The 144179-nt window shown below is 33.1% G+C and overlaps 3 protein-coding genes across 3 annotated transcripts; 1 reads left to right on the forward strand and 2 right to left on the reverse strand.

Moving 5' to 3' along the window:
• Positions 1–12660: 12660 nt before the first annotated feature.
• LOC129222696 (RNA demethylase ALKBH5-like) lies at positions 12661–64750 on the reverse strand. The gene is made up of 4 exons (XM_054857230.1): positions 64298–64750; positions 59590–59846; positions 27190–27270; positions 12661–14941 (listed from the first exon to the last, which is right to left on the reverse strand). The coding sequence occupies exons 1-4, from the start codon at positions 64709–64711 to the stop codon at positions 14641–14643; spliced, it is 1053 nt and encodes a 350-aa protein (XP_054713205.1). The 5' UTR covers positions 64712–64750; the 3' UTR covers positions 12661–14640.
• Positions 64751–82451: 17701 nt separating this feature from the next.
• LOC129233345 (arginine and glutamate-rich protein 1-like) lies at positions 82452–113768 on the reverse strand. Its single transcript, XM_054867388.1, has 6 exons — positions 113400–113768; positions 110022–110081; positions 100456–100584; positions 97546–97771; positions 88168–88251; positions 82452–84611 (listed from the first exon to the last, which is right to left on the reverse strand). The coding sequence occupies exons 1-6, from the start codon at positions 113540–113542 to the stop codon at positions 84447–84449; spliced, it is 807 nt and encodes a 268-aa protein (XP_054723363.1). The 5' UTR covers positions 113543–113768; the 3' UTR covers positions 82452–84446.
• A 509-nt stretch (positions 113769–114277) lies between these two features.
• Positions 114278–117211, forward strand: LOC129216788 (protein CIP2A homolog). The gene is made up of 2 exons (XM_054851007.1): positions 114278–115075; positions 115766–117211. The coding sequence occupies exons 1-2, from the start codon at positions 114278–114280 to the stop codon at positions 117209–117211; spliced, it is 2244 nt and encodes a 747-aa protein (XP_054706982.1).
• Positions 117212–144179: the final 26968 nt, after the last annotated feature.

Genomic DNA, 144179 nt, shown 5'->3' on the forward strand with positions numbered 1-144179 from the left:
TGAGTTGTAAAGGTTGAAACCTTTTTTTTTTAAAAAAATAGTTCATAAAATTCTTTCGTAAAGTTATTTGGTGCCTTATTGCTATCTGATTTGGTGCTTTTTATTGACACCTAAGCAGTTCACTCTAAAAATTTGTCATCCTCCACTGCCGCCCCCCAAAAAAGGTAGTTAAAAGTCGCCCTTGGGTACGTGTTTTCTGAAATCCTGTGATTTGCCACAAATGAACCAGTTATTTAAAGTAAATTCTGGTTTACTTAAGCTTTTAGAAAAAACAAAAAATGTACGCAACCACAGATAACTTGTAATCATCCTAACGAAAATTAATCTATCTTAATAAGGCTTTAAAACAACAAGCTACAGCTATTATTATTATCATAGTAATTATTTTCATGGGAACATTTTTTTTTCAGTCAAGCATAAGCAAAAAATAACCGGAATTGCCTAAATATAAAAAATAACTCCTTTTTCTGTTTTAATTGCATTTTATAAGAAATGTTATACATAATTTTGATGTTTAGCTGTGTTTCCCTTTGTCAATTAAAACATTTTGAAATTGATAGATTCAACAATAATTTAAAATATTTTCACACCAATGGCAAGTGTTGTACTAATAAATCCTGGAATACATCACACTGTAGTTCAACAGTTTAATTAAAAATTTACTTTGAAATATAAATAAAAAAATAAATAAATATATATATATATATATATATATATATATATATATATATATATATATATATATATATATATATATATATATATATATATATATATATATATATATATATATATATATATATATATATTAGGACTCGACCGATGCATCGGCATCGGCATCGGCGGCCGATGCTAACTTGCAGGAAACATCGACCCATCGGCCTTAAAATACATCGAAAAGCCGATGGAATTGGCCGATGTTTTTGAAAAAAAAAGGACCTTTGCAGTCTTACTTTTTAATACATTGTAAAGGGAGTTATTGTTTTCTTAATAAAATTTTTTACTTGAATTTCAGTATGAATTTATTTTAGTCACCCCTGAAGGAATTTTTAATTTTTCATTCAGGTACAAACAAGTTAATTATTGCGTTGTTTCTTGCAGCTGGATGTACGTATATATCTCTCATAAGTCATAACTCAAAAATGTTAAGCTGTAGAAGGTTAAATTTTCGCATGTGGGGTGTGCGTACGTTCCAGTTGTGCACTTTCCTTTTTGTTTTCGATCGGGTGTTCTGAAAAGCCAGTTTACTCATTTTTTGCAGCTATTAGTTACATATTTCAATGCAAAACTAATATAGCGTCTTAGACTGACGATTATTTGGTGATATATTGCCGAATTGGGGACCATGGAAACAAATATGAGATGGCGAAACCGGTTTTGTTTCCTTTTGTTAGATTCCCATTGAACCGACGGTAATTTTTCATTTTTCGATGTTTGTAATATGACCCACAGTAATGCAGTATTTTCTGTATCGCTTCGGCGGAGCTACAAGTTTGGGGCCCGTCGAAATACATTTTGTGGCCCTATTTCTCTATCACAGAAGTTATAAAACATTTATCATAAGCATTTTTGTAACTCCTACGGTGCCCCTATGGTTATGGAGCCTATCGCGCAATTGCAACATTTGCTATATTTTAAATCCGCCACTGCACGTCAAAACAAACTCGGGTGCAAGTTTTAAAAGGTTTTTCTGCTCCATGTTTATAATTATTTTGAACTCTTATTTTTTACGAGTATTTTTTGAATTTCCGAGAACACTTGTGTGGCCCTCCTCCCACTCCCTCAATTTCTGAAATTAAACTCTAGTTGTACTTCTGAGTTGTTTAAAACTAACACCATTCATAAAATTAAAGATTTATTTTTCGAACTTAATTTATTGTTTAGAAAGAATTTAGAGCATTAATGTAAGAAATTGGTTAAAGACGTTTTGAATGGTGACATAATTCGGAAATCAAAGGGACTTTTGAATTTTTTCTTCAGATGTGCTGAAGTAGATTCAGAAACTCTTCCGAGGCGTTGGTGGTAGCGGTTCTGTACTAAAAACATGAGGTCGAAGTTGGGGCCGAAGTGTGAGTTACTCCACAATCAGAGGGTGACCCCCCCTCCCAAACCATCCCTCGTCGTTTCAAGCATTTCTTAAATATTTAGCGATTATTTATTTTGGTCAAGAAATGTCATTTTGCGTATTTCTCATACTTGTTTCACCTATATTTCGTAATGCGCCATCTTTTTTGCATCATTAATAGCGATCGATTTTTTTTCTGTTGTAAATAACTATTTTTATGTATTTTTATAAAATCAATGAATGAGTTATTTTCGTTTTTTATAGAAAAGTTTCAAGGACTTTCTATTATGCAATTTTTTAAATTTCAGAAAATTATTGTTAAATTGAAAAATTTAATTTGAACTTCTTTGTAAAGCTTCATAAAAGATTAAACAACCAAATTGTTCAATATTATGTGTGTAAACAACAGATCAAGTAGTATATTTATTCAGTTATTAACTTGGTGTAAATATTGAGTTTGTTTATTGTAGCTGCGTTTTAAGAACCTCGCTCTTTTCATGGCTATTTCTTTTTTCAGCAAAATTTATGAGAAATGCAAACTTTTCTATTCATAAATTTTAAATAAGTACGAAAATATTCCTATTATGATTTAATATTGTAATTTATCTGTTATCTTTTTTGTTTAATTTGATGACTAAAAAATGTCTATGTGCAATCTTTCCACTTAAATTGCGTTATTTGTTGACGGTTTCATAGTTTTATTCTTTTTTTTTTGAATGATTAAACAACATAATTTAATGTTTTTAAACTAATTTTAGTGTACCTAAATCCATACATTTTTTCAATATTACTGAAATCTTAGTTATATGTTCAATTTAAAAAAATCAATAGGTTATTAAACAGTCTCTTTGTTTATCTTCCTTTCTTTCTTTCCTTCTTTCTTTTTTTTTTTTTTTTTTTTTTTTGGCTGTTGTTCTTTCTATTTCATCATACAGCAGTCAAAAAAGGGGAAGCATAACTACACCCTATACAAATTGTAAGTAGAACGATCCAAAAGTTCTGGGACAAGTTGTATAAAACCTTACCCAGAATAGTTCACATAACCGAAGCACATCCACCTTCAAAAGGTCACCTTGAGGGACTATGTACTTCTGCCAGTGTTCATATAACTTTTGGAATCACTCCTAGAAGCCACTTTTCGCTACCTTCTATGATGCATTTTTATCTTCTCCTGACGGAAGAAAGCGGCGTCCATGCAAATGTTTTTTTTTTTTTTTTTTTTTTGCTGGGAACAGGTAAAAGTCACACGGAGCTAAGTTCGACGAAACGTTAGGTTATTTGTTTGGCATATCAGAGTATTGACCAATCGAACATTGCATCTGCAACATGAAAGTCGCCTTCTTCCCCACGATGAAGTTAAAGCAGCAGCGCAAGAGGCTTTACAGGAGGTTGCGAAAAATGTATTCCAGGAGTGCTTCTAAAAGCTATATGAACGTTGGCAGAAGTGCATAGTCGTCCAAGGTTATTTTGTAGATAAATGTGCTTCGGTAATGTGAACTATTCAGGGTAAGGTTTTATACAACTTGTCCTCGAACTTTTAGATCATACTACGTACGTATGCGTTTTCAGCTTACTACTTCATAACGTTTTTAAGTGACGCGAGTTTACGCGCATGAAGGCATCACAAGAGAATTTGCGATAATTAACTGAGGAGGCGTTCAAAATGGATATTTTGGTCATCTATATGTTCTTAGGTGCATAGGCACGTAGAGATGTGCCGAAAAAAATTGTGAAGTTTAAATTTGGTGATCGTAAAATAGAAATTTAGGTCGAGAAATCTGATTTTTTTTTTTTTTTTTTTTTGTGATTACGCTTCCTTATTCCTAGAAAGGAAGTAAAGTGAAATAAATCAATGATCCTTTAAATCCCTGATAATCTTATCAATTTATTTCTGTTTGATTTTTTTTTTTTTTGGCATCGGCCAACGGCATCGGCCATCGGCAATCGGCCATTCGGAGGAAAACAATCGGCCATCGGCCGTCTTTGAACAATCGGCATCGGCCCATCGGCCAAAAAATGCCATCGGTCGGGCCCTAATATATATATATATATATATATATATATATATATATATATATATAAGCCATGAATAATTGTTTTTTAATCATTTATTAACACTTCAAATCTATAGAAAACATAACTGCACAATTTTATTTAAAAGTTCATAACATGTTTAAAAAAAATCAAGGTATTCAAAGTTAAATTAAGTATTTTAAAGAAAGGACGAAGGGAAAAAAAACTTATCAGCAAACGAACTTTTGACCTGATAGGCATCAATTTCTCGTGTTCCACTTAGTATTTGTTTTGTTTCCAAATTCTCGGACTCAAGTATCTATGTCCACCATGGTCTTGACGTTGCTTCTTATTAAAATCTTTTCATCATTTTCTACAATAATATTGTGAAACTTAGCAGGTAGATGTTCGCTTTTTATTTTCATGGAGAACGAGAGCAAATCCATATCGGCCATCTCAGACAACATGGCGCGTGTTTCAGCGGCGACGGAGGGAAAGGCAATTGATTGACAGACGATTCGACCAATGAAGAGCGCGTGTTATTCACATGTCCAAACTCGAGTACCGTATGCTTAAATGCAACCCGGCCCTGACAGTAGCTGCCGAACAGCTCTTAGAGAGTGAGGATATTGAACGTATGGATTGGCCGGCACGATCTCCGGATCTCAATCCCATCGAGCATGTATGGGATTTTCTAGGCAGACGCTTGGAAGCTCGTACCTTACCACCAGTAACGATTCGGGAGCTTCGATTGGCGCGGCAAGACGAATGAGCAGCAATGCCTCAACAACTCATTGACACCCTCATTCTCAGCATGGGCAGACGCTGTGAAACCTGCCTAGCAGTCGGGGGAGATCATATCCCCTACTAAAGACCGGATGTTTCTTGCTGGACACCCATCACAGGGATGTTTCGGCCTTCAGTCGCATTGCGCTCCATGCTACTTTTTCAATAAAGCTTCTTTTTATCCCTCTGATTTCTCTTTTAGTAAGTGTTGCTTACATTACACATGTCCTTACGTATTGGGGATCTTACGGTATTAAATGTGTTGATTTGGAAAGCTTTAGTACAAAGTTATATTGAAAAAAACCGTCTCGTCCTTAATTTTTGCACACCAGTGTAAATTTCATTCTTTTTTCTTCCCTTTTTTTTTGCGTAATTTCTGAGTAAGTGCGGGCTCAACCAAACTTCGAGTCTTACTGTTTTCTAGCTCTATCTTTGTTTCAAAGCCGCATTTTCGTAATCTAGCCACCAGATATCTCTAAATATGCATTAAGATCAAGTCTGGTAATAGAAGGGGTACTTTCTAAACTTTTTTTAGGAGAATTTTTGAGGCACTAGACGCAAACATTGTAAACCGTGTGCTTCTTATCGTTATCTTGATAAAAAACAAAGTTGTTTCCAATAACCAAATTTTTGGCCAAGAGTTTAAAATTGGTTTTTAAAATATTTAAATAAACAGCATGATCCATTATTTCATCAAAAAAATCCAAACTACCAAGTCCTGATGCTGATATGCACAGTCACACAGGAACACCTTCACCGTCCTGATTAACTGGTCCAACTAAGTTCTTAAGATTAAGTTCCGATTTTTTTTCTTCTATTTACAATTATACAACAATTTAACCAAAAATGTTAAATTAATTATTATCTGTAAGTAAGATGTAATTATAAAACGTTTTGACCCTATTGATTATTGATTTTGTGAAGAAACGCGCAAGTTTTTTATTTTTCGCAAGGTTAAGAAACTTTCTGCGGGAAGAAGTCCCATGTAATCCAGCTAATCAGACCAGTTTTAACTTACGTTTAATTTGAGGTGAAAATTAAACGTAAAAATTTTAATTCAACTCTGCAGAAACTTTTACAGCACTCAAATGTGTATTTTTCATAAAATTTTTAACTGTAATTCTCCGATCACGCTTTGTCAACTTTGCCGGTTGACCTTTTCTTACCTTGTTTTCGATCCGATTCTTTTCTTTAAAGCATTTTATCATGCACTTTGCTATAGAAGGGAATAAATTAACTACTTTAGAGACATTTCAAATCAATTTACCGCTACTGTGAGGAAAAAATTCAAATTTCGAATGGTGTTTGTTTTTTTACGAATACCAGCCATTTTCAAGTAATAAGCACAATATTAAAGAATAAATAAACAATAAAAACTTATTAATTTTCATCCTTTTATTTACTTTTTGAAAGCGGTTAAAGATGTTTTATAAAAAAAAAGGAAAAAAAAGTATTAGCTGTTTTGTTTAAAAGGTGTAGCTACTTTATTTGTTCGTTTATTTTTTACACATCTAGTGCTTTAGATGAGCAAGGTGTATTTTATTTCTAGAAATTAGCTTAAAATATTTTAAAATTATGTTTGAAATAATTTGGGATTTTAGCTAATTTTGAGAATATTGATCAGATATTAGAAAGTTGATATTGGTACATGGAAAAGTAAGCTCTTTTAGTTCGGAATGGAGCTTCTTGTTACTATTTCTCTCTCACTTTCTCTCTGTTCAAAAACTAACAAATTCCATAAAAACTTCAAAAACAATTTCCATAGAAACCTAAGTGCCGAAATATATCGGGTTTATCAAGAATCGTTTTATAAAACGTATTTAACTGCTTACCAGGAAACATCACGAGTTCAGTAATCATGAAAAAAGTTAAAAATGGTCGCATTCGAAAGAGTATCTTTAGAAAAAAATTTGACCCAAATATTGTGTGCCCTCGTCCTTTTGTTTTTGAGATATGGGGGGTCAAAGTCTGTCGAAATCTTACGAAAATTCGCCAAATTTAAAGACTTGGCAAGAAATGGAAAATACCACGTGAAATCGTCATCATCCAGGGTTGCCAGACGTAGTATTTTTGATACTACGGTAGTATTTTTTCGCCCCAAATTAGGGGCGTAGTATTTTTTGTAGTATTTCGCTAAAATATGGTTTATATGTGATTTTTTTTTATTTCGAAAAAAAAAGAGAGACAAAACAAATTACAAAGTTTAAATATTTAAAAACAAAGCAGAAATGTTGCCAATTTGAAGAAAAAAAGCGGTAAAACAAGTAAAAATGTAGTGGAACAGGAAAAATGAAACAAATAAATATATCAATCTATCAGTGTTAAGATTCATATACATATATGTATTTGGTAATACTGTAGTTTTATAAAATGTAATGTAGATGGCGCCAAATGTAGTATTTTGTAGTATTTTTTCAGAGGAGGTGTAGTATTTTTCTGCTTCAAAAATCTGGCAACCCTGTCATCATCGCCTGCGTCTAGCAAGACTCTCATTTCCATTTCTGGTCATCTGCAAAGCGCGTAAACGATGTTTCGAATTAACCCTTTACTTGTGTGGGTAAAATCAAAAAGTAACTATGAAGCCTGTGAAATGGAAACTAGAGAGCTTTATCCAGAGGAGCTACAACTTTATAACGAAATTGAACGTAGGATTTAACTTTGTAATCGTGATAATAATGCATTTCAGAATTTAAGTGCATTTCAAGTGTGTTTTACTTTGTACTCTTGTAATGAAATGTGTTGTAAGTAATTAATAATTATGTACGATAATTAATATGAATAAGTAAAAAAAAAAACATGCTTATTAAAGCTTATATATTGAAAATAAAATGGATAGTTTTTGATGTTGAAAGAACATGATCATGGATTGTAGTATCCCAGCTCTTATTTATTTTTTCAAAAGTTATTATCATTCATGAAGTTTTATTGTCTGACCACTGCTAGCGAAAATGTTTAATTTAAAATCGAAAAAATAATAATTTAAAAAAAAGAAAACAACGGATAGTAAATGTCAAAAATTTGCACAGCAAAACTAACGATGTCGGAAATTACTTCATAACAGATTCTTATCAAAAATTTTATAGTCGACGTTCATTACAACAATTCGAAAAAGTCTGTCACTGCAACTGAAAGTCGCTATAACGTAAATGCACATCATATTGCATGTTATTTAGTCATTTTTAAAAATACTGAAGTCACTTTTACCAATTATGTTTCACGTTAAAAGGGAATTCAAATACGAGCAAAATAAAAATTAATACAGTTTTTTTTTATTTGACTTGTTAGAGGGTTTACACATAACTTGAAAACGATACACATAACGAAAAACACACTGGAAATAACTGACAGAAATCGTTTTTTTTTTTAATTTGAGAACATGGTTTGAAATCTTTAAAAATGTCGTTTTCTTCGTATTTAGATACTGTTGAAGACTTCAGATTTACGACTTTTCAAAAAAAAAAAAAGACTTTAAAGTGTAAAGTAAGACAAAGCAACGTTAGAAGAAGCATCTTACTTTACTGTTCAGCACAAAGGTATTTATTTATCTTATTTTAAAGTTTGTTTACCGTTTCTCTACGGTTATCATATTTTTTTCAAAACAGTTTCATCATCGAATAAACTCTTTCAGTGGAAATATTTCACCTGCAGAAGCATAAAAGTTTTAAACATCAGTTTTTTAACAGACAGTTTTAAGAATAACAAAAAATTCCATTGGTTTTACAATAAAATAAAACAAATATTCCGGGCTGTGGCGTTTTCTCCTATACAGTTGCACGTTAATATCCCGGAACACAAGCCCCTAAAAATTTCAATGCCGCAATCTGTGCCACGACACCCCGCGCCATGGTAGTCACCCCGAGTAAAGAGTTAATGCGATATTTCTCACGAGCTTTGGTGGTGACCAAATATGGAAGTGAAATGTCTTGTCAGATGCAGATGTTGAATTCGCGCCGTACCTTCCATTTCTGAACAAAACTCGCTAAATTTGGCGACTTTACTAAAAATTTCGGCAATTTTTAAGACATCATATTTCGATAACGTGGTCACGAGGGCACGTAGTTTCAGTGCCATAAACATGTTTTCCAATGCTCTTTCGAATGCCACCAATTTGGAATTTTTTTGAATTTCCTTGATCGTGATGTTTCCTGGTTAGAATAAAATAATAAATATTGGGAGGCATACCAGGCAGCAAAGGGATGTACTGCCAGGCCACTTATGCCATGGAATTATCAAGCAGCCAGTGAAGACGAGCTTATCTGAATGGGGGGGGGGAGGTAATTCACAGTGCGTGTCGTTTAATTTCAATGTGACTCTGCTTGATTTAGATTTTACTACACGTATTACAACATATGGATAACTAGGGGGTGGGGGGAACCTTCGATCAGATCGAATGCGGGGAGGGGAGACCTGAAAGGTTGAGAATTTGGGAACACTCCAATTCTTCGAAAATGAAGTCATAAAATCGTGATTGCAGGCCATCTTTGATGAAGTGGAAAAGGATGGGAATCGGAGTTTTCCCTCGGTTTCTGAATTTGAGGACCTCGAAACACAATTCTAGACCACCTTTGATACCGTTAGAAAAAGGGTTTGAGTTCAGTGACTCTGCAGAAATTTTTTTTAAAAATTGAAATTTTAAAAAAGGTCTCCTGATGCAGCAAAAAAAGGATTGGGAAATTTCATCAGGAAATTTTTGAAATTAAAGAAAGAAAAGCGCGATAGTTATCTTTGATGCCGAGGGAAATGTTTGCAGACTCTTCCCCTTGATTTTTGTGAGATTCTGAAGAAAGATTATGAGAAACTTTAGACGATCTTTAAACAAAATTTTGGATAATCTTTAAAGACATTGAGGGGATCAAAGGCTCTGGTCTGGGAGAGGGGCTGCAGTCGCACCTTCCCCTGGGTTATCGACATTGATACATAGATATATACAACATCTCTTTCACATAAATGAATAAATATATTATAAATATTATTAAAAAGATAGGCAGGCGCAATAGTATGGGCACTTCTCTGATCACATTACAGAGCAGGGGTCACCAACATACTACCGGGAAAAAGCTTACAAACTGAAAAAAAAATCGAGGGGGGACGACGACTAAAGTTTGCTTCCAGCTCGTTAGTGCTCACCAACCCTGAAAATTGCTTCGAAATCTTATTTGGTTATTAAATTGTCTGCTAGGAAGTTTTGTAAGAGTCTGGCTTAGCAAAAATTAAGTTTGGTAGCAATGAAAAAGTTTTGAGGAAGAAAGACACATTTTCGTAGCAGTGACATTCAAATTTTGTAGCACAAAAAAAAAAAAAAAGTAGAAAAATCGATAAAAAGGTTTAAAAAAATTTTTTTTTTTTTTTTTCAACTCAATGGTAGCTTGTTTCAGTTTTGCAGGGGAAAAAAGATAAATAAAAACACTTGAAAAGAAAAAAAAAAAACTTGAACCACTTAGAGAGGTAGTAAAAGGAGATACTTTCTAAACTGTAATTGAGGCAAAACTAACCTGGTAGCTTCATAATGCTGTGATTAGGGTCAGCATAGCCTTCACAATGCTGCCAGGTAAGGTTTCCCCCAACTATAGATTCTGAAATGGTTAACTCGACTAAAAAGAACAATAACAAGAAACACAAGGACTATTTTCTAGCAATAGTAACGTTTGCAGCCTTCATAACTCCAAAAAAAAAAAAAGGAAACTGGTGCAAACTTTTTTTGCACTATTGTAAACTCTTACTAAAAATATCGTAGCAGTGCAACTCGGTAGATATAAAGTTGAAGTTAACTTTGAGAAACAATTTCATTTCTGCCAACCTAAACTATGAAATCTATTAGTAAGAATTTGGCATAGAAATTCAACTTGAATCAAATTACCAAAAATATCATACTTACATCTCCATTTGAAAACAAAATTATAATCAGTCTTGAGTTATTACAGGTTAGAATATTTTCCACAGCAGCTTTCATCAATGGTATATAGTAATTTCAAATTTCATACTTTTCCAAAAGTGCAATGATAAAAATAAGTGCGTAAATTCCATATATTTCCAGTATATATGGAATGTACGCAATTGTTGTATTTAACAATTTAGTCTTCAAATATTCTTATGATTTGCAGAGTCTGAAGACTAATGAGATAGATGAGTGGGGTTAAATAACACAACTAATATTAGTCTAAGATAGTTTACCAAACAAATTTTTGGTTGCAAATTATTACTAATGAAAGTGTATTTTTAAACCAATTATTTGGTTTTATTCCTAGAAGAAACTAAAAATAATAAAAACATAATAATGCTTCTTCCTAAAGTTGAACAACAGTCTGTAAAGATACCTGTCAAACTTACAGCTTGTTATCCAAATTCTCATTTAAAATTCAAAGGGTGAAAATATGTTTGACTAAATTCCAAAGGTTTTTTTTTTTTTTTTTTCAGTTTTCAATGTGAAAAATTATCAGGGAAAGATCTTTTGTTTCACTAGGGAGAAAAAGAACTTAAAAAGGAAGGGGGAGGGGGACCAAAAAGGGACTTCGTCTTTGGCTTTAAATTAGGGAAGCACTGATTCATTAGCAGTAGTTGAACACATAATAGATTTATAACAAGTTAATTTTTACTAATTGACTGATTTTTTAAGAAAATAAGATTACTTTTCCCTAGAACAAGAAACTAGGCTGACTGAATTTACTATACCTGCTCACAGTTTTGAGCTCTTCTAGCTGTAGTGCCCATATTTGATTTCAAGTATAATGTGCCTATTAATTCATGGTGCACTATTGTCTGATCGTAGAAAAGCAACAACACAAGATAGAAATGTGAAATCTTCACTAAATAAAAGGAAAACAGTTCAAGTCTCCATAGTATGATGTGTAAGCGTGCACATCATACTTTTTGCAGAGCAGACTGTGGTGGAAAACTAACCAGACAGGTTGGAATTGTATGCCGGGCCACAATTTTTTGAAGATGCAATCTTTCAACATGAGGGCGCTCTCTACACTACGCCAACATTAATCCTAAGTTTCTGGATACAACATTCCCCTAATGGGGGATTGGCAGGAGTTCCATCAAGCCATGGCCCTCGTAATCCCTGGATCTGACGCTCTTGGATTTCTATCTCTGGTGGCCAAATCAAGTGCACAGAACATGTATGGCACTTGAAGAGTTTTTCTATCATTTAGTAAAGATTTCACAATTCTATCTTGTTTTGTTGTTGTCCTGTGACCGGTCAAAAGTGCATCATGACTTGACGAAAACACTACACAAATTATTGAAGTAGGAGTATGAACAACATTTATCGTTTTAAAGGAAAAATGAAAGTCGAAAAAAGAGGTTTGGCTGAAGAAAAATTCAAAATAAAACTGAAATTTTGAAGGAAAAAATGGATTAGATTTTGAGAAACCCTACTTTTCAGGAATTTTAGGGGGGTGAGGGACAAAAGTTGGGTAAGCTGGCTGAACATACTCATAGAGGCATTAAAAATTATATGAATCTCTGAGGATAAAATACCAATTTACATCAGAATTACTAATTTTCTACCAATAACTTTAGTTCTAAAGAGCAAAAAGTAAATATATACTAATAAAAAAATAAAATACATTTGGTTTGTTCAGTGAAAAGTTAGGGATTTTTTATTTTTAAAAACATTAACTTACTTTTATTATTCATTTAAATTTTTGGTGTAAGATTCCAAAAAAAAAATGATGCACCATAGTTAGATAAACCCTGGTTTAATACTGGGAAGGTCCCATTTTAAGAATCACTGTAGATCCCCACCTCTTACAATCAACAGTTGATTCAAATCTAAACAAGTCCAAAAATAAGCAAATTGAAAATTTTTATTGAACTTTTCAATTTAAATGTGTGAACATAAATCATTTTAAAATCAATAGCTTGCAATTCCACAAAGAAACTGTATTTTTTAAGAACTATTTGCAGACAAGCAGTTGTTTGTAAGGCTAAAAGTAATATTATTTTGTAATTATAACTTAATTCAATAATGGATTTAAAAATAACTACAAAAGTTCTGCAGCATAAAACACTTCAAATAAAAATAAGTGCTTGAGCAACATTCCATGGTTAAAATATCTTCTTCTGTCCTACGCTTTAGGCATAAAACATCGCAAAACAACCCGAGAATAAACAAATCTTGAATATTCTGAAGCATTATGTACATCATTTCATCTCTTATATGTAAGCACCATTTAGAGAGGAAATGTTGGCTATTCTGGACAAGCAACTAAGTTCAATTATTGAGAAATAACTTCTTTAAAATAAATTCAAACACAGACACATTTATGATGAAAATGACAATGTTTCAAATAAATTATGAGTTTCCGAAATACTTTGAAATGAAAGCAATCATGCCAACAATTGCTTGTTGCATATAACACCTATTTGGCTCGGTGAAATAAAAATTACAGGCTTCTACAGAGCAAACAATGACCAATCACACTCAAAATAATCAGCTATCATTATTACAATACTTTACATTTGCATCAAAAACTTAAAAGAATTATGCAAAACATTTAAAATATTGACATTAAACATAAAAACTCTTATGCCTTAGCTTATAGTTTTAAAAAGTGTGCCCATAATTTAATCTTTTTTTTAAAGATCAACCAACCTTTCTTGCTCTTCAGCCAAAAGGTTGACCAACATTCACCCCCATCCCTTGTTTTGTTCTATAGAAGCCTTTCAATAGGGTATCCCATGAACAGTGGGATGATAAGTTTTAAACAATGGTTTATGCATTACAATATTCTTGTTTGTATATTTTAGGCACTGGGAATACAAAAATGACTCAAAAGAAACATAAAATAGGAACATTAATTACAAAGAATAATAATAATAACGTTTTGCTTCAGATTCAGCTTTTAAATACAGATCAAAACATGTAGTTTTCGTTAAAACATGCAATAAAATGAAACATATAGTTTAAAGAAAAATCACCTAACAGTTGATGGGAAACCCGGTATTAGCTTAACATTAAAATTAATCAAACAAAACAACTAGTGAAGTTACTTTACAAGCAAGCAATTATATTGTAAGTACAGTGAAATATTCCTCAAGACTAGAACTTTACACTCTATATCAATTTTGATATTTGATTTATTACTATATTTCTGATGAGGATTTCAAATACAATCCAACATTACTTAAAAGTAAATATTGAAGGATTAATGTGAAAATTTTTAAAATGTTTCAGTCTATTAAAAAAACATGTTCCAAAATATGAAAAACAACCTGGTCAGCAAAAAGACAAATTACTCTAAAACTATGTCTAACAAAGCTGATTCAACAAGGAAAAAATTTAAAATCAAAACATTTATGATTTGTAACAAGGAAAAAGAATATACCTAAAATTGATCTTACTCAACTTCAATTTCATGCCTTAAAAACAGACAATTTCAAAATCCTTTCAGGCCGAAAGATTAATATAAATACTATTATCACTTAAAGTCTTCATGAATAAAGGTATCACCATGAACACTGTGTTCCAAAGAACACAACTGCTGATATTTACACATATACAAACTCTCACTCAAGTTAAATTTCATAATGAAATATAAATTGCATAGTATTGATTTGATGTAGTATCAATAAGGCAAAATAATCTATATACAGATTTACAAATTTCCTGCATTTTGTTCGAAATCCCAAAACACAGTACTTTGTTGTTTCTACATATTCACAAATTTATTTACAGGGACTGGATAAAAATATAGCTTCAATTTGTTTGCACGTTACAGAGCAACAGTTCAAATCTTTCAACAAGACAGCAAAATTTCAACAATTAAATGTCAATCATCATCACTCCTTTTTTCTGTTATTTCTTTTTTCAAGCTCTTATTTCTAGGTTCAATATCATCATCTTGATTGTCTTTTAAGGAAGTATTAGCCCAAGACACTGAACTTTGCAATTTACGCTTCTGTGCACTAAAGTTACTCTTAAGAGAGCCATAGTCAAAGCTGTTTCTCCACTTTTTCCTTCGATCAAACATTTCATCAATGAAGTCAAACTGAGATCCCACATTCACCACCTTTGGCTGTGAAATCAAAGCTAACTCAGCTTTACTCAAGCGAGGTGCATCAGGAAAAACCCTAAGATAAAAATTTCAAAATTAGTATTTAAAATATTTTTAACAGAGATTTATTCATGTCATGACATCCTCATATATATTAAACAATGAAACTTGCACCAGGGCATGATAATTTGATAATATTTTTTGCACTTTATTTTGACGAGGCTGAGCTGGATTTGGTATCTTAACTGTTTTACTGGTAATACTCATTTCAGGGGAATGAAGAAACAAAAAGTGGTCAACAATGAATGCTATCTACTGGAGGTTAGGGTTAATCCATTGGAGTTAGGATTGAATGAAATGATGGAGTTAGGGTTAAAATTTCAACTATCAAAATATCCCCAAACAGGCCATTGCTTCTTTCAAATGTAGAAGCAATTTTCATCCGCCATATCTTGATGGGCGATTTTCTAATACTATATTAATATCTGTACCTCAGAGCCAGACAGACATAAGTCACATTATACATTTACAACAGGATTCCCCCTCCATCTTGCTAATAAAATTCAAGTACTTTTCAAGGACTTAAACTCTAATGAAGGGTATGCAAAAAAAAAAATCAAGATTTGCTTCACAAATGAAGTTATTATCAATGAACCATTTAGATTTGATGAGCAATACATTTTGTAAGTTTAAAAATTGAAATTTTTTGAAAAAAAGATAAAAGTTTTGCATTAGTATGAGAAGGAAAATTCTGGAAGAATGTACATTCGAGTGAAATGTTCAATATTTTGGCTTATCCAAACTGGAATTCAAAGTAGTACTGTATAAGAAATTGGATGGTTGACTAGGTTTTCAGTATCATTGTAACAGAATATTGTATCATTGTAAAAGAACCAAATCAAAATAGCTAAAAAAGAAAATTTGCTGTCCATGAAAAGGACACTTATCAATTTAAAAGTTTTGTCAATGAATTAATTAAATGATTTGTAGCCATTATTGATATACGATCAGGGGTGTATACAATGGGAGGGTCATGAACCCCCTAAATCATTCACAACAGTATACGTCCATAATGTAAACAATTCAGTAGCATTTTCAATTCATTAATCATTTTTGAAAGTACCCCCCCCCCCTCTTTTTTTTCATAAATTATAATTAGTACAGAATCATTTTTTAATAGTAGATTATGAAAGACAAGATTTTATGAAATAATAGTAGGACTTTTAACACTAATTTTTACTACATTCATGAAAAAAAAAAGAAATATAAATTTACGGATTGCACTTTAAAAGCCATAAAAATACATTTTGGGAACACTTAAGTGAAGATAGGTTTTTATTTATTTTTGCAAAATAAATAGATAAGCAAATAGATGAGAAGTCGGCAGCAAACTGCATTTTAGATGAAATAGTTTTAGTTTATTGCAAAACCTCTGAAGTAGTGAGGATCAAATACAATTTTGCTGATAAAATTCCACTTTTACAAAAAATAACCAATTAAAAAAAATAATACATGATTTCCGGCTCTTTTTATAAAATTCTCAGTAGTTTTCACTGAGATAGGCATCCAATTGTTTTTGGAAACTTAGGCAATTTATAGTGTTGTCTGCTTCTATCTTGCGAATGACCAAACATTTCAACTACACGAAAAATTTAAGATAGTTTTTTTTGTTGCATAAAAGTAATTTAAATAATTAAAAATCCTCAAAAAAACTCTAATTTAGATGAAAGTGTCAGTTTTTAGCACATTAGTGTCCAAAGCCAATAAGGATAAAATAATATTCCGAAGATAAAATTTGATAATTTGAAGGAAAAACTTTTGCATTTTTCAAGAAAAAAATTATTCATGAGGAAAAAACACGGCACATTTTGCGGAATGTTCCATAGTTTGCATTGTATTGCAATAGACATCCATTTCTGTTTTTGGAAACCTAGGCACCCCCGAAGAATCTTGTCTACTTCCATCTTGGAAGTGACCTAATATGGCAACTGTGATTAAAAATTAAAATTTCGGTTTTTGAATTTGTAGCACAAAAATAATTATAAAACAAAAAACCTAATTTTACACCAATTTAATTGAACTGTGTTTTTAGCACATTAGCGTCCAATGCAATAAAAATAAGAAATACAAAAATTTTCATTTCTCAAGAAAACTATTTTAAGTAATCTATCTATCTATATATATATATATATATATATGTGTGTAATTTATATACAAACATAAAATGCTTTACAGCACATTTTACGCTATTTTCATTAGTTTGTGTTTAAATAAACAGTACCTGGACGACCGAGCCTTGCTCGGCTTTAAAAGAATTATTTTTTGTCAACTTATGTTTTCTTAAGGTACAAAACTTTTCCAAATATATTTGAAAAGCTTCACGTTAACGAAATATTAAGCACTCGACCTTCTTACAACACTAAAGTACCAAACAAAGAAGATTCTGAATGTAATTAAAACAACATTTTGCTTGAAACTGTCTGTTACATTTGTTTCCACTATACAATTTTTCTTGTCAGTAATTAAAATATTTTGATCTTGGAGCCAGTTTTGCTATGGTGAAATCGGTTTTGCATTTCACGATTTTATCCCAATCGAGATTTTCTTTTTGAACAAGTACTTTTAGTGTAGTTGGTCCCTTTACACCAGAAAATGCTACATACAGCATGATATCCATCGAAACTGTTGATCCACAAACCTATTCCATCAAATGATAACAACTGCCTTAACAAAACAAACAGTCTCAAGACATAAGTTTCTTCAAAATAAAATTTAGATGCGAAATTTAAAAAACAAACTATTTGAAGTGTAAAAAGAAAATAAATAAATAAAATAAAATAGGATGGTCAAGCAATAGTTTCACTTAAAAAAGAAAAAAGGCCTTACATTAACTTACATAATGCTTTTGAATTTGTTTTCAGCTAAATGTGTTTTAAATTAGCCAAAATGGCCAATATCAGCCAAACCTAGCAACCCTAAACAAGTTTAAAATTTTAATGCCAGAAGAGACATTTTCATTGTTATGGTTGCAAATCGTCTGCCTGATGCGTCAATTCAGTTTACTTCAAGGCTTAACTTAATTAGACTTTATATTAAAAAACTGTTTTTTGTAAAAAATCGCATTTTTACAGAAAAAACACTGATGTAGATGAACTTAGAATGTAAAACTACAATTAAATCCAAAATTTCATCCAAATCGTTAGAGCCGTTTGTGAGATACCAAATATATACATACCCACAAGAATTGCTCGTTTAAAGATATAAGATCAAATTCTGTTCTGTTTCTGGAAACTTAAGCATTTAAGTATCTTGCCTACTTCCATCTTGTGAGTGACCAAATATGGCGTCTATGTTTACGTGTAACTGATAAGTAAGTATTGCCGTTCTGATCAAAAACGATCTTTCTTGATGTCAGGGCTCCCAACACATTTTAACCAAAAAGGATAAAAGAGGAAACCAACTTCAATAAAAGGATAAACCACTTTCAATAAAAAAGGGGACTAAAGAGGACCAGTTAGGATTTAAAAAGAGCACCTTGGGACGACTATTCATAGTTAAACCCAGGGAAGCACCAAAAGGCAAATTAGCTGTCTAGCATTAAATCCGTGAAGATAATTCATGAATTAACCATAATAATGATTTGAATGATACAATTCCTTATCACCTTCTGTACAACTGAACTTTTTATCTATTCAATTATATTATTTATATGAGCATTTGGTATTGTATTAGTTGTTTGGCTACCAAGATATTATAACTGTCTTCAAGTATATATAAAAATTAGTGAGAAGGAAAATTTTTTATTGAAGTCATCACACCCAAAAATATGCAAATGCTGCTTAAGCGATAAATACACTGAATGTAAATTCGAGCTTGCTTTTACTGGATAACTTAATGCGATCAATAAATGTGCAGGTTCAGATTCATAGAGCTATGTCAAAATAGTTTCTAGGTAGCACACGTAAAAATAACTCCCCATTTCCAAAAATATTACAAGATGCAAAAGGATTAAAATTTCATGCAGAAGCAATTTTTCGCAAAGTTCCGAGTTTGTGCAATGTTGCTATGACTCCAAAAATAAGAAAGTATTAAAATTAGACAAAAAAACAAGCTAATCTATGGTAGTGGATGTCAAAATAACTTCCGATTGCCAAAAATATCAAAATATTATCAAGATGCAAAAAGATCGAACTCGCAAACAACAGGAAGTAATTTTTCGCGATGCTGCATATCGAACACAAGTTCAGAAAATTCTATTGATGAAATATTCTTGAAAAATATTTAAGCACAATTTAATGATTTTCTACCAAATTCAAACACTAAAAAAAACTTTTTTCAAGGACTTGAAAATGTCATTTTTTTCAAGCACTTTTCAAGGGTGTACGAACCCTGGAGAAATATTGGTAGCACCCTGCTTGGATTTGACGTCATAACACTTCCCCTAAACCTCTCCATTTGCTAGATTTCCATGTTGCAGCGGTTGAAGGAGGAGTAATAACTCAATCGGAAGCAAAATACCAAAAAGTCAGGTTCAATAGAAAAAAGGCGCCGCGGCAGCATGTTTGGGCATAACAAACATCAGCACAGAGTATCTTTTAATGTAATGAAAACTAGTAAAATCTGATTTTTAAGTAAAAACAATATAAAAGAAGACTAATCGGACTAAAATGCTAAAAAGCGGTCTAAAGCGGGCTTTACCCTAGAAAAAGGACTAGCATTATAATTTCTTTAACCCTCTTGAGTTAGTGCATAATTCCTGTTCATCCCAAGATATTTTTTCTTAGGGATAAGGGGGGGGGGGAATGGTGACGGATTTTTTTTAGGTCACCCCTTTACAAACTAAGTCTGACCCTCACTGGCTTACTCTGCTGGAATGTGAAAAATGTGCTTCACCACACAAGAGGGGAATTCTTTCGTAGAAATCATAATTTTCAAGGACTTTTCAAAATTTTCAAAGACTTCATATGATTTTATAGTACTTTTGGGGGGCCTTGAAAATCAAAATGAGATTCAAGGACTTCAAGGATTTTTCAAGGCCACAGGAACCCTGCACAAGAAAGAGGAAAAACTTTTTTCTAGCGCATGCAAAGGATGGGACGTACGCTCTTTAAACCCTGGTAAAAAATTGAGAAGGATTTTGTCTTAAGAATTACGTTTGCATGGCTCGATGTGGAAAAGTATCAGGTATGTATCAGTTTCCTCTCGTAAACCAAAGTTATATGATAATAGCGTTAGGGTCTGAGGGTTATTGCAGGAACTGAGTATTTAAATGAAATATGGAAAAAAGCTTTGGTTTACTGAAATATAATGAATTAAAATAAGTAACAAAAAGATTCATAAACTAAAATTATTTACTCCATCTTACTACATTTAGAGGAGAGGGAAACTGGTACACACCTGATATTATGTTGCAGTGGCCCAAGCCCAGAGCTCCAAATTTAAGAAATAAAAATATTATTGAAATAATGAAAAAAATAAACAGATATAAAGTAGCATATGGTAAAAAAAAACCTTTCAACATTTAAAAAGATTGAAATGTTTGCAGGATGCAAAAAGATTGCAATCTCGAACAAGGCAAGCAATTTTCGGCGAAGTACGCGTTTAACGTGGTTGGCATGTCTCCAAAACGGTTACGTGCCCTATGCGGACAGTGCCTGAAGCGGACCAAGAAGAATCGTAGCTCAGGCAGACAAGGAAATGTCCATGAGACGGCCCATCAGTAGGAGTTCCCTTGTCATGACAGTGATTGACACGGCACCTGTCTTCTTGCTCAGCATTACCTCTTTTGTTGGCTGCTCACAATTGAAAACTGATAGATAAAATTTTAACTGGAGAGAATACATTCTTATGTCCTCTCTGCTGCACGTATGATGGGTTTTCTTATTAAGAATTCCTCTCTATCTCAAACGAAATTCTTCCATGCTGGCAGAGCACTTGTATCATAGAAAATTACCAAGCTATTTTTCATTATTTTGCGTATGATTTTATTTCCGACACGTTTTTCATTATTTTAAAATTATCACAATTCATTAATTTGTGAAAGATTATTTTCTCATTTGAATGCAATTCATTTCAGTGTTTTACAAATGTGCATCAAAGGCTGCATAAATGGGACAAAATTGGATTTATACCTACTGGATGCAAAAATAGATTTGTTTCATTTAAGGGAATTCAAGAATCAAAATAATGTAAAGTGTTTGATGTTTTTCTTGGTTTACTAACTCGGTTCACGCATGAAATGTTTTCAGAAGATTGGTTAAGGGATAGGCAAAAATTTGCTTGTCTTTTAAGAACAGCTTCTGATCTATTTCTTAGGGTAGGAATTTAGTATCGAAATTAAGGGACTAAAATATGCGCTATATATAATACAGTTATGTAACTCATAGAAATAGTATGCATCTGAAATTTTAATATTAATATTGAAAGAGCAGAATATGGATTAAGTCATAAATTGAGGGTAAATCATTCTAAGTACCATTTTAAACCTATTGCCCCCCCCCCCCCACTCCTCCAATGCACAAATATTCAAATGAAAATACAAATTGAAGTTGAAAAGACGGAAATTACTAAGCAATTTTAGTCTTTTCAGCTTCGTTAGTATGGTTATGTTCAGCAAGAGCTTCACGACTGTAACTTACTGCTTAGTACTCGCTTAATTGCTATGAAAAGTGTTGAAACAATATACACTTGAGCAGAAACTATATCATGTAGTTGTATATTGCTAAAATGTTTCTAATTGCCTTTTGATGCAGTTTAAGGAGGGAAAAAATGGAAGTAGAAGATCTTATTAATTTCTCCCCTGAAAATTCAGGCCTACATTTTAATTAATGATGTTTCAGAGGTATATTAATAAAGTACTTTAATTCAAAAACTCTATTTTATATCGTAGAGAGAGATCTAGTAACTTAAAATAAAAAAAAATAATAAAAAAGTTACAAAGGAAGAAAAATCTTATTTGCATCAGTAAAACAAAATAATACTGATCTGTATTTGGATTTAGTATGTCACACACTCTATTTTCTTGTTATAATTTAGAAAATGTTTAAAGTTATCAATTAGTATCTTCTAATGCGGTTTCAATGAAAATATTTAGAAGAATGAAGCATTATGCATTTCAATAATAATAAAAAAAAATCTGTTTTGAAAAGTACCTAATTTAAATCAGAATAAAAAGTGCCTGCAATTTTTTGAATCATTATAAGTAAGGGAAAATATTGTTGCATTATAATTCATGGCCTCCATTTCAGAAAGGAACAGCTTCAGACTTTACAATATTTCGGGAATCACAACAAAGTTCTAAAAATTACGTTTTGCATATTTTGCCTTTTTACCAAATAACCTCTATGAGACCAACTGCAATGTCATTTTAATAAAGTATAATTTTATCTATGAATAATAATTATTTTTTATGTACCACAGCTGTCCCACTCAAAATACATGTACTTTTTCAAATGTAATTTAGATTTTTAATAAGAATCTAAATATTTGTTTTTTATAGGAAAAAAATGAAAAAAAACGCAATTCAGTTTTGTAATAACAGTTGAGTTTCAAAATAGTAATATACATTGAGTTTTTATAGGAGCTGTATCGCGTTTCTTATAAAAAGTGGCCTGTTACTGCTTCTCTCCTTTAATATCTTACGTTACGTTTTTTTTTTTCTCGAGAAGGTTAAGAAATAAATTGGTTAACAGATGAAGAAAAAATGCAGATAAAAGATATCATGAAAAACTCACGAACAAGCTAAAATATATTAAATTCCAAATTCACTGATATTTTCATTTTCTTTGAATTACGACTCTGTTGCATTAGGCGTGCGATTTAATATTTACGCTATGTAATAAATCTTATTTAGTTTCTTAACTTGTTGGTAGCGATCCTATAGAACAGTGAGCTTCTTAATTCCTTTGATCAGTGGAACCCTTTTAAATGCTCACTTTTTTCGTGAAACCCTTAGTTTTTGGTCAATAGTTTGCAGTGGCGTAGCCAAGGTTCTGTTTAAGTGGGAGCCCAGGTTGTGATCTCAAAGAGACCATCACATTAACTATTCGCCGTTAAATTGATTCTTGAATTCTAGTTGGGGCGGAACAGAAATAGTTCCTGCAAGGGACTAGAAGAGTAAAAAGTGCCCCCTTCCACCTACGCAATTTGTTTCTTTGAAAGAAAAAGAAAATCGCTCTCATGAAGTTCTGTTAAAATATTTTTTAAACTGTTTTATTTATTTATTGATATATTTTTGGAAGAACCCATAAAACTAGTTGATCTTGAAGTACTGAAATATTACATGCTAATTTACTTCAAAAGTGGAAGTAAATTATCTGTTTCAACTTTTTAATTCAATTGATTACTTCGACGTACATAACTTCATCAAAATGTTATAATAATGTGCGGTATTACTTAGAAACATTTGTCTTTTTAAGTTTTGCGCCTCCGTGTATTTGATTCAAATGCAACTTTTTAGAATTCTTCGAAAGATATTTCTTGTTGACAAATGACCATGAAACATTGTATTTAGGTGAAATATGTGACAAAGAATCACCTGGTAACCATAACTCAATTTTGATAAAAAGTGCAGATACGACTTTTGTGCTCAGCAAGGCAGCATAATGATTAAAACAAGAATTTATTGTGACAGACCACAGATATATAGCTTCATGTTGAGGCCCCATGAGAGAGTGTAATACCCCAGCCCTCCCCCCCCCCCCATTCCCCCACACCAGCATTCTGCATTCAAAAGACGTTGGGTTTTATTTAAATGTAGAAAATTAATTTTAAAAAATATGACTTCTTTGTTTATGTTTTTTTTTTTCTTTGAAATATTTAGAAACTACTTTTTCGCGAATTTCGTAGCTGTTACTGTTTTTCCTCGTGAGACCATAATGCAGATAAGATTACATTTTAGTACTAGGTGCCGCTTCCATTAGTATTATGGTTTTGCCATGTGGAATGCTTAATTTTATTTCTTGTAAACTAAAAATAATAATAATAATAATAACAAAAATTAATTTGAATTTTGACATCTGGAAATTCAAATTATGTTTTTCGAAATCACGAGTGTGTGTGTGTTTATGTAGGTGTGTGTGTTTGTGTCTGTGTACAGGCATGAGTGTATGTAGATGTGTGTAGGTATGTGTGCGTGTGTACGCAGGTAGTGAACTCAACCTGGAGACAATTTTCGCAAGAGGACCAGCATCGGGAGGGGCCGGTCGACGGTGGTGCTGCAGCGGGAGGCAGGGGGGAAAATAAAATCATAGGAATTTAAAATAGTCACATGAGAACAATAAGCAATGTGATTGCTCAAAAAAAAATTTAAAAAAAATCCATAATTTCAACTTGATATATTGAAATAATTCTTCTAGGTACTTATGGTAGTTTCAGAGCAACAGTCAGATATCTAATCCCAGAAATAACACTAAGAAATCTTACTGTTGCTCTGAGGTGACGATATTCACTTATTTAATAAAGAAGGAATTATGAATCACGATGTAATCTACGCTTGATTTCAAAATCATTGAATAAAGTGAAATTTATGCATTCTTTCACACTGATCTCCGACTCCAGTATTACTCCTATATCAAACCAAATTGATTTTATTGAAATATGCCTTGTGCTTGTACGTGTGCACTGACTTTATTATTATTTTCTTTTTTTTCTGGAAATTCTCGTAGTTACTTATGTTACGGAAAAAACAATTTAAAATATTAAACGGGATTGTTAATTAATTTTATTCTTTTGGGATGTGCCCCCTCTGGAATGGTACGTCAGTGGAGCAAAATCATTCAAAGTTAGTTTTAATTCTAGACATTTAAAAAAAAAAAGAAATAGCTGGAAAAATTATCTTTGCGTGACAAAATAGAGCCCACCTGGGAGGATTTATCTTGCACGGTGTGGAAATGGTTTGTAGTACCTGATCATTGATGTATGAGTAATAAGCAAACATAGGGGGATTCCACTGCTAGGATTAATAAAAGAAGGATTAAGGAGCAAGAAGACAGGTGCTGTGTCAATCACTGTCATGACAATGGAACTCCTACTGATGGGCAGCCTCATGGACATTTCCTTGTCCGCCTGAGCTACGATTCTTCTTGATCCGCCCCCGGCACTGTCCGCATCGGGCACGACACCTCCAAAACATAGTTTTCGGCAGATATCGCAGAGGATAAAGATTTGAAGGGGTAAACAAGAAGTTCTATCTAGAACTAGACGAGCCTACTTTCCCGTATACCCATACTACTTTCTAGTACCTGATCAATATTCTCAAAAATAGCTAAAATCGCAAATTTTTTCAAGCATATTTTTAAAATACTTTAAGCTGATTTCTAAGAATAAAATATTCCTCGCTCATCTAAAAAAATTAGATGTGTAAAAAAAAACAAAGCAGCTAATACACTTTTTGTCATTAAAAAATTTTTTTAACAGCTTTCAAAATGAAAAAATAATAATTAAAATTAATAGGCTCATTAAAATAAATTCATCATATCAAAAAAAAAAATCGTCTTTTTCCCCTGTTGCCAAAAACAATTTTTTAAATGAATTAATGCACTTACCAAAATAAATTAAAACAATAAAATGTCAACTTAAAGAAATAATTTTCATTGTCGAAAAAAAAAATCTGCGCATATCTTTACGTAGAAACATAAATGACTTCGAGTTTATTCGCCGAAAACTGAATACCTAAATTAAAACTTTAGCGTAAAAAGAAAAACCAGTCAGATCAACAATAATTATTTCACAGTGAAAACCATAGCTGCGGAGTCGGAGTCGGAGGCAATCTCATTTTGGGGTAAAGGAGTCTGAGTCGAATATCTAAGAATCGGAGTGTCATTTGTCCTCCGTGTATAAATTTTTGCCAAAGCTACGAAGTCAGAGTCGAAGTCGGGGAGTCAGAGCCCGATTAATTGTCGGGCACAGGAGTCGGAGTCAAGTGCCCCTAAATTCTCGGAGTCGAAGTCTGGAGTTTGGCGTCAAGAGCTATTTCCAACAAAATTTGTTTGAAGTAAATCCGCCTTCAAGTACGGAATCTACATTGACTTTCAGTTTCCCTATAGGTGCTAATGTTAAGGGATTTGAACTGTTCAAAATTGAACGGAAAATTGTTCAAATCAAAAAGATATTTTATATAAAAGTTTTTCATCAAACGCTTTTTTTTACAAAGTTTGTTTGAAGCAAATTCTCCTCACAGTTCGGAATTGCCTTGAATTTCCCCGTAGGCGCTAATGTTAAGTTTTTTTGAACAGTTCAAAATTGAACAAAAAATAGTTCAAATCAAAAAGTGAAGTATGGGAATGAGATGTCCTCGCTGAGATCTTTCAAACGAAAAATGTTTGTTCGAATCGGACTATTCATTCAAAAGTTATTAGGGGGGGACAGACAGACCGACAGACATTTTCCCCCATCTCAATACCCTACTTTCCAATTTTTAATTTTTCGATATTTATTCAATTATTTTATTTATTTTTAACTTTTTTTGTTTTTTGCGATATTTTTAAGACGCATTAAGCCTTCTTTCATGCTTTTTTCATCTTTTTCTGACTTTTACTGGGAAAGTAGGCTAAAAAGAAAAAATAAGGAAAAGGGGACCAAACTTACAGTTTTTTTTTTTTTTTAAAGGAAATTTTCAGAAAATTAAGGACTTTTTGGGAGTTTTTTAAGGACCTTAATTTTGCTTCATGAAATTAAGGGTTTCTTAAGGGTTTTTTAAGGATGCATTTACTTTATTTTATATTTTGTTTCCTTGTTGTTGCTCAGACGAACTTTATTGCTATAGTAAAGCTCAGATTTTTTTTCCCTTATAGAATGTGTTGTGTTCTTAGTAAAGAGAGTTGATAATTTTTTTTCTTGTTGTGCATAAGTTTTAATTTGAGGTATGTAAAATAATTAAGTTTTTTAGTTTATAACAACTCTTATTTTTAAATCAGTGGGTCTTTGTATGTTCTGGTAGCCAGTTTTCGTTTGTATCTTCTATTGAGCCAAAATTTCAGCAATTATAAAATTTGCATCTTATGATTTGGTTTCGATATAACACAGTACACATTACTTGATTTACATTATTTCAAGGTCTCGCATAACACGGAACATGGTTCCGATACGACACGGTACACATTGACATGATTTATGATATGTACATATATTAATTAGGTTAAAAATACAAGTAAAAGAAGTATTGATAAAAAAGTCCCATTTAACACACTTTTAATATTACACGGAACAAATTAACCATTATGAGGGATATCCCTGTATAATGTTACAGCAATGAAATACCAAATACACATTAGTTAGTTGCTTTGGTGAATAAAAAAATAACTGAATTGAATTGAACAACATTACCTCCGAAGAATGATTACAGCGCGCCGTTTCTTAACATCTTGGGGTCTGATGCAATGTGTAATATTATCAGCTGCATATCCACTAAGAAATAATGAAGAAATTCAATTTAAAATATAACAACACACATTAATACAATCATACATTTTTTTTTTCATTTGGTGCATGAGTTAACATTGCTTTTAACGTGTAGGATTTTAAATATATATTTAAACACACATTAAAACAAATGCAGAATTATGATTTTTTTTTCTTCAATTTTTTCCATGCGATAACATTACTTTTAGCGTATAGGATATGATAAAAGGTCAAAATATATGATAAGGATACACATAGATTTGCATCAGTGATGTCACTTTTGTTAGGAAAAAAGGTTTATATCATGATCAAAGGCATATGCTTATCTACTTTCCAATGCTATAAATTCTCGTTTGGCTTTTATGAACAAAGAAACATTTTACTTCAAATTTTCTGCAAAATGGTAAAGGTCAAGATTCAGAAAATTTCTAAGTGGCCAGTAGCCACTAGACCCAAAAAACTTGGTGGCCACCACTGTCGCAGAGTTTTGGAATTCAAAATGGGAGAGGAGTTTTTACTACTTTCATGAAAAAAAAAAACAAATAGAACTTTACAGAATTATATTTTAAAAGCTATGAGAATGCATTTTGGAGGGTTTTTTTTCCCAAAATAAATAGGTAAATAAATCCAGCCTGGACCTGCATACCCACAGATCCTGCAATGTGAGAGGGCCCACGTCTTTAAGGGATCCAACGGCTCAAGAAATAGAAGAAAAATGGGAACAAACTAGCACTAAGACTAACGGACAGTATTCATCTGAAGTCACTGCGGGTCAAATCAGGCACTGCAGTGCATTGTGGGAACTGTAAAAGAATTATGAACGATTCATTTAATGTGAAATTCTCTCTTTATTGTATTTTCACGGGTTTAAGTCTCTTTGGTTCCTTATCAGAAACATGGTGAAAACTCGAATTCTCGTTTTACTTCTCCCTTTTCTCAGCATTTATCATGCAGTCACAAGTCTGTATGAACCCTAAGCATGTTCATGATGCGTATGAAGTCCAGTAATGCTTAAATAAAACGAGTCTTTTTAGCACTACTAACACTGTGTAGTTGGTCAAAATGCCCGCAGACCGACAGCTGATGGGACTGTTGCCAAACCGTGAATAAGTTCCATTAACGTTACAAACATACACTGCTGGCCTCTGGGGAGGGGTCCTACAGATTTTGTTGCAAGGGGGCCCAAAGTTTATAGATGCGGGCCTGAATAAATCAACGAAAAGTTGGCAAAAACTGCATTTCGAATGAAATTTACAAAAAAATACAATTTAGTGATAAAATTTCACTTTTCCAGAAAATAACTAATTTTTAAAAAAAATCAATTTCTTGCCCTTTTTATGTTATTTTCAGTAGTTTGCACTGAGATAGACATCCAATTCTGTTTTTGGAAACTTAGGCAATTAAATAGTCTTGTCTGCTTCCATCTTGCAAATGACTAAACATGGTGACGACGCAAAAAATTTAAGATATGAAAGTAATTTTAATAATTAAAAACCCTCAAAAAACAATAATTTAGATCAAAGAATCAGTTTTTAGCACATTAGCGTCAAAGCAATACGGATAAAATAATATCCTGAAGATAAAATTTGACGAAATTTTCTTTGCATTTTTCAGGAAAATAATTATCCAGTGAAGGGGGGGAGGTACATTTTGCTTCCACAAAGTTCAATAGTTGTTTCAAATTCAGTAGTCAATTTGTTCAATAGTTGGCATTGTATTGCAATAGATGTCTAATTCCATTTTTGGAACCTTTGGCATTTAAAGAATCTTGGAAGTGACCAAATATGGTGAGTGCGCTAAAAATTAAGACTTAGGTTTTTGAATTTGTAGCATAAAAATAATTATAAAATGTATAATATTCATTAAATATCAATTTAATTGAACTGTTATAGCTTTTAGCACATTAGCGTCTAATGCAATAATAAGGATAAGCTGAAATTTTAATAATAAATAAAATGCTTTAAAGCACATTTTGTATTCTTTTTATTAGTTTGCATTTGAATAAACGTCAAATTCTGCTTTGTTTTTGCAAACTTAAGCACTTAAGTTCTTTGCCTACTTCCATCTTGTCAGTGACCAAATATGGCATCTATGTTTCACTCGTAACTGTACTGCCGTTCTGGTAAAAAAGCGATCTTTCTTGATGTGTTTATCTTCAGGCATATGCTTCCAAAGTGATTTATTTTCTTCCACCCTCTTGAGTTTTATGAGCATTAAACATGGAGTTTAATTTTTCATGCCTAATAAACATATTGTTACAAATTCTGTAAATAGTAATTATTGTAGGAACGTAACCTGTAAATAGTTTCCCGTAATGAATATACAACCCCTTTTTCATATGGCTAAAATATACGACCCCTATTCCCGTTTTGTTTATTGATAAAATTTGATAACGGTCAACGCATTTCGAGAAGCGTGTGGAATATTTGAGAAAATTCTTTTCGGTGTATTTAAGCCGTTAGCGATGGATAAACAGTTAGTTTCGATTGAGATTTTCGAACTGAGTGCATTTTTGCTCTGTTTATAGCGAGGCATTTCGCTGTGTTGTTTTCGTATTTGGAAGTAAATACGTGTGTAAACGGTGAGTTTACGGTGTTGTGTGATAATTGCTTAATTGCTGATGAATAATTTAGCAGTTGTTGAAGATCTTTCCTGTATATAGTGTAAATAAATCTCCTGTGTTTTTATCAAGAACTGTGTCTTCATTTCAAGAAAGTGGAAGTCGCACCGAATCCGTTACAATTTGGCGCCCAACGTGGGGCTACTTCAGGACTTTCTTGCAGTAAGTGTGACTTTGGACATTTTTTCATAAAGACTTTTTAAATTTGGACTTTATTTGTATGGTGATTACTCGCGCAATGGATGAACAATTAAAACAACTGCTTGATGCAATCAACTCTGTGAAGAGTGATATGGCGGCTAATCAAGAACAATTAAAAAGTGACTTGACTGCAAGTTTTACTGCAAATCAAGAACAATTAAAAAATGATATGGCGGCTAATCAAGAACAATTAAAAAGTGATCTGACTGCAAGTATGTTGGCAAATCAAGACCAGTTAAAAAGCGATTTAACGGTGCTGAAAAAGGACTTAACGGTGCTGACAAAGGACTTAACGTCTAACCAAGAAGAAATTAAAAATGACCTTATTTCGGTAAAGACTGTGATGGAAAATAAATTTAATGACATAGAGCATCGAGTTGATGCAATTGAAGAAAAATTTGATACCGTTGAAAGCCGATTCAATGCTGTAGAAAATAAATTTGAAGATGAAGATAGAAGATTTCATCTACTTAAAGAAGAGATCTTTAAGGACGTGGAAAGGAGATTGGCGACCGCGGAAAGCAGCTCTGTACAGTTTGGCGCTCCCACATCGGTTGCTCGACCGTCCATTAAACTTGCCACATTTGATGGGAAAACTTCGTGGCAGGTTTACAAAACTCAATTCATGATAGTGGCGGAAGCGAACGGATGGGACTCTGCTACCAAGGCCTGTCATCTTGCAGCATCCCTGAGAGGTGACGCAGCGGACATTCTTCAGACCCTTCCGGACAGCCAGCGCCTGGATTTCGCCGCCCTCACATCTGCGTTGGAGCTTCGCTTCGGTGAGAAATGCCAGAAAGAGTTCAGCCGACTCCAGTTGAAGTCCCGTTTCCAGAAAACCGGGGAAACCCTGCAAGAGCTAGCGGCGGACGTCGAGAGACTGTCTCATCTTGCTTTTTGCGACTGTCCTGCGGATGTTCGGGACAACCTGGCACTCAACTACTTCATCGACGGAGTTCGGAATCCTGAGATCCAGAAGGCCCTCCGGATGGCGAATGTAAACGACTTGAAATCCGCTTTGATGTATGCGATGAGATACGAGGCCGCCCAAGAAGCAACCCGTGTGGATCGCCATCTAATCCGGACTCAGGAAGCTGATGAGTCTGATTCCAGGTCGTCCCACCTCGCTGAACTTGAGAGACAACTCGGTGACTTGACAAGACATCTGAGCAGCATAACAGCCCAAAAGAAACAAGAGCAGAAGTGCTGGAAATGCGGTAGTGAAGGACACCTGCGAAGGAGTTGTCCGGCTCGCCAAGCTACGCGAGGGAAGGAAATCACCACCACTAGAGCTCTGCAGATTTCCTCTTCTAGTAGTGGCAGTGATGGACTTTTCATTTACGCACATGTAAATGGGAACCCCTGCAGACTGATTGTCGACACTGGAGCCAATGTGACAATCATTAGGACAGATGTGGCTCGTGAATTTGGATTGAAACTGCTGTGGACCTCGCCACGCGTAAGTCTCCAGACTGTGACAGGTGACAAAATTGAGATTGACGGTAAAGTGGACTTGGAAATAGTGTTTGGGAATGCCACCTACCATCATACGGCATTCGTCGCTAATATCACGGACCCCTTCATTCTCGGATTGGACTTTTTAAAGAAATATGACTTCACTCTCGACTTCAAGACTAATGAGCTGCACTCGATGAGAGAAGACATAGCTGTTTTCCCCGCAGAAAGTGATGTAAAATCCGCTCATCAAATAATAGCCCGAACAGATTTATCGATTCCCTCAAGGTCAGAATCATTAATACCTGGCTCCCTTGAAGAAAGCAATAGTTTTCGATTTGGACTCATTGAATACCCTAACCTAAGCAATAGCCTAAAAGGAGTACTGGTAGCATCTACGCTTGTGGACCTTTCCAAGGATGTAATTCCTGTGAGAGTCGCCAACATGAGTGAAAGGCCAAGGAATATCCGGAAAGGCGAAGTGTTAGCAACTTGTACTCCCGTAAACTGCATCATTAGAAGAATCAATTCCCCCGAGACTGTGTCTTCTGAGTCCTTGACATCGAAGTTAATTGGGAGTGCACCCTTATCGAAGGATCAAAGAACTGCTGCGGAACAATTGGTGGACGACTTCAAGCATCTGTTTTCATCTACATCGGAGGATGTGGGCCGGACGAATTTAACGCAGCATAGGATCTACACTGGAGAACACCCCCCTATTAAACAGCATCCAAGACGACTACCGTTCGCCAAGAAGGAAGAGGTTGAGACCCTCCTGAAAGAGATGAAGGAGAATGATGTAATCGAACCGTCATCCAGTCCTTGGGCCTCTCCCATCGTCTTGGTCCGAAAGAAAGATGGCTCCACCAGATTTTGTGTCGATTACCGACGACTGAATGAAATCACCAAGAAAGACAGTTACCCTCTTCCACGGATAGACGACACCTTAGACACTCTTTCCGGACACAAGTGGTTTTCGACCCTGGACTTGAAGAGCGGCTACTGGCAGGTTGAGATACACCCTGATGACCGAGAGAAGACAGCGTTTACAACTGGACAAGGCTTATGGCAGTTTAAAGTGATGCCCTTCGGCCTCTGCAATGCACCAGCTACGTTCGAGCGTCTTATGGAGACAGTGTTAAGAGGACTTTCCTACGAATCCTGTCTGGTCTACTTAGACGATATCATCATCGTGGGACGCAGCTTCGAAGAACATCTGGCAAATCTTAGGAAGGTGCTGCAAAAGCTTAAGGAAGCCAATCTGAAGTTAAGCCCGTCCAAATGTAATTTGTTCCGCCGGGAAGTGAACTACCTTGGTCACATCATCTCTTCTGAGGGTGTACAAACCGATCCAGAGAAGGTATCTGCGGTCAGGAGTTGGAGTCGTCCCGAAAACATCCATCAGCTGCGAAGTTTCCTGGGGCTCTGCACCTACTACAGGAAGTTTGTAAAGGGTTTTTCCAACATTGCACGACCTTTGCATAAGCTGACGGAGAGCAAGCAAAAGTTCGAATGGTCCAAAGAATGCGAAGATGCATTTCTACGACTGAAGGAGGCTTTAACATCAACGCCTATCCTCGCCTATCCTCAGCCTGAAAAATCCTTCATCCTGGACACTGATGCGAGCAACGAGGGCATCGGAGCTGTTTTATCCCAAGAAATTGACGGAAATGAACATGTCATCGCTTACTGGAGCAAATGCTTATCAAAGTCGGAGCGAAATTACTGCGTCACCAGAAAGGAGTTACTGGCCATAGTGAAAGCTGTAGAACACTTCCATCATTACCTCTACGGCCGAAAATTTCTGCTTCGGACAGATCATGCCTCATTAACTTGGCTTTTGAACTTCAAAAATCCGGAAGGCCAGATAGCCAGATGGATACAGCGGCTCCAGGAATATGACATGGAGATCAAGCATCGAAAAGGGTTATCTCACGGTAATGCTGACGCTTTATCAAGGAGACCCTGTCCTGAGAACTGCAATTATTGTTCCCGAATCGAGAAACAGTATGGAACGACTAGCCCTACCGCCTATCAGGTGACAGTGACTCCAATATCATCAGAACCTGATCCATGGAGTGACGACCAAGTTCGAAATGATCAGCTTAAAGACCCCGACATAAAACCAATTTTGGAGTTCATGGAAAGTGACAGTCGGCGCCCTAGCTGGCAGGACGTTTCCATCTTCAGTCCTGCAACAAAAAGATACTGGGCTTTATGGAACTCGCTCCATTTACGGAACGGCGTACTGTACCGGAAATGGGAATCTGACGACGGCAAAACATCTAGGTGGCAGTTACTACTTCCCCGATCAAGGATTTCAGATGTTCTGAAAGAAATACATAGTAGTGCGACTGGAGGACATTTTGGTGTCTTGAAAACCCTCAATAAAGTTCGGGAGCGCTTCTTCTGGAGCAAGGCGAAGGATGACGTGGAGAAGTGGTGCCATTCTTGTGACGCCTGTGCTGCTCGTAAAGGACCGAAGAAGAGAAGCAGAGGGAAGCTACATCTGTACAACGTTGGAGCTCCTTTCGAACGAATTGGGATTGACATCCTGGGTCCTCTACCAAGAACTGCTGATGGGAACAAATACATTCTTGTTTCCATCGACTACTTCACCAAATGGCCGGAAGCATATCCCATTCCAGATCAAGAGGCTACCACCGTAGCAGAGACTCTGGTCCAACACTGGATCTCGAGATATGGAACACCTTTGCAGATTCATTCCGATCAAGGGAGGAATTTCATCTCTGCTGTGTTTAAGGACCTATGTCAAATTTTCGGAATTGAGAAAACTAGGACAACACCACTACACCCACAATCGGACGGCATGGTGGAGAGATTTAACCGCACAATCCTGAACAATCTCTCGCTTATGGTATCCAGAAATCAACAGGATTGGGACAAGAAGCTACCTTTGTTCCTGCTGGCCTACCGAAGTGCTGTCCACGAGACTACCGGATTTGCCCCATCTCAGATGCTCTTCGGACGAGAGCTTCGGCTACCTTGTGATCTCGTCTTCGGTCGTCCTCCGGATGCGCCTTCATCGCCTGAGGAGTACATCCAGGATCTCCAGGCCCGGTTGGAAGACGTTCATAACTTCGCACGAGAGCGAATCAACATCGCGGCGGAGAAGATGAAGACCCGATACGACACAAGGTCTACTGGACATGAATTCAACGAAGGCGACAAGGTTTGGTTATGGAATCCCATCCGACGGAAAGGTCTTTCACCCAAATTGCAGTCGCATTGGGATGGACCCTACAAAGTCGTTAACCGACTGAATGACGTCGTAGTGAGGATCCAAAAATCACCTAATGCAAAACCTAGGGTTGTACATTATGATCGGTTAGCCCCATACTATGGCCATAGTTCATGAGTATTACGTAAACAACCATGGTTGATAACATAAAAGTTGTAGATAATTTTTGCTTTTAATGTTTAGTAATATTTCTTGTTATTATTGTGTTTTCTGTATCTGTTAGTTATTAATTAATGTGTATATTTGTAAACTTGTGATAGAAGTTTGGCACCCTTTCTGGGGATTGTACTGCCCGGGACGTGCAGTCCTTAGAAAGGGGGCAATGTTACAAATTCTGTAAATAGTAATTATTGTAGGAACGTAACCTGTAAATAGTTTCCCGTAATGAATATACAACCCCTTTTTCATATGGCTAAAATATACGACCCCTATTCCCGTTTTGTTTATTGATAAAATTTGATAACGGTCAACGCATTTCGAGAAGCGTGTGGAATATTTGAGAAAATTCTTTTCGGTGTATTTAAGCCGTTAGCGATGGATAAACAGTTAGTTTCGATTGAGATTTTCGAACTGAGTGCATTTTTGCTCTGTTTATAGCGAGGCATTTCGCTGTGTTGTTTTCGTATTTGGAAGTAAATACGTGTGTAAACGGTGAGTTTACGGTGTTGTGTGATAATTGCTTAATTGCTGATGAATAATTTAGCAGTTGTTGAAGATCTTTCCTGTATATAGTGTAAATAAATCTCCTGTGTTTTTATCAAGAACTGTGTCTTCATTTCAAGAAAGTGGAAGTCGCACCGAATCCGTTACAATATTGATAAATCAGTTTTAAAAGTCTCCTTTCTTAATTAAATCAAAGAGAAGTGCTATGTTTTTCTCTGTAGGCATTTGTTTAGGAATGAACTTCTGTAAAAGAGTGAAAACAAGCGGCGCTATTTTGCCACCCTTAATATGTTTCTTAAATTATCCACATTCCTGAAATATTTGCAGCAGGGTTTGCCGATACATATCATGATATATATCACAATATATATCCGATATTTATTTTGAAAATATCATGATATTTTGATATTTTCGATATTTATTTTTTCAACTACGGTATTTTCAATATAAAAATTATATTAATCATAGTTCTTGCTCATTCATTGCTAAAAATAACCAAAAGGTATGTACTATTTTTTTTATGATGTATTAATACATCACTCACATAACAAGGTATTATAATATTCTTTTTTTACTTATATTATATATTAATAAAATTATGTGTAATGTAACAATTTTATTTCACATTAAAAGTACCTCATTAAGTCTTAAACATTCAGAAAAAAAGAAAATGGCTTATGACTGTGCACTGAATGCATATGTTTTTTTTTTTTTTTTTTTTTTTTTTTGAGTTATATTTACTACATTTACTATTTTGAAGGCTAGTTTGTGCTGATTGAAAATATTGGATACATATCAAAATTTCCAATATATATCAAAATATCGGACATTTTCGAAAATTTATTTTTGAACCCTGATTTGCAGGATGCAAAGGGATACAAACTTCAAAAACGGTGGGTAATTTTAGGTGAAGCACGTTGCCTACTGTGTTGGGATGTATTGAAAAACAAACTGTGAAAATTCAATCAAAGCACAGACATATTTAAAAATTCATGAAAATTAATTCAACGTTTAAAATAAACTAAAATTTTATGGAATCAAAAATATTTAACAACTACAAGAGAAGTAATTTCGAGTGAAGTATGTACTAAATTTAAGAATTTTTAGTAAGTTATAGTTTGTATCAGCATATATTTCTTAAGGTTCTTCTAAAGCTCTCCATAAAATCCGAAACTGCGAAATCACGAAATCTGTGACAACACAGAGGGTGAATCTGGGAGGGTCTAACTCGATTTTTTTTGCTCTGCTAATTGGTCAGATTTCATGATGGACAGCGTCAATCACTGAGTATGTGAATGGACAGCCATAAATCTAAGCTATGCCCGTCGGTACTGTCTTTGCGATCGGACGAGGGCAGAGAGAGCTGCAGAGGGTTCGAAAAGGATCCTGTTCCAAAACATGTTTCCCACCCGACCTGTTTCCCCTCCGTAAGTTAGTAAACATGTGTTTTCGTTTCAAAGTGTTTCTAGAGCTGACTGCTTACGATTTCCGAGAAATCGGTATTCAGCGAAAGGAATAGCAGGGAAAGCTGTCTGAGTTGTCCACTCAAGTTCTCCCGCCAAAGGGTGACAGAAGAGAAGAAGAGAGAAGACCATGTGTCAGGAAATTAACTTATTCTGCACATTAGAAAATTTGCAGAATGCGTAGAAAATAGAATTGAGAAATGAAGGCAGGAAAAAAAAGAGAGAAAAGAAAAGTTATAACATAAATTCAAGTGCTTTATTAATCATCTAAATTTCAATATTAAACATGGTGAGCACAAATGATGAACAAAATTTTTAAAAATAAAATTTTCGAAACTACTGCACATATCACAACAAGTGATACTTGAGAATAAATAGGAACATTCCAAGGTTTTTTTTTTTCCTTTACAGTTACAAACAGAGGCGGAGGGCAGGAATAGAAATTAATGTTGCGAGGGGGGAGGGGGATGTATAATAGTCATTGAGATAAAAGACGCAATTTTAAGAACTATCACTAACAAAAACAAAAACATTATTATTCCACTACAAGTATGGATGTTATTGTCAGACATTAGTCATTCGCCCTGAATAAAATTTTATCAATTCCACAATGCTACAAGTTAGAAATAAATTCCCGTTCCTTGAATTTATTTTTCATATCAGCTGATGTATTTGACTGTACTCGGGTTTTCAACGCAACATTTCAATCCGAAGAAAGGAGCAAGTAATAAAAACTACCTAACAACATAACATAAAATCAAGTTACATGAAATAAAGTGGAAACAATAGATCGCAGTCTGACGGAAAAGATATTTCTACTTCTTTCATTCGATTTAAAACTGCTCAGGGTTTGAATTTTTTAATGTAGTAATGAAAATAATTGAGATCAATATCATTAAGTACAATAATGACACCTTGAGAACAAAAATTAACATTACCCAAAACCGCTGAACTATGCACTGGAAAATTGTTAAAAGCCATTTTATAACTGCCGAGCACAGACCAGGCATTAAAAAAAAAAGGTTCGGTACATTCAAGGAGGATATAATAAAAATTCTAATTTTATCAACCCAGTATGTCGAAGGGAAATATTTAGGAAGTATTTTTTTAGCATTTCATTGAACAAAAGAACCTTTGAGTAATTCATGCATTACAGACATACCGAGTAGCACTTTGGTCGAGTATCGAGTTCGAAGTTCCAATTATGTTTTAAGAAGAACCAGCGACACACACGTGACGAATTTTGAACTCAGTGGTCAGTGGAAGAGTAGTATATACCTCCATGTCCACACACACATACACAAATAATAGTTTTAAAAACAAAATTCCAGCCGAAATTTAATTGCGCATTATTGAAAATATTTGTTTCTGTCAGTAATTTGACAAATAAGTTATTTTTTAAATTAAAAATAAACAAATACATAAAAGGTAGGGTTAATCAAGTTGGAATTAAAACAAATTATATCAATCCATACTTCTAGTCCGCCAAACATAAATAATTTTTAAAAGCAAATGGAACAACGTTAAAAGCACAAATGTGCAGGAGCACTGCAGACACGGGTTTCTGCATCACAAGGAACATCTTTTTCAGTGCATAAAATGTGAACTAATGAATGTTTAAAAAATAAGACTTTTGTTGTCTACAAATCCATAAGCTCATGTTTTGTGCATTGAAAAAAGCATTTCTTGTAATGCCAGAACACGTGTCTGCAGTGTTCCTGCAAATTTGTGCTTTTAACGTTGTTTTATTTTTTAAGAAAAGGTATTTTTATGTTTCAAAAATCCATTTAATAACATAAAAATTTCATATTTTCTGTACTTATCTTTTTTGCTCCATTTTTAATAAATAAGTTTAACTTTAGGGCATTAAAATATAAGATTTACTCCATTGAAGCACAAAAAAATTCATTATTCTCAAAATTTGAATTTGACTTTTAAATTTGAATTGTAAATAATTGCAGTATATTATATGCTTGCACTTTTTTATTAATTGTAACATCTGCTTTGAACAATATTCAATTTTATACAACTATGCGGTATTGGCCGAGTTCTTGATCAAAATATGGCCGAGTACCGAGTAGTTACCGAGTACTCGGTGCGTCTCGAGCATGCATGCTGCAACAGGGAAACAGACAAAATATTTTTTAAAGTTAATGTCTAAAAATATCTACTTCACACTCTTTCAAAACTCTACCTTGCAATAATCTATTCTATTGTGCTAGTAATTAAACTTTCCATAGCTGTAACTCCGTGATCAAAATATAAATATGCTACAATCCACAAAGCTTTTTTAAAAAGGCTTCTTTTGGTATTTCTGCTTTATTTTCATTCACGTGGAATAGGAATGAGGCTCTTTTCCATTACGATTAAAATCTGTAATTAACGTATGAATGCTTGGTGTTTTTTCAAGTTTTCTTGAAGATGTAAAATATGAGCACCTAACATATTTGATTAAAAATTTATTTTAAAATAAAGGAGAAGAAGAAGGAGAAAGCTATAAAGACATATTTTTTAAAGTTTAAAACATTTTCAATCAGGGGTGCCAGTGCCAAATCTTTCTGCGACGCTCGAGTACACTGTTAAAACTACAAGTTGCATTCGGCACCTTTTAAGGGTTGAACGCTTGACCACCAGTGGCACCCAATACGGAGCCGAAATGGTACCTCTAACTAGGGTGAAAAACAGGCACCTTTTAAAAAAATAGGCAGCTGGGGTGAAAAATAATCATTCTCAAAGAAAGAAAGCGGCAAATCAAAAGTTCCCGAAAAAATTAAACGCAACCCTCCATAAATACAACTAAAATTCTCAAAAAAAAAGAAAGAAAAATCGCCATATAATAATCAAAAGGGGAAAATTTTACCTCAAAACGAACACAAAATTTTATTTAGTCACAACCAAGAAAAAAAACTGGCAACCTCCTAAACGCTACTTTAAAATGAGATCGCACAAACGATAATTTTCCGATTTAAAATTTCTGTTCCATTAGGCTTAGCAGTAATTTTTAATTTTTTCCTGGTGATTTTAAAGCCTTTTTACTTACAAAAAAGGAAGTATTGTATTCACGAAAAAAAAATTCTCAAAATTCGGACTTAATTTCCATTTTGCTCACCCACGAATGAATATTGAGTTTTTTTTCCAACCCAACCACACGTGAATAAGTGCCTATAAACACCCGAAATATCCATTTTGACATTCCCCCGAGTTAATTACGACTTTTCTCGTGACGTCCGTATGTTTGTAAGTGCGTGTATGTCACATAACTCAAGAACGGTATGTCCTAGAAAGTTGTAATTTGGTATGTAGACTACTAGTGGGGTCTAGTTGTGCACCTCCCATTTTGGTTTCATTCGGATGTTCCAAAAGGGGTCTTTTACACCTTTTTTTTGGGGGGGGAGTCAATGTTAATTCAATGCAAACTCAAGTAGTGTTATAATTTATGCAAACATTTGGCAATTTTTCGCCAAGCTTTTGGTCACCAAGTTTTGTCGCCAACTTTGCGACAAATTTGGCGTTTTTTAAGCAATCACGATTGCTAATTGTTTTCATTTAACCGTCCTTGATGTCTGGTTCCTTTTTCAACCCCCTACGTTCCTACTCGGGTGCCCAAGTACCTCCCGGCCAAATTTGGTCCAGATCCGACGAAAAGTGTGGATTTGTATAGGGAACATACATATACACACATATTCTTTACATATATATATATAAATATTTATTTATTTATGTGTGTGTGTGTAACGGAAACAAACTGTTGATTATATATAACTAGCGACGATTATTCATAATTTTCAATAGACTTGGTAAATATGATACATTATGTAATGTTTATCAAATTTACTAGTTTATTCACATAATTTCCTATTCTTCGTGGATATTGCAATAAATTAGGATTATTTGTGGAGTAATGAGATCTTAATTGCAAAAACTGAACATTTTCAAGCAACACAAGAAAACTCAATCGTCTAAAAAAAGAAAAATGTATCGGTTGCAATTAAAATTTCTAATAATATTTCAATTAAAAAACTGAAATGTGCCTTTTTTGGTACATTACTTTCATTTCTTACCTTGGAAAATGTATATTAGATAATAGTATTAATTCTATAAAAAAGTTTATATTATTAACTATTTAGTTTTTACCTAAACAAAACGGAACTTCAAATTTAATTACATATTTAGAATTCTAGATAATGTCAAAGTCTTGAAAATTAAAGATCTGAAAGTAAATACACAACACACAAAGCCTCCATATCAAAAAGCAAACAAAGCCAATATTCTAAAGAAAAACATTTTCTTGTAAGATAACCTATTCAGACTCATTCTGCTATGACTTTCAGAATTATTACCAACTTTTTCACTGAACTTCATTTTCAAAGGCATTGTTGTGTGTGATATATTTGATCCTTCCAGAAAGAGATCATTATTTTTAATTAATATTGCTAGTTCTGGAACACTGTCAAGCAAAATATTTTTTCTATACAAATTGACCTGATTTTTAGTAAAGCTACGGACTTTTATTATATCACTAAATTTGAGTCAACTAATATAGTTGATAAATATTAAATACTAGTAGTACCCACACGGCTTTGCCCGTAGTAGAAAATTAAAAGGTCTTATGGTTCGCCTGTATAATTACAAAAAATGTATGGTGAATTTTTCACCAATTGGCTTACACCATGCAGGGGCGGCAAATAGGGGGGTCAAGAGGGGGCAATCGCACCCCCAAATCTTTTGAGCAGAATGATAGAAAATGGGTGAATTCAATTTACGTAAGTCGGAAATCAATGTTCATTAAAGAAAATCTCACTAATTCTCAGCAACTATTTGATGAAACTCGACACATTCTCAGACTAGAAAAAGTGTTTTTCGTTATTTGGATGATTACTTAGAAATTCGTGAAGTATTTTCCGGTCTTTTCAGAACACAGAAAACTGATAGAGAACCATGGTTAATTTTAACTAAAGAAGACATTGCCTCATATAGGCTAAATATTTCATACTTGTGTGCCCAGTGTAACGATGGCATGTCCAATGTGAAAGGCTCGTGAAAAGTGGTGTGGCTGCATGATTTTCACAAGAAAATTCCTTGATATTTTACATTCATTTTCACGCTCATTTTTTAAGTGTATATTTATTTAATGAGTGTTCATCGCTTTCTTCTGCTAGAAACACGTTTTAGCTGCTCAATACATTACAATGCTTTCATAGAAACTTCTTAAAAATGCATGTGATTATTAAATAAAAAAAAGACATATCAACCAAATACCTTTTATGGGGCTCTATAATTATGCAATCCCGGAGTGACACAAGATCATCTTCAAGAGTTAAAACGATAAAACCATTTTTCTATAGCTTCAAAGCAGTAATTTGACAACTGGAAGAATTATTGCAAAAAGGTTCTTTCAGTGGTGAAAAAGCTCATGCCCTTTAGTATGTAGGACTTCGTTTGAATTTTTATCCAATTTGTTTGCATCGGGAAAAGGTTCTTGAAAAATGCTTTACTCTATTAAAATCTATATCTTCAATCCGCTACTCGACTTTTCAAACCACAGTTCAATCTACAATTGATCTGTGCACCATACTATCACAGTTCAATCTACAATTGAAACTGAAAATAGATTTTTTATAGATGTATATTTCAATCAATTGTGAAATTTTTCAAAAAAATTCTTCCTTCAAGCAAATTTTAAAGAGGTGCAAAAAAAAAGTAACAAAAATCCACATGATGATATGAAATCAAACATTGATTTTTGAATATTTTGTATGAAGTAATAGATTCAGTTTCGAATGAAATTAACACAAGTTTTGATGATAATTATTTTTCTGTATGGTTGGCTTGGATTATGGTTGTTTGGATTGGATTTTGAAAACGAAAAATAAAATGTTTCAACTGTGAGTAAAATTTTTAGCGTGAGGCAAGAAAAATTACAAGCAATATACCGACAGAATGGTTTTCACATCCAGAGACAGCAGTTTCGTCCTTGTTATGGACTCATCAGTCTGGAATAGTGAATAACAGAGCTGGAGGCAGATGATATCTCATTGAAGCTGAGAGCGCCGACATGACTCGATTATTCAATGATGAAAAGTTTAAGCCCCTCACAGTTTTTGAAGTAGCCTGGGTGATTTTGAAGAGCAAGGTATAAACAGTGTTATCATACATAACTTTGTGTTACTTCAATTATTTTTTAACTATTACAATCAGTTCATCTAGTAGAGAAAGATTTTTTTTATGTCTCAGGAGGTTAGAGAAATATTTTCGAAGCACAAAGGGAAAAAAAAAAATTTCCATTTAGCTGAACTGGCAAAACAGCACGACATTGGGCAATGATAGATTAGTAACACGATTCCCTACTCTTCGGAATTCCAAAAATCATGCATTATAACTTTTCCAAAAGGTATAAAAACTTTAGTAGCGAGATGTTTTGTATGATAACTTTTTAGTCAATGAATCAAAATTTTAATTCAATCTAAACACTAATTTTATTCATACTAAACCGATTTTATGACAACTTCTTGTTAGCTAATGTGTGTTTGGTTTCGCTTTGGGGTTATACATATTTAAGAAACTCGACCCCCCAAATGAAATGATGAAATGCCGCTCCTGACACCATGGTACGGTTCCATGTTATGATAACTTGGTAATTTACTTGTCCGTCTTCCGATAATTTTGCTCTGGAAAATGTTCTTAAATTTGAAATAAAAAAAGGACAAAATCGAATTTTCGAAAAATCGCTTCGAGGTGCGCACCCCACGCTACAAACTAACTTTGTGCCAAATTTCCTGAAAATTGGCCGAACGGTCTAGGCGCTATGCACGTCACAGAGATCCAGACAACCAGACATCCTCCAGACAGACTTTCAGCTTAATTATTAGTAAAGACTATTTCCCCTGCTTTGACGCTTAGTGAATGACAATAATTTTTGATCGCGTTTGTGGGAAGCTTTCTTTTCTATTTTTCTGAAATTACATTACACCATAAACTTTGAAGCCTGTAATTTACCCCAAAGAAAACACGTGGAATGGAATGTTTTACCTTTTTCTTGAGTATTGTTAATCACCACAAGGTAGCGTATTCGAGCTCTGGAGTTGCGAATAGGATCTGACCGTTTTTTAAATAATTTGACTAATTTTAATAAGATAAATAAATACCTTTGTGCTGAATAGTAAAGTCAGACCAAACAACGTATGTAGAAGCACAAATTTGTAAATTACAGCAGACACGTGTTTCGGCGTTACAGGGAACGCCTTTTTCAATGCAAAAAATAATGAGCTTATGGATGAAAAGACATCCGGCAAAAGGGAGAGCGCTTTTGTCGGATGTCTTTTCATCCATAAACTCATTATTTTTTGCATTGAAAAAGGCGTTCCCTGTAACGCCGAAACACGTGTCTGCTGTAATTTACAAATTAGTGCTTCTACATACGTTGTTTGGTCTGACTTTAATTTTAATAAGTTTAAAAATTTATTTTAATCGGTGCACTTTTATTATTTACGGCTTCTGCCGATGACATCACATATGATGAAATGCCACTCACTGTTGCCATTCGTAGAGCGTAATATTTAATTCACATTTTTACTCAAGTGTAATGGCTAGTGTTCCCTCTAGGAAAAAAAAAAGGCAGGGTGCTGACATTTGAAAGGGGCACTATTTTTTAAAAAGGGGCACTATTTCAACGTGGTGTCCCCCCACCCAAGACCAATGATGCACCACTCAAAAAGCACTGAGCCCCTCCCCCCCACCTAAAAAAAGAGGAGAAATAACACTTAAAACAGTCATTCAAACAGTCTAGTCTGCACCATGCACCCTCCCCCACAATCGCCGTCACCACTGACTTTAGTATTAAATATGATTTTATCCAGAAAATGCACTTGTCTTCAGAATAGGGTTAGCTCCCCCACTCCCCCCTCTCCCACACAAATGCCAACTAAGCTAAGCACATTTTCCACACTCCATAGGAACATTTAGCCTATGCTGAAACTTGGCTTTTGGTGTTTTTCAACACTTTTCAGGCCATAATTTTGACTACCGGGCTTTAGATGTTTTCCAATACTTTTTAGGCCATAATTTTAACTACCTATAAGAGTAAAAAAAATCTAGGCATTTCAAAACCCTTTGAATTTTAATTTAAGAAGAACAGTATTTAATTACTGATCACCCCTTCCTACCTAAGAAACTGCCTAGTAATGTGCATTGTGCCATAGTAGACATCAAAATCATTATGAGTGTAATTTATCTTTCTTTAAATATATTACACTTCAAATAGAATAATTAAATTAAAATACTGTGTGCAGTGCTTCATAAATGCAGTTGTAGCAAGGTGCAAAACAAAAAAGACTTTATTCAGGGGTCTGGTCAGAGGATATTTGGGTCCGTTAATGGACCGACCCTTCACAAAAATCTGATCAACCAAAACGGACCTTTCACAAAATCCCAATCAAACAAAACGGACCTTTCACAAAATCCCGATCAAACAAAACGGACCTTTCACAAAATCCCGATCAAACAAAACGGACCCTTCACAAAATTCTGATAAACAAGATCGGATCTTTCACAAATTTTTTATTGAAAGAACAAATCTGAAAGCAAAATAATTTTTGGATTTTTTTAAAAGTCAAATTAGAGGGATCAGCTTATACAAGATCGGCTAATTTTGAAAAACAAAAAAAAAAAAAGAAAAGAAAATCGGCACTCTTGCCATGTTCTTGCAAGATAAATATAATGGTTGTTTGTTTTTATCACCTAATTAGCAGCAATGTTGCTGTAAACTTTTCTGAAAAGGCATTGGTAAGCACTTTTCTCCCCTCATGATTTTAATAACAATAATAATATATATCTGCGAAATGAACTTAGAACAGCAAAGTGATAGTAAGGGTGGGCAAGGCCGTATCCAGAGGGGGGGCCTGAGGGCCCCCCCCCCGAAACCCAAAATGTTTTGTACCGTAAAACAGAAGGTTTTTTTTTTCTTTTTTTAAATTCCTATTGTCAGAAAAAAGAAAATAACAATTTTTTTTTAATTCTCAATTTTGCTACTATTCAAAATTTATAATATTTTGAAGAAATACAGAAAAAGCAGTTCTAGTTCTCATTAGCTGCAAGGCACACTTGAAATTTAGACCTTTAATTAGGACTTCCTGCTCCCTTTCCCAATTCAATTCAGGGCAGTCCAGGGTCAAGGCAGGCCCTTTGTCAGTTCGGTAGACTTTTCAAATCTACCAAACTGACTTCTGTGCACTTCCTCCTCCAGAGGCGTGCACAGAAATTTTGGTTCTGCCACAACTGCTTTTTTTTTGGGCCCCCTCCATAATGTTTACCCATATTTTCAACCCTAGGTTTAAAAATATTGGGCCTCATTTAAGCTCGGGCCCGGGACAACAGGTGTCCCTTCTCCCCTCTGTGCACGACCCTGCCCTCCTCCCCCTAAAACTCTTATAAAACACACTGTACTGATTTCGAGCCGGGGACTCCCCAAAGGCTGGGCCCCTAGTTTCCGATTAGGCGAGTATCTTGTTACCAAGATGTGCCAAATTCAGCTCCTTGATACATCCTGAGTAAAAAATGCAAAAATCACGATTCTCGCGTTTTTGTAGCATAATTTTCAAGATCATTTTTGTGACTGATATGTTTCTTGTCTTGCATTTATTTAATGCCGAATTCAGTATCATGGAAGTTCTTTTGTTATTGCTTGTTTTTTTTCTAACTTCTACTGCATACTGTTAATACCTTATGTATAAGAAAAAAATAACACTTACTCTACTCTCTTTCATTTTCTGCACTACTTGTGATTGAAAAAAAGTCGTTTCGAGAAACATTTCCTTGCATTTATTTTTAACTTAAAACGGGTGTGTCTTACAAAGTTATAATCATTTTGTAAGACTGTGCAATCATCTTTTGAAAATGAAAATAAAGAGCTTCAAATAATTTCAACTGTTAGAGAGTCTTTGAAAATTATTTAAGTTTTTGAAATTCCTTGAAAAGTTCTTCAATTTTGTATCTTATCAAGAAAATAAAGTATGAATTGTCCAAATGGCCAGAATATTACTCTTCCGTTCTTATTTTCTGAATGTCTACACCATTTCTTTTAAACTCTTTTGTACAAGTTTCATACTGTAGGGCATTTAATGAAAAAAAAAATGGGGGTAGGGGGGGAGTGATCAAAAACAAACTTCACTAAAAGCCGATATGAGCAGATGGGGCGGTGTGCTTCTCTTTTCTCCTCTCTCGTTTTTCCTCTCTGTCCATTAAGTTCCATGATTTGTCGAGCAAGCAATTTTTATTTTGTTTGATCTTGATTTGCATAAGAATGTATAACTTTTAAAAGAATTTGTTTGCCTCTTTTTTTTCTTCACATTTTTGTAGTCTCAATTACCTAATATAAAGCCTCAAAATACAGATTTTTTTTTTTTTTAAATTTCTCGGGGGAAAAACCTCCGAACCCCCTGAAATTATGGATGTTCTACATGCGACTTAAAGGGACACTCTCCTGTTATCCTTACCACTACAAGGTGAATAAAAAAATAATAAGAAATTAAAATAACAGTTCAAACAGTGGAATCATTAAAAATCAAGACAAAAAGTCTTCTATGTTAACATTTTTATGCGTTTGGTGTGTCTATATATACTATATGTGTGTGTGTGTTAAGGCAATGTGCTAATCCGGGCCCCTCCCGAAAAAATTTCTGGATACGGCCTTGAGGGTGGGGGGAAAATATGATCGCTTCAGATAGGGTTACCAACTTTAAAATTATCACCACTTAGCATCTGGCATTGAACCTTTATAATGACTTGATTAGAAAATATTCTCATCATTTTACCAGATGGTCAATATTTGCGTTTTTACGGTGCGGTGTGGTGTGATGTTTAATTGTTATTTTGGGAGAAAATTATATGGGTTTTGATTTTTCGATACTAAAAAGGATGATTAACTTTAAATAAACTCTTTTAATTACCGTTTTTTTTTTCTTTAGATGTCTACATTTTGAAAAATGCAACCTTTTAACATCCGGTATGAGAATCATATTGTTCTTTTTTCGAGCTAACTTCGCTTTATTAGGATGCAAATAAATGAAAAGTCTCTTTATTTCTGTTAGAACTCTCATTTCAAGTTTTTAAAGCAAAATTCCATTTTCTGTTATGAGTCAAAAATTAAAATGCTGAATAGATGGTTTATTTTATTTATTTATTTTTTTACGTCAACTGTGTCCACAGATATTAATGAAATGTTTATCATAGGACTCTAAAATGCAATTTTAAAATAATTTTATCAAAAATATTTCTTTTATAAGCCGTTTTTATACTTTTGATGTCTTCACTTTGAGAATTGCGATCTCTTTGCATCCGCTATAGGAATCCGATTTTTTGAATTTTTGATGATTTTGTGCTTTGTTAAGAGGTAAACAATTAAAACATCTTTTTATTTTTGTTAAAATCACGGAATTTATAAGTTTTAAACGAAATTCTGTGCTTTTTAAGAGTGTCTTGGGTCAAAAAGTTAAATGCTGAACTCCCTATTCTGAATTTTATTTTATTAATTTATTTTTTTGTTACAATTATTTTAAATACTGTACAAAAATATTTCTAGTATAATATATTTCTGTACAGTATTTAAAGTAATTGTAACAAAAAAAATGGTAGATAAATATTGATACTTGAGAGAGCGATGCCCCCCCCCATTCGCCAAATATCAGAAAAACACTCCAGAATGATTTTCTCGAAATAGAAGAGGAAAACACTCAACTTTAAGTTTAATTGATGCAGTTTGTGCCATCTCTAAATTCCAAAATTTTGTTTTAACAAAAAAAATTTTTTTTTTGCAACATTTTTTGATTTTTCACAAAATTAATTCATTTTTTCACAAAATTATTTGATTTTTCACAAAAAAACGGACCCTGTGAAAAATCCTGGACAGACCCCTGTTATTAGAGTTCTATTTCCTAGTCTTGGAGTCGTTCAAATTCATAACACAAATGTGTTTGCAGATGTATGCGTTGCTAAATGCAATGGCATAAGCAGCTTGGGCCAAGCCAAGATTTTTATCTCAGATAATATTTTGTGAAAATTTAATATATCGGCATTTTAATTTTGTGATTTCTTTAAAAATCAATTTTATAATATTTATAAAAGAAAAAGAAGCAGTGCAAGATCATTTTAGTTGGAAAAAGCACAAGCATGTCAAAAGTATGCTTTTTATTATGTCAATAAGTGCTTTAAATAATCTGTTATATGAATCATATACAAAGATAATAAAAATGCTTAGCAAAAAGGAAAGAATTGTATGAACGTCCTGTCAAAGCAATATGTTTCCACATCAAACACTATTTGGGGGGAGGGGGCAGGGGTAAAAAATTTAAGATATTTAAAAAATACCTTTGCTTTTTAGCTCATTAAGCTTTGTACTATGTTCTTCCTAGGAAACAATCAGAAAGTTAACTTTCCAGAAACAGATGTGAAAAGATTGCTACACAATCAATAGCAATGCGCTAAAATTAGCTAAGCCTAATTTCCACGTGCATACGAAAAACGGACACAAAGGGCTGAAATGTTAGGAAAATGTCCTATTCCCTCTCTTACTGTTGATTCTCAGAAGACCAAGAATGGGAAGGAATGAAACAATGATCTCTCCATTAACAGAGGACCCTACTCCTTCCCACAACCTTTCAAAAACCCACCCTCAGTAGAAGAAAGAACATGCCTTTGTTTTCTACTGATAAGCCCGTTTGAATTCTGAGAATCTCATCCCCTCTTTGCCTAGGTATTTGCTTCCCCTTTTGATTATGGGGCCGTTTTCAGGGTGAAATTCTGGGAACAATGATAAGACATGGGTGTTTTTGTGGACGATCGTTAAACAAATAAAATTGCCCCGATCTCGCGGCAGGTCCAAAGGATGCTAGAGGCATCTTTTTAAAAACACAGGGTGCACTTTCTTATTTTTGAAAAGGGAGGGGCGCATTTCGCGACCTAAAAGAAGGGGCAGGGCGCATTCTGCTGATATGGAAAGGGGCAGGGCGCTGCGCCCTTCAAAAACGACCTAGCGGGAACATTAGTAATGGCAACGATATGGTTGATAACAAGCGTAGAGCGCAATATTTAATTCGCTTCTTGATTACAATAACGTGAAAAACGCAGTACACAGATGCGCCTAAGTACATCATTTGTGACGTCATAAAGACCATGTCTTATTTTCAAAATCGGACATGTTAAAAAATTCATTAAAAAATAAGTGTCCTGGAAAATGAAAGTTTTTTCTCGCTTCATGTTATTTTTATTTTATTTTTTTTTTGCTTATTCTACCAATTTCAATGACTAAAAACAGTACTTTTAACTGAAGGAAACAACCCCATTTTGAATAATCTCTGCGGAATATGTATAATCGCCAGATTAATCTCGTTCTACTGCACATACACTCAGGAGAGGGAAATTTCATGATTTACTCGCCACTTCCCTAATGTGGCTAGTGTATTTTAAGTGAATTGGTTTATATTTTTGCAAATTTCACATCGAGATATAAATCGCAATCACTGTACTTGGCGGTATTTTTTAAAAATTAATAATTTAATAAAGGAATACATAAATAAAAATGGCATTTCGAATTTTTTTCCCATTATAAAATGCGGTAATTTTCACTGCTTTTTCAAACAAAATAACTTCTACATTTAAACGGGGGTACTTATATTAAAACAGCATTGAAAAATATATCACCTAAATAATTTCAAAAACTTATCGAATAGAACTCGAAAGAAGAAAAAAACTGTTCTTTTTAGAACGAATTTCGTCGTTGTCACAGAGATACAAGACCAACACACAAAACGACAAAGAATGAATGGTCATTCGTAGGGATTCAGTAATTTATTGCCTGTCATTGAGGCAGAGCGGAGGAACGGAGAAGCAGCAGACAAGACCCTGAAGACCCTGGGGGGAGAAGAGAAAGTGGTCCCTCAAAGTGGGGAGGAAATGGGTGTGGTCTGGTGAAAGGCGTGTTTTTCGCAGTTTTTCACAATTTTTCGAAAACAAGGCTTTACTACGTGGAGGAATATCAATAGAACAAACTGTCGCAGAAATAAACTTAAAATATGTTTTTAAAGAGAAATGTTCAATCTCTTGCACTCCTTTTTCAGTTTTTCCATATCATTTTTCAAACGTGTGAAAATAGTCGTTTAAAGTTTTAAAATGTTATTTAAAAAATTTCAAAATAACCACAGAAAAAATAAAGAGGCGCATTTCTAGTTCTGTGCCATAGCCATCATTTAAAACAAACCGCATGAAAATATTCCAGTAATTTCTCGAGTTATGCTTTGAATAGGTAGCAGATTTTCCCATTGAGAAAGCATTAAGCGTCGAAAACCAAGATGGAGGGTATAGAAGAGCCTTAAGTCACTGGATAGTTAAAGGGGGAAAAAACAAGCAATAACAGGGTGGCGACAGGAACTGTGAAAAAAAGTTCCCTGACTTTTCCCTGATTAAGTTCACCAAATTTCCCTGATTTACGTTACCAATGATAATGGTTTTCTTTCTTTGCTTTACTTGAAATCCATTTGTATGTTTATATAAAATGCAGTATTTTAAACGTTTTTAAGTTATGCAAAGTTGTTGAACTAAAGATATATTTTTAAAAGATGCTACTTTTTTTAATAAAATGGTTTTAAAAAAACAATTGGGGGGGGGATGACCTACAAAACAGAACATTAAATTTTTATACAATGGAAAGAGTATAGAAAATTAAAAAAAAAAAACTTCTCTTCCAGAAACCACTTAGCATAAGAATTTAAGAAACTATTAAAATTACTTTTAAAAACATGTGTATTTATGATAGTTCAAAATAATTTCAATTACTTTTTAGTTCTAAGTTTTCAAACAGTATAACAGTGGCGGATCCACAGAGGGGGGGGGGGGGGGCGATTGGGGGCGATCGCCCCCCCCCCCCACCCCCCCCCCCAACAGACTTCGTGGGTTTTTTTTTTTTACTATTGGGTTGCATACCAAAATAAATCGTTTTTGTTTGAACACTTTCTGAAGAATAATCTAATTTTTTTCAAATTCAAAATTTATACATTAAATTTTTTTCATTTATGCTCAAAATTTAAATGATAAATGTTAAAAATTGAAAGCGTATTTCCTTCTCAGCGTTTGTTTATATCGTTCGAAGGGGTAATCATTCCTGCATATTTATAACTGGTGCCATACATACGTTATTATTTTTGCTCCAGGGGGGGTGGGGGTATTACATATTCCCTTAATTGGCGGTTTTTTAGTTGATTGATATGAAAATACGGGGTTTTTTTCTCCTTTATCTATTTGATAAATTTAATTATTTTATATATAAATGTGAGTTGATGAAGTCAGTAGCATTGCTACGGTGGCGCGGATGGGTTTGCCCCAGGTGGCACCTGAAATTGATCTTCAACTTTTTTTGAAAAATTTAAATGCTTCAATTCTAAAAAAAATTCCCCAACATTTCAATTTATATTAAAAATTATTTTGCAGGGCGGGGCTAAGCCGGGTGACACCCCCTAGAGTGTGACACTAAAATGAATATGAGAAATTACGATGTTTCAATTCTGAATTTTATTTCCAACATGAAAAAAAAAATATTTTTTTTCTATCAAACATATTGGTCTCACTAGAAGGGCATTTGAGGCGTGCTGGTACTCATATGGAGTGGGGCGGGGGGGGGGGGGCGGAGACACCCAAAACGCATGTAAGAGTTCCGGAAAAATGTAAATACCAACAGAAATTCGCATATGTTATTATAATCTCTCAAATGCATTGGTATCAATACGAGGGAAACGTTTATTTCGGATGATTATCCCTCTCGGGGGGGGGGGGGGGAACACAATTTCGTTTTTGTTTATGAATATTGTATGAAACTTCGTTTCTTTCATCGAACATTGAATAAGGTTTTTTTCGCCTTCGGTTGATGGGGAGGGGTGAGGGGTGATAGCCCAGATTACCACCCTGGTTGACATCCAAGTTTGCTACGCCACTGATTAAGTGTAATTTAACAATGCTGTAACAGAATATGGTTTTTTAACAGAACAATTTTTTTTTAATTGTTAAAAGATCTTTTCTGTCTCTTGTATTTCGCATTCCCTATTAAAATCTTATTCAAACAAAAGTAAACTACACTTAAAACGTTTTATTTTGATCCTAAATTTATTTTAATACTGGTTAAATTAGTGGAAAATTATGTTTTGTATAACGAAAATTAACCGCTTTATTTGCTTCTGGTTCTATCATAAAAGCAATTTTTGTTACAAGATTTGTTTCGATATATCTTTATTTAAACTTTTGTTTCGCGTTCTTTACTGCCGCTATTTGTAGTTATAGTGTAACTTCGATAGTTGCTTGTTTTCATTTTTTCTGCAATCATTAGACATTATTTTTATTCAAAAATGTATTACCGGAGGAGATTCATAGAAATGCCTCATAAATCCATGTCATATCGATCTCTGAAAATCCCACGTTACATTAGAATGGTATTTTTTTTCATTCCATAATAGGATGAGAGAAAATATATAATAAAATGGCGATATAAGGGAATGTATTTCCTTTATTTGTAAGATTCAATTTAAAAGCTCATGAATGATCTTCGCAACGAAATAGCTTTTGTGCGTCCGATTACTTTTGAGCGCATGTGAGAACGGATGGGAGGGAATCATAGGCGGCTCGTGGGGGCAACTGCCCCACCTTTTCAAAAACAAAGGGGCACTGCCCCTCCCGTTTTTCTAACTTCAAAGTTATAGATCGACTGGAAAATGCTGGTGCTGATCGATTCACGTGTTTAAAGAAGAATTGACTTAATAAGGGTACTTTAAATGTTTGTCACGTTTTTTGATAAAGATTAAATTGGAGCTTTGAATCGAAAGAAGGAAGTTTACTGTTGATATTTGTCTCGAGATTTCAGGTCGTGTCCCTAGTTTTTTTTTTTTTTTTTTGAGACGATCATTTAACCAACAACAAAAATACCATAGCCCAATTTTATAAAATTTAAAATAAAATAATAAATAAATAAATAAGGGCGCTGCCCACATCCCCCCTCCCGTGACTTCTCTGACCCCCCCCCCAAATTTTTTATGGACCAATCGCCCATGGATAAAATCGCCCCCCCCAAAACAGGCCTCTGGATCCGCCACTGCAGTATAATAATTGTTGCAAGAATAACAAGTAATAGTGAAAGAACAGAAGTAATGTAGTTATTCTTATATAACTAATTGACATATTTATGCAAAACAGATGAAACCATTTGACATCCATTCATAGGGAGCTTTTCTCTAATCAAGAACATAGGTTTTAATGAATGAATACAGCATTTTAACAATAAAAAAATTAAGATATTTTCTTAAGTACACAAGTTAACTCTATTTCAAATGATTTCAGTATGTAACGAGAAAAAATCTTAGATTGCTTTTGTAACAAACAACTTTGAAATGCAAGGAAAAAAAAAGGAAAAAAAAAGCAATTAGTTAATTTCAAAATATATAAAAGAAGAATACAACTTGGTTATAAAATTAAAGAATCACTAAAGTCTGAAGAAAAGAAAACCTTTATAATCTGCGGTGACAACAAATAGTATAACGGCAAAAAACAAAGTTTTTTTAATTGAAAGTTCAATTTTAGCAATTAAATTAAAATGCGAAGAAGTAATAACTTTTAAGCTTTTATAGTATTAATTCAAAAACCAAAGATTTCTTCTTGAAATCGTGATTATAGTACGCTAATTACTTCGAGACAATGGAATAAAGGCAAAGGAGCTAAGGCATAATTGAAGGCTTCCTCTTTGCCTGTATGGTTGTTTATTTTACGTAGCATTGAAAGCGTAAAAGGAAATTTCAAGCTAGGTAAAATAAACAACCTAACAGACACAAAAGCAATCTTAGGAAGTTCATCCTGTGGTTAATAAGTAAGATTCAATACTTTGACGTTGAGGAAAAAAGATGCACAAATATGCGGCAGTGTATAATCGCACCTCATTAATTTTACTTTTTTTTTGAACAGATAATTGGCGGAAAATGCGTAGGGAATTAAGAGTACTTAATTTTGTAAAGCAAAAAAAAAATTTTTCTTCAAAAAATCAATTTTCCCTGATTTTTTGTTATTTTTTCAAAATTCCCTGATATTTCCCTGACTTTTCCCTGATCTTCCTGATCCGTCCCACCCTGAATAAATCTTAAATTTATGTCAGTTCCATTAATTAGTTAAATATTTAGCTAATTTGGGACACTTTCACAAGAGCCAAGTTTTGATCAATGGGGTTTGGCACTTTGCTTTAGAAATCGGATTAGTTGGTTAAATTTACTTATGTAACATGTTTTTGTTGTCATTTCTGTAAATCGTTAAAAATTCCATTTTTAAGAGCGGTGCAGTGCGGCGTATCACATATGTTTGAATCAAATGCGCCAACCAATAACAGCTCACAGACAGTTGACGATCTTCTCTAATTCGCCAGTATGTAGCTAGAATATGCGATGTTTTATCTGTTAACTCTTTTTCTTCTGCTCGTCAAGACGCCATTGCCAAGAAATTTTGCAAATGAGTGTACAAATTGTTGCGAAAATAAAGATTACAATTATGCAAGGTTCGTGAATTTTTTTGGTACAGATGTCATATACCGCCCCCCCCCCCATTTGGCGATATCCGATTGTTTACACGTAATTGAAATATTTTTCTCGCCAAGAAGGCAATAATTTTTTAAGTATGGCATCCCTAGCTAAACTAACCTGTGTTTGGCAACTTGAAGGCAATCTTAGATCTGTTAAAACTTGTTCACTTGTAAGCGGTCCTCGTTAGACAATTCTTGTTTTTTGTGCAATGTACCTTATAGGAATGCTTATTTTGTGTTGGTTAGGATTCAGTAGTTGTGTTTTGATGAATGAATATTAGAAAATGCCAGTTTCTTTAAACTTGACTGTTAATTAAGAGTAAAATCCAACATGGAGTGCGACTCGGTATGGAGCATTGTTTCATATGTTGTGTTTCAGAATGAGTGTGAGGATTTATACAATAAAAACGTAAGTTTTTATTTCAAAATTAAAAAAAAAGAAAAAACCTCTTACTTCCAAAACTCTTTATGTTTTTACAAAATCTTGAGGGTTTCTTGTAGTTTTGAACTTGATATTTACAGCATGTAATGTTATTTTACAAAAAAAGACCAGTTATTTTTTACGAAAAGTTAATTCTTATCGATGCCAAAAACTATTCAGGCACATTCTGTAAACGTGCCTCCTTTAGGTACTGAATTTCTGAAAATAAGTTGATTCTAGGATTTTATAAAAATATGAAGGTGTTATTTTATATAAATTATAGTAGATATTTTTAGTAGGTATTTTGAAAGCATTTTTGGATAGCAAATCAGGGCTCATAGCAATTGGAAAAAAATACATAGGAGTTTAAAAGGAAAAATATAGGAGTTTGATAGCAAAATATATAGGAGTTTGATAGCAAAATATATAAGAGTATGATAGCAAAATATATAGGAGTTTAAAAGGAAAAATATATAGGAGTTTGGTAGAAAATATATAGGAATTTCGAAAAAGTATAGCATCTAGTATGTTTGTAAAACTAGGTAATAATTAATTTGGATATTTCTTTTGATGTCATAAATCTACCCATAATTGGTATTTCATTGCCTCAATGCTAACAGTAAAAATGAAAAGTGCCGTCAACACCATGTCTCTCTTGTCTCACTGATTTTGTTGGACTTATCATGAGAAAATTCTTACAAAAAGTGTGTAACACTCTGCCTCCCCTTCGTTTCATTATTTACAGAAAAAAAATTGATTTTACTAAACAAAAGCAAAGAAAATAAAGACTGCACTAATGGATCACGTTTGTGGGAATTGATCAGTCTCATAAGCTTGATTCATTTAAGCAGCAAGTTTGATTCATATATTCTGCTATTTTTTAATGTTGAAACTGGATTTTGTTTAGTTTTTGAGGAATTGATTCATTAAAACATGCTGATTCAATTACCTGGCGCTCACTGTAACAACATTACCATAACTTACAGTTAATGTGTGTATTGCACACACATGCATAAAGGGTGAATTTGACCTAATCTGCCAAACGAAAGGGGGTGTTAGAAGAGCCCAAGTGGAGCATAGAACCATCCATTATTCTCTCTTATTTGTAACCATAACTGAGTAGATAGAAAAAAATGAATCAAAAAAACTTTTCTGAGATGAAGACCAATTTCCAAAATTATTGGAAAATCTACACTCAAAATAAGCACACATTTGAAAAAAGCAGAAAAAATCCTATAAAATGACACTTTTTTCATCGAGATAGTTACATTTTTCAGCGAGCTACCAGTTTTGAAACATTTGAAGTAGTACTCAAAGTTGAATTGGTACCAAAATCTGTACGAGGCATTTTCAAAAATAATCGTTTGAGCTACAACCGGTTATTTGAACTACATGTAAGAAAATTAAAAGCTTTCAATGTCTTTACAGCAGTACACTTAAAGTTAACATGTTAAACTATTAAAATTATAAAGTAAACTCATTAAAATAAAAAAAAATAATTGAAAACAAGTTGAAAGTTGCAAGTAAAACATTGTTTTATATATTTCATAAAAATAATCAAACAGAAGTTTAATACATATGCTAAAATTAAAGATCTAAGAGTGCACAGTGAAGGGGAGAAAGAATGGATCAAAGAATTTTGCATTTTTGGGCAACATTTAACATTGAACGAAAAAAATATAGGAGTTAGTGAGAAAATATAGGAAATATAGGAGAATATCTGACAAATTGTGAAAATATAGGAAATATAGGAGATATAGAACTATGAGCCCTGCAAATAAATGTATGATATTTTGTATTGCTTATATTTGGGGTGTTCTGTCGAGACCTTTTTACACATCGAAATTTGAATAACTAAGCATTTTTTTTGGGCTGAAATAGTTTTATTTTGGGGATGTTTTCTGCTTTAAACATCGCATATTGAATCGCTTTGCTCTTTTTTAGTAGAGTATGAGAATCGTTTCTGTTCTATGAAATGCATGTTGGAAAATAGCTTTTATTTCTATTGGTACATATTTCTTTGGTGATCTGTGTTAGTAAATTTGGTGATTTAAACATTTTAAATACCTTCCAGTAATTTTTCTTTATGTACAAAAACTTTCTAGTTTCTGGTATTTTTGAAGCAAATAGTTGCGATGTTTTTTTGCTTTAGTTTTACGATTTTTTATATTATTGTCTCCTGAAGTGTTTTGATCATGTTTTTTTATCCAAATTTTTCCTGTTGGCGCTAAAAAAACATCACTAAGAACGATGTATGACATTTGTCTTCATACATCGTTTTCTTGGCCCCATCAGGAAAAAGTCGCCAAGGGTAAAAAAAAAATAAAAAAAAGTCTGATTTTTTTAAAAATGTAAATCAGATTTTTTTAAATTAAATTTTTAATTATTTATTACTTTACATCATACAGTAGATTTATCTATTCAGCTTATTTTGCAAACTAGGATAAGTTCTCAAACTATTTAATACATTTTTAAGACTTATAAATACATTAAGAAGTTAGACTTCCATAAGAAGTTATTTTCTTTTATGCTTTGCTTAAAAATATGGTTTCCATCACCATGTACGTTTTAGTGTAAAAGAATATGTAGAGCTATTACTTTTTTTTGATTATATCAGTGATGGTGTATGAGAAAAACTTAAAATTTTTATTTGGTTCAATACTGAATTGAACTGTAATTTTGGAGTCAGGGGCCAATCCAGGATATTTTTCTCGCTACCAATTTTTGTGAAAGTATTGCATCATTCTATTTTTGTGAAAGTTTTTTTTTATCAGCATTGTTTTTGCAAACTTTTAGAGGCATCCTAATTTTTGTAAAAGAGAAGTAGAACAAGTGAAATTTTAGTTTGAAAAGTGTAAATGTCATCTAGTATAATTTTTAACAGGTTTTGTTTTTTGGGGAGAGAGGGAGCTAAAAACCTAAGAAGTACTAAAAACACCATCGTAATTTCAGCTTAATGGCTAAGTACTGTGTACAATATTGGAAATTATGAGAAAAACGTTCCCCAAAACATGTTAAAAGATTGCGATAATATTGCAGAAATACACTTTGGCAAGAAACAGCTAAAAATTAGTTAAAATACCACAAAAAGGTTGCGATTTAAGTGATTGTTCATATAAACCTGCTTAGAATTTTATTTTATAAGTAAATTTTGTTTTAAACAGAGAAACAAATTTTATACTTTAAAATGCGAATTTTTGTGAAATTTTCGATATTTTTGTGAAGCTACCTGATTTTATTACTTGATTTTTGTGAAAGTACCTATTTCAAAACAAGATTTTTGTGAAGGTACCAAAAAACGGTAGCAAAATCAGCCTGTATTTGGCTCTGGGAGTAAAAGCAATATTGCAAGAAGGAAAATCTGTTTCACACACATCAAGAGGGATCTATGTAGTTTTGCCTGTTGAAGTTAAGATTGTATAATGGAGTAAAGTTAAATTTAAAACAACACATTCTAAAAATGTAAAATTTATAAAAATAAAATGAACTGATTTTAATTAAGGATTTTGATTTTTAAAAAATACTTGATTCAAATCAATTGCTTTAAATCAATGATTAAAAAAAATCAATTGATTTAAATCAAGCTGATTTAAATCAACAAATCCTGCAATAATGCTTTAAAATGTTTGTTTAATAAAGAAAAGTTTTTACCTGAGAGAAGTGACACATCCCCTGTAAACAGGTAAGCATAAAATAGGATCTGTAACACGAATCGGTTTGAAACTAAACTTGCAACCAAAGCTAAGTGCACTGTCACTCATGAACGATACAGAGATAATGGGTCGATCGAATATATGAGCCGGATCGATGTGAGAAACGATACATCCCCCTGGCTGATAGTCGTTGATTGCTACACTATTGATAAAGCCTTCTGTAACAATCTTTGCTTTGACTAACGGCTTTATGACCTAGAAAAAAAGTAAGATTGAAATAAAACAGCATGCAAGTAAACTTAACATTGTACATCATATAATATCTATTTATGTGATAAACAGCCTAATCCAGATAAACTTACATTATACTTTGAATGATGGCAGAAAACAAAGATTTGCTAATCATGCAGAAATTATTTTAACTACTGTATTAACTACCTGAAATTATTACTAATTATATGGTACTTTTCTCAGGGGTTGGAGTGGCAATTTCAAAAAATTTAGGATGCAATTTTGATAAAATTTTAAGATATTTTTAGGACAACAAAAACCAAGTATTTAAAATATAATTCATAATCTTGATTTTCATAGCGGATGATATAAAGCTACTACAAAACTACAATAAAATGCATTCAATCTTTTATCTTCAACACAGTATCATATTTGTCGCCTCAGAACAACAGTAAGACATCCAATCCCAGAAATAGCAGTAAGATATCCTACTGTTGCTCTGAGGCAACGATATAATGAAGTAGAAGTATATACTACATACCACTAGGACAAATGTATGTCCAATTGCTTCTTTACTTGCCTTGTTGTTGTTTCATCAAAGTGAATTACAAAGAATGATTTAAAAAAAATCCTTAATCAGGAGTGATTTAAAGTAAGGTGCAAGTCAAAAAATTACTATGTACTTAACTTTTTATCCGATTATTTGATACTTTTTGCAAACTCGGAATCATCAAAAATATTCCAGTAAGACAGATAAATCATTTAAAGATGTAAATGAATAATTTTTTTATGGCAACAAAAACTAAGAAAACTTTCACTTTCTAAATTGTATCTTGGACTGAATCTGGAACAACAGCTTTGGAGTGCTTCATCACAATAAATTTGTTTTCAAAAGAAGACGAACAAGCAATTAAAAATACAGCTTGATTTTTCAAGCAACTTGTTAACCTCTTATGTCTCACTGCATCAGCATCAGACAATACCTGTGAAAATCCTTGATTATCAATATTGGAAAGATAATGTACAAACAGAACAAAATGCTTTAACTTCATCCTTTTCTGCACGGCACTATGTGCTGATCTTGCATCCATTTCTGTGTGCTTTTCCCAATCACAAGGAAGCAAATTTCGTTTTCCGTAGCATTTTAATCAAACAAATTACTATTTGCATTTTAAAAGCAAAAAGTTTGTGACTAAATTTTAAAATTATATACGCAAGAAATAATCCAGCTTCACAGAACAGCAGAAACACATAGCAAACTGACTCTTTGCACTGTAAGAACAAACTAATTCTCAAACCACACACAAGATAAGTACTATAAAAATAAATATTAACACTAGGGGGCTAATCACTTAAATTTTGCTCTTAATAAATTTTTTGAACCAAGTGTTTACATCTGGATTCTAACTCATCATATTGTTTTTTTGAGCAATCAAGATTGCTAATTGTTTTCATTTGACCAACCTTGACATCCAGTCTTTTTCAACCCCACCGTCCTCTGCAGGCGCGACTCCTCACGGTAGCCGCTGCTCCTGGTCGGTGGCATCCATGTCCTACACACAAATGTGCCTTTACTCCCATACACACATGCCAGCGTGCATACACACAAGTCTACGCACACACAAGAATACACATACACAACTATACACACATAACCGCCCAAGAGCAGGGACAGGAACCGTTTCTAGAAACAAGCGAATGGGGTAGCAACCTATGAGTAGGGTCATGTCGCAACTCATGATTGCGAAAAACATTATTTGAATTCAAATTTTCAGAATTTAAATTAATTTTGAAAAATCAAAAGGCCTCTCCCCCCCCTCAATTAGCTATGATACCTTTCACCCTCCCTAACCTCTCTGTCTGCCATAGAACTGCAATTTGAGAGAAGAATGGATTACTCCCCCCCCCCTCCCCTGGTTCGCATATTTTCAAAGGAAAAAAAAAATCAAAAAATCAATCATATTCCTTTCCCCTAACTCTTTTTCTGAAAAACTTGCTCTCATCAGCTGTTTTTATTTTCTTTATTATTTCATTTATATATATATTTTGCAGAAAAGGAATGATTGTAAGAGTTACAAAGGATAGATTAGAACAAACAGGTTTATACTGAGCATTGGTTTAGTTAACTGCATCCCCCCTCCTCCCCTTCTCCAGAAAAAAAGCAGCAGCGGCATAGGTCTACCAAGTTTATTTTATCCTAAAATTGAGGCATATCATCATGAAAAGTTTCATTTTTAGGTTGAATTTTATTTTTCTGTATAAGTAGGGGATAAATAATTAAAATTTTAGGAATTTTAGGATAAACTTGAAATTTTAGGACAAAATTTGAAATTTTAGGATTTTTAGGACAACTCTTACCCCTGTTTTCTGTGAAGGTGCATATGTCACTTGGAGAATGCTTATTTTTAGCACAATTTAATTTATCGTTAGCTATATAAAAAATCAATTTTAAAAGAAAGGACAAAAAGGATCAAGTTTCTTATTGTTCATAGGCAGTGGTGTAGCTGATGTATACCTATTACTAGCTGCATTGTCCGGCTTTGCCCGGTCTACCTTGAAATAAAAACCATTGGGTCAAGTGAAGTATCTTCAATAACCAGGATTAAATGAAAGAAAAAAAAACATCATGCAAAATTTTCTCGCCAAACAATGACGAAAGATACTAAAATACTTTTAAGAAATTAAAATAAAATGAGAAAGATGGATTTAAAAGGCATAACCATGGAAACACAAAATAAAATAAGTTTAAGAATTGAAAATGAGACGGATGGAAATAAACAATGGATTCAAAAAGCGTTATTAAGTAAACACAAAATAAAATGGTTAAAAACTTAAATAGAGAACAGATTTTTGAACTTCATTTAATTTGCTTTGTAACTTTTTCTTATGGAGATAGAGGGTTAAACTTTCGACCTTAGGTCAGGTTAGATCTGGAGTAAAAAAAGCAGCTCTTTCCAATGCTGTCAAAAAGAAAACTGTGAGACAATTCCTTCACTTTTTATTGATGGATTTAATGAAGAAAGTAGTGCCTAAATTTCAGCTAAGCCTAAAAAAATTCGAGATAAAAACGTAAAAAACTCCCGCTGCAATTAAGCTAGAGCATTGGAACAAATTGCGCAGAAAGCGGAAAATTCTTCCCCTTCCAACGATATTTAATATTACTATTTGCAAGTAATTTTTCACCCCCATATTCGGGAATTTATGGGAAAATTGGGCCTAAATTGGAATAAAGAAAGAACTATTTATCCTATTGTTTTCGAACTGGTCTGCAAACCTTGTCAGGACTTAAAGGAACAAACTCTAAAAATCTCAGCAAAATCGTTCGGGTAGTTCTCAAGTTTTGCGAGTTCAAACACAGATGCTTTTTGGAGACTTCATTTTATACTATGCAGAGATACATTTTTTTCATTTATACGCTTTTTTCATAATAGTTCCTACAAAAACTTATAAACGGTGCTTCACTATCCACAATTCTTTTCGGATCTTCTAGAAAGTTTTTTTAAGGCTGAAACCTCATTTAAATGAGAAAATACAAAAATATTCAACCAAGTGAATTAAAAAAATTATATTTTTAGAAAACATCTACACTCAGAAATGACCATATGTCCAGAAAGTAAGCTTGATCAGTTAAAACGCTTTTTAACTCATTCAAAGTCTGACTTCAAACAAAAATGGACTGCTGCTACATATGTGTGAGGACATTTTTTTTTTTTAAGTGTGATCAGTGGCTCAATAGTTCGCTTAAACTTGCTTTTTGTAAGACATGAAAAAAACTTAAACGATTGCTTATGATTATCAATCATTGAATTCAAAACATATTCTTTTCCTTTTTAAATAATGGTACAAAATAAGTTTTGTTTGTTAATTACCTCTAAACTCTTTGTACCTGTATGCTCAAAGTGATTATGTAGCTAGGAATTTTAATCAAGAAATAAAAAAGATTATTTTGCACTTCAAATACTTTTGTCAATAAGGACCCAGAGCTACAAGGCTCCAAGTCAAAGCTTGGTAACCTGTCCTATATTTGCAGCTTTTAAATTTGGCAAGCCTGACGGGGAACCCTGGAGTTAGGGAATGAGGTTAGAAGGTTCTGTTTTTTCTGTAGATTTTGTAGTATCTGTTCTAACTGCATACTATCTGCAGGGCCACTAATGCTCCATCCAATTTTCTAGATGTGTAAGTTTTAATATTTACACTGCTATGAAGAGAATGACAATGATTAAAAAAGCACTCAAATAAGGGCATATGGAAAATCTAATCAGAAAGTTATTTTACATGCTGCTATTTGTTAACTGATTTATTGAAGATCAAACTATGAGAGGGTCACAGGCCCCTCATAGTCTTTCAACAGTCAAAAGTGTTACATGGGAACTAAAATATCGTAAATTAATAAAATATGTGCACAGTAATTTATCGAAGAAATTATAATTTTTGTTTTAAAGGTTGATATGAAATTTAATAATGATTGGGCTTACCAAATCATGAACCCAGCTGGGAATTTCATCAACTTCGCCCCTAGGATATAGCTTCTCCATTCCCGGCCCTTTGCGCAGCAACTGGGAACCATAGGTATATCCTTCGCCGAAGAAGTACTTATTTCTCAGCGGGGCTCTGTCTACTGTGTGCTTTTTATAAAGGCCTTTTTCACCCATAGCCACAACTTCGTCAATTTTATTTTCTATTTCTTTACTTTCGTCCTCTGAAAACAGGCGCCTTTGTTGAATACCCTCGTGTAATCTTCTTAACGTATCTAAATACGAGTCCGTTTCTCTGTCATAACGTTCTCTACGTTCTTGTTGCTTTTCCTTTAAACTGCTGCGAAAACTATTGACAGTTGTATCATGAGTTAGTTGTAATTTCCTACGCAAATCCCCAAATTCTGCAGCCATGTTTACTACTACTGTGTTTTGGTGTGTTTTTATTTCTACGTCGAGTGAGAGAGAAACTTCCGCTTATAGGAATTTGAGTTGAATTGTCACTTTGCCGTCACTTCATCGCATTGAAGTTCATAGCAAACTGGAGTGCAATCTGAGTGTGGTGTAATGTAATTTCAAAGAACGGACACGTTCAGTGTCACGTCAGGGATTACCAGGACTACAGTCCCTAGATGAAAACGTAGGCAGAGGCGTAGGAACTTGGTGGAAGTAGGGGGAGCTGGGACATATTATGCCGCAACCAGAAAATAGTTTGGGGGGGGGGGGGCACTTCAATTTTTCCCCATAAGAAATTACCTTCTCGTAGAGCTTCTCTCTCTCTCTCTCTTTCTCTTTCCCAGCAAAATTTTCAATTATATTTAATAAATACATTGAATATGGAGAGAATGAGGTGATAAAACTCTAGTTTTGAAAGGGGGTTGGTCAGTACTCGAAGATGAGCACGTAGAAAAAGAGGGGTTCCGGGGGACCCTCCCCCGGGAAAATTTCAAAATTCTTGTTCTAAAAACGAGTTTTTAAGCGACTTTTGGAATGTTAAGGGGAGAAAAGGTTCGAATAAACTTCCCTGAAAAGTTTTCGAAATTAATGTCCTTAAAACGGATTATATACCATATTTGTTGACGTTAGTGAAACTAATATGACTTGAGGGATTGTCCTCGATCGAATTTTCAAATCGATTTACATCTCCCTCCCAATATTTCAAATTTGAAGTTCCAAAATCGTAATTGAATCCAAATCCCCAATCTTCTATGATGTCAGGGGAAAAGGCTGTACTAGAGCTCTACTCTGATAATTTTTCAAAATTGTCCCAGAATGCGCGTTCTTCATTGGTGTTATCAGAAAAGGTTCAAAGGTTCCTTCTACTTTTTTTTTTTTTTCGAAATTGTAATCTCTAAAAAACGCGACTGCGGATGATATTTGTCAGCGTTAGGGACAGGTCCCGACTAACAAAACTTGAGGAGCTAGGCCTACAATAATTTCAGGGCTCCCTGAAGACTATATTATCCCTGTCGGAATGCATTTTCGAGGGCCCCCATAACTATGTAAATTATTTATCATATGCATTCACGAATCCCCTTCGGGCCACTCGAAATTGTGACATGGTAAATTCGCTACTGGCAGAATTAATAAAAATTCTCCTTTAAGGAAGTTCTTTTCTAAATAAAAAGTCATTATTTTTTTATTATAACTTTTAAAAATACATGGATTTTTTTTCCTATAGTTGAATTTGCTATGCATAATTCTTTCAATAATTTGGGACCCCTTAGGAAGATGGGGCTCCAGGCCCAGGCCTAATTGCCTGTGAGGTAATCAAGCCCTGGTTAGGGACCGAGAATTTTTTGAAATTGAATTCCCAAAAAAGGAATATTATTTAAATTCCCATGTTGTTGGAGAACAAGGTATTCAGGGACTCTCTTTCGGAAATTTTCAGGGAACCGAGCCCCGAAAACAAAATTTGAGGCGCTCAGTAATAATTTTGAAGGAAAGGGAGGACTTCGGCAGCGTAGCATTAGAAGACTCTCTTATTTTCTGAGGACTAGAAAAAGGGAAAAAGATGAAACAGGAGGGTGGGGAAACAGAACGTTGGAAATGTATTAAAATAAAGTGTTCGTTATATATTTTATTGTTCAGATAAATTTTAGTAAAAGTCTTTGGGAGAAACTATATAAAATATTGTAGGTGTTTTTTAATAAATGAAAAATAATAAATGAAAAGTTACAATTTTGGCATGAAAATATATCTGTAAGTGACAAAAAAATCGTAACATTAGGAAAGAAAAAAACATGAATAACTCTAACTTCGTAAAGTATTATGTTCAAAATTTTTCATTGCAATAAACTCGCACTTTTTAAAACTAATTTTTACATAGTACCTGTTTTTATAATCATTGAAAGATTTTAAGAATATCATAATAGTGAGGATTTCACCGATTTTGATTTATGTGATTTTTTTTCCTGTAGTGTAAATACCTTTAGTATTCTTTGAATGATATTTATGTTTGCAGTTTTATACCTTCATTAAAAAAATCTATCCCTTTCGGTTTAAAAGGAAACAAAGTAATGGGCACAATTTTTTTTTTTTTTTAAATTTTTTACCGTGGGATAGTTCTAAAAATTGCGCTTTTTATCACAGCAATAATTTGCGCCCCCAAAAGTAATTTCTGAGTATGCCACTAATTTATGTTCCTTCTTTTTGTAATATTTCCCTTCAAAAAATAAATAAATAATTTGTTTGAATTATATCTATTTCGGGCACTACGGGTTCTCTATCTGGCAACAGATTACTTTCGGTTTCGATAGATCATCGAACAATGACATTTTTGCGATCTGATGGTACCTTTTGATCGAAACATAGAATTTGAATCAGAAATATATGTACGTTCATGATTCCTCGAAAATTAGTTTAGGACTGTTTCTTGTTTTGTAACTACATCATTAGACTTTTGGGAAATCTCTAAAGAATTTTCTTTGTTCAGGGCTTAATTTTTTATGATGGAGCGAAAAATGATAAAAGAGAGAAATAAACGACGGATTAAAAAATAAATAAATAAATAAATTTGTTTGTAAATGGGGCTCCCCCCCCCCTACACGCGTTCATTTTCTTTCTTTTTTTAATGTAGGTAATTGCGATGAATAAAGAACACGACCACTTGGTCTTTTAGTTAAACTTTTACGTTAAATTTTGCAAGTTAATTTTGATCAACCAGTTTTAAAGGACTCCGCTGGAAATTCTTTACATTGTGCCTAAGGAGTCAGATATCTTAAAATGAGATAAGTTTCTGGAAAGTTGAAATTATTTGATTTGAACAAGTTGCTTACCTTAGTTACCTGTTTTATAGTTATGTCTGTAGCACCTTCCATATTTTTCATATTTATATGACAAACTGATTCTCCATCCTTTTTGTGATCACGCGACAAAACAAACGGCATGCGAGACAAAACTAATAAGAATATGAACTAAATTGCGATGCGCTCCCGAAACACGAGCTCAAAGTGGGGAGCAAACCCCCATCGGTACTGGTACTGATTTTTGCAGGCCGCGGGGCAAAACCCACTTTTCAGCAGCCGGATACCTTGTTTAAAATTCTTTTATTTTTCTTCCGGGAATCAAGAGGTGTGTAAACATTGAGAAAAAGGGTAAAGGTGGACTCAAGTGCGCTGACCACTTCGACTGTCCCCTGCTTTTGTTGCTTATTGGGCGGAAATTCTTAGAAAAAGAAAGATCACATTTTGAAATCGCGTTTGAGGTAAACAATGTACGACAGAAAGCTGCAGTGCGAGAATTTTTTCGGGGGAGCTGAGCCGGTTTGAAATATTCCAGGGGGAGCTCAAACTCCCCCAGCTCCCCCGGTTCCGACACCTATGAACGTAGGGACTCTAAACCAGAAACACGGGGAAGTTTCCGAACATTCCGTTGCTGAAGAAAAACAGCATTAGATTTTTCGTAGGAACACCGTTAGAGTGATATTTATTTCAGGGTTTTTTGCCAATTAAATGATTTTAATATATTTTTTATTGATTTCAAGTTACGTATAAGCCACCTGTATACATCATTTGACGAGTATCGATAGTTTTTACCAGATCAGTGGTTTTTACACGTGAATCGGGTTAAAATTCGGCAATACTTATGTGTAAACAAGAGCCGTGGTAGCCCGATCGGTAGAGTGTCGGATTCGGGGCCGGAGGGTCCTGAGTTCGAACCTCGATGGATCGAAGATCCACCGTCGTCATTAAAGTGGACTGGGCGACGTTAAATATGCTCGTGGTTTCAATGTCCTCCAAGTTAAACGATACCTCTGGGGGTGCTAGCACCAGGTAGCTATTAGCTCCTCTGGTCTAGTTCTAAATTCTCATTAACTGTTCGATCCGGTGAAGGTGCTGCTACCTATCAGTATAAAAAAATAATGGAGGCAAGGCACTTAGGATGCAGTCCTCGATATAAATAGTGACTCGGAATCGAATCGAAATGTGTAAACAAGTGTTTTTTCTGGAGTTATACACTCTTCATATAGTTATTTCTTTTTCTTTGGCGGGAGCTGGGCAGGTCTGCCATTCAGATTCGGCGCAGGAACTTTGGGCGCCGAGCATTTTGGGCGCCGGGAACATATTGGGCGCCTAGCATTTTGGGAGCCGGGAACATTGGGCACCGAGCACTTTGGGCGCCGGGAACATTCAGCGCCTTAGGCATATTGGGTGTCGAGACATTTGGCCCAATATGTTGGGCACCCAAAATGCTCGGCGCCCAAAGTGCTCGACATCCTATGTTCCCGGCGCCCGATCTTCCTATAGTCCGGTCGGGGAACTGCAAAAAATGTCAATGAAAAAAGGTTTTTCAGCAATCTTTCGAGCAATTGTCTACTAATAAGATCCTCTCATTGGGAGAAATGGACAGTGCGAGAACAAAATAACATCTCCACGGTTAAAAGGGTCGGTTAACGAATGAAAATAAGATGTTTTCGTTCACAGAAATGGTTTTCTGTTGTAATTCAGCATGACAAATTGTTCTTTCATACATCAAAAAGGAAAGAGCTTTGTTTTTCAGTGTGTTATTCAGTTCAAGTGCATACATGTTTTTTCCTTTTAAAATGCACGTGAATAAAAAAGAAGTATGCCGTGACATGGTTTAGTCTATATAATTAATAACTGTCATAACGCGATACCGTTATCTGCTTCTTTTAATGTTAAATGATAGCCACAGAATGTAACTGATGTCGGGACATTAAAAATTGTAGAATGTAACTACTGTTGGGACATTGTAGGTAACACAGATTTCAGTATTGCCAATTGAATTCAAACAATTCAATGATTGTGTCGATGGTCGATGAATGTTCTCGTCTTTTAAAATACAATCAAACAGGGGCGTGCACAGGAGGGGGGAAGAAGGAGCACCTGTTAGCCCTGGACCGAGCCGAAAGAAGGCCCAAATGTTTTAGAATGAGGGGTGAAATATATGTAGGGACTTCGGGTAAACAATAAGGAGGGGGAGCTCGTAAAAGTCATTTGTGACGGGCCTCAAAATTTCTTTGTACGTCCCTGCAATGAAGTCGAAGTCGTATACACAAATACACATGTAGGTGAAAAGGAATAGATCATTGATCATTGGCAGTGGCGGATACAGCCGGCGGGCAACCGGGCATTTGCCCGGTGGGCCGGTCATGCTTCGGGCCAATCAACTAACAGCCAAGTCTTTCGGGCCTGTCTACTAACAGCAAAATGTAAATTTTGCGCGCATGTGTTTAGCATAACGTAAATTCGCAAAGCGCAGCCTCAGCTCCTCTTTACGCATGGTCTAAAGCTTGCGGGTGGAGGGAGGCAGGGCCCTCAGAAAGAGGGGGGAGGGGCAGTTTCTGAAATGGGGCTGCCCCGGGCCTGATTGCCACGCATGCTGACTAGGTCTAGGGCTGGGGACCCATGTTCCTAAGGGGCCCCAAATGTTTCAAAGAATTGTGCATAGCATTTCAACGATATGAAAAATACATGTACTTAAAAAAAAAGACTCATTAATTGGAAAAAAACTTCTTTAAAGGGGAATTTTTAATCATTCTGCCAGTAACGAATTTTTTTGGCCACGATTATGAGGGGGCCCAAAGGGGATTCATAAATGTACATAAGTGATTTATACATAGTTGTGTGATTAGACAAAGAGGCCTCCAAAAGTGCCGTGCTTTAAAAATGTAAATCAAATACACAGGGGGGCTCCAAATTAATTTGGGCCTAGGGCCTCACTTTTAGTTAGTCGGGCCTTTGGGCTGCCAATATGTTATTAGTGGTATAATAAAAAACAAATGAATAAAATATTAAAAAAAAAAAAAAAAAAAAAAACAGGGAAACCTTAGCGGTCGTAAAAAGTTAAAATACTTTTGGTCTCTTTGACGCTTTTATTTAAAAATGACAATTCACAATAGCTATAAAATGCAACTTACAACAACAGCCGACGTGAGATCATGTCAGCTTAGTTGGAGAATAGGGGCCCTGCTCGGGCGACCCTGTTTATAACAATTGGAATAAAAGTGAAAAAATATTTTTTTTCCGTAAAATTATTTTAAAAAATGCAATCTTAAAATACCACCGAGGAGCATGAAAGACTCTAGATTATTAAGATTGTCAAATCAAAGGCCAAAGGCCGCCGAAATGTGAGTTTCAACATTTTTTGACGAAACATAAAGTATTCTGTACGCTGTACAAACTCACGGTTTCGGGCCCCTCAGTTTAAAAAGAAAATAAGTTGATAAAAACCAATTTCGGAAGAATTCCGTGATCCCCAGAATCTCCCCCCCCCACACACACACTCCCTACTATTATCAAAGATCGTGTAAAATTTAAATTTTTGGGCTTCAATTTTGAATAACTTCATAAGAGAACAGCCGAATCCACTCCCGCCATAACATGGAATTCCAGTTTCGAAAATTCGCTGGAGGAAAGTACTCGAACCTCTCCCTTTTTTTTTAACATTCACAAAGATGGTCTAAAACTGTGTTTTCAAATTAACAGTATCAAAAAATTTTTGGGAAATTGCTCCGTCCCCTCCTCTCTCTCGACATCATCAATAAAGAACGTTTTAAATCTCGTTTTTAGTGCTTCAATTTCGAAAATTTTCCGGGGTGAACCTTCTGAAAACTCCTTTTCCTAACATCACTGAAGGTCAGCAAAAATTTCGTTTTTGGAACTTAACTTTCGAGTAACTGCCGGTGCCTTAGTCTTTACCAAAAAAGGCTTTTAAGACTTCAATTTGAAAATTTTCTGGTGAATGGCCTCGGAATCTATCTCGACTTAAGGGTTCACAGTACTTTTCAAACATTTTTTTTAATTTAAGGGGGTCCGGGACACAAAAATCGTCAAATTTTGCAATTTTTTTTTATAATTTGAAAAATTGCTCCGTTTCTTTTTGCTTAAGAAGACGTTTGAATCTTGTTTCTACCTTAAATAGAACGAAAGATATAGTTATTTTTGTTGCATGCATCTAACTAATGTGTACTTAACTTTAAAACTTTTAACGCGTTTTTCTCCATGATGCAATTTTTCCCGATTTCTTGCATTCAAACTCTTATAAGTCAGGAACCGATAGAGATAAAGTAATGAAACTTGGAGCATATCTTTTTCAAGCAGTTTACTTTAATTTTTATTCGGCGAATTTGAAAAAAACGTTTACTGCAAAAATGATGATTTTTTTTAAAAAAAAGTATCTTCGAATTTTTCGAAATTTTTCTTCAAATATTTTTTATTTTTTATTGAATCAATATTTTTAAAATCGCCGAATAAAAATTAAAGCTTAGATATTTGTGCATACTTTTTTGAAAAAAAATTGAAAATTGACCATTAATATTTTGAGTTATAGCAATTTAAAGCAACCCCATTTTTTTGAAAAAAACTTATTAAATTAAAATAAAAAGTTATTTTTTTTCATATTTATGTTATGATTTTGCTTATTAAATAAATGATGAATCAGTGCAAAAAATTTCAAAACTCTAAAGTACATAATAAAATTTTTTTCAAAATGTGTCCCGGACCCCCTTAAGTAAGTTTAATATTCCTTTGAAACCATAACATGCATACTTATTTCGTAATCAATAATTTATTTTAAAAATTTAAAAATATTGCCTACTTTTTTTAAAAATCCAAAAAAATGAGGAAAATTTCAATTTTTAAAAATTCCTAAGGTTTTTTTACTTTTGCACTAATTAAAAAAAAGTTTTTTGCTAAACGATCACTATAATCATCTCTCTAAAAATCTGTGCATTCATTTGGTTATGAATTTATTAGAAAATTTTCTGTGATTAATTATGCAAAAAATCAAAGTTTTTTTAAAAAAATTTGGTTTTTATAGATTTAACATGCTCTAAAATTTTGAGTAATTTATAAAATACTTATCCAATGCACAGTTTTATCAAATATGTTATCTCAATTGCAAAAAGTATTACTTTAAAGCTGTATCTTTAATAGAAAAAAATCCTTAGGGATATAATGACATGAAAACAAAAAAAAAAAAAAAACCATCATCGAGAAAAAGCAATTTAAAGTTTTTCTTTTGCATAAGAACACATAGCGAGCATGGCCTAAAACCACTCATAACTTTTGAAATATTTGAACTAAAGCAATGAAACTTTTCCCCTGTGTTCGGAATAGTTTTTAGTTTTGAAATAAGCAATAAAAAAAATTTTTTTTTGATCGGTTCATCAGTTTTTAAGGTACTGTGACCCCTCAAAATCACCAAAGATCTTCTAAAACTGCGTTTTCAGAACTAATACTTTTTAAAAAATTTCTAAAAAGAGCCCCCGGAACCGTTCTTCATACCATATACTCGAAGATATTTTAAAATACTGTTTTTGGATTTCCATTTCCGAAAAATTGCAGCAAGAGAAACCCTGAACTAACATCACCAAATATTGTCTAAAATTGAGTTTTTAAGTTTAAAATTTCGAAAATTTTCCGGGGGAGAGGCCCCGGACCCCCTATTTCATATTCAATGTTAATCTTTCCATTACGTTTATACTGCTAGTACTTGAATGACTCCCAGAAGCCAGAAAGTTAAGTCCTCATCATATTTAAGTGATATCCCAATCGTTAAGTAAAATTTAATATCTATAAGAGCTATGGGGCCGCTAAATCTCCTAATGCCAGGGCCGATTTTTTCAACCAATCCGCCACTGATCATTGGAATACCATTATAAGATTTGCTCTAAAAGTTTCTGGGCGCCAGGAACGTTGGGCGCCAGTCATGTTAGGGGCCGGAAACATTAGGCCCAAAATGTGCTCGGTGCCCGATGTTCCCGGCTATGCTACTGGCCCTTCTCCCAGTTTTCAGAAAAAGGATCGCAAATCTCACTTTGTGATTCAAAAAAATGGAAAACTTCTGCAGTGCTCAAAAAATAAATAAAAAGTAACGAAAAAAAAACCCCCCATAAATGAATTTAACAAATGTATTTTTTTCTGTTAAATAATATTTTATGATCGAATTTCATTTTTAAAGTTAAGAATATCCGAGAATCTTTGTATTATTCAGATTAATTAATAAAAGAAACATATGGATATGAATTTCACATGTTTCTAACCGAAAAGAATAAAATGTTGTAACATTACAGAAAACTATATGCAAACCGTAGTTGAAAATAAAATGAATAGATTAAGAGGAGGAAAAACGTGATAGCTTCACAGCAGGGGCAGTTGAGCCAGGGTCGCCTCTCCCGATAAAACTTGTAAAACTCTGATTTCAAAACCCGAATCCCAAATTTCCAAAAACATTAACTAGCCTCTCACGGCCCTAACCGCTGACATATATTTAGAGAGTAAGAGATTGTGATGTAAAGTGTCAACAGTAGTTTTGAATGTTTAAAGGAAACGAGCTGATGTGTGCATCACATGACTTCCTTTTACTCCAATTTAAAGATAATAGTGCCTCGGAGTGCGCAAAGAAACGCTTTAAATATTTTCACTCCAAGTTTGTTGCGAACCGAAGCAAAGAAAACGTTTTATACAGATAACTTTTGGCAATATTGGCAGTTTTAATATGATTCAATGGTTAACGCTCTAAATATGGCTAAATTGAAACTAGATTTAAAAAAAAAAAAAGTAAAATCTGTGACCTACTTCCCCCAATTAATTCTAATTTGAATTCTGAAACTTTGAATTCAAATTATGTTTTTCGCAATCACGAGTTGTGACAAGACCCTAATGATTAGAGTTATTGTTTCTAGAAACGGCTCCCCCCCCCCAAGCATGTCCCTCCTCTTGGGTGGGTATAGTTGTGTGTGTAGGCTTACGTGTGTGCACGTAGGCGTGTGTATGTGTGTAAAGGCGTGCGCACGTAGGGGAGTGTATATGACCATGCGTGTGTAGGACATGGACGCCACCGCCCAGCAAAAGTGGATTCCGGTGGACAGTGCTCAGGACCAGCCGCGCCGCCGCCGGTGGACGGTGGTACTGTAGCCCTGGTACAAGCTGAAAAAAGAACCGTAACGTCAAGGACAGTCAAATGAAAGCAATAAGCAATCGTGATTTCTCAAAAAAAAAAAAAAAAAAAAAAAGAACGCCAAATTTGTCGCCGAGTTTGCGACAAAACTTGACGACCAAAAGCTTGGCGATATATTGCCAAGTGTTTGCCAAATTATAGCACCGCTTGCGTTTATACTGAAATTAACAATGATTTTACACCAAAAAGGTGTAAAAGGCCCCCTTTGGAACATCCGAATGCAACCAAAAGAGAAGGTGCACAACTAGACCCCACTTGGAGTCTATGTACCAAATTTCAGCTTTCTATCGTTCTTGAGTAATGCGAGATATATACATACATACGTACGTCAGGAGAAAACTCGTTGTAATTAACTCGGGGATCGTCCAAGTGGATTTTTCAGGTGTCTATACATTCTTAGGCATGTATCCACGTGTAGTCGGGTTGAAAAAAAAAATCAATTTTCATTCGGGTCGAGCAAAATAAAAATTAAGGTCAAGTTTTGAGTGAAATTTTTTTTCGCGAATACAATACTTCCCTTTTCGTAAAAGGAAGTAAAAATAACGGAAATGTTACAAAACTATGTTATGGCAGGGCCCGATTAAGATATCGTGGGGCCATAGACCAAATACTTTTTAGTAGCCCCTTGAATTCAAATTGCATAACTTTAGCCATTGGCTGAAAACAACCTTAGCCATAGAATAAGAGCAATACAGTAATTTCAGCCATTTGGAGGTCCCTAAATATCGGGGGCCTTAGGCCACGGCTATTCAGTAATTATGGTCTAGGAAGATTGGGTCCCGCAGATTGGGCGCCGGGTACATCGGGCGCCTGGAACATTGAGTGGCGGGAACATTGGGCGCCGAGCACATTGATCTTGTTGTACCCGGCACCAGCAATCTTCCCATTTCGCAGTAATCAGGCCCTGGTTTCATGAGATTCAGAGGGCATATATAATATGTCTCCATAGATTTAGTCAGGGGGGGGGCAGGGTTGCACTTCCCTAAAGAGAACCTCCTACTCCCCCAAATGTCACCAAAGAATTTAAAATTGTAATTTTAGGAGTTCAATTTTGAAAAAACTCGGGGGAGAGCCACTTGATAGAAATAGCATAAAATGTTTTTTTTTTCAGGAAAGAGAACTATAATTTCAAACAATTTCCAAAGTCCGTACTGGGGAAAGGGGGGGGGGGATTTTGCCAAAAACCACTATCTTGTTGCGCCTATTTGCCCCTCCTTAAAGGGAATCCTGGCTACTACCATAGGCATATTTAAATTATAATAAAATAGAAAAGTTACCTCAGGTGTCACTGCAAAATACCACCTCAGTAAAAATGTTGAAATTTTTTTTACCGAGTCAACAAAATTTGGATTTCAAACATTGTCCAAAGATAGTTCCAAACCCCAATGTCATTAAATACGGTCTTGAAATTCTGGTTTTAGGAACTCCATTTAAAAATTTTCAAATTAGAACACTTCTCCGCCTCAACATAATCAAAGATCGCTTAAAAGTGTTTCTATAATTTCAATTTAAAAAAATTGCCAGGTTAGAGTTCTTAAGCTCCATCCCTACCTCTAACGTAACAAAAAATGATTTAAGATCGCGTTTCAATGTCAAAAGTAAAAAAATAAAAAACCCCTACGGGAAAGACCTCAGCTTCTCTTTGACATTAAAATTCTTTTAGAATTGCAGTTTAGGAAGTTCAAATTAAAAAAAAAAAAAAAAACGTCAAACGACATTTCATTGAACCTCTTCCCACGCAAGACCTGATTACCAAATAGGCCAACTCTTAAGTTCTAATACATTATTTAAGAAAAAGAAAAATATATGTAAGATTTTCTCCTTTTTCTCCTGTGGCATCGTAGCTCCTAAACGGATGAACCGATTCTTCTTTTTGCTTGAAAGGTGACGTATAGAGAGTGGCAAATTATTATACTCAAATAAACTTTTCTGTATTTTTATTGTTGTATTGTAGTTTTATTATTTGAACACATTTTAAAGTTCGTGTAAAATCTAAATTAAACATATTAACGTTAAGTACCTTCTGATCGATGCAATAACTAGGTAAAAAAATCGTTATTTAATATTTAGTAACTCCGCATTTTGCTGCCCTATCACGGTTTGGATGCGGCGTATCATGATTTCAATGCATGATATGGCTGCTTGTTGCAATCTCCGTGTTTGTGAAATTTTGATGATATTCTCAATCACTCACATGAAGAAGTTTGTAACTTGAAATTTTAACGGACACTGAAAAAGACACATTTAAAATATCTTACCTTATATCTTATATAATTAAAAACTGAGCGTATGTACCTACCTATGTATGTATGTTCAAGTAACTTCTCCCGAACACCAGTGAATTGACTATCGAACCAGGTATCGATAGATTCCTAATTTTCCCGTCTTTATGTTTGGCTATTTAACATAATCATCCGATAATAATTAGCGGAGATATCAATATTAATTATAATACTTAGATATCGACATAAAATCCCTATTTTTCGAAGTCTTTTCTCCATTCAAATTATTATTCACTGCTTCATTTCAACTTTCCGCAACAATGCTTTTATTAAAATTTATACATAGAATAAAGAAATGGGCCGTGGTAGCCCGATTCGGTAGAGTGTCGGATTCAGGGCCGGAGGGTCCTGGGTTCGAACCTCGATGGTCGAAGACCCACCGTCGTCATTAAAGGGGACTGGGCGACGTTAAATATGCTCGTGGTCTCAATGTCCTCCAAGTGAAACGATACCTCTGGGAGTGCTAGCACTAGGTAGCTATTAGCTCCTGGACTAGTTCTAAATTCTCATTAACTGTTCGATCCGGTGATGGTGCTGCCATCTATCGGTATATAAAATAATAGAGGCAAGGTACTTAGTATGCAGTCCTCGACATAAATACAGTTGTAGTCAGTTGTGACTCTGAATAGGAATAGGAATAGAATAAAGAAATATACATAGAGAGGCTGCGTCTATGGTAAAAAGGAGATGAAATTGAAGCCGGAGTTATGGGATACAGCGGTGCATTGATGAGCGGGGTTATGATAACATGATCGCTTCACAAGAATAGTTTTTACCAATCTCACAAAGGGACCATATAAAGTAGCTGGCGAATTGTTTGCATTTTAATTCATGTTTTAATGCAATTTCAAAAACGTGCTTCATAAAATTGCAATGATATCCAAGTTTAAATTAACAACCAATTGAGATTCAGTAATAGAGTGTTTTGAATCAAGATGTATCTCAAGAAGCTAAGGATCTTGGGATACAGCGGTGCAACTTCCGGCTTCAATTTCTTAGCATAGCGGGGCCTCTCTATGTAATTTCTTTACTCTATGAATTTATAGCGTGAAGAAAATCATTGAGATGAAATATCTGTTGCCATGTTATGATACTGTAAAAGCGGGTAAGAATGGTTAGGGGGGCTTCAGTGGCCAAGCTGTCCGAGTGATTTCTCGACATTGTCACACTTGAGGCGGTGGGTTCCACTCCCACCCTCTCTCCGGTTGTACTTTCTCCTCTTTGTGACATAAATTCTTTCATGTGCTGCTTATATGTGTAATAAAAAATATATCATGCATAAGGGAGGCAAGGCACTCAGATTGTAGTCCTCATCAATATAAACCTGTGCAATTAAGCACCAAAAGAAAGAAAGAATGGTTTGGATGATGAGAATGATATAAACGCCAGTTTTGATGCAATAAGTGCTCGTAGTGCACTCTGGGCTAGTCCCGATTCTATATAGGAACTATTGTGCAACCTTCTCTGGTAATGACAGAGTTGTTATCACTGTCAAAACGGCACGCCAGATGAATAACCTGATGATCATGAATTTATTTGTGGCGAGCAACTGGTGCTACGTTATTTGGAGGTGGCTCGGAAATTGATGTTGGTGCACTTACAGTGCAGAATGAATCAATTTCGTATGTATCTTTCGCTTCCATATTATATAAAGAAACCTCCAATTTTCATTCAAAAATAAAATATTTTGATGTTGCTACAATTACAAATGTGTAAATTTTACAATTTGGAGGGCGAGTGTGGTACAGTAATTGGTCGAAATTTTGGAGGGTGAGTCGGGTTATTGGGAAAAAGTACCTAGGAAAAATCACGGTTGTAGATGCAAGTAAGTTTGGTGTTGAAGCAAGGTAAGTTTTGGCAGTGCTTTTGAACTAATTTTGATCCAGACACATACTTTCAGCCTTATTATTAGTAAAGATATAAAGTTCCCTCAGATGGTAGCTTCTATATTAGACCAAATATGCAAGTTACTAAATTAAATAGGGAAAACTATTCTGTATAGCTTAAGGACATGAAGGCTTTTATTAATATCAAAGAATTGTTAGAGGAGAGCATCTAACCAGGGCCGGCTTTGGAAGTGTGGAGGCCCTGAGGCAATGAATGAGTTGAGGTCCCTAATCAGGGTTCGAAAAGATCATCATATTTTCATAAATATCCAATACTTTGATATTTATCCGAATATTTTGATACATATGTATATATCCGATATTTTCAACCCGTGAAAGTTAAGATATTGTGTAAAAATTTTATTGTGGGGGCCCCTTTGTTGTGGAGGCCCCGGGGCAGTAGCCCTGCCTGCCCTCCCCTAAATCCGATCCTGAATATAACCTTGAAAATGAAAACTGCTAAACATTCCACGGAGCTTTCCGTATTTTCAAACATTAGGATACCCTTATCTTTCTAAACATTAGTGATGAATACAAGAAATCTTGTTAATGATAGGCAAAGATCATGTGTAAGTAGCAAATTTTTTTTTCATTGTAACAATACGAATTAAAAATGCTATGAAATTAGTAATTAAGTGTAAACCCACTTCAGAATTGGTTGATTCCTTTTCTTTTGCGATTTTGATATCACATTCGATATCACTTTGGATCATTGAATGAAGTAAAATAAAGAATGACTAAGGAAGGTGTGTAACTTAATAAAGTCATTCACCTGCTTTAAACCAACTTAGCTGTAAATTTGGAGCATATTTAAAGACTAGAAATTAGATTCGTAAAAAAAATGATCTGAATGTGAGAACCAAAAAAAACTTACAACGTGACATTTCCAGTGCAAAAAGGAAAATAATTTCAAACATGTTTAGTAGCTATGTAGAGTATAACTGCTCAGAACTGTTCCAAGAAAAAAAACCTCTTTAAAGTGGTGGGGGGGGGGGGATTTTTTACTACAGTTAAGTCCCGACTTTTTTGACCAAGCTGTTTTGGAAATGGAATCGTCCAAGATAAGACCTCTCGGCAGCTTTCCTTCAGTTCTTGCGTGCACTAATTGCAGTTGGCGTGGTAAGCTGTCACCTTAATCACTGTGGAGCGGCCTTTTTCACTTATCGCATCAATTTCTTGTTGATACAGCTGTCTGTGACGTTTAGACATATGGGATATTTTATGATTACGAATGAAATATCTGAACCAGAAAAAATATTCAAAAATCAAAAGCAATTTTTGAATGAAAAATTTCAAAAAGAAAAAAATAGAACAAGTTGCGTGAATGAAAAAGTTAGAATAAATATCAAATTTTCTTCTTTTCCCCTTTTTCCCGAAAAGCGAGCATCATCACAAGTTATTAGCTATCGATCCTTGTAGTTGCATTGCCATAGGGAATTGTACATCACTGTCGCTGAAAGTACTTTGGTCGGAAGAAAGAAATCTTTGAGGTGGCCTCTCAGGATGAGTTTCCTTCAGTTCCTACCCTTATTGCTAATTAGTTTGTTTTTTGGGACATCATGTTCAGCCTTACCCCAAAATACTCTAGTTTTTGGAAAAATTTCCACCAATTTCGATTGATTAAATAAGTTTGAGCATTGCCAATAACTTTTATTCTTCTGCAGAATAAATAAATTACAAAACATATGTTTCCCCTTTTTATAAAGTTAACGAAAAATGCTATAATAAAATTATAAAACATTCTTATTTTTAGAAATATAAATATTTTTAGATTTTTAAGAGAAATATTTTTAAATTACAGAAAATCAGAAAATACGCATGGTGAGAGAAGTTTGGCGGGGTCAAACCCCAAATACCGTGATTTTCTCATATTGATAGTAAATCTTAATATATGTTACGCACGTATACAAGCCGCTTTCGACAAGCAGATGATTCCCGTTTTTGCACAATTCGCTTTTCATACCATACACTTTCTTACTCTAAGAATGTTGCCTTTGCTGATTGCTTAAGTAAATTTGGTGGTAATCTAAAAATCATTTCCATCAAATCTATATCTCTACATGTGTTTACATCTATCTATTGTTTGCACTTATCTATCCCTATATAACTATTAATCTATGTATATCCGTCTCTATATTATCTAATTTCTCTAAGAAAAGGTAAACATTGCCAACATTGTAGCTCAACTTATTATAGCTGCACTATACATAGCGCAACTCACAACAATTTTTTTTTTTAAATCTCATCCTACATTAAACTCTTCCGAGAAATTTTCATTGTTAATAGTTTTTAACGATTGAAGCGAGGCAGACAAACACACATCTTATTTTATTATATATACAGACAGACATGTATGTATCAAAAAATATTGCTTTGAGCATGAGTGACATGTAGTTTAATAGAAAATTAAAAAATGCTGTTTTGTGACGAAATTTTTAGACGTACAAATTTTTAATATATTACAAGAAAGTATGACTTTACTCACTATCGTTAAACTCAAAAGGAAAAGTTACAATTCCCTAGATTAAAAATTTTATAATATCGTAACATAATTCTTTTTTCTTGCCCATTCTGAGAGAACTAGTTGCCAATGCACTTTCTTTAGTCACCCGACTGAGCGACCTGAACCTTGGAGTTGGTCGAACCATGTATACATAATATTCATATCATGTGTGTGTATATGTAGTTTTATGTCTTGACAGAATTATGATCTATATCATTCTTTGCTTCGCTGCCGCTTGTGTAACAGTTGTGTGTGTGTGTGTGTGGGGGGGGGCACAGTTTACTTTAAAGGTCTCATTAAAGGTTGTGGCATATCTGTTTAGATGCCTTTTTAGTTCTGATTTGCTAAGCGTTGCTTTCAAGATTCTAAAACTGGTAAGAAAGAAATACTTTTGGGCTGAAAATAAAAATAATAAAAAAAAGTTAATTAATGGCAAAATTTTGCAAGTATTAGTTGCATACACATGTTTTGAGGTTCCTTGTATTCCTGAAGCATGTGTATGCAATCATTTGCAAATTGGGTGCCTTATTAACAATGTTTTGTATCATTTTTACTTATGATAATTTGTACATGAATTTATAAAATGCAAAATATCATTTACTTCTAAAAACTTTTATAAAAAGGCGAGAATTAAAAGTGCAGAAAATTAAAACACACTTGTACAACAAATTCATCTTTTCTCATTTTTTGGGAACACCATGTGACCTCAAGTCATTAGCAGCTCTCCATTCATGCAACTGTCGCTATCACTTGCTAAATGACTAGAAGCGAGAAAAAAGAAACTTTCGTGGGGTGGTCTCGTAGTAGGGGTTTCTTTCTACCTATTACCCTCGTGTACGCTTAAGTGGGCTGGTGATGGGCGCTCTCGGATCTAAGCTACAAAGCCGTCGTCGGGCAGACTAGGGCTTGAGGAGTTAAATATGACCTTCCATTTCAGTCATAATTTTTATTTTATGCCAATTCTTTTGATTTATTTCATTTTTGATTTGTGTTTGTGTAGCGACACATTTGTATTCACAAAAAAATGACAGCTTAGTGAAAAAAAGAGAAGGGTTTATCTAGTCATATTTATTTTCAACTATGTACAAAATTTCACATTTGTAATATACATTACATAAATTTAATTAATGACTTTGTATATGATAAAAAAATCACAATATATTTGAGGTTCATAAAAGCAAACCATACGATTTATTTCTAAAATAGGTCAAGACCAAAGGAAAGTAATGAGGAGGGAGGATTCCATATTAGTTTAAAAACCAATACTATGATTGAAGAGCAACTAACCAAGAAAGCCTTATTATATTTTAGAAACTTTTAACTGAAAAAAATTGCAAAAAAAGAGGGAGAAGGGGGGGGGAGGCATTTTAACACATTTAAAATTTTATCTGTGCATTAATGCTTCACAGGATGTAAACAATAATATGTATGTGTGTGTACATTCATAGTCAAATCAAATTAAGAAAAAGAAGGGCCAAACTATTAGGACTACATTTTTGTTTAAGACAAACAAAAGGCTTGTTGCAAAAAATGGTGAGGACATTTAACTCTGCTTGCTACAAAAACTTGCAATTTTGAACTATCCGAAATCTAGACTAAAATTGCTAATGTTCATAAATTCAACTATTGCAGAGAGTTACTAACACAAGTAAATTACATTCATGCAATTAAAATTATGCTAAAAATATAAATTATTCCATTACTTATAAGAAGAAATAAGAAAGCTTAAATTTTATACCATGAACTAACACTTAACCTTTTAACTAATTGCTTTAATAATCAAAAAACATCACAAGTGGAAATGTTTTTCGGTAAATAAAATCATAATTAAAAAAAAAAAAAAAAAAAACTACAGATTTATTTATCTGTAATAACTTAATAAGATTTAACTATCAATAGGCACACACACACACACACACACACACACATATATATATACATTTAGTCTGGCTCTGAAAAAAAAAAAAACATTTAGCCCAGGGAGGATTTATTTTTGCTGGAGAAGAAAAGGGAGGAACTCTTATAATGGAACAAGACCAATAAATATTAAATGATGCTCTGGTGAATCAAACCATTTATTCAACAAAGGAAACAGTTCAATCTGTTACATATTAGAAGCACTGTTAGAAATAAGCAATCCTTACTTGCATTTTGGGAACAAAAATTTTGATTTGATGGTTAGATTTCCAATAATAAAAGCCAAATGTTGACATCTAAAGTTCTAGACAGCATTGAAGCTTTTCTTTCCCCCGACTCATTGTGATCAACTTAAAGGATAAATTTGTAAATGTAATTTTAAAATGCAAGCTTTTTATCATTTTAATAAATATTTTTTTTGCATTCGTATAGATAAAAAGGCTTCGGGGTTGTTCCTTTTGACGCTTACAAACTTATATTAGGTATCTTCATTTTTCACAATGCCTAGATTTAAATTTATTTCTAACACTAATCAGTTGCCATCTTATCAGAGCCAGACTGTTTATATGCATATATGTAATAAAACAAAATTAATAGATTATACAATTTAGAAAATTTATAATAGATTAATAATGAAGCTCTTTTATTTATATAATAATTATAAATTTATAAATTGTGTAATCCCATTGATCTTATTTTATTATTTCCCCTTACTTAATTTATTGCCGCTTTTAAGAGTTCATCTCTCTTTGCTAAATTCCTCTATATTTTTTTTGTTGTATAAAGGCAAATATTAAAATCATTGGAAATCCTTTAAAGTGAGAGAAAAACTTAAATGTGTTTGTGATAAACTTGAAAAAACAAATATTTACAAATGAATTACTTACAAACTTAATGAGATAATTTACAATAGTCAATGAATGTTGCGAAATTTTTTCTTCAAACTCAATTTGAGGAAAAAAGAATAATTCAAATTTTTTTAAACCTTTGGTGTGTTTTTCCACGACAACACATCTGGGCATGACTGGTGATAATGAAAAGGAATGAATTTGAAAACTCATTGTTTGACAGTACATTTTCTGGGAGTCATAAAATGTAACTTTTTTTAGATTTAATTTCACTATTATCTCATCCTTTTAACCAACAGGTTTCAGTGAAAAAGATAGTTTAGGTCTAACTTTTCCCTTATTTAAAATAACTTGCTGTTCTTCCTTCAGTTTTTTCTCTTTTTCTTTCATTAATCTCCTCCTTTCCTCATCAATTCTGCGCTGCTCCTCAATCATAGCTAATCTTTCTTCATCCTATTAAAGGCATTCAAATATATTTCAGTAACATTCCTCTAATACTAAATGTTAATTATTTTGTTTAAGAATTGAAACAAGTAAACAGTAAACATGTATTTCAATGCATCACAAGCATAGTCAAACATTACTTAATAAGGTTGAATGAGTTTTATTAGTTCACTAGAAAATTGCCCGTCAAGGTATCACAGGTGAAAATTGTTTCTACATTTGAACAAAACAGTTGACTGTTCGGTGATATTTTGATAGTTGAAATGAAAACCCTAACTCCAGTGGATTAACCTTAACTCCAGTAGATTGTGTAAAGCTGTTGACCACTTTTTCGTTTCTTTATTCCACTAAAATGAGTCTTACCAGTAAAACAGTTAAGTTGGCGAATCCAGTTCAGCCTTGTCAAAATAAAGCATTTCCCTGCATGTCAAACATTGCTAAAAAATATTATAATACCTTGGCGTGAGTTTCATTGTTGGTGACGTCAGCATCACTCGATCATTGGCTATTATATATATGAGGATTTGCACAGGAGTCTTTATTTCAAAATTTTAAATTATTTTAATTCAAAGGGCAATAGTTCCAGAACATCTTATTCAACATTGGTGTGTGTACAAGTGTGTGGGGGAGTGAGATAGAACAATCCTATCAATGTTGTCATTATTTTTATACAACTAAATGGCAAATTGGCTGGCAGCAAGAGAAGTTTAATGAATTGCTATGATATTGAAATAACATTTTATTTTCAAACAAAAGCTAACATCTAACTGTAATGTTTAAAATTCATATGAATTGAAGTGTGATACATACATGAAGCTGTGAGAAGCAAAGGGATGAAAGTGCCAAAATTAAAATTTTGGAGATTATGAGCGCAAATGGTAGGTGAACCACTCCTCTGTTTTAGGGCAAGAGATATTATAGTGCCGGCAAATTTTTTTATAAACATTAGGTTGGCAATTAAAAACTACATGCAAACTTCTTGTCATGATTTCACTTGGCATGCTCCCTAGTGATTTGGCTGAATACCGAATATTTGGCCTAAGTTGAGGTGCTGCTATACAGCGTGATTTAGAAAAATGTTTCAATGAAAGTCTACCTAGGACTGGAATTTCAAACATATTTTACTCGAAACTTGAAAACGACCACTTATATCCCTTTGCTTCTTACTGCCTCATATGTATGTTATGTCGAACCTTCAACAAACTTGACAATGAGGGTACCCAAAGAAGAGGGCCCAAGTTGTGCATTATGGTTAAGATTAGTAATAGGAATTGGGTAAAAATGTGGTGGGTAGGCAAATGTTTTTGGGTACCTACCCAAGGCCTGGGTAAATATTAAAAACACTGAATATTTTGCATGAAGATGAATGAGAAGAAAAGATGAATGTTTGGTAAATTTTTTTCCTATGTTGAAACAATACATAAAACTGATACATATACAAGGTTGAAGCAATCCAGTTTGGGGGAAAAATCCTTGTATTTTCCCTGTATGAATACACTCAACTCTTTTCGTATGATTTTTTTGTGCGACTTTTTTTGTGTGGTGCATGAAGATTTCAATCAGATTGGGACTCAATTGGCGACGGTATTTATAAAACGGACAAAGTTATTTATAAAATGAACAAAGCTATTTATAAAACGAGCAAATGTTTTTTTATGCGGTTTTTATCTACCGCAGAAAAGAGGTTTGGGTGAATGCAGCATTACAAACGATGGGTAAAGACTGATACTGCATAGGAAGTAGGAACATTAATATGCTGATAATTTCATCACAGAAAAATGAAACAAATATATAAATACAAATAAAGAGTGCTACAGAATCTAGTTAAATTAAATAATAGTGTTGTTGATTGAACATTTATATTTAACTTGAATTAAAAATAAGAAAGTAGACTTTAACGCATAAGTTTTTTTCAGACATGCTACAGCTTGATGAAGAAAAAAGCTGAACTTTACACGTAACAAATAAAACCTCAGAAATTAACATTTGAGAGTAATTAATATACTTTCAAACAGGGAGCTCAAATAATATTGCTTTTATATATTTTTAATATTGATTTTTTAAAATTCAATTACTTTTTTTTTCAAATTATTTTTCTCAAAGATTTTAGAAACTTCAGATAGAAATGGACTCAGTCCTAAATACAATCAAACTTTTATTTAAATATTTTTTTTTCTTAAATTTATTACATCTGACTACTGAATATTTTTTTTGATGAAAAAGCAGTGTTAAATTATATTTAAGTTTCCTTTAACATGTGCACCCACATTTGCAGAAATTGTCACAAACCCAATGAACACCAACCGATTTTTTTTTTATACACATTAATTGCTGTATAATTTTAATTTTTAGCTTAATGTAAAAGGAACTGATTGTGCCAACCATTCATATATCGGAATTAATTTTTTTTCCAAGCTATCAATGTCACGTTGTAACATAATTAACCACTGTCGGGAATAACGTTCAACAATTTTGAATTAAATTACTCAAAATGAATAGAAAAAAAAAAAGAAGTTTCTTTGCAATTTCAAAGCATTTTGAAACGACTAAGACAAGAAATATAGAATCGCTTTTAAAACAAGACTTATGTTCGTAACACGCATGCAATCTCGTCGTGGACGATCGTGAAGCTTGCTTTCCCGCGAAATACACCTAGTCCGCGCGTTCGACACACGCGCAGAGTGATCTGCGCATAAATAGCCATCGAGTGCGCCAAGAGAATCGGTGAACTTCGAACTCCGCTGGCGTTCCATAGCTGTGGGCTGTGGTCGTTTGGTAGGTGACGTCACTTATTGAACGCCAGCGGAAGGGAAGCATCAGAGAGAGAGCGATTTATTGCCAAGAATGGACATCCGCAGATAGCAAAGCTCAAATGCATGTGCGCATCTGGACATCTCTCGTGAAAGGAATATTTTTCAAAACTTGGTGCGAGTGGAAGGAATAGAACATTTTATCATTTCAGTCACTACCCCCTCCCCCCATGAAAATATTAATGCAAATCTGCATCAATCTCTGAAATGATAAAATGAAGGGGAAAAAAGAGGAATTCCGCGTTTCCGTGGAAAAGTAGCATGTCTGTTTTTTTGACAAATATGACTAATCTCATGCTCCCGTAAATTAAATTTACATAAAATTAAAGATGCATGCAAAGGTCAATATAGCTCAAATGGTGGGGGGGGGGGCATTATTTGTGCAATCAGGGGGTTGGTAGATTGTCCTCGCCCCACAATTGTAAACCCCAACACAAAGTTCCAAAGTGTGGGCCAAAGTCACCCGTGTTCATGCTATTGAAGTTTTTCTATAATCAAAACTTCATGGCAATTTTGCTTTCCAAATTGAAATGGAGGACTTGAAAATGAAAGCAGCAACATTTGATATGAAAAAGTTTATGTGTGTGTGTGTGTGTGTGAGGGGGGGGGGGGGTTAGCATTTGAAGAATGGTCCAGCATGAAACAAATTTTTAAAATGACTTAATTTTTCAGTGTTTTAATAGGGGACTTGAAAATATATCTCTGGCTTAACTTATTATTGATGAGTTATTCTGTTTTGAAACTAATGCACTTACAAGTTTTTTCTGAGCCTCGTCGATTTTTCTTTTGTTTTCCTCTAAAATTTTTTCAAGTTGTTCCCTTTTTTTCCTTTCTTCTTCCTATAAATGAGAAAAAGGTATTAACAGATAGGAAATTTTGATAATTGTGCGGAATTCTTGTTCTACCAATTAAATTCATTTGAGTTTAAAATACATAACTTTTATGATTCAAATCCAACTACTATGCTTATAATCTTTCAACTAATATTTATGAAGAAAACAGTTTTGTAAATGAAATAACATAAGATAATACATTTGGACATTTTTCATACAGAATTTAAATGGTAGAAACAGTTTTTCTTTTAATTAATAAACATACAAAATTATAACATAACTTTCAATTTCAAAAACAATATGAAAGCACATTTTAAATTATGAGAATTTAAATTATCTCAAAATTAGAAAAATAGTAAGATGAATGTTAATTTCCATCTAGCTTTTTGCAGTTTAACAAGTGCATTCAAGGGAAAAATGAACCATCATTGAAAAAAGGCATCAATAAAATATATTTAATCGTGTACACTTTTTTCTCCTTTTACAATTCGTTAGCAAATGCATAATTTCAGATTTTACAAGCTGTCTTTGAATTTGTTTCTGTTAATAAATGTATAAATACCCCCAAAATTTTTTCTATAAAAAAACAAATTGCATTTTTATAGCAATAAATTTAAATCTTGAATTTTCTATTACTAGGTCGCTTGAGACGCAGCTCCATTTCAGAATCCAGAAACCCCAACGGAAGAACCTAAATACTTCAAAAAGAGAATCAAAACACACAAAAGTAGAAGTAAGCGTTAAAAAAATAGGGTTAGTTTAAAAGAAACTAAAAGATATTCATAACAGTATTTTCTTCCTGTACTCAAGGAATTCATAAAAAAAAAAACTGAACACACAGTCATAATTAGATTTTAAAAAGAAGATTGGTGGAAAAAGCAAAAATAAATTTCACTAAATAGAGAGGGAAATACAGATTGACAACCCGATTTTGAACAAATATTTTTACCCAACACATTAAAATATTACCAAGAAAGAGTTATGAACATAATATTGTAACTCTAAAAGTATATATATACATATAAATTGGGCAAAAAAAATGCTGCAACTTACCCAAGCAATAGCATCATGCTTTCCAATTCTGTTTAAATTTCCTGACACTTTAAAAAGTTCTTTACTTCCACATCATTAACATAAAGTCTTCTTTGTTACGTATTTTAATCCGTAATTTTAGAACTTGTACTTGTTTCTCAACAAAAGGTATATTGAGAGAAAAGTTTTTAGAACAAGAGAGTTGCAATTTGAGAGTCAAATCTGATGAAAGATGCTTTCATGCAGAAAAGTTCACCTTCAGCTTGCTACATACGAGGTGCTGTTGTCAGAGCAGGATGTACACAGATTGCTCAAAATCAGTATGCAATGTAATCCAGCATTGTTAAAATTTGACTGTGAAAGATGACATCTGCTCATGGCTTTATGCCAGGAAAAAACAGTAGCTACTTACCATAAACAGAAAGCTACATTAATGAAATTTCTAAAAATGTTAGACATTTTTTCCTTTGAGAAAATTTAAAATTTACTACTATTGTGGGTTAAATACCAAAGTCAATCCAAAAGTTAGTTTCAATTTTTTAAAATCTAAGCAGATACTAAAATTATAGACAAGAAATTTCAAAAATATGAATAGTATGATGCTTAGACAAAAATTCTCACAGCAGCATCCTTACACATCCGTAAAAACAAAAACTCCTCAAGAACTTCCGTTTTCCTTCATTAATTTTTGTTTTGAGATTAATTTTTTCAACTCAAACTAAAAAGTTGCCGTTTTTTGAAACTTAACACAGAACAAACACATATAGTTCAATTTATGGTATTTTTTAAACTAGTGATACATTTAAATGTTATAGACATCAGTAAGAATAAAATATCATTCTGATTTGCCCCCTCCCCCTTTTTTTAAAAAAACGGGTTTAAAAATTTATGCTGCACATATTCCAGACTAATAGAAAATTCTTACGCTATTGAAATTCTTTAAATGTCATAGTTATAAGTGTCACATATTTAGTCAAAAATAAGAGGAACTGTATACACACATAATTGGAGAGTATTTTTCATTGGAGCGATAGTTATAGCTGTCAAAACATTACTTTTTAAATGTAAGGGAGGGTAATTTTTATTTTTTTTTTCAAGTTTGAAATTGTTACTTTATATAACTTCAAAAAAATATATTTATTGCTCATTAAATAATAAAATTAAATTTTTTGTTATTTTTAAAACTTATACATTCCTATTTTTAAAGCAATTTTAACATCAAAATGAAAAAAGTTCCTATAATTTTTTTTCATAAATTTATGCTGATGGTTAGTTATTGTATACATAATAACAACCAGCTTAATATATCTGTATGTATATTTGAATGTAAGTTCAATGTCTCCCCCAAATGATGACTTATATCACAACACAATAACTAACTCACATTTATAGTTAAAATATGTAAGCATAAAATATAATTTTAAAGTTTCTAAGTTACTTGATATACTGAAACATGCAGTGGCGGATCTAGAACTCGAGCAAGGGGCTAACCTCGGTTCAAATGTGTTCCCTGTTTTAGAGGGTCTTTTTCGTCGTTTTTGCGGGTATTCTCAATCTCTTGCAAGGGGGGGGGGGACGCCTGATTACTGAAAAGGCTGAGGCCAGGGCCCACGGGACCCCCAAATGGCTAAAATAATTTAGCTAATGACTAAAATTGCACGGTTTAGTTACAGGGGCCTCCAAAAAACGGGTTGACCTAGGGCCGCCCCCAATACCGGGGGGGGGGGGGCATCCCTCTTAGGAGGGACAGACACCCCGTTTATACAATATGAAATTTTCTCTACAAGGGGTCCCTCTCCTGAAAAATTTAGGACTTTAAACACGGCTTTTTATTTGAAATAAACTTATACAGTATACTGAAGAATATAATAATTTCGCTAACATATTAAAGGTCCGAAAACACTAAATTCACTTCAGTTGGATACAAAGCTACAAATTACCGCCCCATGGCCAGAGCTAAGATTGAATTGCAAGCAAACAGCGGAAAGGTCAGTTACAGTATACAGAGATTGCAGTTGCACTCTAGCTTTATACTCATGAGTCTGGAGTAGCTAAAACCATGTTCAGGCAAAAAACCTCATATAAAGCTGAGTAGATTATCTAATTGGTAGATTAAAATACTTTCCCATAACAGAGAAAAAGGTGTGCAAACATGGTATGACTCCCTATCGAAAAAGTGAAGATAAAAGCTAGAGTATAAACATTATACCCCAGCTAGAAAAAGGTAGTAAAAAGAAGCGGATACGTGAAGGGGGTCAGGAACCTCCCGTAGAAATTTGAAAAATTGATGTCAAAAACACAATTTTTGGAATGTTTTGGTAGAAAGTTAGGCAAGATGGGGTTGAGGTTCCTTCACAAGTAGTTTTCCTTACTATTGTCAATTTCAAGCTTTCTTTAGCGATATTAGGGGATCAAATGCTCTTTCCGCACTAATAAAAAGTTAAAAATGCATTTTTATGCTGGAAACACGATTATAGACTATCTTTGGAGACGTTAGGAGAGGAATTCTTTGGGGATTTACTTTGAAAAATTTTCAAAATTGGAGTCATTAAGAAGGAGTTTTACGCAACTTCTGGTGAATTTACGTTACTAGGTAGCTCTCATCTGGAAGTCTTTCGACATTGAACACTCCAACTTAGGCTGGTGATGTTTTCAACTGGTGATGTTTAGGAAATGAAGAGGGTTCGGAGGCACTCTCTGGAAAAGTTTCGTCAGTGAAGTCTGAAAGACGCAATTTTATAGTCAATGTTTGGTTAAGTTTAGAAAATGGGAAGTTTTGGAGGCTTTTATGAAAATATTTTAACAACTAAGTCTTCAAAAGGTAGCCTTGAGTTTGGGAAATGGAAAAAGTTTACGGGCTGTCTCTGGAAGTTTTTTGGCCCTAAAGTTTGAAAAAAATCTCAACTGTACGCCTTTTTTTGTCAACATAAGGGGAATCTCCTAAAGCCACAAAAATGTCAGGTCTTAATTTCGAATTTTGGATTAAGCTTTGGAAAGATATTTACAGCTATCTGTGTTGATACTAAGGGGGAGGTGATCGGGGGGATCCTCCGGAAATTTATAAAAGTTAAAGCCTTAAAAGCGCAAAAATTTGGCTGTGTTTAAAGAGGTTTAGCTTGTAGAGAAGAATTTGGGTATCTTCTTCGGCTAAATTTGGAAATTGAAGTTTAAAGGCATAATTTCTTCTATCTTTTATAGTAATATTAGGAAAAAAGTGAGTGTTCGGTGATCTTCTCCAGAACTTTTTTCGAAATCAAAGTCTTTGAAACACAGTTCAGGCTCTCCTGACGATGTTAGAAGACGCGTTGGAGTTCAGGGGCTTCTTCTGAAATGTTTTGAAATTGAAGTTCTGAAAACACAATTTTAATCTATATTTTGATGGAATGGGTTGTCTCCAAAGGAAATGTTTCAAGCTTGAATGCCTAAAGATGAATCTTTTTTTAAAATCATGTTAAGGGAACTAACTGACAGTGTTTGAGGACTTTCCCGACAAAATTTCGACATTAAAGCTAGAAAAGCAATACTAAGCTTTTTTTATGATATTTTTAGGGGAAGGAGATTCGGGAGCCCTCCGTCCTAAAAATATATTTTAAATCACACTTAGGCAACCATAAATAGAGATAGGTATAATTTCACACCAAAAGTAGTTTGAAACTGAAACGCCAAAATAAAATTTCATTCTATTTTTGTCCAAAAAAGGGGTGAAAATTTGGTAAATTGGGAAAAAAAGCTAGAAATATTCGAAAATAGTGCATTAAAAATGCACTAATCTTTGATGACATTAGGGGGAAGAGATGGCTTACTCAACAAAATTTTCCGAAATTAGAGGTCTAAAAAAAAGCTTCAGGCTCTCTTTGTAAAAGTATTGCAGCATTTAAAATATCTGAAAATTCGGTTTTATCCAGTGCGACTTCTGACCTCATTGGGGAGGGGGGGGGGGGCCCCGTTAGCCTGAGAAAGAAGTAAAATATATGACTTTGTTAATTTGAAACTGATAACTTCAGATTAAACAACCTTGATAGAGTCAGGACGAAGCTATTTCCTCCAAGCCTTCCCATGCTATTGTAAATCACATTGTAATGCGTTGTAAGTTTTGTCCGAATGAAAGATAGAACTACAGTTCCTTTAGCCCCCCCCCCTTCCAAACGCACCATTAATTCGCCACAGTGTATATATTTATTTAAATATAATGCACATTTAAATTCGGAAAAGTATTGAAGTATTTGAAAACTTTGAAATTTCGGTTTTGTTTCGAGTTATTTCTGACCTCATGGAGGGGGGGGGGGGGGGGGAGGGCGCTATAGCCCCCTAAACCTGAGACCGAAGTTAAATATATATATATATATATATATATATATATATATATATATATATATGGCTTGATTAATTTGAAAATTATAGCTTTCAGATTTAAAAAAAAAAGAAGATTGCAGAACAAAACTATTTCCTCCAAGCCTTCCCATTCCATTGCAGATCACAATCAAATAAGTTTTGACCAAATGGGAGAATGGGAGGGGCTACAGTACTCTACATCCCCCCCCTGCCATCTATTAATATGCCACTATATATTGTAGTTATATTCAAATGTAATGTATGTTTAAATTCTCAAATGTATTGCAGTATTAAAAGTCTCAGAAATTTCGATTTTATCTAGTGTAAGTTCAGACCTCAAGGTTGGGGGGGGGGCTATAGCCCCCCTTAGCCTGCCCTTGAATCCGCCACTGGAAACATGTTACAATAAGATGCTTTTAGATGAATGTAAAATTCTTTTCAGAAGTTATTCTTCAGTTAAACTACACTGAAGTGCAAGGCAATATAAATAGGTGAAGTTATGGCAATATAATTTCCTTTCAGATACAGTGAAACCTCCCTTAACGGACACTCCCGAATAACGGACACCTCTAATTAACGGACATTTTTGCAAGTCCCAGTCCCTCAATATAGGCCATTCCATGTAATTCACTCTGAATAACGGACAGTTATTTCACAAAAAATTTCCCATTGCGATCGTAGCACTTCCGTTTTTTTTTTTCTTTTCACAGAAAATCTTAGTTACTGCTTGCATTACAAAGCTTTTCATCCTCCACAACTGATATCTCCCCCCCCCCATCCGTCATTTCCTTATCAGTGTTTCTTGGAATTAAAAGGGTGGTAATGGGCAGAGGCAGGGATTGGGGCTTAAAAGTTGGGGGCAGAAAAAAAAAAAGAACTAAAAGGCATGGTACTTTTTGCGAGCAGCAAAAAATGGAAAATAAAATAAAAGTCATAATTTTGTAACTGCTAGTTTTGAGAGTATTGAAGCAGATACGTGAAAACTGATGTCAATCTAACAATTAACGTACGTTTTTCTTAAGATTTTAACGGATTTTGTACACAATAACTATTTAAAAGTTACGATAAAAAAGAGGAAATTGGGCGCTTTTTCTAACTGCGGCTCTCAGGAGATGCAATTGAGCAGACCGGCGCCGGTAGTAGTCGGCTTTATGGCGCCGTGGTTTCGTTGGGTTGTTTAATTTTTAGAAATGAAAAAGATTTTCTCATATTCAAGGTCATATTTCCAACTGTCAATCATGCATCATGCAATAGTGATACTCGAGATAAAAGAAATAAATTAACCATAAACAGTGTGTGGGGGGGGGGGGGGGGGGAGGGGGGTTGCTCCGCCGAATCGGAGCCGTTGGTAATGCAAAAAAGACATGTCAAACTGTTTATTTTAATTGATTAAATGCTTTTTAAGACAAGTGTGTGCTGTCAGTATACCTTTATTAAGAAAAAACAGATTAATTACACTTGACGTAAAATGTAGTAAACCTTTCGCAATTGTTTCGATTGTGTTCTACAAAGGGAACAACAGCCCATTTTGAAAAAGGTAAATTAAGTAGTTCCTCCTAATAGCGGACACCTCCCAATAACGGACAAAACTTCTAGTCCCTTGACTGTCCGCTATTGGGAGGTTTCACTGTAATACAATGAAATTGCACATACGTAATTTAAAATTGGCATAATAATAGCAACAATAATAAAATAACTTGAAATGGGACCTTAAGGGGAAAAAAAAAGGCTAACAGTTTAATGTTTTAGAATGTTTAACTAATGTTTCCCCCAATCAAGTAAGCAAAAGGATGATGAAGAATGAGTTTTACTTCATACTTTGCAAAAGATATCGGATGCATTTATTTTGAAAAAATGACAGGAAACTTTTGATTTTGTTTTTCTTTAAGGATAGTATGAATAACCAGGGGTTAGGTATAACTGTGGCTTTATGTAGATGGAAAGTGCATAGTTTTTGAATTCACAAAACTTATAGAAATATTTTGAAATGTAAAACAACAAATAAAATTTCAAAATTTTGCAATGAAAACTGTAGATACACGTTTTAGAATTCTAGGTAACCCTTTTTTCTGAGGACGGATAAAATACATTGCTATGGTTTTTTTTTCAAGGTGTGAAAATATTCCTAGACACTTTTTTTATGAATGCATCAATTTTGGAGGAATGAAATATATGAAAACTTTTTAAGGAAAACAGAAGATGGCAACAAAAGAAGAGATGCATACTATTTTTATTTGGAAATATTTGAATGTTTGATATTTAAAAAATTCCATATTCTTTCGACTTTCTGTGATGCAAAATTTTTATTTAAAATATAAAGTGTGAAAATGTGCTTGTAAAAGCATTAAAACCATCTCAGGGATTGATAGAAAAATAAAACAAAACCTATCACCTTCTCTCAGATGTTTTTTCCAAAAAAAAAAAAAAAGGACTTGATTTTTCTTTTGTTAACATGCATCAGTTTTGAAATATGTGTTCATAATTAATTTTTGTTTCTGAAACATATATTTATCAATTTAAAATTTAATTTTCTGAAAAAAAAAAATTGGATTTGTAGATCAAATGTTCACATGATCAACCTTCAGTTATTGCAAAAATTGATCTTTTTTTGGGCAAAATCTGGTGCAACAACAGCATTAGTAAAGTTAAATCATGCATGAAAAATCTTCAATTAAAAATAACCAGCACATAAAGAAATGAATGAGATTTTTTTTTCTAATTACCTGTGTGTGCACATACAAAAGTATGCTGAAACAATGTACTTCTGATTCCGACTTTTACTTCATCAAAATATGTGACCTCTTGAAATCCACTCATTTAATATATTGAGGGTTATTATTACAGTAAACTCTCGATTATTTTCAGAATAGAGTGGCATAGTAACCGCGGATAATCCAAATAATAGGTAAAAAACGATACTAGTGTATAAAATAACTAAAAACATGAATAACACTCACACGTGCATTTAAATTGTAGCTAAAAATGATAACATTAAATGTAAAAAATACATGTTAAATCAAAAGTTCATTACTGCAAACAGTTTACATGCAAAGGCGAGCAAGTCAGGCTAACATTTTAACCGACACTGTTTAAGATCCTTTTTTTAAAACAAAAATCAATAGTGCTGCACTTCAGAAAGAGATTATGACGAAATCTTCGTCATTGACGAAAATGTGAATAGACCCCCGGATAATCCAAACCACCGATGATCGAGAGTTTACTGTAATTATATTGAGGTTTGAGGGAAGTCATTTGTTTCAGATTTTGTAGAATTGAAATAAAATGCAACTGATTATTTATATTTCCTAAATTTTCTTGCTCTTACAAATTGCCGATATAGCTATTTCACTTATACTAAAATAAAGTTTAGTGATTATAAATATTAAAGTACCTAATTACTACAACACATTTAAAACCAAGCTAAAAGAGCTTAAATCCTTAAATAAAAAATATGATACATATGACCAAAATAAATTTTGTGAAAAAAATGTCTACACTTCTACATTATTGCAAATCATAACAAAAGTCGCTCTTCATATTTTTATAAGTGCTCATGGCAAGGAAAGCTTAAATTCTTGCATGAATTAAAGTCGGAAGCAAAATATCTGGTTATGATTAGGATTGATCAACTTACGAATTTAATGCACAAAACATCAAAACTCATACTTTCAAATACTAATGAATAAATTTTCTCTCTTGAAAATCAGCTTGGTTTATAAATCAACAATATTTTATTAAAAATAACTTACACATCTTTCGAAAAACCTGTACATGTGAAACTTCAACAAGCTTCTGAATAGCTTTAATTATAATCTTAACACTTAGTTCTGACTGTTTTAGGGACCTAAAATTTTCTTTATTATGATTATATGTAGTTCTTAAAACTTGGAGCACATAGATGAATAAGTCAATTGTCTGAACAGCATTTGCCATTACCTCCTTAGCCTTTTGAGCCTCAAGCTCCAGTTTCTGTCGCCGTTCCATTTCTTCTAACATCTGTTTTTCCATTATTTTCTTCGCTTCTTCAACCCTACGTAATACTTCTTTCTCAATATCATCTTTTCTCTTTTCTAGTTCCTCCTCCACTCTTTTGGCTACAATTTCTTCAATCCGCTTGGACGTTTCTTCTTCAACAAGTTTGGATTCTAATTCTTTTTGCCTCCTGAAAATAACCAGCATAAGGACAAAACTATTAAACTTCTTGATTTTTTAGGCATTAAAAAGTGCATAGTCAGTTTCAAATCAGCAATTTTATACTGTCAAAAGTTGCAAGAATAATTTGACACCTTAATAAATAAAGTTAAAAAATACGGACTATTCAGAAGCCACGAGTTTAAAAGTACCTTCAAAAATTAGCTTGACACTTCATAAAACGGTATTTACATACTTTTCAAAAATTAGGCACAGGTTTTTACTTAAGTGGACTATACTTAGAATTAAAAAAAAAAGGTAGACCAGTCTTTAATTTTTTTAACTCTTAAAAAGCACTGATCTGTAAATATAATTGAAATCATTTAAAATTTTTAAGCACTCAGTAGATCCAATCAAACAATGAAAATTTTATGATTACGCACCTCAACATAAAACTTTTAAAAAATCAAGTTGGAACATCTGAAATTAATTAAAAATATTTTCAACCATTTGCTACAGACAAATACCTTTTTAGTATTTAGTTCTTATTGGAAACCCTATTCTTGAACCTTTCATTTTAAAAGGGGAAACCAGTTTAGAATGTTCAAAAAATCCACTTCTTTTTAATGTGATAAAAGGTTAGTAAAACTATTCAAGAATATGTTGCCAAAATTTCAGTGAAAAATTTTAATTAGTTTTGACGCTATGAGCACTGAAAGTGACTGTAGAGATTCAAAAACATTCAACTTTTTTTTCAAACAAGTTTTTCTTGAGACAACTTTATTTCAACTGGAGGGCATTCTAGCTCAAAAAGTTTTTGACCAATTGTTCTGAAAATTTGTGTGAATTTTTTTTTATATTCAATTATACTCCACACGAACTTAACTCTTTTTTAGTCTTTTTAATTTTTTTTTAGTCTGAGCATTCGCAAATAAACAACAAATGTATCTCACTAATGATAGGGAGGGAGAAAGTGTGCTGATCGTTCTGTGCATGCAACCCTTTGAATACACATGTATAATAGATTGGTCCCCCACACCCTCATCAAAAACGAAAGATCATAAGAAAACATGAGAGCATGTGGAATTGAAAATTGCGAATAGTATTACTGACGTCAGGGGTGTTTATACACTATTGGCGAATCTGTTTCAATGTATTTTTGTCCATCTTCCTGTCTATCACTCTAAACTAGACTGCAATACTTTTAAAAATGAACTTTTTATAACTTTGATCGTTAATAAAAGAAAGCGAGCTCGAAGATTCATCAAAGGCTTGTCTTCAGACGTTAGACATAGCACTGTCTAAAGATATTTCATTTTAAAGCTCAGTTTTTCATCTTACACGATAAACAAAAATTTGTTATTGAAAAAATACTACTTGTTCATCAAACACTCTTATTTTAAGATTGATTAGCGCTCCTAAAGTACATTGCAACGGACAACTAGTCTCGGAGTTATAGCACTGGAGAACAAGCTTTCCAGAAACTTGAACTTCGATAAAGTTATAAATCATTTTGCAAATCAAAAGGCAAGGAAGGTTGGCTGAAATAAATTCAATATTGCGCATGTGCATAATTTCAATGTATGAAAATTTGATTTTGATGCGTGAATTTCTGTATTCTATTCCCTTTTTTTTGGATTAATTCAAAAGAAATATAACTGAATTAAAATTATGATTGCTTGTAGAATTTACTTTTGCTGTTTACTGTTGCGGCACTTAAAATGGAGTTAATTTTTTTCTAATATGCTTGATTTTCTTCCCCCTTTTTTGGGTATTGGGGAAACAGGGAATTAAGCAGTGGCGAAAGAAAGTGACTAGGAGCCCACTATGTTCGTGATTACAGACAAAAATTGTGGCTTTGGTAATGCCCACCAGCAACATGCTTTGATGGCGACTGCTCACGGACAGCAGCTTCTTACTTCACTAATTCTGGTGGAAATTACTTCAAAAAAATAATAAGGTGTACTTTAGAAGATGAATAAAATATCCTACAAGTTTAAATAAATTCTGATTATTTTTTCTTCTGTTAAAAAAAATCACGAACGCTAAAATTTTAGCCTCCTAAACTGGTTTCCCACTTAAGACAAAATGAGCATGTCTCCTCTTAGCATACATGTCGAGAGAAACCTAAAGTAACACTTAAAGCAGTTAAGGGGAAACATTGCCCAAGTGCTAAAAAAACTTTCGGAGTTTTTTAATTTCCTAAACCAATTTTAACCTTTTATGAATATAATTATGTTGAGTCATAGAAAATTAAAAATGGCTAATGTTTGGAAGGGGGGGGGGGGAACAATGTGATTATTGTCACTTGCTTAATTAAGACAACTTTTAGATTACTGCACACAAGAAAATAGAAAATGATCCCCATACGTTTTTTAACTTAAACTTTTAACTAATTGTGTAAGTGAAGAAAAAATACTTACATGAAACTTAATTGTTTTTCTTTTTTTTGACACATTTTTTCTCTCCTCAAATGCTTTTCCCCTTTTTTTTTTATTTTTGAAAAAATAAAAATTAGCTGCTTACCAATGTTAGTCCCTGGTACAAAGGCTGCTTTGAAAATCCTATTGTTATTCCTAGTTAACAAATTTTTATGTTTGAAATCAACATAAAACTAAGATTTGTGTGAAATTAAGGAAATTACATCATACATATTTAATTATTACATCACAGATAAAATCTTAACTTATTTTAAAAATGTACATCTATTCCAACCTTAATCGTTCCATTTCTGCAAGCCTTTCTACTTCATTCATCTTTTTTAAGCTCCTACGATGAGAACTATATAAACCATCAACTTCATCACTACTACTACTTGAGGAAGAAGAAGATCTTGACCGTTTCCTAAAGAGCAAGAAAGAAATGAAATCATATCTAGAGGGGTCATAATATATTTACAGTGTCAAAAAGTAGGATATTCTTACAAAAAAAGTATGAAAAAGAGGACACTTTCTCAGAAAATTAGGATTTAGTATCATTCTGCGACAGGGTTCTCCGATACAAATCAGTCAATATATATTCGATATTTATTTTGAAAATATCATGATATTTATTTTTTCAACTATGGTATTTTCAATATAAAAAATATATTAATCATAGTAATATTGTCCATTTGTTGTTAAAAATAACCAACAAGTTATGTACTATATTTTTATGATGTATTAATACATTAATAATACATCAAAAAGTAAAACAATATATTTCTTTTTTACTTATATTTTATATTCATAAAATTATATAGTAATGTAAAAAATTGAATTCATATTAAAATAATTGTAAAAGCAGCTAACAGAAGAAAAATTAAAAAGCATGATTGTTTGGAGCAAGTTGAGACTCATGAGTAGGCTTGCCAGATGTCTGAAATGTTCAACCAGGACACTGGAATGCCCACTCCCCCCTCGTCACTATTATTCAAAGGGGTGTTTTATAGAACAGTTTATTCCCTCAATGCTATGAATAAATGGCTACTAATTATGAATCTAAAAAAGGGGTGATAAAAATAACATAAGCAGATAAAATTTGAACATTTCACTTTCGAGATGCAAACATTTACAATTTATTTCAGTTCGAAAAAACACTTTGAATGAGGAATAAAAAAATGAACAATATTTATATCTACTTTTCTTATTGTAGGACTTTTTTAGGATCTAACTTGCTGTAAAAATCCTCACAAGTTAATCCGGTATTAACTTTACAAGTTAATGATTAAGTAATTATCCTAAATAATCATTCAGCTATTTTTAGACCTTTTTGGTAATTTGTAATCAAATTTATCTTTTTCCAGGATGTGAAGTAAACTGTCTGGGACACCGGGATTTTGATTAAAAACCAAACCGTCTGGAAAGCCTATTCATAGCAAGATTCCCTATAAAGTATTTGAAAAATCATCAAAACCAATATTTTTTTTTCTAGGCGTTTGTTTTAAAATTCTTTCACTTATTTTTCAGCATAAAACTCGGTAGCATTAACTCGGGAATCCTCAAAATGGATATTTCGCATGTCTATATGTTCTTAGGCACTTATCCACGTACCACGTGTGGTGGCGTAGAAAAAAAAAAAAAAAAAAAAAAACTCAACATTCATTCGGGGGTTAGTAAAATAGAAATTAAGATAGATTTTTGAGTGAATTTTTTTTCGCAAATACAATACTTCCTTTTTTGTAAAAGAAAGTAAAAAATGGTCTTGTAAAAATTTTATTTGAGCATGTATTCTTTAGACAAACATTCTTGGTGGGGCACGTAAAATTTTAAAGACTTTTCTAGCCTCGATAGGTATTCATTAACAGGGGCACGACTAGCTGCGTTGCCCAGCTTTACTCGGTCTACCTTGAGAATCAAAATTGTGTCAAGTGACATATATTCAACAATCAGGATTAAATTTAAAAAAAAAAGCGTAACCATGGAAACGAAAAAATAAAATGGTTAACAACTTGAATGAAGACGACATTTTTCGAATTTGATTTTAAAAACACTTGTAACTTCTTTTCCTTTGGAGATAGAAGCTCAGTTTTTCGACCATCGGTCGAGTTAGATCTGGAGTAAAAAAAGCCCCTCTTTCCAGTGGCGTCAAAAAGAAAACCATGGGACAATTCCTTCGCTTTTCATTGATAGATTTAAGGAAGAAAGTAGTGCCTAAATTTCAGCTAAGCCTAAACAAAGTTATTTTCGAGCTAAAAAAGCAAATAACTCCCTCCGTAAGTAGGTTAGAGCATTGAAGCAAATTGCATAGAACATGGGAATTTCTACCCTTTCCAACGATGTATAATATTAACATGTGCAAGTAATTTTTCACCCCCATATTCAGGAACTTATGTGAAAATTGGGCCTAAATTGGAATAAAAAAAGAACTATTCATTGAATTTTTTTTGAATTGGTCTGGAAACCTTTTCAGGATTTAAAGGAACGAACTGTGAAAATTTCAGCAAAATAGGCCGGGTAGTTCTTGAGTTTTGCGAGTTCAAACACACAACACCTTTTGGAGACTTCATTTCATACTATGTATAGACTCTGCAGGGACCAATTTTAAAAACGTGTAAAAGAGAAACGTATAAATGGTGCTTCACTGTATTTCTTAACTTAGATTATCTGTCATAATTTTGCATTTTGCTTCTGTTATTTAATTATGTCCATAAAAAAAAAAAAAAAAAAAAAATGAATATTGTCAATAAATTTAACAAATCCGTTTCAAGGATTAACTTAAGCAAACATGTACGAGTATATGTGGGCTCTTTTAAAAGCTTTCTTTTTTTCACTAGACTTAAACAAAATTGCTTTTAAATTCGAACATACAAACCAGCACTACTAAAAAAAAGATGAATGCGAGCAATTACAAAAATTTTCAAATTTGACATCAATTTTGCTTTTATTCTATAGTATGCATACCTAGAACACAATATATGAACATGAAAAGACAGCAGGTATTTGTAAAAATTGTTAATTAGCAAATTAAATCAGCAGTCTGTAGGTAACAGATGTTGGACATTGTTGTCCTGCAGGTAACAAATTTTGGACATCATCATAATGTAAGTTTCACCATTTTTGACAATTGTTAATTTGATTTTTAAGTTTTCGAATGAAAATTTTATTTACTACTTTTTGAATTTTGCAATTTAATAATAAAGATGATATTAATGAAGTACTTGAATGGCTATACATACTGCTCTTTACATATAATAAAGTTTTGGAATGATTTTGAAGAAGTTGATGAAAAAGTAAAAAATAAGCTTCAAATTAAAAATAATACAAATGTAAAAAGTGACATCAGTTTTAATAATGAATATTTTTTCTAATGTCATAAAAATTATTGAAAAAAGAAATTCGTATTTCTATTTGGAGATTGTCAAATTATGTTTCCAAAAGAAAGAAGAGAGAAAAAAAAAAGCTAAAATAATAAAAGCTGGGGGGGGGGGGGGGGGGGGATTGCCTGCGCAGGTGATAGTCGCCAAAACTGGTGCAGCTGACAAAAAACTACATTTGTCAAACTAGAATTCCCCTCTGCTAACCTTTAGCTTATCGTATACTGTGTTGTCGCCAACGGAGGTTTGCTTGGCGATTTTAGCGCAAAATGGCTTTCATTACGATCATAACCAGCCATGTTTCTACTGTTATTTATGTATTGTTCAATGTGTAACGTATTAGTTATGCAAAATACCAATGGATTAAAGAAGGTAACATTATAATTATCTTTTTTATTGAGGTTAGAAGACAGTGGATCATCAAAAATTTTGAATAAACGGACAGAATTATCGGCGTCAATATTGTAACGCCATTTGGACACATGTATGTTTGAGAAAAAAATATTTTTCTTTTAAGATACTGCATAAAAGCTTATGAAAATCCTTTTAAACAATTAAAAATTGATTCTCAGGATCGATAAATACTTTAAAACGAAAACATCATATACTTAGTTCTCAAATACAGTAAAACCCCTCCTAACGGACACCCCTCTCATGCGGACAATTTTTAATCCTCCAGCTCCAATGCAAATAACATTAAACCCCTCTCTATTGCGGACACAAAAATTTGTCCCGTTAGTGTCTGTATTAGAGCAGGGATCTGGCCAGAGGATATTTGGGTCCGTTATCCGACCCTTCACAAAAATCCGATCAACCAAAACGGACCTTTCACAAAATCCCGGCCAAACAAAACAGACCTTTCACAAAATTCTGAAAAACAAGATCGGATCTTTCACAAATTATTTATTGAAAGAGCAAATCAGAAAGCAAAGTAACGCATATTTCTGTGTATAAACCGATAATTTTTGGAACCTTTTTTTAAGTCAAATTAGAGGGATCAAAATCGGCTAATTTTGAAAAAAAAAAAAAAAAAAATCGGAGCAAATAAATATAATGGTCGTTTGTTTTATCACAGCTAATTAGCAGCGGTGTTGTTGTAAACTTTTCTGAAAAGGAATTGGTATACTTTTCTCCCTGCTCATGATTTAATAAACAATAATAATATATATCTGCGAAATGAACTTAGAACTGCAAAGGGATAGTAAGGGTGGGGGAAAAATATGATCGTTTCAGATAGGGTTACCAACTTCAAAATTATCACCACTTAGCGTCTGGCGTTGAACCTTTATAATGACTTGATTAGAAAATATTCTCATCATTTTACCAGCTTGTCAATATTTGCGTTTTTACGGGTGCGGTGCAGTGCGATGTTTAATTGTTATTTTGGGAGAAAATTATATGGGTTTTGATTTTTCAATGCTAACAAGGATGATTAACTTTAAAAAAACTCTTTTAATTGCCGTTTTTTTCTTTAGATGTCTACATTTTGAAAAATGCAATCCTTTAAATCTGATATGAGAGTCATTTTTTGTTCTTTTTTCGAGCTAACTTCGCTTTATTAGGATGCAAATAAATGAAAAGTCTCTATTTCTGTTAGAACTCTCATTTCAAGTTTTTAAAGCAAAATTCCATTTTCTGTTATGAGTCAAAAATTAAAATGCTGAATAGATGGTTTATTTTATTTCATTTATTTATTTATTTATTTTTTTTGCTTCAACTGTGTCCACAGATGTTAAAGAAATGTTTATCATAGGACTCTAAAATGCAATTTTAAAATAATTTTATCAAAAATATTTCTTTTACAAGTCGTTTTTATACTTTTGATGCCTTCGCTTTGAGAATTGCGATCTCTTTGCATCCGCTATCGGAATCCGATTTTTCGAATTTTTGATGTTTATGACCCTTTGTTAAGAGGTAAACAATTAAAATAACTTTTTATTTTTGTTAAAATCACGGAATTTATACGTTTTAAACGAAATTTTGTGCTTTTTAAGAGTGTCTTGGGTCACAAAGTTAAATGCTGAACCCCCTATTCTGAACTTTATGTTATTTACTTATTTTTTTGTTACAATTATTTTAAATGCTGTACAGAAATATTTCTAGTATATATAATTTGACATAATGTAGAAGGGTAGATAAATATTGATACTTGAGAGGGTGATGCCCCCCCCCCCTCCCCGGGCCAAGTATCGGAAAAACACTCCAGAATGATTTTCTCGACATAGAAGAGGAAAACACTAAACTTTAAGTTGAATTAATGCAGTTCGTGCCATCTCTAAATTCTAAAATTTCGTTTTAACAAAAAAAATTCTTTTTTTTTTTTTTTTTTTTTTTTTGCGAAATTAATTATTTTTCACAAAATTAATTCATTTTTCACAAAATTATTTGATTTTTCACAAAAAACGGACCCTGTGAAAAATCCTGGACAGACCCCTGTAGAGGGAGTTTACTGTATTATCATTGTAAAGATCGTAACTTTTGGACATGCATCAAATTTCAAACTTACTTTTTTCTAAAATCGTTTACAAAGTAAATAATCTGTCTTTACTTTTGTTATTTGTGTAAAATATGAACAAAAAATTATTCAGTGTAAGATTCATACCTTTAATTTTTTTTTTTTGAAACATAAGGAAATAATTATAAAAACATTTTTTTAATGGTACATTTGCTCAGTTAACGTTTTGGTATGTTCAAAATTGTGCCTTTAGCAAAGAAAGCATTTTTTGCATAATTTATGTCAATTCTTGTCTCTATACAGTATTATAATTTAACTGAAATTTTTTTGGGTTAATTAAAATGAAAGTTATTTGGTGTTGAAGCTTCAAAGTTGAGGTCTGTGTTTGCTCCCACCTTTTGAGAACTGCCCATATGTGTCTTTACGTTAATTCTAAAACAACCAACACAATTAGAATTAAAAGTTTGAGAGAAGAATTATAGGGGGTACATTAAAAGATATTTGTACAGAGCTGAATGCCGCCTATTTCTTCTCTAAAATTTTTAATTTTCATTTTATTGGCTGCTTTAGACTTATCATAAACATACATTGATTAAATTTCAACTTTAATCTTGGGTGTTGCAATCATGAAATCATATACTTAGATTATTTAATACTTTTTAGTGCCATCCAAGTTTTTAGAATTAAAAAAAAACATTTCAATATTTTATTAACCTTTTTTTTCACAACATGAACATATTTTTGCACTTTGAGTTCATAGGAGTGAATCCTGCCTACTCTGGTTTTGAGCAAACAAATGAGTGAAAAATTGTAAAACAAAAAACTAGAAAAAACGAGCTGATGTTCACGTCACATGACTATCTTTTACTCCAATTTAATGTCATTTCCCCATTATTGGCATTTTTAATGTGATTCAATAGTTTACTCTCTAAATGTCACCAACAGTGGCCAAATTGAAACCAGATAAAAAAAAAAATTAATTTGAATTTTTGGCATCTTGAATTCAAATTATGTTTTTCGCAATCACGAGCGTGTGTGTTTGTGTAGGCGCATGTGTGTGGGTGCGTGGGTGCGTAAGTGTATGTATGCATGTGTGTGAGTGAGTGTTGTGTACGTGCGTGTGCGTGTAGGTGTTCGTGTGTGTGTGTGTAGGCGTTCGTGTGTGTGTGTAGGCGTTCGTGTGTGTGTGTGTGTGTGTAGGCGTTCGTGTGTGTGGGACATGGACGCCACCATCCAGCAAAAGTGGATTTCGGGGGACAGTGCTCAGGACCAGCCGCGCCGCCGCCGGTGGACGGTGGTGCTGCAGGCCTGGTCCAAGCTGAAAAAGGAACCACAACGCCAAAGACAGTCAAATGAAAGCAATAAGCAATCGTGATTGCTCAAAAATGCTAAATTTGTCAAAAGACTGGCAATATATCGCCAAGTATCTGCCAAATTAAAACACCATTTGAGTTTACATCAAAATTAACAATGATTTCCCCCCAAAAAAGGACAAAAGACCCCCTTAGAAACACCCGAATGCAACCAAAAGGGGAGGTGCACAACTAGACCCCACTAGGAGTCAACTTCCTAGGACTTACCGTTCTTGAATTATGCGACATATATACGGGCAGTTCTCAAAAGGTGGGAGCAAACACAGACCTCAACTTTGAAGCTTCAACACCAAATAACTTTCATTTTTATTTACTAAAAAATTTTTGAGTTAAATTATAATACTGTATAGAGACAAGAATTGACATAAATTATGGAAAAAATGCTCTTTAAATGCCCTTAAAAAAATATTTTCTTTGCTAAAAGGCGCAATTTTGGACATACCAAAACGTTAACTGAGCAAATGTACCATTAAAGAAAAATTTTTTAAAATTATTTCCATACATTTCAAAAAAAATTTAAAGGTATGAATCTTACACTGAATAATTTTTTGTTAATATTTTACACAAATAACAAAAGTAAAGACAGATTATTCACTTTGTAAACGATTTTAGAAAATAGTAAGTTTGAAATTTGATGCATGTCCAAAATTTACGATCTTTACAATGCTATTTTTTGAGAACTAAGTATATGATGTTTTCATTTTAAAGGTGTTTACCGAGCCTCAGAATCAATTTTTAATTGTTTAAAAGTGTTTTCATAAGCTTTTATGCAGTATCTTAGAAGAAAAATAATTTTTTTTAAACGTACATGTGAGATGTCCAAATGGCGTTACGATCTTGACGCCGATAATTCTGTCCATTTATTCATAATTTTTGATGATCTACTGTCTTCTAACCTCAATAAAAAACGTTATTATAATGTCATCTTCTTTAATCCATTGGTATTTTGCATAATTAATATGTTACACATTGAACAATACATAAATTACAGTAGAAACATGGCTGGTTATGATCGAACCGAAAGCCATTTTGCGCTAAAATCGCCAAATAAACCTCCGTTGGCGACAACACAGTGTACGATAAGCTAAAGGTTACCAGAGGAGAATTCCAATTTGACAAATGAAGTTTATCGTCAGCTGTACCAGTTTTGGCGACTTTATCACCTGTGCTAGCATTTTTTTTTTTCCGCTTTTATTATTTTAGAATTCTTTTTCTCTTCTTTCTTTTGGAAACATAGTTTAACGATCTCCAAATAGAAATACGAATTTCTTTCTTCAATTATTTTTTTAGACATTTTAATTCTTATGACATTAGAAAAAATATTCATTATTAAAACTGATGTCACTTTTTACAATTGTATTATTTTTAATTTGAAGCTTTTTGTTAACCTTGCATCAATTTCTTCCAAATCATTCCAAAACTTTATTATATGTAAGGAGCAGCATGTATAGCCATTCAAGTATTTCATTAATATCCTCTTTATTATTAAATTGCAAAATTTAAAAAGTAGTAAATAAAATTTTCATTGGAAAAGTTAAAAATCAGATTAACAATTGTCAAAAACGGTGAAACTTACGTTATGATGATGTCCAAAATCTGTTACCTACAGGACAACAATGTCCAAAATCTGTTACTTACAGACTGCTGATTTAATTTGCTAATTAACAATTTTTACAAATACCTGCTGTCTTTTCATGTTCATATATTGTGTTCTAGGTATGCATACTATAGAATAAAAGCAAAATTGATATCAAATTCGAAAATTTCTGAAATTGCTCAAAGTTAACTTTTTTGTTCCCACCTTTTGAGAACTGCCCATACGCACATACACACATATGTACATACAGACGTCACGAGAAAATTCGTTGTAATTAACTCCGGAATCGTCATGATGGATATTTTGCGTGTCTATACGTCCTTAGGCACTTATCCACGTGTGGTCGAGTTGAAAAAAAAACTCAAAATTCATTCGGGGGGTGAGCAAAATGGAAATTAAGGTCGATTTTTGAGTGAAAATTTATTGCGAATATAATACTTTCTTTTTTGTAAAAGTAAAAAGGTTGGTTTTAATGGACTAAAAATTTTTTTTTTTTTTGCGGGGGGGGGGGGGGGGGTATTTCTTTGAATATTACCGTTTGAATTTTTGCAAGATGTATTCAGATTTTATTTCTTTTTTTTGGGGGGGGACTTAGTATTTTTTTAGGGATGAGTCATTGGTCTTGGGGGGGGGGGGGAGGACACCACGATGAAATAGTGCCCCAAAGACCAGCACCCTGCCCCCTTTTTTTCCTAGAGTCACCACTATTGTGGTTAACATTAACTTGGATAATCGGGACTCTACTACTGTACAAACAGATTTGTAAAGAGATTTGCGTACTGATGTTAAAAAGGTAAAGCATTCACAATATTAAAGTTTTGATGAGTTATAAAGTTTATGAATGTCGTGTACCAAGCAACCTACACAACACTGTTTTATTTTAGGAATTTTAGTTTTAGCTTTTAATTTCTCTAAATTTTAATACATGTAACCATTATAGGTATCCTAACATTAAGTAACAACATTCATTAAAAAAAAAAATATTGAAAAAGTATGTACACATTGCAGGTCTGAACTTTTTACATTGCTTTGAAATAAGATTAAAAGAAAAAAAGTTATTACCTTTTTTTCAAGATATCCTGGGAATGTCTATCTAGCTTGTTTAATTCCAGCTTGGACAACCTAAAAAAAACCCATCCATGAGAAAAACATTGGCTAAGCAAGCTAAAGAACAACACTTACACAAAATTTAACGCCTGTAACTAAACTTTCCACAACTTTTAAAAGTAAAAATTACTTCGCTTTTTCCTATCCCGCACCCAAAAAAACTCTAGAGAACTGCAAGGGAAAAGGTTTATTCCAACTTAAGCTATGTTTTATGACCATTAATTCTGCATTATATTTTCTTACAAGGAGAGGTTACGGTCTCGGAAATTCAGATCGGGATGAGATTTGGTAGATTAGTAGTATCCTTTAAGGGTACTCTCAGGGTAAAGTAATAAAGCGCACTATCCATAAAATTCCGAGAAAACAGCCTTTAAAGATTTACGCGCAGCTTATAAACTAGTAGAGATTGTTCGTAAACAAGCGCCCGGTGGTCATGTGGGCAGCGCTCTGGGGTTCCATGCGGCCGATCCGAGTTCAAATCCACTGCAAGTTTCTTTTTTGTTCATTTTATGAAGTGACTATTACCGCTTTTTGCAGTTTGAATTGAAGGTAATACTTAATTTAAAAAATATGATGTATTTTTAATGTGTGATAGTACATTAAATTTCTATTTACTATTCTCACAAACAAGTGATTACACATTTTTAGATATTATAAACTTTGACGAAGTAAATGATTTTTGCAATAAATGCATAATCAGTTTCTTTGTGGATGAGTAAGAAGAATGTTGTTTTATTGCATATAAGCAGGTAGTAAAATTTTAAAAACCCTAACCACACTTATCGAGCAATGGTTTTGCTCCTTGATTCTGTTATTTGTAAATTTGTCGTCTGCTGTATTTTACATTGAATATTGAACTCTTTATTTTCCATCTAATTATCGTCTGCAATGTTCATGTTTGTTTTCATCATTAAATTTATTTATCGTCTGTGCTGTATATTAGACTGGAAAATTCTATACCGTGAAAAAGGATTTGAGTTTTTTAAATATTGTGAATTGAAATGGTCGGTTATTGAAGTAACCCTGAAACGAATAAAATCTGTTAACAAAATGGATAAAAATTCATTGCACAGTGAAATGTTGAAGCAGAGATTAAAAGATGCTGTCGTTTATTACGAGAGCTTGCTTACTGAAAATCATTTGATTGCATCAGAATCATATCAAGTTCAATTTCTCGCTTCCATTTTTATAGACAGGTAAAGAATTTAATAAAACGTATACAAAATTGCGCGTATCTCGTTGAAAATAATAGAGAAATGAATACCCGTGAAGACTGCATAAAATACAATCAATTGTCCATCATCAACTGTCATCACCAATTTTTGATAAAATGATTCGATGCCTGGTATACTTCTAAACTTTCTGACAAAAGAGAAATTTTCCTGAATGTAAATGAAGTATGTTCCAACGACTCTTTTACAAAGAAGTTGTTCCTGTAAGCAATCTTCCTTTATAAATTGTGCGAGATGTCAAAACAGTTTTTGTTTTCCATGTTTTTATGATAAATATAATTCTGGTGTATGTATATAAATAACAACTATTTTGTTAAAAATCATCTATAAATTAAGCTCTACAGTGATTTTGTAGCCGTTGTAATTCAAATTTTAACTTGTATCGATTTAATTTATCTCCATTTTCTCTATTAAAGTGCTTTACGTGTTCAAAAATTTCGCATTATCTTCAATTCAAATTGCACAAAGCTGTAACAGTCACTTTATAAATGAACAAAAAAGAAACTTGCAGTGGATTTGAACTCGGATCGGACGCATGGAACCCCAGAGCGCTGCCCACATGACTACCAGGCGCTTGTTTACGAACAATCTCTACTAGTTTATAAGTTGCGCGCAAATCTTTAAAGGCTGTTTTCTCGGAATTTTATGGATAGTGCGCTTTATTACTTTACTCTGAGAGTACCCTTAAAGGATACTACTAATCTACCAAATCTCATCCCGATCTGAATTTCCGAGACCGTAACCTCTCCTTGTTAGATACCTCCTTCTTTCCACTGTTTTGTACATTAATTTTCAAATGTTAATTAACCATTTGAAAACAGTTCAGCTTTATATATAAAAAAATCTTAATCCCCTCCCCCCTTTTCCAGTTTTGATGTAAGAAGCTCCCCATAAGTGATGTCACTTTTACTAACCCACCCTTTCGCCTGTCACTGTTTTTCTTTAACACATTATTATACAATGTACTATGTCAATTAATCTCTCTTAAAATATAATATAATTCCTTAAGAGAAATTTTAATAATTTAAATTGTTTAATCTGTAAGGAATAGTGAGCATCTGGATGATTTGTTTTTTCTTTAACATGATTCAATTAACTACCTTATAACTGAAACATTTTTCTCAGGCATATTGGGTGTACTCTGCACTTCTGGAACCATTGGTTCGAGGTATTAAATTTATTCAGTATGATTTTTTATTCGAAACAAAAGTAATTTTAATTTTAAAAAAAAGAAAGAAAAAACAGGCAAATTATTGGCTAAAATTCCACGGGGACAATCTCCCTTGAGTCATCAGTATTGTTTCAGAATTGAAGTTCTAAAGACTTAATTGCAGGTGGTCTTTGATGACGTTAGATCTTTGATGGGTTCAGATCTCTCTTTAGGAAATGTTTCGGATTCAAGTTTCAATAAGGTAGTTTTGGAAGATCTCTGGAGACATTAGAAGGAGGGGAAGTTCAGATGCCTTTCCCCAGTATTTTTCAAAATTGTGTTGCTTAAGACGCGATAGTAGATAATCTCAGATAATGTCAGGAAAAGGAATGGGGGTTTGGGGACTTTTCTGGTATTTTTTGGAACTGAAGCTTCAGAAACGATATTATTTTAGATGATGTTAGGGAGAAAAATGTTTTAAAACATTCTTCCCACAATTTTGCTGCAGTTCTAAAAACAATTTTATACTACTTTTTGTGACACAAAAGGAAGGGAATAGGTTCAGGTCCACCTCAATGGCTATATCTCAAAGTTAAACTTGCCTCTCCTCTAAATGTGTAAATTAGATACACAATTAGAGATTAGTAATATAAATAAATTGCCTCCTCCTTGACATATTTTTGGACGCACTCTTTCATAAACCTGGTTCGATTTTGTAACAAAACGTTTCCTGCACATAACTTATTTACAAAAAATGCAGATTAAATGAAAAAAAAAAAAAACCTTAGCACCGGTCTTCCCTATGTATATTTCAAGATACATAGATAAGTATTCCACTGAAAATGAAAATACGTCTAGATAGTTATGAAGTAAGTTTAGATTTACTTTATAAAATTTGCGAACATTTTAGAAATAGATTTAAAAGTTATGGAGGTAAATGTTCTACCCTACCTTGAACGAGATCTTTCTCTGGACCTTGATTTCTTTGATTTATTACTACGCTCTCGTTTATCTTTTGAACGAGATCTCTTATGAGAATGTTTACTTTTATGCTTATGTCTGGGTGATCTGCTTATGCTTCTGGAGCGGCCCATTTTAGCCTCTGAAAAAGGCCTAACTGAGATTATTGTTAGCAAACCTCAAGCGGAATAGCAATAATGAAATTCAATGCAGTGTGAATGGCTTTCCGATACAATCGAGTTCTAATAAACGTCAAAAGAATATCGAAAGACAACAGACAGGCTACGGCATAAACAAATCACTTCATATTCAAGTAAATAATACACAATTTTAGAATTATCTTATAAGAACCACACGCAATTCTTGAGAATTAAATAGCAGAAGATATCGATTAAATATATCGTTATTCGTTATTGTATTTGATTAATGCCCTAAATTAATGCTTCTTCTGTACAGAAAATTTCAAGAAAAATCACATATTCAGTTGACGATATTTAACCTTTGCTGTCTTTTGATTGCCCTAATTAATTCTGTAATTAAAAAAAAATTATAAAATGTGTAGGGGAAAAAAAAACTGGAACCGTGATGAGTTTTGTTTGTTTGTTTGTTTAGGATTGACTTTTTCCGTTAGCGCGTTATTCAAATATGTTTGTTTATATTTTTGAACATTCGCATTTAAAATACCGATGCAAATAATTTAGAAAGAATAATGTGTGTAAATAGTTCTGTAAAGTATGATTTTGCACTTAATTTCCTATAGAATAGTTTTATTATTGACTCAAAAAACATTTGTTGAGTATTGAACATTACTTGAAATTCTAATATATGAACTACTCGTTTGTTTCTTGAATTATTTATACAATAAAAAAATGGATGCTCAGAACATTATTACAGCATTTATCTCATCTGCTAATCAATATTCTCTTTGTCAAACGGATAACAATCTAATGAACTTGCAGAGACACTTGGAGATATTATTGTTGCTAACGAGCAACAACACCGATTACTTTAGAAGTTTCAAATCTTTAGCTTCTCAATGCATCATTCATATTACCAATATTCTTTTAGATGGTAATGTTAAAATTTCTTTGATTCCACGAGTTTTAACTATACTTCAGAACTTGGCTAAAGATTTCGTGATAAAGAAACAACTTCAGTCCACATTTCATGTCCATTCAGCAGTTTCTGTATTTTTACAAAACTATGGTTCTGACTTCAAAGATAACTTAGTGTTACAATGTTTTTATCTTTTGGAAAATATCACATATGGCATCACAATAGATTACTTAGAAAGCCATTTAGAACATTTAATCAATGTTTTGCTAAATATTGTGGATAAGGAGCCTTCTGAATGCTTAGAGATTTCACTTCATTTGTTAGCAAATCTTTGTCGTCATAATTTAAAAGTACAGAAGTATGTCAGTGGATTAGCAAATGTTAAGCAAATTATTAAGAAACTTGTCAGCATGTTGCGAAAGCAAGAATCACACATTGTGCTTTATACTCTAGCCATTCTTGGTAGTTTAACTCCTAGTAATTCTATTTTGAGTAAATTGTGGACTGAAGAACATTTAAAGATGACTTTTGAGTTAATTTTGAAATTACTCTTTGAAGAAGATACAAACTGTGCTTTAGCTGCTTTAGATCTATTTACAGATTTATCTCAAGTAACTAAATATCAATTGTTTCTTTGCAAATCAAATATAATGGGTTGGAGTTTGAAAAAGTTATCTAAAACATTGAGCAATGATACAATCAAGCACTCTCACCTCTATCTTAAATTTCTTTTCACTCTCACCATGTTGCCAGATATTTGTCAGAAAGTTTGTTCCATATTATGTTTACCTGTTGAAAATGACAATTCCAATACTGAAGAATTATTCAATATTCATCCATTTCTTGTAAAGTGGTGTATGCAATGTAAGGATGAATATACAGAGGAGTTTATAATTTCTTTAAAATTACTAAAAGCTGTCATTTTACTTCATAGTAATGAAAAGTTCAATACAGTAGAAAAGTCTGTAAAGGATGTCTTAGGAAACATAGTAAAAACTCTTAATTTGACAATATCCAAAGAAAATGATTTCCAGAGCCAACAGCTTGAGGCTCTTAAAACTATGTTTGAAATCATTCTTTTATTGCAGGAAAAAGCAAATTTGAGTGAATATATATCAGAAATTTTGCCAAGTGATGTTTGTGAAAATTTGGTAAAAAGTTTGCTTGAGAGGTTCACAGCAGAAGAATGTAATAACATTAATGAATGTTTCATCGATCTTTTCTTTATGACCACACAAATTCTTTCTTTAAAAAATTGTGATTTGTATGAAGTTTCTGAAAATTTCCAAACGTTGTTGAAGGATGAGCGCACAATGCGAATCGCTGCTCTTGCTTTAACTTCTACTAATGTTAAACACATTAATAGTGCTTTATCTTTGGTGTTATTAAGTAAATGCAATGATACTTTTACTGTCTTGAGTGAAAATTTATCCCAGAGGAATTCGAACATGCAAAGACGTATGTCGCAGAGTTCAGAGTTGTTAGATTCTATGGTTAGTTTGAATGAAAACTATGTACAACCTTCAAAGAAAATTTTATACTCATCTGCAAATACATCATCAGAGCTGAAACTTGACTCTGTTCTCAATAAAATCGAAACTGGGCTCAATATAAAAGATTTGAAGAGGTCTGAAATTATGGATCTGTATGAGCATAAAATTGCTATTCTGACTCGAAAAGAAAAGGAGTTACAAAATTATGTCGATGCGAAAACTTGTGCCTTACAGGAAGCTGATCGTGTTATGGCTCAGTATAAGTGCAGGCAAGCAGATGCTGATGCTGAAGCTTGGGCTTTGAGAAACATGTTAAAAGATTTAGAATACAGGTATGAAAAAGCATCTTCACAACTTGAAGAATATCAACTTAAGCAAAAGAAATTAGAGAATGATTTAGAAAAAGCATGGCAAACAAGTTCTGAACTGCAGAAAAGTATAAGTGATCAGAAAGAAATAATGCATACCCAAATGACAAGACTTGCTGATCAAAAGAAAATGGTTGAAGAAGAAAGAACAAAGTTGGTTGAACAAAATGCCTTCAAGGAGCAGGAAAAAAAGAACTTGAAATTACAAATTCAGCAGTGCGAGGATGAGCTTAAAACAAAGCATAAGGCATATAAAGAGTTGGAAGAAAAACATGAAGAACTGGGAAAGTCTTTGGAAGAAACCAAAAAAACCCTTGAGAAGTTAAAGATTAACTATGAACAAAAACAGCAAGATTTGGAGAGAATTATTACTGAAGCTGAACAAAAAATTTCAACTCTAGAAGAAAAAAATGAAGCTCTAGTGAATGAAATGGCTGAAAAACAGGATGATTTTACCCATAAAATATCTGCATTAATGATTAAAAATGATGAACAATGTGAAAACATAAAATGCAAAGACTTAAAAATAGCGGAATTGAATGAATCACTCAGGAAATTAAACGATGCTTTCGATAAGAAATGTTCATCCATATCTGAATTGACAAAATCCAATAAGCAGTTACAGGCATCTATAGAAGAAGCTGAAGAATTCAAGGAAAATTTGAACAAGGAAGTAGAAATGCTGCAATTGCTATGCAAACGATATGAAAGAACGCTTGATAAAAAAGAAGTTGAATTGAAAAATACTAAAGATGAACTAGCAAAATCAACAGAGGAAAAAAATAGTCGAATTAAACATCTTGAAGAAGAACTTGATAAACATGAATACATTAAGACTATGATTCATCAGATGACAAGTGGCAGAGGAGGTCCTCCTAAAACTTGAAAATGAACACTTCATAAAGTTTGGTGAACATGTTTTAAGCTTCATTGTAATTAATCTGGTATTTATATAAAAAATAATTTGATTCAGAGTTTTCTTTTATAAAAATGATTTTAAAGGTAAAAGAAATATATAAAATATTTTTTATAAAAATAATTAATTTTTTTCTTGATATTTAACTGCACCTGTTTTAAAACCAGAGTTGTATTTTCGGCCTGACAAAAAACTGATTTTGTCCATGCCCCTTGTTAAAACTGGCCTGAACTGGAGTGTACCTACCTAAAACTAGACCAAGTTTACATGATGAAAATACTTTTCTAATTTGTTTGTTGTTTGTTGCATAAATAAAAGTAATGGGGATGGACTGTCACAGTCTGCCAGTATATTGCATGCATGCACATCTAGTAGTTATGCATACTTGTCTTGTGTACATATTTAAATCCAGAGTTAAATGTGCAGTGTCCTTGACAGCTATTTTTAAGTACTTTCTTCTCTGTAATTTTTGTCTGATTCCATTCACTTCAGTTAACGAAGGTTCTATTATGCAGTGTGCACTTACAAGGTTCGTGATTTTTTTGATTTGAAAAAAAAAAAAAGTCGGATTTTTTAAAATTTAAATCAGATTTTTAAAATATATTTTTTAAATGTTCAAAAATTGGTTGATATTAATTACTTTACATGTATAAACATAATATATTTCATACAATAGATGAATCCACTCAGCTTACTTTTAAAATTAAGGTAAGTTCTATAACTATTCAATAATATTTTAATATTTATAAAAACAGTTGACTCTTTGTTTAACGACTCTATTTAAGGACTTTCTCTGTTTAAAGACCGTTTTTCACGATCCTAGATGGTCCACTATAGTGTTGAAAGCATTCTATTTAAGGACCCTTTCTACTTAAGGATGATTTTTTTCCCCCTTGAAAGTCGTTAAACAGAGAGCCAACTGTGCATTATAATGCTTACAGGAGGTGTGATTTTAATTAATGCTTTGCTTAAAGATAAGGTTATTCATCATTGTGCACGTTTTTAGTGTAAAATAATGTGTTGAACAACTACTTTTCTTAACTATATTAGTCAATATATTAGCAATATTGCAAGAGTGAAAATCTGTTACACACACAGGAAGAGGGATCTACAGTTTTGTCTGTTGAAGTTAAGATAGTATAATGCAGTGCAGTTACATTTAGAGCAATACATTCTAAAAATGCAAAATTAATTTATAAAAATAAGATCAACTGATTTTAATTAATGATTTTGTTGAAAAAATCACTTGATTCAAATCATGATTTTAATCGTGATTTAAATCAGTGAACCCTAGCACTTATCTCTAAATTATACAATAGTTACAGATCAGGAAAGGAGCATTGTGAGATTAAAATATTAAGTATCTGTGCAAACAACTCAAAACTATCCGCAAGTATGAAAAATAATATTCAGTAGGTAGATAAAATTTTTAATAAAAATAATGTCTTTTGCTTTCAATCATGTATCCATGAAAGAAAAATGTGAACTTTTTTCATTAGTTTATCTGCAAATTTTGAAGGTAACTAATGTTTAATATTTGTATTAATTAACGATTATCGGATAATGCACTGCTCATTGCACATATCTGCAGTAAATGTATCTGCACAGCTGTGAATGTATCTGCGCACGGTGTGCATGCATGGTTCTGTATTATCTAGGTATGGAAAGAGGAGACTCATAGTTAATGCAAAAAATTTTATTTCTGAATTTGAACATGTGTTTGCTTCTATGTAAATTAAGTAACACTTTGAGAAGCTCTTAAATTTAGTTTTTTTTTGAAGAACTTCCTATATGTTTGCTTTTCATTGCTGATTTCAGTGGAAAAAGGATTAAAACCAAGGGTGGCCGTCTGGGTAGGGAGTGGGTGGGGGTTCATGGCGCAGATAGCGTCACTGAAATTTTTAGGGGGGGGGGGTTGACAGGTATTTTTCACTTTTTAGGGGGTCTTTGTGATATTTAGGAGGGGGTGAGCCTTTGCTCTTGGGAAGGGAAGGGAGCACCCCTGTTTAAACTAAGTGTTTATTCTAACATCTATTCAAGATTGAACTAATTTCTAAATGAAAAGAGATTAATTTTAGAGAATGAAAAGAGACAATTTTTTTTAAACCCAAAATTTTTTCTAGTGTATCTTTAAAAGTGTAGTGATAAGTTTCTCTCAAAATCTATTAAGGTTAAGAATAAAAGAGGATATTTGTTCAGTGAGGTACAAAAATATTTTACTGCAATAATCGCTGACAAGAGTTTGGTACTAAAGATTTTGAGGTACATGTCGGCAATTTCTTACCTAAAATGAGTTTGAAAAAATGAATAGAAAAATGTATATAAAACCCTAATAGCATGCATTAATTTCCTATTGAATGTGTAATTTATATCAAACAGTAGCATAACAAACAGGAAGGGGGAGGGCACATATGGGTTTTTCTCATGATTAATTAGAAAAGCATGCCTATTTATGATGTGTATGTCAAAAAGTTAATTTTGTTTTTCAAAAAATCTGAAAAAATTCTCTCTGCCACTTGTATGAGACTACTACTAAACAGTAAAAACATTAAAAAACAGTTTGATTAATAGGGTGATGTGGGGCAAAACAAAATGAAATGATGAAATATTTTACTCTGCTTGTGACACCACCTATCTTGCAGTATTTCAACTATGTTATTTAGCATATTGTTACTTCAAGTCAGAAAATAGTTGCCTCCTAAGATCAGGTTACATGGTAATTCATAATACTATCCATTTTCAAAATTTCATACTGATATTTTAATATTTTGTATCATATCAAAAATAATTTCTGCCATTCTAAAATAGCAAAGTTTTTGTTATTAACATCTTAATTGAGGCTTACTGATGTTACTAATACAATTTGTTTAGTGCATGGTGGGCAAAGCGAAATAATTTCTTTCAGTTATTCATTTATTGATTTATTTATAATTATTATATCATTGATTACATTACATCATATTTATTGATTTATTCATTCATTAATTAATACTTACACATTAATTCATTTATTTGTTCACTTTATTCATTACACATTTATTTATTTTATCATTAAATTATTTATTAATTCCTTCTTCAATTATTTCATTAATTTGTTAATTCATTCATTTTGGGTTTATCCCCAGTTTCTCCAACATTTCAAATTTCCTCCCCCCTTAATATTTCAAAAGGTATGATTAAAACTAAAATAAAAAATAATTAAATAAAAACAAAAAACCCGACTGCGTAAAAACCAAAATAACTAAAAAGGAAAATGTATAAGCCCAGTAATTTAGAATGTATTAAGTACTACTGAATAACTACTCTATTGAAATAGTTTTATAACCGTACACAGATAAGACAATTCATAAATTCAAAAGCCGAATAGAAGGATCAACAGTCGGAATCCATTCCTTTCTGATTCAAGGAACCCCGTAAAATTTGAATGGGCCCCGACTGTTGATCCTTCTATTCTGCTTTTGAATTTATGAATTGTCTTATCTGTGTACGGTTATAAAACTATTTCAATGGAGTAGTTATTCAGTAGTACTTAATACATTCTAAATTACTGGGCTTATACATTTTCCTTTTTAGTTATTTTGGTTTTTACGCAGTCGGGTTTTTTGTTTTTATTTTACATTTTTTAGTTAACTTTCATTGACTTAGTTATTATGATTATAAGACGGTACATTTCGCAACCTTGTCATTTCATTGAGAGAGTTTGTTTGTATTGTGAGGTTTATTAAGTAACTTGCGGTGGTCCAAACTACTGATAATTAGTCCCTCTAGGGACCTAACTTGGCTTAAAGCTACATGTGCTTGCGCGAACTTAAGTCGACCACAGCACAGCTATATAAACACCCTGTATAACTCATGATGACGAGAAATCGGAAACGCCCCCCCCCCCTCGTCAATCAAATCTTTCTCGCAAAACTTAAAAAGCTTTTCAAGAAAGTACACGTCGCAAAACTCAGTCCTTTGAATCAAAGCAAAAACAATTACAACATGTTAGAGATGAAAATCGAATTAGTAGACTTTCTTTCTTTTGGTGCTTATTGCACGGGTTTATTTTGATGAGGACTACAATCTGAGTGTCTTGCCTTGGTTACGCATGATATATTTTTTATTACAGTACATAATACATATAAAGAACACATGAAAGAATTTATGTCAGAAAGAGGGGAAAGTACATCCGGAGCGAGGGTGTCTTGATCCGCCGCCTCAAGTGGGAGAAGCAATCGCTTAGACCACTCGGCCATTGAGACCTCAATTAGTAGACTTAGTAAACAAAAAAAATCAGGCAGCGAAAACTACCTGCATTTGTCATACGCAGGTAGCGTGCGACCCAGTGTGCAACACCCAACGTGTGCCGATCCCAAACTGACAAAATGGCAACGGGCTTTTGAAATGGTACTTTTGATTACTGTCATGTGTTTAGTGACACTCCCAAGGTTACGACAAATCGATTGACGTAAGAATTACCAAAATTGGCCAAGGAGGTTAGCCTGTAGAACGCCACATAGAAACGGACATACATACATAGACTGATAAACACATTACCCTCCTTTGCGTCACGCACACACAGTCGGTTAAAAAAGGGAGGGGGATGAAATGTCGACGAATGTGGGAGACACCTACATTTTTGATTCATTTTTTGAAAAATACTTTAAATAATCATATTTCAAAATAGTTTCTCCCCTTATTCGAAGGTACAAATTTACTGGCAAATATAAAAAATACCTTTTCAATGCAAGTTCTACTGTAAAATATGATCTCTTTCTGTTCTGTAATTTTGGAAATAAGTTTCCAATTTGTTGATTTTTAAAAATAACTTAGCTGTTTCACATTGCCCTTCATTCTCCTATAATAAACAATCTGGGTATTATCATAGACAGCCAGCATGTAAGCTTGGTAGGACAAATTTGCATCATATGCCAAAAATTTTAGGCAGTGTAGGAATTATATTTTTCTTACATTTTTAAATGCATAAAAGAAATTGTATACAATCTGAGTGTCTTGCCTTCGTTACGCATGATATATTTTTTATTACAATACATAATACATATAAAGAACACATGAAAGAATTTATGTCAGAAAGAGGGAAAAGTACATCCGGAGCGAGGGTGTCTTGATCCACCGCCTCAAGTGGGAGAAGCAATCACTTAGACCACTCGGCCATTGAGACCTCAATTAGTAGACTTAGTAAACAAAAAAAATCAGGCCGCGAAAACTACCTGCATTTGTCATACGCAGGTAGCGTGCGACACAGTGTGCAACACCCAACGTGTGCCGATCCCAAACTGACAAAATGGCAATGGGCTTTTGAAATGGTATTTTGATTACTGTCATGTGTTTAGTGACACTGCCAAGGTTAAGACAAATCGATTGACGTAAGAATTACCAAAATTGGCCAAGGCGTTTAGCCTGTAGAACGCCACATAGATACGGGCATACATACATAGACTGATAAACACATTACCCTCCTTTTCGTTGCGCACGCACAATCGGTTAAAAAAGGGAGGGGGATGAAATGTCGGCGAGAGTGGGAGGCACCTACATTTTTGATTCATTTTTTGAAAAATACTTTAAATAATCATATTTCAAAATAGTTTCTCCCCTTATTCAAAGGTACAAATTTACTGCCAAATATAAAAAATAACATTTCAATGCAAGTTCTACTGTAAAATATGATCTCTTTCTGTTTTGTAATTTTGGAAATAAGTTTCCAATTTGTTGATTTTTAAAAATAACTTAGCTGTTTCACATTGCCCTTCATTCTCCTATAATAAACAATCTGGGTATTATCATAGACAGCCAGCATGTAAGCTTGGTAGGACAAATTTGCATCATATGCCAAAAATTTTAGGCAGTGTAGGAATTATATTTTTCTTACATTTTTAAATGCATAAAAGAAATTGTATACAAAGTGATGTATTGATTATTTACATAAGATGTATTTTTTTTGTTGTAAAATTAAATTATTTTTTTACTGTGGAACTGTTCTTTGTTGTATTTTGATTAACATAGGAACTTGAAACACATTGTTTCACTGGCCGTCAAAAGCCCCTATAAAGGCCCTATTTTCAAGCACTCTTTGTAGGGGCTCCTGTGATGGCCATATTTAGTAGGGTCGGGTGGGGTAAAGTGATCATAAAATCGTAGGTTTCCAACTTAGGTAAATAATAAATACAATACAATCTTTAAACACTTAAACTTTTTTTTGGTTTTATTTTACATTGCATTATTAAAGAACATGGTACAGTGAATTTGATGAAAATAAATATTGATTTAAGTAGTTTTATAATACTTTCTTTTCCCTTTGTATTTATGACCACTTTGCCCCATGGGGTGGGGGAAAGTGGTCATAGCATGGGCTAAAATGGTCATGGTTAAAAATAGATGCAAAACCATTATAAACAACCCTAATATTTGCACATTTCGGTTATTTTTATAATTACAAGTATATGCACAAGCACATGTGTGTATACACGAGCATAGGGGAAACCCGGCTAAAGTGGATACCCTGGGCAAAGCGAATTTCGCCTATAACTCCGAAATAATTAGTTGGCCGGCAGCCGCTTTGTCATAGCAACGGTCGCCTGTTGCCGCTCCGTGTGGGGCAAACACGTCGGGACAAGTTCGCCTCATGCGATGCCAGTGAGCGAACAAAGTATGTTTTGGGGAAAATAATATTAGTTTACAGAGGTTAGTGTTTTATTTATAACTTTAATACTATTTGTGACATGTTCTTTGTTATGAATAGGATTTGATGTACGATTATGTAGCTTTCAACTATCCGTAGACGACGAGTTTAGATGCTCTGGTTTTTTAATAATTTTTAGTAACCTCAAAAATGTACCTGATGGGCAAAGTAAGTACCATATTCACTTTGCCCGGTCATGACAAGTCATTTCATCTGGACCTGGAAGTCCCTCAATATTAAGATCTCAAGACAATACTATCATTGAAGACCGTCCTTATACTCCCATAGGATCTAAAACAACAGAATAAATCCAAGGCAGTGGTTGGAAGTAGCGCGCTACAAGTAGCGACGCTACTGTAGTAGCTACATTTTTTAGTAGTTTGTAGTGTAGCGTACTACTTTTTTAAAAAAATAGTGTAGCAATAGTGATACAAAAAAAAAGTAGTTTGTAGCGATTTATGGAAACTACTTTTAAATAAACGTTTGAAAAAAAAGCAAGGTTCAAGAGAATTTTACACAAGTACAATGGATGCAAAGAGAAATAAGACTAATAAGAACACGAGCTCACCTCAAGCATATCATTTTGACGCCATACGTTCTATCTGTGGGCACCATTAGTTTGTTTGCCATCGTAATTTTCATATTTCGCCAATATTTTTTTCGAATAGAGCTTGACTGAAAAAGAAGATTAATGAATTTACGAAAACCCCCAATTTAGTGACTCCTTTGTTTTTTCTGACTGCCGAGAATGTCCTGTGGATGAACGTTTTAGATTTCAAAGAGATTGTTGTTCCAATACAGTAAAAGCATTTATTTTAACGACTAGGGGGCTTTTTCCTCTGCTCGTTGACGCTTACCCCCCCTCCCCAAGATTGCAACCTTATTTGATTCGCAAAGATTTAAATCGTCAATTAAGAACGCATTATGAGCTCCCTTTAGAACAAAAAGCACTTCTTCCCCGGGTTTCAAAATAACTTATACAAACTTGCAGAGCTGTAAATGCTAAGGGGCTCCTGAGCATTGCAAAACTGCAGTTTTGTACGTTTGAATAGTCGCTTTCAAATTCGTGGTCTCTAGGAATATATTTTGCTTTTTAGCTCGGAGCTTGAATTGAGTTGAGCCTAAGATTTTCCTTTAAAAATCGAAACCCTTAAAATTTGTGAATAAGAAAACAGAGACAAACGAATCTAAAAGACGTAACTATGGCAATGCCAAATAAACAATAATTTGAATCGAGTTGAGATTTTTCGAACTTGATTAAAACGGCTTGTAACTTTTTTTTTTCCTTTGGAGATAGAAGCTTAGTTTTCCGACCATAGGTCGAGTTAGCTCTGTAGTAAAAAAAGCCGCGCTTTCCAGTGGCGAGAAAAAGGAAACTCTGGGACAATTCCTTCAATTTTTGCTGATAGATTTAATGAAGAAATAGTGCCTAAATTTAAGCTAAGGCTAAAAAAAAATCTAGCTAAAAATGCAAATAACTCCCGCCGTAATTAAGTTAGAGCATTGAAACAAATTGCGTACAAAGCGGAAAATTCCACCCTTTCCAACGATATTATTAATGTTGTATTAATAATGTTATAATGCATTATTTCCAACAATATATATTAATGCGTGCAAGTAATTCCCCCCACCCTTTAATAGGCAATTTGCGACGCGAAATTTGAGCTAAAAAAGTGAATGACAAAAAAACTAATTCACAATTCAAAAAACAAAACCTCAGGCGCAAACCGCTGGGCCTCGAAGTAATTTTGTACAAAATTTCAAGGCTGTAGGTGTTGTGGGGTCTCCTAAACGCAGACCCACCACAAACTTCCTTTCACAATTTCTTTGACCTTACTTTTTTTAATATAAAAAGAAAATGAAGATATCGATGATTTCGCGAACTAAAAATTTTGTTAATTTTGTATGAACAGACCAAAATTTGAAAAACAAAAATATCTCTTGAGGGTAAAATTTTCGTAATTACAACGGGTACGCGAAAATCAGTCTCTTGAAAATAAGTGCTTTTACAGTATTTACCAAACATGGAAGCTACTTCAAATGTTGTAGAAGAGGACGATATTGCACTGCTCTGACCGGCTTAAAATAAATACAAGCATTAACAGTGTTACATAAATAACAGACATTTTTGAAAAGAACTAATAGATAATTCTTAGCAATATTCCATGTTCAGATGAGCTAACTTATCAATCTAAACCTATTTCCGTTCAATCGCTCTTACGTTGTATGTGTGTATTAGGGTGTCCAAAATAATCGAAAGTTGATTTCTCAAGTCCCTGTTGCATTTTTTCCTTTTACGTCAAAACAATTGTAAAAAAAAGTTTCATATAATTTGAACAAAGGCAACCATCTGGAAGTGCGAACCAGCACTTGCATTGCTAGGCCAAAAAAAAAAAAAAAAAAAAAAAAAAAAAAAAAAAAAAAACAATTTTAGAATCTCGAAATTTCTGTTGATAAAAATCGCCCCCCTATATCCCACATGCATTACAGAAAATATAAACAATAGAGTCGATAACAAGCGTTAAATAGGAATTTTTGCTGTTTTGCAATATTTAAATCTCCCACACGGAACTCAAAATGTAGATTTTTTAAATCTTAAGTTATTGTTTTTTCATTTTAAATATATCATTTTTTTTATTATTCACTTGCAAAGGCACAATGCTTCATTATTTATTTAAATTGATATGTAATTTAAAAAAAATCAGTTTTTTGAACAAAATTATAAAATTTAGGCGAAGTGCCTTTATTTTACTTGACCACAAATATCCAAATGTTTTTAAATCTGAATAAATGTTTTTGCGGTATATGTGGGGTATACGGGGGCAACGTTTTACCAACAGAAATTTCGAGTTTCTAAAATTTTTTTTTTTTTTTTTTAAATTTGGTTTATCATACTAGTGCTGGTTTACACTTTCAGATCGATTCGGTACTGGATGCCGTTGTTCAAATTACGAAATGTTTTTGCACAATTGTTTTGACATAAAAGGAAAAATATAAGAGGGTATGCGGCTTGAAAAATCGACTTACGTTTTTTGTGGGGCACCCTAATGTGTATGTATGCTGTTTATTTACTTATTTTTTAAAAAGTAGCGAAGTAGCGACTACATTTCAAAAGTAGTTTGTAGTTGCTACATTTTGAACAAAGTAGTTGTAGTTGTAGTTAACTACATTTGTAACAAAGTAGTTGTAGTTGTAGTTCGCTACGAAAAAAATGTACTTTTTCCAACCACTGATCCAAGGTAATGATGTTCCCGCCGCTTTACCCAAACCTGGATGTTCTAAGAACCACTACAGTCCTTCAGTTTTACTACCTATTCCTCAGCCTGTTAAACCAATAACAACACGTAAACAAAAACTACAGATATCTACACTCTAGACAAGTACTCCAGTAAAGGACAGTCAAAGACAAAAATTCGAAAAATCAAAAAAGACTGTCATGAAGTAATTAGATGAAGTTTCGACTAAAGCTTTTCAGAAGACTATTAAAAAGACCAAGTACCAAAAAGACTAATAAAAAATCTCTGCTACAAAACATAGGACTGCATAAGAGGATGATAAGCAGAAGGAAGTAAGAAATTTGATGATCTAAGGTGCATTTTCTGTGATAAAATGTTCATTGAAGAAGATGATCAGTCAATGGAAAACAGGATACAATGTCGTATTTGTACTCAGTGGTGTCATAAAGAGTGTTCAGCATTCGAATATGGTAATGATTTTGTTTGTGATAACTGCAATGATTAGTATTGTAGAAAAAAAAAAATTTTTTTTTTCTCTTTTTCATATGCTCCTAAATTTTGGATGTTGACTTTTTTTTTAAAAAAATTTCTTTGCTTGTTACAACAATTACTGTAATAATTAGTATTGTAGAAAAATGCTTTTTGATATGAACCTTTAATTTTCAATTCTTATTTTATTCTTACATTCAATTTCTTTGTTTGTAATAACAACAATAATTAGCACTGCAGCAAAAAAATGTTTTTAAATATGTTCCTTTTATTTTCGACGTTTAATTTATTTTTAAATTTAATTTCTTTGTTTGCAATAACTACAATAATTACCATTGTAGCAAAAAAAAAAAATGTTTTTCGGACATGTTCCTTTAATTTTCGATGGTTATTTTATTTTTAATGTTTAGTTTCATAACAAATAATGTTGCTGTTCGCTTTGCCCTAGTAACGAATAAACTTTACCCGGGGTGTTGGGCAAAGTGGATATTTATGCCATCGTTGAAAACTGGCCTTATATCTAATAGTATAATTAATATTAAGGACAACAGTTATTGCATTACACTAGTTCATTAAATGAAGACTGATTATAAACATTTGTTTCAATTTCTAAAGTTATAACTAAACGACAATAATCAAGAAAGCTTAAGGTATTCACGTTGCCCGGGTTTCCCCTATACGTGTTGTGTAAACATTAGTAAACCCGTTCATGTATGAGTAGGTACATGTATACATCAGATACATGCATGCACGTGCTTACTCAAATATAAACGTGTATACATGAGTATATAAGCAGGTACATACTTGATTACCTACAGGGGTGTATACGTGCCTACACGAGTATATAAGTGTCACATGTATATACGGGTTTATACGCATATAAACGAACATCATATGCGTGTATGCACTTGTATCTCGAGTATATAAGTGCATACCTGAGTATATACGTGTACAGTAGACATATACACACACATACTGGTATACACGAGTTCATTCGTGGATACATCCAGTGTCTGTTTGGTATATGTCTACTCACACACACACACACACACACACACACACACACACACACATATATATATATATATATATATATATATATATATATATATATATATATATATATATATATATATATATATATATATATATATATATATATATATATATATATATATATATATAAATACACTCCAGTTTGTGAAAATTGCAACACCACAAAGTCTCCCCTATATTTGAAAACTTTTTTTTCTGAAGAAGGTGAAATGGCTTTACTATTACGTAGTTAAATTTCAGAAAGGAGGCCTCCATACTTTTTGCGGGATGAGTTTAGAAAAAATTAAAGCCAGGAAAAAATGTGAAATAAAGGTTTTTTTCAATTATTCATAAAAATACAAAAATCACTCTATCTGCGAAAACCTTTTTTTCATCATACTTAAAAATAAATTTCCTGTATTTTAGTACCAAAAATATTTTTCTGGCGCAATTGGTTCGGGGTCTGTGGGGTGAAAAGTTCTTAAAACTGCTAAAAATCCCATGAAACTTGAATAACTTTTTTTCTAATTAAAATATCAATGTAAATTATAGCCCATAGTTTTCCTCAAAAAATGGACTATTCAACTCAAAAAGAAATTTTCAATTCGAAAAATTAGGTTCTGAGATTAGCGTGTTCAAACAAACAAACAAACTCTTCAGCTTTACTTTATTAGTATAGATTTTAAATCCACCAAAAAGTTTGTAAATGTGAGTCAGAATCTTAATTTTCCATCTAAATCACAACGTTTAGTCTCTATCTCTCTCTCTCGAAAAAAAAGGTAAAAGAAGACGAGGAAGTAAACTTGCATTAGTTGTACGATTTCACTGAATAGGGGTAATTTTTCCTATGCCGAATTTAAAAGTTCCCCTGGTAACATTTTTATTCGATTGTTCTCCCGATATTGCACTCGTTTGGATGATTTTTGCTTGTGTATCCCCTCATTACACCATTCCTTCATGCGATAGTTTTTATTGAAAAAATGTTTGTTCCTACAGATTATTTAAACAATATATTGAACCTCTTTTTTTCTCAGTCAAAAACACATCAACAAGATCGCGATTTTGAAGCAAAAAGTTGTGTTGCTGTTGTCTTGTGCCAGCTAGAGATCCTAAATACGTATATAGGATCTCTAGTGCCAGCTAGGCTGACAATTAGAGGTGCACTGCTACATCCATGCCCCAGAGGGCGTTTTGATCAAGTTTCGTTGTTCTATGAATAATTTCTTGAGTGAAATAAGAAGCAAATGTTGTTCTTGTAAACTTTATGTACCTAGAATTAAATAAAAACTTCAACGTGTTATTTTGAATAGAAAACCTGCATTTTTTAGTGCACTTTAACATTTCGAATTGCGTTTTTTTAATTATGTTTATTTTTGCCAGAGTCACGTTTGTCGACGTCTAAAAATAGTGTTCCCGAGAGTCTCCAAGGGAAGGTATGCTTGGTCTTTACTCTCCCCCCCCCCTAATCAATTCAATAAGACTTTATTAGTCGTAAAATGAATTTTAATTCCTCATTAATGTAACTAAATATTTTTTTTTCTTTCTTGATAAGTTTTATTTTTAAATCAAAAACTATTATTCTGCAGCACTAGGCTTTACAATCCTGCACTTACGCTTCGTTTCTCCGTTTACATTTGGAAAATTGTTCATCTTCGTGTAATTGTTCAAAAGTATATTTAAAAAGACGAAACGCATTTTAAAACAAGTTCTATCATAGGACGATTGCAGCTTTCACATTCTTCATTCATTTTGTCAAATCCTGGAAACTTTTGTCTAACGCCTGTTTTTAACAGGGTTGTTTGGTTTAAACTACGTTCGTTTAAACCAAGTGATTTAAAAAAAAAAAAAACCATGTGGTTTTTTTTAAAACAGTTTTTTTTTTGAAAAATTTCATTGTTTTCCTCCAAATATTTTCATAAATTTTACATATTATTGCAAAGAGTAAAATCTAATTAATACAAAGTAACTAGCAAAGCTTTACAGATAAATAACAGATTTAATAAATCAGGGTGGCGACAGATCAGGGAGATCAGGGAAAAGTCAGGGAACTTTATCACTCAGGGAAAAATCAGGGAAATATCAGGGAATTTTGAGAAAATAGCAAGAATTCAGGGAAAATTGATCAAAATGAAGAAAAAAAAATATTTTCCTTTCAAAATGAATTTCTTTGATTCCCTACAAAATTTTCACCAATTATTTGTTTTAAAAAAGTAAAATTAATGAGATGTGATTATACAGTGCCGCATATTTGTGCATCTTTTTTCCTCAAGGTCAAAGTATTCAATTTTAGGATGAGCTTCCTTAGATTGCTTCTGTGTCTGTAAAGTTGTTTATTTTACCTTGCTTGAATTTTCCTTCCAAGCATTCCAAGCTACGTAAAATAAACAACCCTACAGGCAAAAAGGAAGCCGTCATTAATGACTTTGCTCCTTTGCCTTTACTCATTGTCTTGAAGTAATTAGCATCTGTTATCACGATTTCATGAAAAAACTTTTGTTTTTTAAAATAATGCTGAAAAAATCGTAAAAGTTATCTTTGATGTTTTTACATTAATTGCTAAAATTAAATTTTGACTGTTTTTTTTTTTTTTGCGATGGTATTATTTTGCAGTAAGTTACAGTAGTTTACATTTTGTAGTAACTTACTACAAAATACCATGCCTTGCCATCAATCTTTGAGTTGAACCGCACCAATGCTGCGGTCACTCATCTGGTGTGCTAATTCTACATTAGCTACAAGTTTGTTTGACTCTCTTGGCTCCCTTAAGAGGATTTTCTCCACCAGCTCATGTGATTCCTATTCCGGGCTGATGAGTGCTAAAAAGCACGAAACTGCAGTTCTCGGATGGAATAACTGAGCTGGTGGTGTATTTTAAGTATGGTATTATTTGCTGTCACTTCAGATTACACGAAGGGCTTTTTTTCAGACTTTAAAATTATATTATTTTAAAACCATATACATTTTAAAATTAAAAAATGTTTTTGAATTTCAATGTTGTTTGCTACTAAAAAGTAATCTAAGGTATTTTTCGACAACTAATGAAATCATTTGAAATTGAGTTGTGTACATAAGTAAATATTTTTATTATTTTTTAATAGTTAAAATGCTGTATTCATTCATTAAAACCTAAGTTCTTGATTAGAGAATAGCTCAATATGACTAGTTGTTGAAAGATTTCAATTTGTTTTACATAAATATGTCTATTCTGCCATTTGCAAGTAACGGGCAGTAACTGCACATGTTTCTTTTTTTTTTTTTTCATTTTTGTCTCTTCTATTGCACATTAGCTTAATTGTACATACTGGCTTATCTGGTTTCCGCTGAAGAAGAGACCCGAAAAAAAAAAAAAAAAAGTCTAATTCCAACATTTTCCCATTGTTAGTATTGAGTCCACCACACATTTCTTCAAATATCTTGAAAACCAATTTCTGCAGATACTGCCATTTACCTGCACACGGCAGTATTATTTATGTAAGTAAAACTACATTACTTCTATACTTTAACTACCGCTTGCTATTCTTGCAGCAACAATTATAATTCTCGAAAATTCAGTTCAAGATTATTTCCATTTAAATGTTTTAGTTTTATCATGATTAGATATTTCTTTAAGAGTGGTTTTAATATTTTCTTAGAATTCTTATGTTAACTGGTTCCTGAAAGTTAAGTATTTGTTTTAGATTTCCTACAATATTTCTCTGCCGATAATTTTTAATACACAATATTTTTACCAAAAAAAAAAAAAAAAGGATCATCTTTTCAAAATATATTTTTAATTAACAGCTTAAACCATTCTAAACACTGCATTTTATTTTATATGCAATGCTTTTCAGGTAGCGAAAAGAAAGGAAACCATTATCATTGGTAACGTAAATCAGGGAAATTTGGTGAACTTAATCAGGGAAATCAGGGAACTTTTTTTTCCAGTTCCTGTCGCCACCCTGTAAATGTAGAAACTTACATTTTTTAAGGTAATGCAAGTTTGCTAAGTAGTTTTTATTTTGTTTTTCCTTTGTTTAAATCGATGCAGCTTTCCTATTAGGTACATAAATTTACAAGGCAGACCAACTAAGTTTTTCTAAAATTACATAGAAAAAATATCCAAGTAGCTCTTTTATAATTATCATTCTTAATTATCATTATTTTTCAGTCTTTTGCATTTCAAAATAGTCCAAAAATCATATTTTAATGAAAACTTCATATACCACCTAATAAGTTTCAGTGAGATAGATTATGTACCATTGAAACGATGCATAGTGTAAAAATATCTTAGCACTAGAATATTTAAATGACAATTAAAGAGAAAAAAAAAACAAAGAAGTCCAAGAACACGTCGAATAAGCATCAAATTACGCTTATATCTGTACACTTTTTGCATTCCCAATAGACGATGCAGTAAGAGTATGAAAACAGAAAATAGTCATGTAACTCTGTGCTCTTAAATAATAATAATAATAATGTGAATTTTTCACCTTTCAAAGAAAGTTTTTGATCCCAATATAATAAAAGAAGTTTCACGTATGAATGGTGGAAGAATAAATAAACATTAACTTTTTAATCACAGTTTTCCTTATCAAAAGAGTATGTTCATCAAGTTTGTACTAAGGCTTTTATTTAACATGCTTTTTTTCTTTGATAAAAAAATTGTATTCTTAAATGTATTAAACCAGGAGAAATAATGTCTACTGTGGAAAACATAATGAATTTTCTTAAAATTTACTTCTCCTGTTTCTATAATTGTTGTCACTGATACATTAGGTAAATAAATTACATGATTTGCAATTTTTAAAAAAAATTTTGAACAAAATACGCGTTGATCTTTTGATTTTTAAAGTTGTATAATGTACATCAGACTTATGATTCATTTGTAGATACTGCAAAATATTTTTCATTTTAAGAATACTTGATTTTAATTTTAATTTCTATTTTTTTTAAAATTTATAGTAAATAGCTAAGATTTTGAGGAAATTAATTTGCAAGAATTTATTCTTGGTTATTTGTAATTAATAATCTCTGAACAGTAAATTATTTCATTGATCATTTACACCAAGACCCATTTACGTATTGTATTTTATATAATAGTTAAAGATTTTCAAACAATATTTTCCTATTGAAATCTCAAAGTATGAGGGAATGTATAATTAAATTAATTATTTAATTAATTACGAAGAAATTGGGTATTAAACATTCGTAACAATTAATTTATAAAATCTTCATGATTTTCTTAAAATAAAATTGTTTTTCTTACAAATAGTTATAAAAACCGAATAAACCCGGCTTGAACCAAAAAAAACCTGGTTTGAACCAAAAAATCCTTTTTTTTGGTTAAAAAAAAAAAAAAAAACTCGTTGTTTTTAAAATACCAACCCTGCTTTTTAAAATACCTTTCACATTTGGCAAAACAATAATTCTTCTTGGTCTCTCAAAATAAACTGATACATTTTATGAAAAATTTGCAAAAGATTTCTCAATTTCCGGATTGGGATAGGTTAACCCCCTGTTTATGTCAAGCAGATATTTTTTGTCGTTTCTTCTGCCACATCAAACAAAACTGATTTGTATGAGGCTAAAATTTAATGCAAAGAGTGACACAGCAAGTGATTTTTAATTTTATACACGGCATATCCAGGAACCATAAATGTAAAAAGGTTCATTATTTTCCTTCTCTTCGGTGAAATTACAAAAATCAACATCGATCTTTAATAAATAAATCAATATTCTGGTTGATGCTATAAATTGTAATATACTGATAAATACTTTGAACGAAAGTGAGTTGCTAGCAATTTTGAAAACATTAATTTTTTAAAAATTATATTTCATTCACACATTTTAAAAGATTTTCATTTACTTCATATGGAGACGTATTCTGATATAAACGCTGCAAGGTTAACGAAGTCAGTTCTTAAATACGAATACATCATTTACGATTTCCTTAAAGCATGAAATTTGTGAATTAGCGTATCCTCATACGTTAAAAATAAAAAAGGAGGGTCTAAGAACATATAAAACATTAAAAAGAATTCAATCCATTGACCTTGAATTTAGATTAATATATCATGCTCTAACCTTTTTGGCTTAATGTAAAAATATTTTTTGAAACTAAGGCAAAGAAAAAAGTAATAAAAAACTAAATCCAAATTAAAATATTAAAAAATTCAAAGCATAATGAACACTTACGACATTTAAAATCAAGTGGAATGAGTTAATTTTTGCAAAACTTAGCTGATGTGCAATTAAAGAACACAATAAATCCACATAATGCTATAGTGGACGAAAGATTTCCCATCGTTTAGCGCTAGTTAAGATAGCGTTTAACCGGTTAGGCCCAGGCCCACAAGATTTTTTCCCCCTTCTCTAATATTCGCTGCGGTCCCGGTCGGAGCCGGGATTCGAACCCAGGATCTGCCCATCGCAATCAGACTTCTCTGACCACTAGACAAGGCAGGCAGCAATAAAACGTTTGTGTGTGCGTATTGGTAATGTCTTTTTCCAGAGCACCGAAAATCAACAACTTGTGCAATACAAACTCTAAAATTCATAAAAGTATATATTAAACAATCCAAATCAAAGGAAAATCATTCAACCAAAAAGCAATTTTCTACGTTATCAAACGAAAAGAACTTATTTTTCACAATATTATTACATTAACACATTAGGCAATTAAGGACCAAATCTATCAACAATTTTCTAGACGTATTCAAGCATCAGCAATCCATTTACTTTGCATAGATTACAACTCTCGATGCTGACCGTACTGTCAAAGTCTGGCTTCGATATTAATTGCCTAGCCGGGGTAGGCATCCTGATGGATAAGATAGACTGAAGCCATCGATATCAGTTTATGACTGTCGAAATTCGGTAATCACCAGTTCCTAAAGGAAATACCGAGGAATATGCTTCTATTATATGACATTAAGATTCTTCGGAAGCCCAACAACTCAATCACTTCGTCTTCTTCTGACGGTTGGAGGAATATCCGAAAATGGATTCTTTTTTAAAATATCAACGGCGCATTATTCTGAAATCGAAATCGTGTCCGCTATTTGGTCATTATTGCCAAGGAAAGTCTATAATTTCAATACGTCAGTCGGGGTGGAGGGGGGGGGGTGCAGTTTTAGATTTAGTGATGAATTGGAAAAGGGAGATGAGGGAGAGAGAATTTAAAGTAATCGGTGCAGGAAATGGGCGGAAATTTTGATTAATGTGCACTTGATGAGTTCGCAAATCGCACTTTGATCCTCGATTCGCAGACCAAGGGATAATGATTGCACTGATTCGTTGCCTTTGTGTGTGTGGGTATATCGCAGGGAGCAGTTGCGATTTGTCCGGTGGATGAGAGATGAAAATGAGTCTTAAGTGGTCTCGATTCAATTAAATGCATGTTTGGCGAACAACATTTTGCCACATTTGTGCAGATTTCACCGCTGTTCTAAAAGAACTAATAATTGATTTCTTCGGCAATAATTCAATTTGAAAAAGTTAACTACGACAGTGACCAAGGTTATGAATATCTTTGAGCTCGAGTTGAATATACATTGAAGAGAAAGCAATTGAATTGAATTGCATGCAGTAGTGAATCTTAATGCAGTTCAAACCTGTTTCTGCTTACATTTATTGTAGATTTCTTTTTTCTCGAAGTTTTACTATTACATTTTGTATGGGGATAATCGTGGTTAGAAAAATCATAGCATGAGATGAACCAGTCTAATGTGTTTTTTCTTTTTTTTAAATTTACGAACTTACAGATGTTAAAACTATGTGAATCACACACTGCAAAACATTACTTACGGCATATACAACTTTTTGCTTTTCAATTCAACAGTCCCTAAAAACTCATTTAAGAATCAAGATAGCAGTCCTTTAAAATCCCTTTTGGTTCTTTGTCTGTATCTGAAACGACCGATCGCCTTGTGCACTTATGTTTATTCAAAGAGAATTTTCTCAAAATATTCATTACAGAAAGGGCAACTGCCTTTGAAAATTCCCATTAGAATAAGTACGACGGTTCCTTAACGTGAATGGTCCCTTTAAAAATCCCCATCAAGACTATAGAACCTAAGTACTCCAAAAAAATGCCCATTAGAAAAATCAAAACATTCTCTTAAAACCTCTATCACAATAAAACCACCATTCTTTAAAAATCTCTGATCGAATAAGACCAACAATTTTCAAAGGCCGTCAAAGTTTCCTCTGAAAATCTCAAACTATCTTCTTTTAGAATAACGAACGCTTCCGAGGTAACGTCAACAGTTCCTCTGAAAATCACAGCACCAGAATAGGTGGTACAGTCCGAAAAACTTATTAGAGTACGAACATCAACGCTTAAAATCTTCATCAGTGTAAGGCCACTTAAGTTTTAAACGATGTTAAAAATCCCAATTATACTAAGGGCAGCGTTAAACGTCTCTACTAAATAGACTAGAGCCTAATTGATCGTCTGCTTGCTGCAGAAAGCAAATATACATATTAAAAGCAAAAAAAAAAAAAAAAAAAAAAAAAGAAATAAAAAAGAAAGAATAAAAAAATATATATTATGTACTGTTTTCTTTGCATTAGAATATATGCTTAAAACTATTTGTAAGAAGTTTATTTGCTGGCACATAAAAAAAAAAGCTTTTGGCGTAAAATTAAAAACATTGAGTACTAGTATTAATAAACTGCGAAAAAGAAACTGCAGCCAGCGCGAGAGAAGAATGGTGAAGTGAAAAGTACTATGTGTATCGCAATCTACACCTTATTTTTTTTTTGTGCAGACGAACAAATACGGTATTGTATAATATTCACCCTCAAATTTCCTCTTTTTTTCAAGAACGAAAGCCAGGTCGTCTATCTATAAACTTAGATTTTCTTATTTTGATGTTCAACTGTAATTTTTTAGTATACTTGTATTGAAAAAAAAGAAAGTGTGTGTGGTATTTATCGGAATAACGTTTGGCTATATTTTGTCGCTATCAAAGTAACGAATACTGTGAGAGCGGTGAAATATCATGTTATTAAGGTATTCGAGGGCATTGGTTCAATGAAATTTTGCATGCTTACTATGATACAGAAGCTATTCACGGGATAGCATTTAGCAGTATTTCAGTAAGGGCTATCTTGGCGCAATGGAATAATAGGCGTTATTACACTGCAATAAAACGTTACTTTTCAGAATAACAGACCATATTTTAGCGGAATAAAACTTTACATTGTACAATGAAGTGACATTTTATAATTTTAGAGCAACGAACCATCTAATGCAGTGAAATTATTACGCTATTACACCAACGAAAGCTATTAGTGTAAAAAAAAAAAGAAAAGTAACCGACTAACAGATATTTCTAGAATAACTGGCTGCATTGTTAAAATTAAGTTCAATGTTTCCCCAAGAAATTGGTTAAATCTAGCAAAATTTATCTGCAACCATTGGTGCAAGTACATATGTACTGCATACATTGGTGATAAGTTGCACTAGTGCTTCTACAAACTGGTTGTCTGTAAAACACCATTATACGGGTGACTCTTATTTCTCGATTAAATATTGAAATTTCTTTTTATCAATATAGAGAAACGCTATTAGTGCATTGAAATTTGACGTTATTAGATTGATGGATGCGGTCTGAATGAGCTTTTGCCCAAAGTATTCGTCAGTTGGAGTTATAGCGCAATATATTAAATTTTAATGTAAACAAATGATTTCGGTTTGAAGCGGTTGTAAGATATTTGGATAACCCCATAAACTACTCTGGATTTCCCATTAGAAAGTAATGAGCTGTAAAGTTGTTTCCTAATGATTCGTAATTTTCCGTTTCGAGCAAACCGCCCGGTGGTCCAAATTTCTTATCCCAGATAAATAAAAATGATCACCGTCCACACAACTTTGACAAATCTTTTAAATTCTCATCCAGCGCAGTGACAAAAACCAAAGTCCCAGCCCCCCATAGCTACACACTTAGCCACTAATTCTTTTTTTCCCCGAGTCCCGTAACGTACATCAAACTGCCATTAAGAGTGGAAGTACATTCTTCTGTGCTTGGAGCCGACGAAGAACCCCCTCATAAAGTACAATCAAAAATATCTCATTCTCGGCCCGCCATGCTCATTTGCATATTATTGTGATGTCCCTTCGCCCATTGCTGCATTCCCTAATCTGTATTTCATAATATAGCATTAGAGATTGGGTCCGAAAACGCAGAACCACACCATTTATCAAGAAAGAAAAGAAAATGGCGCAGAAAAAAGGCCGAGGTCTTGAATTTATAATCAAAGTTCTCTTCGACATGTTAAAGAGAATGATAAGAAAGAAAAAATGAAACGAAACAGAGAAAAAATTTAATATTGATGGCATCTACGATAAGTGATGCAAGAAAAGTATTATAATAAAGCAAGAAAAAGTTCGTCCGTCTTTACTTCTTTTCTTTGTTGCTCAGATGAATGTTTTACAAGCATTGATGACATTATCCGGTAGAAGATTCGAATTGAAGGAATACTTCATATATCTCCCCCCTTTTCTTTCTCCTCTTTTTCTTTTAAGGTTTAAGGAATGAAATTTTCCATCGCATTCTTGACTTTTCTTCGCTCATTTTTATTTAATCCTAATATACTTTTTTCTGCTTTGGGGAGTTCTTTCAAAAGAAAGAACCTGGCGACAACTTGATGAATTCTTACTTCCTTCCCTTTTGCGTAAGAAATCATATTTCTATGTATCGCAAGCTTTATGGCGTTTTTCATTCCAGAGAAGTGAACGTTGTATTTGTGGGGAGGCAATGTTATTTTCGTATTAGATTGACAAAAGTGTGCTGTAAAATTTTGAATCGTATTTTGTGTGCAAATAAAGAAGTTTACATTTTATTTTGGGATATTTTTTTGTAACTCACTTTTCTTCCTATGGAAAAAAACACTATAACTCTGTTTTAGTTTGAAAAATCATTAAAAAAAAAAAAAGAAAAAAAAATACAGGACTGAATTTTGCCATAGATAATTTTTGGCAGTGGCGTAGCTAGACCCGACTTTTGGGGGAGGGGGGTTACTTCTTATATATATATATATATATATATATAAAATAAAAATAAAAGTGAAAAATATTGAAAAGACCACACCAAGAGCCCATAGATGCGCAACGCAGCAAAACTAAAAAGCCAAGTAAATATAAAATTAAGCAAACAGAATTACAAATATTAAACAAATTATAAATAACAAATGATGATAAAAAGGAAAAATGCAAACAGCTATTAAGTAGGAATAGAAAAAGAGTGAATCCAGAGCTCATCAGCCGTGGAGGATTCATTAATTATGGTCAAAAGACCAAAATTTTAACTATAAACTAGAAGAGAATGCTTAAGCTCCAGTACATGTAATATAGAGTAACAATGGGCAAACGCACCACTTGCTAAGCTAAAAACAATAAACTAGAGCTCAAACCTAAAACTAAAAGCAGGGGGTTTCGCCTCGACTAATTAGGAAAACAAGTTCCGATAATTAGCCTTCCACGGGACAGTACCTGCCAAAAACAAAATTGTCTTACCTTGAAATCCGCGTAAACATATCCTGTCCGTTGTTCAGCCTGATAAAAAAGCCTATCCATTCGTCAACAAAACATTAAAAATATAAAAAACATGTCCGGAAATCAGTCCAAAGACGTACCAGGTCGCCTGTTTCGCACGTGTAAAACTTATCCACTACGGTGATTCATAAAAAAATGGTTTGTCACGGTTGTATCATACATTTACACAGTTAAACAGTTTCAAAAGAAGCGAAATGTTCATCGAAGGCTATACTTAAGCAGATGTTTTCAACTAGATTTTTAGGGAAGTTATTATGAAAAAGTAAGTTTTTGAGTACTGAAATTTCTTGCTTAAATGCAGAAATGATGTTGCAAATTCTTTTAATTCTGATAGCTTGCGAAACAATAATGCCAATAAAAACCTTTTTACTTAGGCAGGAGGAGAAATCTTGTAAACTGTTAACTGTGAAATTGAATTCACGTCTTTTATCATAGATTGTAGTCGAACAATTTGAGTCAATTTGTATGTTGATATCCAAGAAATTAAAGCTATTATGATTAGAATTGGTCGTTTTGAGCGTTAATGAACTATGATAAATAGTTTTGCTGAGTTCAGAAAAATTAGGAAAATTTATACACAAAAGGTCATCAATGTATCTGCAACAAAGAGGTGTAGAGGAAGGATTGTCAATTAAATATTTTCGTTCATAATATAAAAGAAAAAGGTTGGCTAATGTAGAGCTAAAATTAGCTCCCATTGCTATGCCATTAATTTGAAGAAAACATGACTTACCATTTTTGAAAAAATTATTGAAAATACAAAATTTAAAAAGACCAAGAAAAAACAATTCATTAAAATCAAGGGAATCCTTGACTGAATTAAAAAGTTCTGAAACAGAGGAAAAAAGTTCAACGAGTGGGATATTGGTGAAGAGGTTTTCAAAATCAAAAGTTTCTAAGTGGTTTATATCAAGCATATTAAGTAAATTGATGACTTCAACACTATTATTAACAATCCAGAACCAATTCATTTGTAGAAGTTTAAGTTGTTCAAGAATTTTTTTGAGAAATTGTTCAAGCTTTACACTCAGATTTTTTCCAATGGTGTTGGTGGCAGAGCAAATAAATCGAAATCCAACAGGTGTTTTATGAAATTTTGGAATTGCATATAAGTAAGGTAAGTTAACAGAATCGGGACGTGGCAATTTAAAAAGTTTGTAAGCAGCAGCAAATTTTTTGATGATGGAGGATTCATTAAGTTTGGAGGAAACATAAGTGGTGGTTTTTTCTAGTTCATTTTTCAAAATATTAGCATATAATTTTTTGCAGCAGATAGAGTAATTAGAACTTGCTTTATCAACAACTGTAAAGACAAAAGCTTTTTTAAAATTATTGATGGCATTATTTTCATCAGCAGAAAGATGGAAGTATGAAGATTCAGTGTTAGCAATATCACGTAAACGTGATTTAAGTTCAATTAAAAAGTGGTGTCTATATTCAAGAAATGCATTGAGTGGAACATTAAAACAATAGGAGATTCTTCTTAAAAAATATTAAAGTTCAAATGTAAGCTTATTAAAAGCTTTTAGGAAATTAATACGAAAATTAGGCCGATATTTAGTACCCAAACTAAAAAGTTTAATGAGTTTTTTGTTTTGTAAAAAATTCAAATCACCGGTCAGAATATGACCAAAATCAGAGTTGAAGAAGATGGAATTAGAGAAATTAGCACAATTACAATCAAAATTCAAATATTTATCAAAATTTTGTGTATAAATTTTCCTAATTTTTCTGAACTCAGCAAAACTATTTATCATAGTTCATTAACGCTCAAAACGACCAATTCTAATCATAATAGCTTTAATTTCTTGGATATCAACATACAAATTGACTCAAATTGTTCCACTACAATCTATGATAAAAGACGTGAATTCAATTTCACAGTTAACAGTTTACAAGATTTCTCCTCCTGCCTAAGTAAGAAGGTTTTTATTGGCATTATTGTTTCGCAAGCTATCAGAATTAAAAGAATTTGCAACATCATTTCTGCATTTAAGCAAGAAATTTCAGTACTCAAAAACTTACTTTTTCATAATAACTTCCCTAAAAATCTAGTTGAAAACATCTGCTTAAGTATAGCCTTCGATGAACATTTCGCTTCTTTTGAAACTGTTTAACTGTGTAAATGTATGATACAACCGTGACAAACCATTTTTTTATGAATCACCGTAGTGGATAAGTTTTACACGTGCGAAACAGGCGACCTGGTACGTCTTTGGACTGATTTCCGGACATGTTTTTTATATTTTTAATGTTTTGTTGACGAATGGATAGGCTTTTTTATCAGGCTGAACAACGGACAGGATATGTTTACGCGGATTTCAAGGTAAGACAATTTTGTTTTTGGCAGGTACTGTCCCGTGGAAGGCTAATTATCGGAACTTGTTTTCCTAATTAGTCGAGGCGAAACCCCCTGCTTTTAGTTTTAGGTTTGAGCTCTAGTTTATTGTTTTTAGCTTAGCAAGTGGTGCGTTTGCCCATTGTTACTCTATATTACATGTACTGGAGCTTAAGCATTCTCTTCTAGTTTATAGTTAAAATTTTGGTCTTTTGACCATAATTAATGAATCCTCCACGGCTGATGAGCTCTGGATTCACTCTTTTTCTATTCCTACTTAATAGCTGTTTGCATTTTTCCTTTTTATCATCATTTGTTATTTATAATTTGTTTAATATTTGTAATTCTGTTTGCTTAATTTTATATATATATATATATATATATATATATATATATATATATATATATATATATATATATATATATATATATATATATATATATATATATATATATATATATATATATATATATATATTTATATATATATATATATATATATATATATATGTATATATAAATATAAATATAAATTTTTTTAGTATCAAAAAAATAAGAGGGAGGGAAATCTTACAGACTTTGGACTTTGAAATGGGGTGCCCCAATTCAGATACTTGTGTCAAACAAAACAAAAGCAAAGAATTTTTTTTTTTTTTTTTTTAATGTTATGGAAAATTCAACTTTTTTTTCTTTTTCCTCCATTAAATTTCAAGTGAAATTTTCTAGCAACGTCTTGTCAAAAGCAGTCTATCCAAATCAGTGGGAAATCACATATCTGATGAGCGTGTTCCGTTCATTTCAGTGTGACTGCTTAATTTAGAGGCTAACACACATCTACAAAATCTGGCATCCCTGAAAGCTAATAGGTACTTCCATTTCCGCCTGTAAACTGGATGTTTGACTTTCAATATCATCGGTGGTCAGACTATAAAGACTATTTTTACCAACTTGGTTTGCACTAAAAGTATGAAATAAAATAAAAAAAGACTTCTTGGATTATAACCCGTAAAAAAAGAAAATGCTTTTTATATCGTTATATTTATATGTTGCTTTTTATGTATTTACATTTATGCTAATTCTAAAGCAGTAAAGAAAATTCGGATTAAAAATGTTAGGGAAGAAATATAGGCGGTAGAAAGTTATTTGCTCAAATGCATACCATCTGTTCTCTTCACAAGTCTTTATTTTTAACTTTATTAGCTGCTTTAGAATTTACAAAAATATCTATTTGAGAGAGCAACAGCAATTTTAGAGTATTATAAACAGAAGTCTTATTTATTTTCTACTTTTTAATGCGAACCAAGCTAACAGAAATAATATAGATTCATTTTGTTTTTAAACATTTTATTCATGTAATGCTATGCAGTTTTTCTTTTGAATTAAAATAAAATTACCTTCAGAAGGGTCCAATGGGACTAATGCTGCTTTGCAGACTGTACTTCGTTTTCTTCAGACGACGTTAACTTTCTCTTTTTAGAGCAATCCTTTTCGTCATTTTATTTTTTTTTCTTTGGGTTTAATAAAGCTTGTTATCAGTTTTGCTCGCTTCATTATGCAACAACTTTCACTTAGAATGTCCTATTTTAAACAGACTGCACGTTTACAAAAGAATGCGCTGT

The sequence above is a fragment of the Uloborus diversus genome, chromosome 1 (genome assembly GCF_026930045.1).
Source record: "Uloborus diversus isolate 005 chromosome 1, Udiv.v.3.1, whole genome shotgun sequence".
NCBI lineage: Eukaryota > Metazoa > Arthropoda > Arachnida > Araneae > Uloboridae > Uloborus > Uloborus diversus.

What these genes read in the sequence shown, in the direction of transcription:
- LOC129233345 (XM_054867388.1), bottom strand. Translation starts at nt 113,542, where the DNA reads ATGGGCCGCTCCAGAAGCATAAGCAGATCACCCAGACATAAGCATAAA. An exon ending in AGAGAAAGATCTCGTTCAAG is followed by an intron (nt 110,082 to 113,399) that starts GTAGGGTAGAAC and finishes GGTTTTTTTTAG; the next exon opens with GTTGTCCAAGCTGGAATTAA. An exon ending in ACGAGGCTCAGAAAAAACTT is followed by an intron (nt 84,612 to 88,167) that starts GTAAGTGCATTA and finishes TGCCTTTAATAG; the next exon opens with GATGAAGAAAGATTAGCTAT.
- LOC129216788 (XM_054851007.1), top strand. Translation starts at nt 114,278, where the DNA reads ATGGATGCTCAGAACATTATTACAGCATTTATCTCATCTGCTAATCAA. An exon ending in TATTTACAGATTTATCTCAA is followed by an intron (nt 115,076 to 115,765) that starts GTAACTAAATAT and finishes ACGTTGTTGAAG; the next exon opens with GATGAGCGCACAATGCGAAT.
- LOC129222696 (XM_054857230.1), bottom strand. Translation starts at nt 64,711, where the DNA reads ATGGCTGCAGAATTTGGGGATTTGCGTAGGAAATTACAACTAACTCAT. An exon ending in GGATGTGTCACTTCTCTCAG is followed by an intron (nt 27,271 to 59,589) that starts GTAAAAACTTTT and finishes ATTATTTCTTAG; the next exon opens with TGGATATGCAGCTGATAATA. An exon ending in GCTGTAATCATTCTTCGGAG is followed by an intron (nt 14,942 to 27,189) that starts GTAATGTTGTTC and finishes TTTTTATCTTAG; the next exon opens with GGTTTTTCCTGATGCACCTC.